Here is a 122,353-nt window from a genome sequence, read left to right as displayed (position 1 = left end):
ATCGGTGCTTTCAATTCTAGATTGTCCACAATCCTTCCCTTTATTTCCTTATGTTATTATTACATTACAACTTTGAACTACACAGGTATCTTTACATCTTTTGCAGGTCAACACAATACAACGTGGAACTATCTCTGACACAGCGAACTGAGGCGCCCCGCTTGATGAGGATATCAAACTCACAAGCTAGAGTCAATGAATTCGCACTCCGATTTAGCTCGCCAATCAGTTTTTCTTCCAATTTTTTAAAAAATAAGTTGCTTCTTCTGAGAATCTACATTCTAGAGACTCAGTCAAATTCTTTCGCATCCTAAAGTCGTCACAATGCGATACTGGGACAATTCTGAGGGTCAGTCCTCTACGACGGACTGATATTGTAACGACCCAACCCCGTAGGCCGCGACTCGTGTCCGAGCAGGACACCTTACGTACCCAGTAACCCCGAACCAACATATAAATTAGATACATAAATATATAAAGCCAAACGGAGTCACAAGCTATCGTACATAAGCAGATGTAGCGCACAGAAACCGATAAGGCCATCACAGAATACGTATTTCCCAGAACATATACACAACCCACATATGTGTCTACAGACCTCTACGAACAGTAATAACAGAAACATAAGACGGGACAGGTCCCCGTCGTACCCCTGAATAGCGTACATATATACAATAGCAGAATACCATACCAAAATATAGGCTCCGGATAAAAGAGCGCTCCAAAATAGCAGAACAAAGTCCTAAGCGGGCGGATCAGAAAACCTGTCGTCTGTACCTGCGCGGCATGAAAACGCAGCCCCCGAAGAAAGGGGGTCAGTACGGAATATGTACTGAGTTTGTAAAGCATGAAGTACAGTAGACGAAATCATAACCGGAACAGAAATTACAGAAAATGAGTGCAAAGTCCAGGATATCAAAATGTATACTTACAAAACGTAAATAATGCATTCAGAAACATATGCCAAATCCGGCCCCAATACGGGACTCGGTGAACAGAACGTGGCGCCACCCCGTCACTGGCGCCACAACACATCATACTTCAGAGTAGGGAATAGCTCCGTAACATATCATAACATATCAGATGGTCACATCATATCATATCATATCATATCAGACATAGGTGTACATGGCACATCATACCCCGGACCCATGTACATGTCATACCTGCCCCCTCACATCGAGGCACGGCGAACAATGCAGTGGAATACGCTTGATAACAAATCCTGGCCCGGGCTCAGTGAAGGAAGCATTGAGGCATCCACGAGTGGAGTAGTGAGAAACTCTTGCATCATAAAATATTTACAAAGACTCGACAGAATAATCCGAATGACAGGTCATTTAAGAAAGAAATCAGACGATAGTCATAGCACGTACCTTTCGGATGTCGCGGGGGATTATATCGAATTAAAGCTTTTGGTATTGTTTGAACATATCAAAATATAACATTTACAGAATCTCGATAGCATAACTCAGATGGCAAATCATATAAAAAAGATTGAACGGTAATCATAGTGTATGCCTTTCGGATGTCACGATGGTTTATATCAAAATAAGCTTTCTGAAATCGTTTTCATGTTTCAAAATGCATTATGGAAGTCAACGAAATAATTCAAACAAACGTCATATGGTAGTTAGGAGAGTAGCCAAGAGTTTCCTTTGAATTCTACTTCAGAACAAGTCAAACGGAATAAATCAGAAAAATCCGGGAGTAGTGGGCCCACCTCGGGTCAAACGAGGTGGCGGACACAAAGTATGTGTAATAAACTTTATGGAGTCTCTTATGAGGGTTTTAAGGTAATCGGATTTTATTTACACAAGTTCTAGGTATTTAAACAACTTTCCTAACCATTTGCAACATAATTAGTTCAATTCCACTGAATGGAAAAGGGGCAAATTTAGACGCGGATTCCGAAGAGTAGAGTAGTCCCCGAGGTCCAACTTCAAACCTAATACATCTAGGACATGCCAAGAGAAGGAAAGGGTGAGCTTTATATACCTTTTCCGCTTCTTACGCTCCTCCAATTTCAAGTCCCGAATGCCCCAAAATCTACAATTGGTCACAAATACCAAATATTGATTATAAGCCTTTAAGAATTCAATCTTAACTCAACACTTGTCTACAAAAATTTGGGCAGCATCTCCCCTGTTTATATGTCTAGCCTAGAATTACAATTCAGCAACCAACACATCAACAACAATACCAAATATATTAACATCATTTCCAACACCAACATATGCCGTAAAACAGCCCGCACATTATTTTCCAAATTTTCCAACCAACCAATTCGCGATATAATTATTAAATAATTTTATTTCCGTAAAGAAGTCGAAATTAACACTAACAACATCCTCCGCATTCTACAAGTTAAATACATTTTTTTTTTCATCCAAAATTTTCTTCAAACCCCATTCCACAATTCAACCATACCAACAAACGAATTTATCACCCTATTTTCTTCGTTCTAATCCGTTAAAACTCTAAATAAACTTGTTAACAATGAAAAGGAACCTTATTCATACCTTAAGTGCACAGCCACCACGTCCACCCTCTTCTCTTTAGTTGATTTTTAGCTCAAATCGAAGGCAACGCGACGTAGAACACTTTTCTCTTCATGGGCTTCAGGATTCGGGGCTCCGATTTTGGTCAAAAATTGATTTTCTCTCTAGGCTCTCCTCTCTCTTTTTCTCTAAAGTTTTCTAGGTTCTCTTGGTCTGAAAATGAGGGAGAGAAACCAAAAATTTTAGTTAAAAAGCATGGGTAATGGGCCTGACCCGAATTGGATTCGGGTTGGGCCGGATTTACTGTTCAACTCGACCCTCCTGCCTTAAAACGTTCATATCTCCTTATCCCGATGTCAACTCTAGGCCCACGACCTACCGTTGGAAAGATAATTCAATTATCTACAACCTTTATTTCTGGGAGTTTTCCCAAATTTCAAACTTATAATGCCGTGTTTTCCCCTCCAAGTTAGGTCATCCGAAAACGTTTTCTTAAATCGTCCTTTTGGAGGGCTTACACTCATTTTTGGCTTATGGGTCCTTCTTAGGACTTGCTCAAATTCACATGTACTACCCATATATCTCTTCATATGTCTTTTATAAGGTCCCGATGTGTGGGCCCCACCTTAACTTACTGTAACGAGGGTTTTTCGTTAAATAACTTATGAACCAATTCACACCATATTGTCTCCAAATGTCGTATGTGTATATATTCTTAGACTTAGATCACCCAATCTTCATCCTTAATCCTTGTTTGACTTAACTCCTTTTCGAGCTCGTACTACGCCGTCTATGATTTTGTAGCGCGAAATTTTTCCGGGGTGTAACAGATATGATCCTATGACAGCACATAGATGCATTCTGTAGAGTCTCGATTATCAGTGTGTTGCGGCCGCCACATTTATAATTAGGAGGCTGCAAAAGTACATCCCATCTTCAGAAAGATCTTTCATCAGCAATCTTCTCCCTCCAAACTTGACTACATCTTCCTAACAACAACTAGTGTCACCATAAGTCGACACTGGGAAAAAATTATGAGTATCCCTCAAAATTTTCTATCTTCTCGTTTTCTTTAGAACCCATCTGAACCGTCCTCTTCAATATGTAAGGGACTCAGAGTCAAGCCAGTCGTATTCCATCCTAGCCATTTTCGCTCATGTTGAAGCCACTACCCTTTCCATCTCCGAACCCCCGTGTTACCATAACTACAACACTGGGACAAATTTTTTAGGACCACTCAAAAAATTTCAACAACTCAACCTTCAAAATCTCCAACAAAACTACCATCCCCTGTCCATAACAAGAAAGCCAATGTCCTCATAATTCAGACACTGGGGCAAAATTTTGAGGACCTCTCAAAATTTTACTGTCTCCTTGTTCAAACTACATCGACCTGATTCTCCTATGACCCGAGATATGTAGGCTACTCAGGAACCAGAGTTCGGTCGAATTCATAAACTCACCTCTCAATTCCCAAAAGAACTACTCTTTTTCACTTGTACTCTTTCAAAACCCAATCTGATTTACTCGTCGGGACAAAATTTGATTTATGTCAATGTATTCGTCCAAAGACTTTTTCATCATCCTTGGTCAAAGAGGGACAAGCTGTTGACACCCAATTTTGGCCCTTCTTTTTCGTTTAATTAATTTCACTATGCTTCTTAGTCCTGAAAATTCCCCAAACGAGTTAGGAATATTTTCACCAATTATTACGCTATTTTGCGAGATATATTTCTCTAAAATTAAGAACATCTTTATTGTTTCTTAAAAGTTACCAAACATCATATTCTATAATTAAAAAATTACTAAACATCATACTTTATAATTAAAATGACTCAAAAATAATGTTGATATTTTTATATCAATATTGGTGGTGACATTTTTCCTTTAAATCCTACTTATTACCGTATTAATCATTTTTTACTCTATTTTTTTTAAACTAAATACGTATATTAAATTACTTGTACTATAATTTATATAGGTGTATATTTTTGGGAATTAATTAGGACAAAGAAGCATATTTTAATTAATTGATAAAAATAAAAAGGGATTAGGAAATAATCATCTACCTAAAGATATTGGGCCATCTCCCTTTAAACCAAATCAGCAACCTAAAATATCCCCAGCCCAAAATCCCCGACCCGGCCCAATCATCTATAACAATAAATCCCTAAAACTAAACTTCATACCCTAACAGCCCTAACCAAACGACCCCTACACTCCTCTTCAACCAAGCGTAACCCTAACCAGCCCCTAGCCAAAATTGTCGTCACTTCCATCATGTCGCCTCACCACCACCACACCCATCGGACCATCGGATAAAGAACAAACATCACCTCCGCTGTCAATCCCAGTCCCTTTCTCCCATTTTCTTCAAGTGACAGAGCTTCGAACAGCTCGTCCAAGTCGAATTAGCCCCCCGGATCGAAAAGCACGCGAACATCTTTAGGATTTTAGGCCGCTCTTCCAACAATCCATAGGGTAAAGGCTCGTTTCAATCCGTTGGAGCCTAAAATCATGAAGAAACCACTAGATTTGGACCTCTAGCCTTCAAATCGCTCTGAAAAGGTGAAAATCCGTCAGTGATTTTTTCATCATTTCATTTATCGAAATTGCAGAATTTTCCCCCTTTTAATTCGAAATTCAAAGGCAAAATCCCCTGGAAGAAGCTGTTGAAACCCCCTCAGCGTTTGCCTATAAATACGAGATAGGTTTTTTGAAGGCTGAAAATTCCCTTTGAAATAGGCTAAGAACTAGAGAGAAAACTTTTATTTACTTTAAAGTTGAATTGCAAAATCCTTTTCTTTTTCATAAGCCTTCATAACTAAAAAAATCCATAGTTCTTTCTACGTTCTTAGAAAAACATGTTTTAACTCTAAATTTTTTTGGCTGTATAATTTTGGTTGTTTTTGGCTAAGCAAGGATTGCTTTAAGCGGGTTCGGAGACTCGACGATGACACTAGCCTCAATTCACTGTCCGAAAGAAGGTAAAAACACTCGTCTTTCTAGCGCTTCATTTTAGCTTACAGAATTAAGTGTAGTCCCTTGATTATTTTAGCCGTTCGTTCCTAGTTCTGCCTATGTGAATCAGTTCGTTTGCTATAAGCTAGTAGTGATTCTCGTCTCTATTTTATTTTTCAGTTTAGAAGTAGAGATGTAGTCGTTTCGTTGTTCTTATTTTGAATCTGTCTATTCTTTGTTTGCTGTGAATCAGCATGAAATAGTTGATACAAGTTGTTAACGTTTAAAGAGAACATTTATGAACTCACCGAGCATGTGAATAGTCGTATTGATTGTTACTTTCCCGTTGCGTCATTTTTATTACGTAATAGGTTAATGAGGGTGAAATCCCTCATGAACAATCACTGTTTCATGAAAAGATGAATTTCATTGTTGAGGCGTTTAACCGGGTTTTTGGTATTCAGATTCCTTCGGTCTTGAAAGACTGTCTTATCGTAATATTATACAAAATCATAAATGCAATGGTTTGAACGTAAGTGTGGATAAATTTGTTATCTATATAACTATTTTTCCTATTTCTTTTTTTTTTTTTATGCGTTCAACATGATGTTTAAAAGTAACATTCCTTCATCCCAAATGGGTTAAAACAAGGCTTAAGATAATTTAAAGAGCATGCCCTTTATGTTTTGTGGAAAAAATAGTGAAAGAGTGGAGCTTGGTGTATATCTCCTACTAGGTCAACTTCTCTATTGATTTTTGCTTAAGGCATTCACGTCACTTCTTGAACTTTAAAACAAGTTAGAGTCTTCTCTATTAAGTAGTCGTTGATAAGATTTTTAGGCAACTGAAACATAGGAAAAAATGAAACATCTTTTTCAAAAATTATTTGTTCTTGACACCATGTTTCAGGTATCTGAAAATGCCTTAACGTAAAGAGATATTTTAGAGAGCTATTTTTAGAATTAAACGCATACTTTCTAGGAAATAAATCTGATTCTCTTATAAAAACTTTGCTCCACTGCACAGGCCCAAATGGTTTTAAAAAACACAAGGTCAAATCATTTTCTTTGGGAATTATTAATATTGTGAGCAGGCTAATTTGCAAGTTCAATACGAAAACTCTATATTAGGGTTCAAGTATAGTGGCCCAAGCTATTTTACGAGAGCTACAAGGTACATACTCTATTTTTATATACATATATATACTATCTTATTTTATTTTATTTTTATTAAATCATCCAATCATCTTTACACTATGCGTGTACTTATATATATATATATATATATATATATATATATATATATATATATATATATATATATATGTGTGTCACGGTACTTATACATATTATTATATTTTCCTTGGCTATTTCTAACAGTATACCTCTTTACACTATTTTTACATACGATAAACATACTCCATGTATATATTATTTTCTCATAAAAAAATATGTATTTTCATACTCTACATTATATATACTGCCCTTATATACAATAACCATATTTATACCTAATCTTCAAAAAATACACATGTACTGTTTTTGTAAATAATATACATCCCTAGTACATATAATTTTACAACTCGTATTAATTACTTTTCTTTACAATGAATATGCCTACATACTATTATTTTTTAAACACGTACCATACTTATACTACCTTATTTCCATTAATTCCCTTGGTCATCTTTACATTATATGCATATATATAGTACTATCATGTCATCAATAACTATTTGTTTAGTTACCCATGATATACATATCACATATATACGTTATTTTCTTATAAAAAAATATATATCCTCTTATTCTATATTATACATACTAGTCTTATATAAAATAAATGTCATACATATTTTTCTCACGCATACATTAGCATTAACTACTTCCTTTATAATATGCATCTACTCACATAGTTATAATTACTTCAAAACTCTCTTTTCTATACAAATAGTTTTGAGAGAGTAGTTTCTTTCCCTCAATTCTTTAAATAGGTAATAATAAATGATTAAATAATCCCCCTCTAGTATAAATTAAGATAAGTTTAAAGACTGTCCTTGGATAGGCTCTGAGGGATGCTTAACACTTTCCCCTCGGGGTAAATAAAACCCTTACCTAGAATCTCACAGGTTTCAAAGACTAAAAAATGGAGTTTACATTTTACAAATGGTTTCCTAATATTTCCTAAAATTAGGTGGCGACTCTGAAAATTTGCAAAACTAGAGGAAACATAGTTTTAAGTTGTGAACTAGTTTTAATCCGTTAAATATAGGGCATAACAGCATGGCGACTCTGCTGGGGACTTAGTTTAAGAAGTAGATACTTGAGGGATGTTTGCTTATTTATTTATATTTGTTATTACCTGCTATTTATGAATTGCTACATTGCTATATTTGAAAGGACGCATGCCCGCAGGTGGACAGGGAGATAGACTTGATCCTTAGGCTGGATATCCAGAGATTGCCTAGAGGAGCTCCATTTGATCCGAAGTTGCAGTTGTTGATACTATTCTTTTGTGTATATACATATGGGCATGGCCGGACCCTGTCCCGCCTACATGATGATGTTTCATACTCTTCTTAGAGGCTCGTAGACAGTTATGTATAGCTAGATGTCCCTTAGCCTTGTTGGCTTGAATTTTGTATGTCATTTTGTTAGTCTTGTTGGCTTGTATATATATATATATATATATATATATATATATATATGTGTACGGGCATAGTTGAGGATGTATATGTGAAAGTTCCTTGCCCGATAATGTTTGTGTTATCGATGCACATGAATTGCGAGTTAGCCATACGGCTCACCTAGATATGATTGTGGAAGTAAGACGAGAGGTACCTGATGGGTTAGCTTCGGGTACCCGTCATGGCCCTCCGGTTGGGTCGTGACATGTATGCAAGGTGAGGTACCATGTAGAGCAAAGCTATTGCAGATAAAACCAACAGCAACACAAGCAAAATCCAGTGCAGGTAAGACTGAGTACATGAAAATGATACAGGATCATCCCTTTAAAAGTCAATTAAGTTTGTCTAGTGATAGCAATAAATGACAAGTATCTGCAAGACTCATATTGTAAATGCAAGCCCAAGAAAGATGGAGAGTATGTAATGAAAGACAAACATGCTCCTCTAACAGAATGCTGGCAACAAAATAATACGGTTCAACACTCAATATTCAAATTTTCAAACTTCTTTTAAATCCCTCTTTTATGCCTAACTTAAACACATTGTGCACTTAAACTTCTTACTTAATCTCAACAAATCATTCATTAATACATCTCTGATTCCAGTTCTGTGCTTTTGAGATCATATGATCACCATGTGGTCTTATGCAGCAAGCATGCCCTCTGTTGACACCCAATTTTGGCCCTCCTTTCTCGTTTAATTAATTTCACTATGCTTCTCAGTCGTGAAAATTCCCCAGAAATGAGTTTGAAATATTTTCACTAATTACTACACTATTTTTAAGATATTATTTCTCTAAAACTAAGAAAGATTTCTATCATTTCTTAAAAATCACCAAACATCATTATTTTTTTACATATATAATTAAAAACAATTACTAAACATCATTATTTACAATTAAACCACTCAAAAATAGTGTTGATATTTGTATATCAATATCGGCATTGGCGTTTTTCCTTTAATCCTATTTATTACTATATTAATCATCTTCTTACTCTATTTTAAAAAACTAAATTCGTATATTAAATTACTTGCATTAGAATTTATATAGGTGTACATTTTGTGGGAATTATTTAGGACAAAGAAGCATATTTTAATTAATTGATTAAAGTAAAAGGGGATGAGAAATTAATTCACCTACGTAATATTGGGTCAATTCCCTTGCCCCCTAAACCAAAATATGTGGCCCAAAACACCCCAGCCCAATATCCACCAACCCGGCCCAATCATCTATACACTCAATCCCTAGAACTAAATAACCCCTCTTCTCTCTAACAGCCCTAACCAAACGATCCCTATCACTTCCGTCACTTCACTTCACCACTACCATGCCCATCGGACCGCTGCACAAACGCAGTCGCTGCCTCCACGGCCACCACGTCCCCTTTTTCCTCTGATTGACGTGGTGGCAGAACTGAAAAGAGCTAGCAATAAAGTCATTTCAACCCCTGTAGAAGAGGAATGCGATGAACCTCCGGTTTCAAGCTTGAATCTCCTTCGATTCAGTGGGTAATACAGAAATCGATCATATTATACCCCAACAGCTCTTCTTCTCTCAAATCGAAACTGAAAAGGTGAGATTTTTCACCCTTTTTCTTGATAGTATCCATCAAAATCTTTTCCCAGAACTTCCCATCAGAAAAGTGTCACCTTTTCCCCCTCTTTTGTTAAAGTTTGAATTCCGAATTTTTAGCTTCCTGGAGAAGCTGTTGAAACTCTCAGTTGCTAGCTATAAATAAAACCCTTAGTGAGCCATTTTAGACAGGTTGAACAACCAGAAAAATCCCTTTTATTTTTCACAAGCTTCCCCCTCATAAAATTCCTTTTGTTAAAAACTTGGATTCTGTGAAAAATCTTATTTTTTTACTCTAAGTTTTTTATTGTCGAAATCCGTTCTTTTAGTTCTCGACTGAGGAAGGACCACTTCAAGCGGATTCGGAGATTCGACAACTACAATAGCCTCAGTTCGCTGTCCCGGAGAAGGTCAGTAATCGACCTAAAATTTCTTCTCATTTCAGTTCTTAGATAAATATGTAGTTGCTTGGATGTTATCGTCGTTCATTTATTTTCTGTTTTAAGTGTATAATTAGAACCTGTAAATCTTGTTTCCTTCTTTAGTTTTCTGTTTAAAGGGTGTCAGAATCTGCTTCTCGTTATTTTGATGAAAGATCAGTAGGTAAAACTTAAAACAAAGGAATTACGACGTTTATGAAGGAAACTACTCATTTGCACAAGTTTGAACTAATCGAAACTCGCTGACGTTGGAGTAACGTTATTGCTTATAAATCTTTTACTTCATTTCTCAGAAAAGGTTATTGTTTTCCCTGCCTGCTCTACTCTTCGAAATTTGGAATTTTGAGTGTGTTGAGATGCACGAATATGTCGCCAGTTATATTTTTTAGACATGTTGTAAATAGCCTAGTCTTCAAGTTCTTTTAAAGAAATAGAATGGTCGAATAAATTATCAAGAGACTCTGTCTTTCCTCTACTAGCAGACATCGTGCTCGTTAGATATTAAAATGTGAATGTGTGTTTTGTTTCGTGACCATAGAAAACCATAATTTAGCATATTATTTTACCATGTTTGTAGTTGAGGTCATAGTTTAGTTAATGAGATAATAGATTATTGCAGGTCCATAACGAGAAGAATATTTTGTGTGTATCTGTCATCTCTTTTCTTTGCCATGTCCATGAGACCTTCTTAACTTAAGATGATTCTTGTTTATCGATTTTCTGAAGTTTTTCATAGTTAACTAAATATGCTTTATACGTTAGAAAGCTACATTTGTTCCGAAAAAGAAAGTTACTGTTTTCTGGTCAAAATGTTACTATTTTGATGGGAGAAAAAGGTTACTATTTTGATTAGAGAAAAGGATACTATTTTGATTAAAAAAAAAAAAACCTTACTGTTTTGATTAGGGAAAAGTTACTTGTCTTGAAAGTAAAACTTACCGATTCGTGAAAATTAAATTTGTCAAATCTGTGTTTGACTTCGTCGTTTGGCTAATTTCTCTGTTTGTGAGTTGCTCTCGTTATATGGCTAACTAAGTTAGTAATCATCTTCGTCCTCGTCTTACATTTCATTTTCGGGTTATCAAACTAAAAGGAAAACGTAGTGATGTTTCTTATTATTTATTCAGTTATGTTTGTTTGAACCTGCTTATCTTCTGTTTGTTATTAGAATGGTTGAGATGAGCTAACAACACTTTGGCAAAAATGGCAGTCTAACTTCTCAAACATACTAGCATCCTGTTGTCTTTTTTTAAACTCCATCCATTAATCTGGAGGGACTATTTTTATCATAATTCTAGCTGAAAACAGTACATAAAGATTTTGGCGCAAGTTGTGAGTTTCAAAAGCCAACTTGCTAACCCTTTAGGATGTAAACCTGCATCTAAACAAGTGTTTGTATGGATTCTGAAATGCTGCAATATTGAAATATAAATGAGGTCACGAAGTAGTAAGAATGTCAAGATTGGTTTTAAAATCTTCCTTGTGCTAGGTATGTGTTAATTGGTTCATGTTGAAATTTTGAGTAGATTTGTAGTGAATTTTTTCTTCTCGTTACTGCTTGTTTTAAAATCACTACTATAAGATTTTGGAAAGGTTTTTAACTTAGTAGCATATCTTTTTAGCTGAATCCTCACAAGTAGTGAGGGCGCGTTCTAGATTTACATTCTATGATTGCTTGTGCAGCACTTTTGAGCTTTATGTCTAAAAATTTTGCTTCCTATAATGTTCAAATGATCCAGTTTGAGAATTTATAATATGGAAAACAGAAATGCATTATAGGGCAGTAGGTTGTCTGCTATTTAAGTGTATAAGAACAGATCATGGAAAATTTGTTTGAAGCTTGGTCACTGTTTTGTTTTCTCGTGTATCTTTTTTTTTTTTTGACAAAGAATATCAAAGCATATAAACTGTTATGTATTACCTGAGTCTGAAAAGACTTATCCTGAATTAGTGTTACGCTGTGTCATAAGATAAAATGTGAGATTTTGTTATGAAAAAGTAAATAGTTTCTGTCAGACACCTTGTCTGTGATCTGAACCATCCTCTTTGGTTTGGTTCTATTCGAGTCGCTAGGATTGTTATTGTTAGTTTTATGGGAGGAACAACATGTTGGTAAATCTGGTTTTTCTTTTTTTAAAACAAATAGTCTTCTGTATGCTTAGTTTTTTTTTTATTTGTTAGCAAGCCCTTTTCGAGATAACAAGTTACAAGGATTCAAAATTTGTCGAGTTTGTTGAAGACTATTTATTTTTCTAATGTTTTTGGGAAGTTGGCTAATAACATGGGCTTGTAAAGTATATTAAAAATTACCATTGAGAGTTGTTAAGGCTACTAAGGCTGTTAAGAGTTTTGTTTGGTTAAGAATTTTTTCCAGAATATGATTAACTCTTTAACAACTTCCTTGAAGTTCAGACTTTAATTTCCTTGTTAGCATTCTGGTTGTATTTTTTCCTTGTGAACTACTATAACTAGATAATATTTGGTGTATCTTACCAAACCATAGAAAGATTTATGAGTTGTTCTTACTTGAGCATTTAAGTTTGTTTGCTGCATAACATTAGTGACAGGTATAATATTGTAGCTCCATGTTCCGAAAGTTAAAGGAAGCGCACAAGATTTGTTTAATTTATTTGAGGTTACTAATTGAATTCATCTTTTATTTAGAAGTATTTGTTTCCAAGTTCCAATGATTGTACGCTTCCTTCTAGATTATATGACGTTCAGTTAATTTTTTTTTTTGTTACTGATCATCGAGATTTGCACCTAATCCTTTTCTTTTCTTTCTTTTCACATGAACACCATGGGATTTTGTTGGAGTTGTGGCTCAACTCTAATTCTGCCCAGGTCATAGGAGCAGCCAGCAGCAGATTTATTTACTCGTGTCTAGTCGTCCCCTATTTTCGCGTCAAAAGAATCCAGCGTCTCCTTCCTTCCTCTCCTCAGATTTTTATCTTTTGTATCAATATATATGCTTTGACTAATGATGATACCAATTTGGTGTTGTATTTGTGCCTTTGCTGTTCTTGATGGGGTTCGTAAGAACCAATTTAGACACGATAGTTAGACACAGTCATTTTTCTCCCCCCTCTCTTTAGGTATTGAATTTGGTATTACTAATCGACATAGGTACACTTAAAGAGTGATGGCATTTGTTAAATGATTTTCGGCTACCACTTGACATTTTTTCAGGTTCGCGAAATATAGTTCAAATAAGAGGTAGAGATCCGAAAACTTTTTTTTTTGATAAACTGCTGCTAACAATAATTTTTAGATTTTATCTTGGCAAAACATGGGGCGGAAAGCATTAATTTTCAAGGGAAAAAAACGCAGGTTCCAAAGGATGGGAGAACTGCCTTCCAAAGAAGAAAAAAACTAAAACGGGTAAAAGGCTTATGAAATTTCAATTCCAAAGTAGGCCCAAACAATTTCAAAATAGGCTATTGGCCTAATTGATTTTCCAGAAATGCAAACATGCTTTCTTTTAAAGAACGGGCTCTGGCTCAATTAATTTTCATAAGCTCAACCATTTTCAGAATTTATTTCCTTTAGTACTAACATGAGTAGACCCAAGTTTACTGAAGTTTAATACAAGAACTCCTACTAGGGCTTGAGTATAGTGGCTCAAGTATTTTTGAGAACTACAAGGTATATATTCTACTCTATATATAAAGATGTTATTTTACATGTATTCCTTTAATCATTTTTCTCATCACATGCATATATACATCTTGTATTAGTTATTTTTCTTTACCATGAGTACACCTATATACTATTTTCATAAACATGTATCATACATATAATATCTTATTTTCACCAACTCCCTTAGTTGTCTTTTCATAATGTGCATATATATATAAGTATTATCATGTCATCAATAATTATTTTTAGTATTCACCTAGGATATACTATCACATATGTAGATTATTTTTATAAAAATATACTTCTCCTTATTCTATATGACACTTACTATTATTATATAAAATAAATATCATATATATTTTCCTCATGCATGCATTATCATTTGTTACTTTCATAAATGTGCATCTACTCACATACCATAATCACCTTAAAACCCGTTTTCGTACAAATCATTTTGGGAGAGTAGTTTTTTTTTTTTTTTTGTAGTTTCTTTCTTTAAAAAATAGGTAATAATAAAATAAGAAATAGATTAAATAATCCCCCTCTAGTGTTAATTTAACTAAGTTTAAAGACTGTCTTCGTATAGGCTCTGAGGGATGCTTAACACCTTCCCCTCGGGATAAATAAAACCCTTACTTAGAATCTCATAGGTTTCAAAGACTAAAAATGGAGTTTTTACTTTTTTTTACAAATGGTTTCCTAATATTTCCTAAAATTAGGTGGCGACTCTTAAAATTTGCAAAACCAGAGGAAACATAGTCATAAGTTGTGAACTAGTTTTAATTCGTTAAAAATAGAGCATAACAGAATGGCGACTCTGCTGGGGACGTACCTTAGGTTTTGACTTTGGTAGACTTAGTTTAAGAAGTAGATACTTGAGAGATGTTTGTTTATTTATTTATATTTTTATCACTTGTTATTAATGAGTTGCTACATTGCTATATTTGAAAGGACGCAAGTCAAAGCCAAATTTGTGCTCCTTATTTGTTTGAGAAAACACTATTTGTTACTGCTTTCCTTATAATATCATTGAACTTTCTAATGGGTCTTTGGCCGTACACTTACCCACACTGTGGTTCACGCGAGGTGTTGTCTTACATGCCTCTACCCCTTCTTTGAATTCTCTAGTTTCAGAGTAGGTACAGTAGTTTACTACTTACCTTCTTGCAGACATTCAGTCCCACTCCGAAATTCTTAGGAAAAAAAATCTTATTCTAGAAAAAATAAGTCATGCTGCATACACCTTAGGCAGGACAATTCAAGGTATTGTCGCTGCAAATTAGGAATCCACCATTTTGTCAAAGGTTTGAAACCTGAATGACATAACCCTTTATGTGAATTGATGAAATGATCCTTAAGAGACACAAGATGATTTTTTTTAACAAACAATACTTATCATAACCTTTACCCTTCTTTTTCAGATGGAAATTAACCAAAACCTACCAAATATCCAAATGATAGTCTCATCTCCTCACGACCTGCAAACTTGGTGGAGGAACATAAAAGTGGCACACGGAGAGGAAATCCAAGCTAACAAAAACTCTCACCAAGATGCTGATAGAATTTTGGGATCCCGCCAGTGTAACCTTCAATTTTTTGGATTTTGAGACAACCCCTACTTTAGAGGAGGTTTGTGGATTCACGGACTTACCATTTGAGGGAAGAATGTCGGTGTTACCATCCTTCATATCAGGAGAGAAATTCTTGCGCATTTTGGGATTTAATGTCTACCCGGTCTTGAGGAACGTGGAAAATGATCGAGTGAAGTTCGACTTTCTTTTTCAGAGATTTGGGCGCCGAGAAAGCTTTGATCGATATCGGGATGAGTTTGCGTGTGATCGCGGAAGGTGGAAGAAAATGCGGCCACGAGTCTTCGCCATGGCCTTGTTGGGACTCTTGGTCTTCCCTAAGAGAGCCTACCGAATCAATATTAACCTTTTGCCACTTGTTATGAATATCTTCTCGGGACCGGATGAATTGACATTGGTCCCTATGATCCTCGCGGAGATGCTCCAAGCTCTATCGGCTTGTTCAAGAGGGCATAACTTTTTCGAGGGGTATAATCTCTTGCTGCAGTTATGGGCCACGGAACACTTCTATACTCGCCCCCCCCCCCCCCCCCCCCCCCACAATCATGGATTAGCATAGATACTCACAGCAGAATTCAAAGCCATACGGAAAGAATGAGGTACTGGCCAGAACCTATAGGAGAGGAGGAGTGGCGCGCATTCTTGGTTCAGCTCACGGGAGATGCTATTCAGTGGAAATACCCCTGGCTGTCAGGGAGACCTTTAGTAAGAACTACGAATATGTACTTCGTTGAGTTGATCGGGTTGGACGGGATTCAACCGTATGCGCCTCTTAGAGTCCTGAGGCAGTTTGGAGTTACACAAGATGTCCCAGTCTGGTCCCATATGGCACTGCATGAAGATAACTATGATAGGGTGGTTCCAGTAGCACGAGTGAGAATTCTACAAAGAGAATGGCTGAACATGATCACAATTAGTATGGGTGACGGGAGTTGGTGCACACCCGAGTATTACGCCTGGTATAATGTGGGAGGCTTAGCATTTTTGCCAACCGAGACGGATTCGATGGGCTCACGGACGATGATGTAGCCACTTGGCTTATAGTTGAGACATTGCCTTTCATGAACGTCAATAATAATATGTACAGGCAGGTACTTCTGGGTTCAGTAAACCATCTGATACAACTGGTAGAAGAGGAAGATCCGGTAGAGCCGGAAGAAGAGATAGAAGAGGATCCCGAAGAAGACCCGACAGAGCCAGATGAACCAATGGAAGAGGATCCGGAAGAAGATCCAGAGTGGGAATCAGAGCGTAATCTTGTAATGGAGGTAGAGCCGGAGAAATCACCTGAGTATACTCCAGCAGGATATTCAGAGGAGGAACCGGAGGTGCAGTCCGAGTGCAGGCCTACAGTACATGGTATAGAGGAGGGACCTGAGTATGACCCAGAGGCAGGATGGGAGATAGAGACAGACCCAGATGAAGAACCTTAGTACGACCCAGGGCCTGATTATGATCCAGCATATGATGGGGATGACAATGACGGCCCGACATGGCCCTAGACTATTTTCTTTCGTCCTTTTGTTTTCTTTACATTCCAAAAGAGTGTCGTATGGCCCAATCCCTTTGTACGCCCTCGTGGCCACCCTTTGCATTTCCATTTCAAATTTCCATCGACCCATTCCTTTTGTATGCCTTTATGGCCATCCCCTTTTGTGTTTTATCATTTCAGGCTGCCATAGGCCTATCCTTGTAAGCTCTAGAGCTACCTTTTGTTGGAATGGAAGTTATGTTTGTTCTAAAAACAAATCACAAAATGTGTCAAAAAAGGATCATCATCATCAACTTGTGTGTAACGTAGGCTTACCTCTGGCAAAAAGAGGCTCCACAATTAGGACACGCTTGTTTGCACGTCAACTTGACGTAATTACTTGATTAAAATGTTGCTCTACTTTTTCTAAAGCTTCCCGGACTAACCTTTTTATTTTCCAATTGTCTTTATTTTGGTTTTATCCCCCAATAGAGGTTGATTTGTGTTGATCTTCAAACTGGCCGAATCACACTACAATCTGAGGTCTAAGGGAAAAATGACTATCACCAACGAAGTCAACCCAACTGCTAACCTTTTCATAATGAATGAAAATCCAGAAAGCTCAAGAGAGAGGATTAATCTGAACGATGAAGAAGAGATCGCTTTGCTTGACGAACTAAGAGGAGAGCTGCGCCAAGTTCGGGACCTGACCCATCTCACTGTGACTGCTTTCCCAAACCCACCTCACTTTCCATCTTTGGATTCGCCGGTTCCAGAACACTTCCCTCCATCTACACATCCACCTCCAATACCCCTATCATTTTCCAACCTACCTCCGGTCACTCCCGTGAATGTACCAAATATGCATAAAAAAACCCTTACGTCCCCGACTACACCCATACTTCACAAAACCCACTATTAACCCAAACTGCTACTGCACCTACTTACCCCCAGCGTGCAGCACATACCAGGGGCACACGTTGACACTTCCCACGAGCAACATGTGCCACCGGTATATGCAGCTGGGGCTCCAACCTTTACCGCTCCTGTCACAGTCAGAGTCCCGTTCGAGGTGGATCAGTATGCATAAATGGAGAGAGATGCCAAGATAGGAGAAGACGAATCAATCATTAGCCAGCTGCACAGTCTAAGGAAAGAAATGAGGAGCATGCGAGTCACTCGGGGAAGTGAGAGTTTGGATTATTGTCACGACCCAACCCCGTGGGCCGTGACTGGTATCCTAACTGGATACCCGTACGTAATTACCTACCAAAGTTGGCGTGCCCAAAAAAACTAATTCACATTAGCTGTACACGGATCCATAATAAAATAAAATACAGCGCGCGAGAACATATACATACATAAGCATACTTAGACTTACACTTAAGCCGTTAAGGCTATCATAGCAGACAGAATAGCAAACTCGTACATACCTACCTGAACAGTGACAACCCATAACCCACATACATATCTACAGGCCTCTAATCGGACATATAGAATCAGATGACGGGACAGGGCCCCGCCGTACCCCAAGTTACCATACATACAGAATATATAGATGTCAGAAGATATATACCAAAAGTACACGCTCCGGATCAAAGGAGCTCTCCCAAAACAGCAGAATCAGTGTCCTAGACTGGCGGCGTATCACCGGGTGCGTCTGTACCTGCGGGCATGTAACGCAGCCCCCGAAGAACCGGGGGTCAGTACGAAAAATGTACCGAGTATGTAAAGCGAAAATATAACAAATATAATCATAGTCTGAACCAGAAGCACAGAAATATAGCGGACAGAATCATAATCCAAACGGACGGGCAAAAATGTACCGGACAGAATCATAATCCAGCCGGACAGACAGAATCATAATCCAGACGGACGGACGGAATCATAATCCAGACGGACGGACGGAATCATAATCCAGACGGACGGACGGAATCATAATCCAGACGGACAGACAGAATCATAATCCAGACGGACAGACGGAATCATAATCCAGACGGACAGACGGAATCATAATCCAGATGGACAGACAGAATCATAATCCAGACGGACAGACAGAATCATAATCCAGACGGACGGACGGACGGACGGAACCATAATCCAGACGGACGGACGGAATCATAATCCAGACAGACAGAATCATGCATGCAGAGTCATACAGAGTCATATGCTTATACAGATGCAGATAGCATATACATACATACATACAGATCCCGGCCCTCTCATGAGGGACGCGGTAACAGAACCCGGCCCTCTTAGTACGGGACGCGGTGAACAGACAAATCAGATCATATGCCATCCTGGCCGCCAACCCCATACACACATCATAATATCATATACAGATGTAAACAGATCCCTGCCCGCACACCGAGGGACGCGGTGAACAATGCAGTGGAATATGCACGATAACAGAACCTGGCCCGGGCGCAGTGAAGGAAGCGTTGAGGCATCCACGAACAGATTAATGAGAAACCACATACATACAGATCATCATACAGACTCAATGGAACTGAAATAGGCCAAACGGAAGGTCAAATCAAAGTATTCGGACATTATTCAAAATACGCGCCTATATATCACTTGGGATGGCACGACAGATTATTACCAGGATCAGATTTCCAGATGTCAAAAATATTTTGTCAGATTTATGAAAATAGTCATAACGCTTGCCATATAACGGATAGAATGTTAGTCCAGATGTTGTCTGAGAAAATCGGACAGAAACAAGGTAGTTAAAGTTATACAGAAAGTATCGGGCTTTGTGGGCCCACCTCGGACCAACTCGAGGCGGCGTACGTAAATTACAGATAATAGACCTTATGAGGTCGTCCATAATCATTTAGAAGCATACCGACTCCGTTTAGGAAAGTTGCATACATAAAGTTTACTTTAAGGGCAAGTTATAAGAAAACTGATTCAATCTTACTGAAGGAAATGGAGCGGATTTCAATCTCGAATTTCGAAGAACAGAGTCGTATCTAAGGCTCACAGCCGAGCCTATTACGTCTAGAACATGCCTGAGAATGAAGGGGTAGGCTTTACATACCTTATTCGCTCCTTACGCCTTTCCAAATTCAAATCCCGTTTCGTCCGAAATCTGCATTTGGTCATGTTTACCAAATATTAATCATAGGGCCTAAAGGTTCAATTTTTGCCAATACTTGTCTACGGAAATTTGGGCAGCATCTCCCCTATACATACAACATCCCCGAGATTCAACTCGGCTCAAATAGCAACAACCAACCCAATCAACAATGCCAACAATATCAACAATCCATTAGAAATGCATTCTAACATAAATTGTCTTCTTTTTCAAATAATGCAACAACTTCCAAACCAACTTTACACTTTCAAGTCAATATCAACCTTCTCATATTCATTTACTAATCAAGATCAATACAATACAATTTGGAAATATTTCATATCATTTCCACAAAATATTCACAAGGTATACAAAATATACAAACTTTCCACCAAAGTCATAATTCATCCAAAACTTCTAATATTCAACCTACCTATCCATAACATATTTCCATCTTCCAATTTCATCAACCATAATCATAATTCACATCTTAACAACTTCATTTCCATAATATCACAAAATCATTCTAAAGTGACATAATCTTCTACATTCCAACTTCAACCAAAATTCATTCAACTTTCATTCCCAATATAATTTTCACCATAACCACAACTAAAATAACATAAAATTAACTCATTTTGGCTATACAATATTCACATGCACACGGCTACTTACACACATATAAACACCATACAAACTTCCATACTTTCATGAATTCTAACCATTTCTACATACTACAACATAAATAAACCCTTCATACCACATAAAAAGGGATTAATTCTTACCTTTTTCTCCTTACTTCTTCACTTGACCAAGGTGTGCATTTGATGAACCAAGGGTTCTATCTTCCAAAATAATTACACCAAGTTGTAGAGGACCCTTGAATTAGTGGGTATACAACAAGAAAATAATTTTTAGAACAATATTTCATGGGGGGAAAATTCCCCCATCTTGGCCGAAATGGCCATGGAGTTTTCTCCTTGTTCTTTCTTTTCTTTCTCTCAAGTTTTCTTGAAACTTCTATGCTTTATGACTCATCCAAGGCTCTTATATTAATTAGCACATGGAAATTTAATTAAACCATGGGTTGGGCCTCACTTGGCCGGCCACCCCTTAAACATTGGGCCTAATATTTTTTTTTCATTTTTTTTTGGGCCAACTCGGTTGGTCACGAGTTGGGCCTAGCCCACTGACCTTTCAACCTTAAAACGTCAATATCACCTTGTACCGATGTCACCTATAGGCCCACGACCTACCGTTGGAAAGCTATTTCAATTATCTACAACTTTTATTTCTGGGCGTTTTCCAAAATTCCAAACTTATAATGCCGATTTCGCCCCTCCAAGTCAGGTCATCCGAAAACGTTTTCTTAAAAATATCCGTTTGGAGGGCTTCCACTTTGATTTGGCCCCAGGGCCCTTCACGAGTTGTGTTTAACTTTACATATGCGATTCATATAACTTGTCACATGTCCCAAAAAAAATCTTGACGTGTGGGCCCCACCTCGACTTACAAATAATCCGACGTTCGAAAATACAGGATATAACAATTATGATGATCTATGCATACACCCGGATATTGGCATGCCAGTAGGGTACAAACCACCTAAGTTCGATATTTTTGATGGGACAGGTGATCCTCATGCACATTTGAGGGCCTACTGCGACAAGTTAGTAGGAGTAGGAAGGAACGAGAAATTGAGGATGAAATTGTTTATTAGAAGTTTGTCAGGAGAGGCGCTCACTTGGTATACTTGCCAAGATCCTCGCAAATGGAGTGACTGGCAGGATATGGCTGGGGATTTCATGAATCGCTTCGGATTCAACACTGAGATCACACCAGACAGGTTTTCTCTGAGCAACATACAAAAGAAGGCGACTGAATCATTCCAGGATTATGCAAGAAGTTGGAGAATTGAGGCTGCCCGAGTTATACCCCCATTGGACGAAAGCGAGCTCAGCAAGTATTTCATTCGAGCTTAGGGAGGCATCTACTTTGAAAAGATGATGGGATCAATGGGCTAAAAGTTTGGAGATTTGGTCAAAATGGGAGACTTTTTGGAAGAAGGAATCAAGTCCGGAAAGATTCAATCAATAGCTGCACTACAAGCCGCAAGCAAATCCATACAGTCAGGTTCCATCAGCGGAATTAAAAAGAAGAAGGAGGACATATCCAATATCACACCTTACTACCGGCGAGGAGAGTCATCTCGCCGATACCCCACAAACCCCCAAATCTTTGCTCATGCCCCTTATGTCCCATACCCAGCTTATAACGTCCAACCACATTACAATCCACCACGAGCCCCCACTTACCAAAACCCTCCAAGACCTTACACCCCTATCCAAGCACCCATCCACCAACATAGACCACCATATGCACCAAGACCTCGCCCAACTCCCGAAGTCAGAAATACCCGAACCTACACTCCCATAGCCGAGCCTTTAGCCCAGTTATTTGAAAGGTTGAGGACAGCAGGATTGTTGCAACCAATCGAAAGGAGAATCCCTGACCCAACTCAAAACTTTGATGGGAACAAACGTTGCGCATATCATTCGGGAATTCAGGGACATGACACCGAGGAATGCTTTGGTTTGAAAAATCAGGTTGAAGCTTTAATCAAGAGTGGAGCAATTCAATGCACTACAGCGCCCCAAAATGTGAACAACAACCCGCTACCAAATCATGGAAATCGAGCGGTTAATAAGATATCATTTGATGAGGAATATAACTTGGAGGGAACCATTGTGCCTGTTGGAAACACTGAGGCATTTGTCGCAACATCCCCAACTGCTCCCATCATCACGGTACAGTTGAAGGCGCCAGTAACTGTTCGGACATAATAACCAAAATCTATGGTGACCACTGTTGTAGCAAGAAAGCACGATTATGATTCCAGGGCAGTCCCATGGGACTATCATTTGAAAGAGAAGACTAAGATGATGGAAACCGCAGTCGCCCATGGAATGACAAGGTCAGGAAGATGTTATGTCCCGGAGGATTTAAACAGAGGAAGTTCAGGCAAGGAGAAACATTACTGATGCTGAGGCAGCAGAATTCTGGAAGAAGATGCAAACCAAAGATTATTCAGTCGAGGAACAATTGAAGAAGACACCCGCCCAAATATCAATCATGTCCTTGTTGATGAGTTTTAAAGCCCACATGGGCGCTTTAGTTAAGGTGTTGAGTGGAGTAAGCATATTGAATGAGACGACGAGTGAAACGCTAGCCAAAACAATCGGTCAGATGGTTGAAGCAAACAAGATTTCTTTCTGCGATGATGAACTTCCACCAGAAGGAACAGAACACAACAAAGCACTTCACATCACCGTGAGGTGCGGAAATAAGTTTGTATCTAGGGTACTTGTCGATGGAGGTTCAGGGTGTAACATTTGCCCTCTCAACACCCTGAGAAGTTTGAAGATGGACACGGGAGAAATGAAAGAAAGTTGTATGAAGGTTCGAGCTTTTGACGGGACACAAAGAGGTGTCGTTGGAGAAATCAGTCTACATTTGCAGATCGAGCCCGTATAGTTCCCGGTCCTTTTTCAAGTGATGGACATATCAACTTACGACTTGTTGTTAGGAAGGACATGGGTCCACATAGCTGGAGCCGTTCCTTCCACTTTGCATCAGTGTTTGAAATTCGAATGGGGCTGGGAGCAAATCATAGTTCAGGGGGAACTTGGTCACCCCGTCTATTCTGAACGCTCTATTCCGGTTATTGAAGAAATGAGAGAGTTAGATGGAGCTACCTTTCATGCTGTGGAAATCATGCAAACTGTAAAAATAGATGAGATGGCGGAATCTGATGAAATGAAGATGTCAAGCGCGGCAAGGATGGTAGTGTCAGAGATGTTGAAGTACGGCTACCAGCCAAAGTCCGGGTTAGGCCCAAAATCTTATTGCATAATTGAACCAATCCAACTGAAGCAGCAGAAGGGTACTTTTGGGCTCGGGTATGATCCTATGTTTGGAGAAACTAGCGGCACCAAGGGGATCTTTGTGCCAGAGCAAGTTCCTGTCCAGGGTCAGATGATTGTGCCGGAAATCGATGAAGATATCATAGAAGGAATGGAGAACCTGTTCGTGACAATGATCAAGGAGTATTGTGGGGAGACTGAAGCAGATGCCGAGACACCGACTATTCGTGATGCCGAACCAGGAGAGATCTTGCAGAATTGGACTGTCAGCCCATCCTTGGTTCGCCGGGAGTCTTGGTAGTGTGGAATTGTAGTTTGTTTTCAAAATAGCATGATCAATTGAGGTGAATCATGCCTGTGCTCTTTTGCCATCCTCCTCTTTCTTTAAAAGCATTGAATGCTTCTTTAATGAAAATGCATTTTTATTTTTCTATTAAAATATCATATCTTACTTATACTCGTTTTTCTTTTTCAGCACTCAAACTAGTAAAAATATTCATTCTATGATTATGACATGTAACGAAACCGTTGAGCAAAGTACAAATGGCGACAAGATTACGAGGAATACGATGAAAGCATGATGCCTGAGAATCTTTCGCAAGAGATCGAGCAACTTGAGAATCAAAAGAAACCGAACTTGGATGAAACTGAGATAGTTAACTTAGGATACGGCGAAGCAGTGAAGGAAACTCGGATCAGTATACACTTAGAAGCTGAACAGAAGCAAGAATTGTTGGAATTGCTTAAGCAATATGTCAACGTATTTGCTTGGTCCTACGACGACATGCCCGGGATGAGCACCGACATCGTCTCTCATAGGCTACCAACTGATCCCACCCACCCGCCAATCAAGCAAAAGCTAAGGAAGTTCAAGCCCGATTTGAGTTTAACAATCAAAGAGGAAGTCACTAAGTAGATTGAAGCAAATGTCGTAAGGGTTACAAACTACCCTTCCTGGTTGGCCAACATTGTGCCCGTTCCAAAGAAGGACGGAAAAATCAGAATATGTTTGGATTATCGTGATCTCAACAAAGCTAGTCCTAAGGATGACTTCCCCCATCCAAACATCTACATACTCATCGATAACTGTGCAAAACATGAGTTACAATCATTTGTTGATTGCTTTGTAGGATATCATCAGATTTTGATGCATGAGGATGATGCAGAAAAGACAGTAGTTACCACTCCATGGGGAGTGTACTGCTACTGAGTAATGCCATTTGGCCTCAAGAATGCTGGTGCGACCTACATGAGGGCCATGACTACTTTGTTCCATGATATGATTCATAAGGAGATCAAAGTCTACGTGGACGATGTCATTATCAAATCTCGAAGGAGTTCAGATCATTTTACTGACCTAAGGAAGATCTTTGAACGATTGCAGAGGTACAGCTTGAAGTTAAATCCAGCAAAATGTGCATTTAGAGTTCCTGCTGGAAAATTATTGGGATTCATTGTTAGCAGAAAAGGTATAGAGTTGGATCCTTCAAAAATCAAGGCAATCCAAGACTTGCCTCCCTCGAAGAGCAAGAAAGATGTAATGAGTTTCCTTGGAAGGCTCAATTACATTAGTCGATTCATCGCACAGTCAACGGTGATTTGTGAACCCATATTTAAGCTGCAGAAGAAAGATGCTGCCATAGAGTGGACAGAAAAGTGTCAAAAGGCCTTCGACAGAATCAAGGAGTACTTGTCCAGTCCACCCGTATTGGTCCCGCCAGAACCGGGAAAACCTCTATTGATGTACTTGTCTGTATTGGATGGTGCGTTTGGATGTGTGTTGGGACAACATGATGAGACGGGGAAAAAAGAGCAAGCCATTTACTACCTAAGCAAGAAATTCACACCGTACGAGGCAAGGTACACTTTGTTGGAACTCACATGCGGTGCTTTGACTTGGATCGCACAAAATTTGAGGCACTACTTATCTGCGTACACCACATACTTGATCTCAAGGATGGATCCACTCAAATACATCTTCCAAAAGCCGATGCCCACCGGGAAATTAGCAAAATGGCAAATCTTGTTAAGTGAGTTTGACATCGTGTACATAACTCAGAAGGTCATCAAGGGACAGGCCTTGGCGGATCACCTTGCAGAGAACCCTGTAGCCAATGAATACAAGCCGCTTATAACCTATTTTCCTGATCAGGAAGTACTGTTCGCAGGGGAAGATATTTCAGAGCCTTATTCAGAATGGAGGATGTTCTTTGACGGAGCGTCAAATTTCAAAGGAGTCGGAATTGGAGCAGTTTTGGTTTCCGAGACAGGTCAGCACTACCCTATCTCGGCAAAGATCAGATTTCCCTGCACGAATAATATGGCGGAATACGAAGCTTGCATCCTCGAGCTTAGGATGGCAGTTGATATGAACATCAAAGAACTTTTGGTAATAGGCGATTCTGACCTATTAGTTCATCAGGTACTAGGAGAATGGACCACCAACAATGTCAAAATTCTTCCATACTTACATTGCGTGAAAGAGTTGTGCAAACAGTTCAGAGAGATTGACTTCAAGCATATCCCTCGAATCCAAAATGATTTTGCTGATGCCCTTTCGACATTGTCATCAATGATCCAACATCCGGACAAGAATTACGTTGACCCTATCAAGGTAGAAATACATGACCAGCAAGCATATTGTTTTCATGTCGATGAGGAATTGGATGGCCAGCCATGGTACTACGATATTAAGAAGTTGCTCGAGACGAGAGAATATCCGGAAAATGCAACTAACAAACAGAAGCGGACCTTGAGGAGAATGGCGAATCACTTCTTCCTTAACGGAGAAATCCTATATAAGAGGACTTCAGATCTGGGATTGCTAAGATGTGTGGATGCCACAGAGGCAACAAGGTTGTTAGAAGAAGTACACGCAGGAACATGTGGACCCCACATGAACGGATTCACTTTGGCAAAGAAGATTCTGCGAGCGGGATACTTTTGGATGACTATGGAAAGAGACAGCATTCGCTATGTACAAAAGTATCATCAATGTCAAGTTCACGGAGATTTCATTTCGAGTTCCCCCAAATGAGCTCAATGTAATGGACTCCCCTTGGCCGTTTGCTGCTTGGGGCATGGATGTGATTGGACCTATCGAACCCCCCGTATCAAATGGACATCGCTTCATCCTGGTGGCCATTTTGATTATTTCACTAAATGGGTCGAAGCTTCAACATACAAGGCAGTAACAAAGAAAGTGGTAGCAGATTTTGTTCGCAACAATATAGTTTGCCGATTTGGGATTCCAGAGTCAATTATCACAAATAATGCGGCCAATCTCAATAGCGATCTTATGAGAGAGACTTGTGAAAAGTTTAGGATTGCCCACTGAAATTCCACAGCTTATCGACCACAGATGAATGGAGCAGTCGAGGCAGAAAATAAGAATATCAAGAAGATCTAAGATAACAGACAGTCACAGGCAATGGTATGAAAAGTTCCATATGCTTTGCTTGGTTACCGTACTACTGCAAGAACATCCACAGGAGCAACTCCCTATATGCTGGTCTATGGTTCCGAAGCTGTGATACCTGCAGAAGTAGAGATACCTTCTCTAAGGATTATCCAAGATGTTGGTTTGGACAATGCAGAATGGATACGTAGTAGACACGAACAGTTAATGCTCATTGATGAGAAAAGGATGGACGCTGTCTGTCACGGTCAGCTTTATCAGAACAGGATGTCCAAGGCATTTAACAAGAGAGTAAAGCCTAGGAAATTCAAACCAGGGCAATTGGTTTTAAAGCGAATATTTCCTCATCAGGACGAAGCTAAAGGGAAATTCGCACCAAATTGGCAAGGTCCATACGTGGTTCATCGAGTGCTTTCAGGAGGAGCATTGATTTTGGCAGAAATGGATGGTAAAGTGAGCACGAAGCCCATCAACTCAGACTCGATCAAGAAGTACTATATCTGAAGACATCTAAGCTAGATTTTTCTTTTCCGTTGTAATTTTCATTTCTATTGTAACAGAACTACGCTGACCTGACTTCCCACGGTGGGATACGTAGGCAACCCCCATCGGGTCCGGTCTCTTGTAATAGAAAACCCCAAAAACATTATCTTCATGTAACTTGAACTACGAGTTGACCTGATTTCCCTAGGTGGGATACGTAGGCAATCCTTACCAGATTCGGTCCCTTTATTAATTTTCTTTTCTATTGTAATTGAACTACGTTATGACCTAATTCCGATTGGATACGTAGGCAGCCTGAGTCAGACTCGGTCACATTACATTATATATCATTTTCTTTTCATTTGTACCCCCCGAACTACGTACAGACCTGATTCCGATTAGATACGTAGGCAGCCTGAGTCGGGCTCGGTCACATCACATTACATATCATTTTCTTTTCATTTGTACCCCCCGAACTACGTACAGACCTGATTCCTATTTGGGATACGTAGGCAACCCAAAAAAGTTCGGTCATACCCTTAGGAAACCTTTTATTTGTCATGTAACTATACATTAGGATCGGTCTCATCGTCAAAGACATTGCGGTACTTGGCTTGAATATGAATAAGCATCATCAGAGGAACAAACTATGCAAAGACATCGTTTATATACAGGCGTCAAAATGGAGAAGCTAAATGCGTTTCGAAACATGTCATAATCTAAAAAATGATAGAGTTTTATCGCATTTATACGTAGTACATATACATGCATATCCGATTTCTAAAATACCATTTTTTTTCCTTTTTCAAAATGCATTTCTGTATATTTTCACCTACCAAGTCTCTCGACAGAGATCTCTGCAACCGAAGAAGCTCAAAGGATTCAAGTGACAAGGCTAGGGCCACGATCGACACAAATCAGCACCCCTCCCAAACTAAGAATTTTTCGTTGAGTACAGGAATTAGGACGAGATGACATCAAAGCGAGCTTCCGGTGGAGGCGTCACAAGATCCATCACTACACCATGAGCCAAAATAACCTTCTCCTATTTTATTTTGTTATCTTGGCTTATTCATCTCTGAACGTTTCATTTAAATTTGCAGGTATCTCCAGGGTCAAGGTCGATTATTCGAGAGATGGGGGCCCCCGTAGCAGCCTTGTTCCTTCATAATGACTCCGCCAATCAGAGATCTACAATCTAACTGCGATTAACTCCGCCAATCGGAGATACAATCTAACTACGACTAACTCCGCCAATTGAAAATACTATCTAATTGCGTCAAATAACTCCGCCAATCGGAGATACAATCTAACTGCGACTAACTCCGCTAATTGGAGATACAATCTAGCCGCGACTAACTCCGCCAATCGGAGATACAATCTAACTGCGACTAACTCCGCCAATTGAAGATACTATAGAACTGTGTCAAATAACTCCGTCAATCGGAGATACGATCTAACTGCAACTAACTAACTGCGAATAACTCCGCCAATCGAGGATACCATCTAACAACGCCAATTACCCCGCCAATCGGGGACCGTTGTCTAACTTCGTCAACAACTCCGCCGGTCGGAGATTTTTACTTTACATTACAGTTGCTCCGCCAGCCGGAAGCGTTTACATTACAGTTGCTCCGCCAGCCGGAAGCTTTTACATTACAGTTGCTCCGCCAGCCAGAAGCTTTACATTACAGTTGCTCCGCCAGCCGGAAGCCCCTACATTACAGTTGCTCCGCCAGCCGGAAGCTTTACATTTCAGTCGCTCCGCAAATCGGAGCTTTCAATTCTAGTTTGTCTACAATCCTTCCCTTTTTTTTCGTTATGTTATTATTACATTACAACTTTGAACTGCACGGGTATCTTTATATCTTTTGCAGGTCAACACAATACAACGTGGAACTATCTCTGCCACAGCGAACTGAGGCGCCCCGCTTGATGAGGACATCAAACTCACAAGCTAGAGTCAATGAATCCGCTCTCCGCTTTGGCTCGCCAATCAGTTTTTCTCTCAATTTTTTTTTTAAAAAAAAAAGACAGTTACTTCCTCTGAGAATCTACATTCTGGAGGCTCAGTCAAATTCTTTCGCATCCTAAGTCGTCATAACGCGATGCTGGGACAGTTTTGAGCGTCAGTCCTCTACGACGGGCTGATATGATCCTATGACAGCAAGAAGATGCATTCGTGTAGAGTCTCGATTATAGGTGTGTTGCGGCCACCACATTTATAATTAGGAGGCTGCAAAAGTACATCCGTCTTCAGAAAGATCTTTTTCATCAGCAGTCGTCTCCCCCCAAAACTTGACCACATCATCCTACCAACATCTAGTGTCACCATAATTCGACACTGGGGCAAAATTTTAAGGAACCCTCGAAATTTTCTATCTTCTCATTTTCTTTAAAACTGAATTAATTCTCGTCCTCTGCAATATGTAGGGGACTCACAGTCAAGCTAGTCATATTCCATTCTAGCAATTTTCGCTCATCCCTAAACCACTACCCTTTCCATCTCCGAAACCTCGTGTTACCATAACTACAACACTGGGACAAATTTTTTAGGATCACTCAAAAAATTTCAACAACTCAACCTTCCAAATCTCCAACAAAAGTATTATCCCCTGTCCATAACAAGAGAGCCAAAGTCCTCATAATTCAGACACTGGGGCAAAATTTTGAGGACCTCTCAAAATCTTATCGTCTTCTTGTTCGAACTACATCGACCTGATTCTCTAATGACCCGAGATTTGTAGGCTACTCAAGAACCAGAGTTCGGTCGAATTCATAAACTCACCTCTCGATTCCCAAAAGAATTAACCCCTTTGTAGTTGTACTCTTTCCAAACCCAATCTGATGTACTCGTCGGGACAAAATCGGGTTTACGTCAACATCTTCGTCCAAAGACTCTTTCATCATCCCTGGTCGAAGAGGGACAAGCTGTTGACACCCAATTTTGGCCCTCCTTTCTCGTTTAATTAATTTCACTATGCTTCTCAGTCGTGAAAATTCCCCAGAAATAAGTTTGGAATATTTTCATTAATTACTACACTATTTTTAAGATATTATTTCTCTAAAACAAAGAAAGATTTCTATCGCTTCTTAAAAATCACCAAACATCATTATTTTTTATATATATAATTAAAAAAAATTACTAAACATCATTCTTTACAATTAAACCACTCAAAAATAGTGTTGATATTCGTATATCAATATCGGCATTGGCGTTTTTTCTTTAATCCTATTTATTACTATATTAATCATCTTCTTACTTTATTTTAAAAAACTAAATACGTATATTAAATTACTTGCATTAGAATTTATATAGGTGTACATTTTGTGGGAATTATTTAGGACAAAGAAGCATATTTTAATTAATTGATTAAAGTAAAAGGGGATGAGATATTAATTCACCTACATAATATTGGGTCAATTCCCTTTCCCCCTATCCACCAACCCGGCCCAATCATCTATACACTCAATCCCTAGAACTAAATAACCCCTCTTCTCTCTAACAGCCCTAACCAAATGATCCCTATCACTTCCGTCACTTCACTTCACCACCACCATGCCCATCGGACCGCTGCACAAACGCAGTCGCTGCCTCCACTACCACCACGTCCCCTTTTTCCTCTGATTGACGTGGTGGCAGAACTGAAAAGAGCTAGCAATAAAGTCATTTCAACCCCTGTAGAAGAGGAATGCGATGAACCTCCGGTTTCAAGCTTGAATCTCCTTCGATTCAGTGGGTAATACAGAAATCGATCATATTATACCCCAACAGCTCTTCTTCTCTCAAATCGAAACTGAAAAGGTGAGATTTTTCACCCTTTTTCTTGATACTATCCATCAAAATCTTTTCCCAGAACTTCCCATCAGAAAAGTGTCACCTTTTCCCCCTCTTTTGTTAAATTTTGAATTCCGAATTTTATAGCTTCCTGGAGAAGCTGTTGAAACCCTCAGTTGCTAGCTATAAATAGAACCCTTAGTGAGCCATTTTAGACAGGTTGAACAACCAGAAAAATCCCTTTTATTTTTCACAAGCTTCCCCCTCATAAAATTCCTTTTGTTAAAAACTTGGATTCTGTGAAAAATCTTATTTTTTTACTCTTAAGTTTTTTATTGTCGAAATCCGTTCTTTTAGTTCTCGGCTGAGGAAGGACCACTTCGAGCGGATTCGGAGATTCGACAATTACAATAGCCTCAGTTCGCTGTCCCGGAGAAGGTTAGTAATCGACCTAAAATTTCTTCTCATTTCAGTTCTTAGATAAATATGTAGTTGCTTCGAGGTTATCGTCGTTCGTTTATTTTATGTTTTAAGTGTATAATTAGAACCTGTAAATCTTGTTTCCTTCTTTAGTTTTCTGTTTAAAGGGTGTTAGAATCTGCTTCTCGTTATTTTGATGAAAGATCAGTAGGTAAAACTTAAAACAAAGGAATTACGACGTTTATGAAGGAAACTACTCATTTGCACAAGTTTGAACTAATCGAAACTCGCTGACGTTGGAGTAACGTTATTGCTTATAAATCTTTTACTTCATTGCTCAGAAAAGGTTATTGTTTTCCCTGCCTGCTCTACTCTTCGAAATTTGGAATTTTGAGTGTGTTGAGATGCAAGAATATGTCGCCAGTTATATTTTTTAGACATGTTGTAAATAGCCTAGTCTTCAAGTTCTTTTAAAGAAATAGAATGCTCGAATAAATTATCAAGAGACTCTGTCTTTCCTCTACTAGCAGACATCGTGCTCGTTAGATATTAAAATGTGAATGTTTGTTTTGTTTCGTGACCATAGAAAACCATAATTTAGCATATTATTTTACCATGTTTGTAGTTGAGGTCATAGTTTAGTTAATTAGATAATAGATTATTGCAGATCCATAACGAGAAGAATATTTTGTGTGTATCTGTCATCTCTTTTCTTTGCCATGTCCATGAGACTTTCTTAACTTAAGATGATTCTTGTTTATCGATTTTCTGAAGTTTTTCATAGTTAACTAAATATGATTTATACGTTAGAAAGCTACATTTGTTCCGAAAAAGAAAGTTACTGTTTTCTGGTCAAAAAGTTACTATTTTGATGGGAGAAAAAGGTTACTATTTTGATTAGAGAAAAGGATACTATTTTGATTAAAAAAAAAACCTTACTGTTTTGATTAGGGAAAAGTTACTTGTCTTGAAAGTAAAACTTACCGATTCGTGAAAATTAAATTCGTCAAATCTGTGTTTGACTTCATCGTTTGGCTAATTTCTCTGTTTGCGAGTTGCTCTCGTTATATGGCTAACTAAGTTAGTAATCATCTTCGTCCTCGTCTTACATTTCATTTTCGGGTTATCAAACTAAAAGGAAAACGTAGTGATGTTTCTTATTATTTATTCAGTTATGTTTGTTTGAACCTGCTTGTCTTCTGTTTGTTATTAGAATGGTTGAGATGAGCTAACAACACTTTGGCAAAAATGGCAGTCTAACTTCTCAAACATACCAGCATCCTGTTGTCTTTTTTTAAACTCCATCCATTAATCTGGAGGGACTATTTTTATCATAATTCTAGCTGAAAACAGTACATAAAGATTTTGGCGCAAGTTGTGAGTTTCAAAAGCCAACTTGCTAACCCTTTAGGATGTAAACCTGCATCTAAACAAGTGTTTGTATGGATTCTGAAATAATGCAATATTTAAATATAAATGAGGTCACGAAGTAGTAAGAATGTCAAGATTGGTTTTAAAATCTTCCTTGTGCTAGGTATGTGTTAATTGGTTCATGTTGAAATTTTGAGTATATTTGTTGTAAATTTTGTCTTCTCGTTACTGCTTGTTTGAAAATCACTACTATACGATTTTGGAAAGGTTTTTAACTTAGTAGCATATCTTTTTAGCTAAATCCTCACAAGTAGTGAGGGCGCGTTCTAGATTTACATTCTATGATTGCTTGTGCAGCACTTTTGAGCTTTATGTCTAAAAACTTTGCTTCCTATAATGTTCAAATGATCCAGTTTGAGATTTTATAATATGGAAAACAGAAATGCATTATAGGGCAGTAGGTTGTCTGCTATTTAAGTTTATAAGAACAGATCATGGAAAATTTGTTTGAAGCTTGGTCACTGTTTTGTTTTCTCGTGTATGTTTTTTTTTTTTTTTTTGACAAAGAATATCAAAGCATATAAACTGTTATGTATTACTTGAGTCTGAAAAGACTTATCCTGAATTTGTTTGGTTAAGAATTTTTTCCAGAATATGATTAACTCTTTAACAACTTCCTTGAAGTTCAGACTTTAAATTCCTTGTTAGCATTCTGGTTGTATTTTTTCCTTGTGAACTACTATAACTAGATAATTTTTGGTGTATCTTACCAAACCATACAAAGATTTATGAGTTGTTCTTACTTGAGCATTTAAGTTTGTTTGCTGCATAACATTAGTGAGAGGTATAATATTGTAGCTCCATGTTCCGAAAGTTAAAGGAAGCGCACAAGATTTGTTTAATTTATTTGAGGTTACTAATTGAATTCATCTTTTATTTAGAAGTATTTGTTTCCAAGTTCCTATGAGTGTACGCTTCCTTCTAGATTATATGACGTTCAGTTAATATTTTTTGTTGTTACTGATCATCGACATTTGCACCTAATCCTTTTCTTTTCTTTTCTTTCTTTTCACATGAACACCAAGGGATTTTGTTGGAGTTGTGGCTCAACTCTAATTCTGCCCAGGTCATAGGAGCAGCCAGCTGCAGATTTATTTGCTCTTGTCTAGTCGTCCCCTATTTTCGCGTCAAAAGAATCCAGCGTCTCCTTCCTTCCTCTCCTCAGAATTTTATCTTTTGTATCAATATATATGCTTTGACTAATGATGATACCAATTTGGTGTTGTATTTGTGCCTTTGTTGTTCTTGATGGGGTTTGTAAGAACCAATTTAGACGCGATAGTTAAACATAGTCATTTTTCTCCCCCCTCTCTTTAGGTATTGAATTTGGTATTACTAATCGACATAGGTACACTTAAGAGTGATGACATTTGTTAAATGATTTTCTGCTACCACTTGACATTTTTTCAGGTTCGCGAAATATAGTTCAAATAAGAGGTAGAGATTCGAAAACATTTTTTTTTTTCGATAAACTGCTGCTACCAATAATTTTTAGATTTTATCTTGGCAAAACATGGGGCGGAAAGCATTAATTTTCAAGAAAAGAAAACGCAGCTTCCAAAGGATGGGAGAACTGCCTTCCAAAGAAAAAAAAAACTAAAACGGGTAAAAGGCTTATGAAATTTCAATTCCAAAGTAGGCCCAAACAATTTCAAAATAGGCTATTGGCCTAATTGATTTTCCAGAAATGCAAACATGCTTTCTTTTAAAGAACGGGCTCTGGCTCAATTAATTTTCATAAGCTCAACCATTTTCAGAATTTATTTCCTTTAGTACTAACATGAGCAGACCCAAGTTTACGAGTTTAATACAAGAACTCCTACTAGGGCCCGAGTATAGTGGCCCAAGTATTTTTGAGAACTACAAGGTATATATTCTACTCTATATGCAAAGATATTATTTTACATGTATTCCTTTAATCATTTTTCTCATCACATGCATATATACATCTCGTATTAGTTATTTTCCTTTACCATGAGTACACCTATATACTATTTTCATAAACATGTATCATACATATAATATCTTATTTTCACCAACTCCCTTAGTTGTCTTTTCATAATGTGCATATATATGAGTATTATCATGTCATCAATAATTATGTTTAGTATTCACCTAGGATATACTATCACATATGTAGATTATTTTTATAAAAATATACTTCTCCTTATTCTATATGACACTTACTATCTATATATATAAAAGAGGAGAGGTACAAGCAATGTGGCAAGCTAAAAACAAGCCACTTGGAAATTTTAAGAGAAACTTTAATTGGCTATGTAATAAAATTGAATTTGCAATCAATATAAAGGTTTTTTAAATAATAAACAATCTTTATCTATATCGTATATTTTGAATCTAATGACATTTATCTAAAAAGATTGAAGTCAACGGATGATCAGTAGTATTTTAAATTGTTTCTCTATCAATATATACATTCTTTTTTAATTAATTAGAGATAGGATAAGTATTTACATTTAAATGTTTGTTGAGCTTCAAGCTAGATAAAGGATAGAAATCTTTTTTGAATGAGAGATAATAGGATAAGTATATCATTCATGGTATCAATAATTTTCGTTTAAAAACTGAAGGAACTGAGACCTCACGATTGAAAACTTCTACACGAACTCAAACATTTTATTCTTTGCTATATTTATGCTTTTACATTAAGCTCTATCAGCTATTTCCACAGCCACATATCACTTTGTACTTTGCAGAGGTAATTTAATTTCTTTCTTTACATAAATTCTCTCTCAAATATTTATTCTATGTATCATTTCTTGCTTAGTCTTCTATATATATAAAAAAGGAGAGATACAAGCAATGTGGTTAAGCCAAGTGGCAAGCTAAAAACAAGCCACTTGGAAATTTTAAGACAAACTTTAATTGGCTATGTAATAAAATTGAATTTGCAATCAATATAAAGGTTTTTTAAATAATAAACAATCTTTATCTATATCGTATATTTTGAATCTATTGACATTTATCTAAAAAGATTGAAGTCAACGGATGATCAGTAGTAGTTTAAATTGTTTCTCTATCAATATAATATACATTCTTTTTTAATTAATTAGAGATAGGATAAGTATTTACATTTAAATGTTTGTTGAGCTTCAAGCTAGATAAAAGATAGAAATCTTTTTTGAATGAGAGATAATAGGATAAGTATATCATTCATGGTATCAATAATTTTCGTTTAAAAACTAAAGGAACTGAGACCTCACGATTGAAAAGTTCTACATGAACTCAAACATTTTATTCTTTGCTATATTTATGCTTTCACATTAAGCTCTATCAGCTATTTCCACAGCCACATATCACTTTGTACTTTGCAGAGGTAATTTAATTTCTTTCTTTACATAAATTCTCTCTCAAATATTTATTCTATGTATCATTTCTTGCTTAGTCTTTCAAGAAAACATAAAGATTATGTTGTTATTGTGATCCTTAATAGTAAGTTCTACTGGCCATTGATGCACCTATGATGTGTGAGTTTTTTAGAGGTAATTTAAATTCATTCATGTATATTATTTTTGATACTTTTTTTGCTTCTCGATTCCATTTTTATTAAAGTAGAAGAATTCTTCTAACATATACATGCTTCATATGTTTCTATGTTTGATGTAAGTAGCACCAGGAGACTATATATATATATATATATATACACACACACACGATATTAGAAGAGTGAATTGAATATAACTTGGATCGACATGCCTGTTTTTGGTGATTAAATTTCAACCTAAGGGTATTTGTGTCATTTCGATTTTAGATTTTCAAGGGGTAAAATCATTAAAATTACGCGGTTTTTGCTTTTGTATAAACTGCTATAGAAAGTCTTAAGCTATGTTCTCTATTTTCGATCTTCTGTTCATATAATTACTTTTATTTTTGCATCAAATTCCATATCATTTTTTAAGGCAAAAGAAATTGTTTTTATTTTGACAGAAGAAAATTATGTTTTAGCTTATATAATAGATGTTACTTATCTTTTAATCATGAAATATTTATTTACACTTATTTCATTGTTTTGCCATGAACTTGATGATTGACATAATTATATATTTCTCAAAAAATTATTGTTACAGAAAGAAATTTTTTAAAGCAAGGTAACAATGCAGCAAGTTCGTAGCGTATTGCGTGACGTTTGTGCGGGAGGTATGTCAAAATAAACTGTGTACATTCTATTAGTTTACGCAACTACATTTACCCTACAGTACATTCCTCTTTTACTATACCGGTAACACGAAGCTAGCTTATTTCTATCATTAAAACAAGAAGCCTACTGTAAAGTGGTAATCAATTTTTATACGAGTATTAATAATTAAAATATAAATGTCATTGCTAAATTTGTTCATCGTATAACTTATTGAATCTGCAGCATACATTAGGTATGTCTGATTGATATTTTGTTGATATCATTATAATGTTGGTCAGTTATTGGAAGGAATCCTTCTTTCTAAGGTGCAAATGAATCAGATAATTTTTAATTACTAAGGTTGGTTTGGATAAATATAATAAAAGATAACATGTCTAACTGACTAATCCCATTTCTAGGGGTGTTCACTGTTTGGTTAAAAACCGATCCAAACAGAAAATCAAAAATAAACCGAATAAATAAACCGATATTTACTTGGGTTAGGTTTGGTTTGGTTTTGAAATTTTAAAAACCGATAATATTTTGTTTGATTTTGGTTATACTAAAAGCAAACAAAAGAAAAAACCAAACCAACAGATTTTATACATAATTTTATATTTATATATATATAATATATTGATTTTTTATAAATACTTTTGAATAATTTATATACTTTTTAAGAATTTTTTTTTTTTATCTCTAATAAGCTAATGAACTTTATACCTTAAGCCGATTTTAAAAAAGAAATCCATAAACTCAAACTCATTTATTCAAGAAAATAACTATATGAGATTTACCTAGATTTATTTCTTGTATTTATTATAAATTTTATTCACTTAATTGAAATCATAAATCCTAAGACATTTTCTCCATAATGCAAGAAACTATAGCTACCGCAATTAAAGGGTAATAACATATTATAAGTTGGAAAGGGATAGAAAATTCTCTCCTAATTGTAGGAAAAATATCATGAAAGAGAGAAATACCGTTAATGTTCTTAAAAAATGAAAAACCGACCCAAACCGACCTCAACCAAACTGATGGATATGTATTATATTTGATTTGGTTTGGTTTTAATAATTTTAAAAACCGATTATATTGGTTTGGTTTTGGTTTTAACCCAAAACCGACCCATGAACACCTACCCATTACTTTTCATCCTTATGGTTGTTTTGTTTTTGAAAGAAAATCTTTTTCAACATACTTATTTTTCTAATTTGAAAGTTGTATCTTTCCTTATAGTTTCTTAAATATTCTTCCATTTAAGATAAGAAAACTCAATTGCATGTAATACAAAATAATAATTAAAAATATCAGTAGATTTCATGATAAGATAAGAAAATAACTTCTATATTTATACTTTGGTTGAATTCAAAGTTACACTTCAGTTTTAAATATGATATAATTTTGACTATAGGTAGAAATGTTAAATGGAGAAAACTAATTAAATACGAGAGAAAGAATGTGCAAAGAAATGTGTGTGTGTGTGTGTGTGGGGGGGGGGGGGGGGGGGGTTCATAATATAAGAAATTGAAGAGTTGTGAACAATGAAATATTTACATATAGATTTGGTTATTTGGGGGTTGGGGGTAATTTTCATTGAGTAACAAAATAATAGTTTTGAAATTTTAAGGCAATATGATCTAATATGAGTAAATCCAAAATTTGAAATAACTAGAAATAATATTTTAGTGGTATATTAGTGATAAAGAAAAATAGAAGAGCTATAATGGGTTATTGCTCATACTCTAACTCAAAATGTTTGTCTTACTTTTAAAAGGTAACCTCTCAAAGTATAAGACTTATTAGAATTTAAAATAAGAATATTTGGAATTATATTATAAAAAAAAAATTATAGCTAAGACTTCGTAACGGAAGATTTAAAATATAATATGTAGAAAACTAATTAAATACGAGAGAAAGAATGTACAGAGGGGGGGGGGGGGGTATATTTATACTTGGAATTAATTTTAAGAATATAATGAAGTAATTGGATAATACACAAAATATTATTCATAATTTAAGAAATTGAAGAGTTGTGAACAATGAAATATTTTCATATAGATTTGGTTATTTGGGGGTTGGGGGTAATTTTGAGTGACTAACAAAATAATAGTTTTGAAATTTGTCAGGCAATATGATCTAATATGAGTAAATCAAAAACCGAAATTATTAGAAATAATATTTAAGTGATATATTAGTGATAAATAAAAATATAAGAGCTAGAACGGGTTATTGCTAATACTCTAACTCAAAATATTTGTCTTACTTTTAAAAGGTAACCTCCCAGAGTATAAGACTTATTAGAATTTAAAATAAAAATATTTGCAATTATATTATAAAAAAATAAATTATAAATAAGACTTCATAACGGAGGATTTAAAATTTAAAATATTGAATATAATACGAGAGAAAGAATGTACATAGAGGGTTGTGGGTGGGGGGGGGGGGCGTATATTTATACTTGAAATTAATTTTAAGAATATAATGAAGTAATTGGATAATACACAAAATATTATTCATAATTTAAGAAATTGAAGAGTTGTGAACAATGAAATATTTTCATATGGATTTGGTTATTTGGGGGTTGGGGGTAATTTTCATTGAGTAACAAAATAATATTTTTGAAATTTTTAAGGCAATATGATCTAATATGAGTAAATCAAAATTTGAAATAATTAAAATAATATTTTCTTAATATTGTTCGTGCATCGGACGGATACATATATTAGTGATAAAGAAAAATAGAAGAGCTAGAATGGGTTATTGCTCATACTCTAACTCAAAATGTTTGTCTTACTTTTAAAAGGTAACCTCCGAGAGTATAAGACTTATTAGAAGTTAAAATAAGAATATTTGAAATTATATTATAAAAAAAAATTATAGATAAGACTACGTAACGGAAGATTTAAAATTTAAAATATTGAATATAAAAAGAATCCAAGTACCAAATTAAAAAAAATTAAAAATACAAAAAAAAAATATCATGTGGGTAAATTTAAAACACAACATTCATAAATTCTTTTCTTTCCAAACCACATTTAGAAGTAAATACCTTAAATAATAGTTATGCCAAATAAATTTTTTCTTTTGTAGTGATATGATTTTTTATATGTTAGAGATGATGATCAGGATTGTGTAATGATATAAGGTTAATCATCACATGATAATTAAATATTTGTTAAATTAATATAATTCAATGTGCTCAAATAAGTAAAACTATAATTTAATATTATTTCTGCATCAACTAATTTTCAGTAAATTTTTATTTAAGTTTTACATTACTCATGATGTTAATCAGTAATCATTTTTAATATTTCACAAATTAAATAATTATAAATATGTCAAACAAATAAGATAATAATTTTCTATGATTAATTTCATTTGATACCGACCGCGCATCGCGCGGGTACGAATACTAGTTCTTATATAAAATAAATATCATATATATTTTCCTCATGCATGCATTATCATTAGTTACTTTCATAAATGTGCATCTACTCACATACCATAATCACCTTAAAACCCGTTTTCGTACAAATCATTTTGGGAGAGTAGTTTCTTTTTTGTAGTTTCTTTCTTTAAAAAATAGGTAATAATAAAATAAGAAATAGATTAAATAATCCCCCTCTAGTGTTAATTAAACTAAGTTTAAAGACTGTCTTCGGATAGGCTCTGAGGGATGCTTAACACCTTCCCCTCGGGGTAAATAAAACTCTTACCTAGAATCTCATAGGTTTCAAAGACTAAAAATGGAGTTTTTACTTTTTTTTACAAATGGTTTCCTAATATTTCCTAAAATTAGGTGGCGACTCTGAAAATTTGCAAAACCAAAGGAAACATAGTCATAAGTTGTGAACTAGTTTTAATCCGTTAAAAATAGGGCATAACACCCTCATAGACCATGGAAGTGCCATGGTGCCCTTTATGTGGAGGGAAGGTGTTATGAATCAAGCAGGTACTTGTTCTCCCTTAACCCTCTCTCCAGAGCATCTTTTAAAAAAAGACTCATCCAGGTCACGTGGCTTTGGCTTACTCTAAGTCCCGACTCCCTAGTGACCATAAGAACTCTGTTTTTAAGCTGTTTGTAACTAAATGTTCAAACAAGTGCAAACGCAAGGGTTTACGAGCAGGCAGGATCATTTTGGCACAGGTAAGGATCATTTTCATCACTAAGACCTAATTGAGTTCCCATAGAGACACAAAATGAGTCACAGTGGCATCACATTATTCCTTAGATCACTTTAGTTCCACAAGGTCATCACAGACTGTTTTGAGAATTCAACAGGCCAAACCATATCATAAATCTTATTCCACTAAATCACAAAGGTATATATCAACTAAATAGTCATGCAATGATAACTAAACATACAAACAGTATTCTCGGAGGTGCAAGCAAGCAGAAATAACTAAATGATGACACTGCATCCACATCAATAAGCTATCAGAATTCAGATCAAGGACTCAAGTAATTCAAGCATGGATATAGCATATAGGTTTTCATTTTTTCAACACTGAAATGCTTCTTACACATAGGCATTTAACAAACAGGCATTATTTGAGATTAACCCTAATTAGTTTAGCTTGAGAACCTCCGTATCTTCCTGTTTTAACTCTATTTGATTTCATAGGGACCTTATGCTAATGCACTAACCAGATTACATCAAGACCAATCTTTTAATTCATTTCAAAGGGGATCCATCAGACTTAGGCACATTTAGACAAGTCTACACTCACTTAAATCAATCAGGCCCCATTTAATTACATTTTATCAGCTTGATCACATCTTAAGACTGACATAAGCATGTTTAGACCCATTAAGCCCTATTTGGATCAACTATAACTCTCTACTTGGTCTAGCCATGACCTTTTTTTATGTGCATCCCTTGTCAAGAATGAATTTGGAAACCTTGTGCTACCAATCTCAAGACTCAGCCCCACAAGGCAAGAAAACAAATAACTAAACAAATATTTAGACTAAAAAGACTCTACTTTAATAGTTTAGTCTTGAAATTTTTTAAACTGAGAGCTCAAATTTTCGAGTTATTCACTCAAAATTCAAGTTGCGTGTGTTCAAAACTTCTTTTTTTCCTTTTTTCTTCTTTTTTTTTTTTCCTTTTTTTCTTTTTTCCTTTTTTTCTTTATTTTCAAATAGAGAGGGTTGGAGTTCTATTTATAGAACCCCAAAATATCAAAAGACCTAAAAATTTTGATGTGGTACAAACTGGTTATTCAAGTGCAAACACTCCAGGCATGAAATTAACGGCCAAGATCTAAAGGCATCACACATATACGGTCGGATCTGACCCATTTTGGGTCGATCCGAATCCAACCTTAGAGAACCAATGAAAGTCAAGCTTTAATGAATACAATATGACAATAAAATACAAAAATCCCCATTTTGATTCGAAAAATAAAGAAGAAAAGCTAAAGAAATGAAGACTAATACCGTGTTTGGACAGTTTTGAGTGAAAAACATTGAAGCATTAATTGTTAGCCTGAAATAGATGGTACAAGACTGCGCAAACGCTGCCATCTATGTGTCGTTGCCATTTTTGGGATGAAAGAGAAGAGGGGTGTAAGGCAGCGGCTAGGGTTTCTTAGAGGGGAAGGGGTGAGAAGAGAGAGAGGGTGGTATAAGGTTTGTTTGGTATGAAATGAGAAACAGAGGGGGGTATTACCCCTCTTGTTCTACACGTTTTGGGCCGGGTCGGTCCATGTTTGGACTGGACCTGGTCAATAATTTAAAAGAATGGGAGGAGGCCCTATAAACGTATATCACACACGTATATTTATGTATACTAGATGTATATACGCGTACGAGGGGCAAAATGGGTAGACAAAAATGCTGAAGTATCGATTATTGATCACATTATAGAAATTAGGACATGATTAGTATTTTTAATTAATTTTAAAACATGTCTAATTATTTAAATAACCTTGATTTGCAAGTATAGTCTCAATTGGTTTTAAATCTAAATGAGTGTTGCAATTATGATCCTTGTGTTAACTAATTGCAATAATTTCCTCAGTTAATCTCAATCCAATTAATTATTTCAATTGTGAACTCATTTATCCTAATTAACCAATTAAAGCTAGATTTGCACTAATGACCTCAATTTCTTTGCCAATGGATTTGGTCATTTCAATTAAGGCCGCTCAAAGGCTAACTTTGCAAAAACGACCCTAATTGCCTTAAACCATGAATTGGTCAATTCAACTGTGGCCATAATGTAAGCAATTAGTAATAAAAACCAATTTTGCAATAATGACCCTCTAATTGATTAATTAATCTAATGAACTAAAATAGTTTTATTTATTTCAAACAATTATGCAAACACACAGAATTAAAGGCTGAAGGGAAAATGGTCAATTCTCTTAATTACTCAAGTTCCTTGGATTTAAAGGAAATGGTTAATTTGTCTTTTTGACAATTTAGCGATTAAGTGAATAGTTATTCAAAAACTGTTTTGCATTTGATTAATCCTAACAAAATATTTCATGAATGCCATAAATACTAATTAATTTCTAAATAATTTATAATGCCATAAAGATCTCTTTATCAATTTGAAGGAGTAGAATATTGACCTGAATAATTTTATAGAATTATTTAAACTCTTTAAGATGCCTGGTTTGCTTTATTTATTATTCAAGGACTCTGAGTAATTAAAATAAATTATAAAAGGTCAAAAATTAGGTGTCAACACCCCAATCATTCCAGCAAAGGAAGCACATTAGTTCACCTTCAGTATGCCGAGAGAGAATTTCCTAGAGAGAGAGGAAAAAGTTCCCTTTGCTAAAAAAAATATTTACCGATAGATTTGAGATAATCTTAATAAACACAATTTCAATCACTTAAGATAAAAAATGGAAATTTGAGATGTCGTTTTCATTAGAAGCAAATAAAAAAATCAGAAACTCCATGTAATGTGATTCTTTTTTTTCCAATTTCTGTTAAGTTTTTCATTTCTTCTATACAAAAAGTGGCAAAACTAAGTACTACGAGAACCAATAATTTCAATTATACAATGCTAACAGTAACAGCGAACACCATATTTTATTGCATCTTGCCTTATTAATATTAGCAATCTGGTCAATATATTTTAATCAGACAATCCATAACACCTTAGTTTATCTTACGAATCATTATTTATATACTTAACCCTTCATGTTTAACTTTTCAAAATTGTGAATGCAATTTTAATCTTATTCATACTATTAAAGTCACTTATTTATATGTATGAACCTATAAAAAATAAAAAATAAAAGTCAACTAAATAGATATAATTAGGGAAGAATTAAATTATTTCAAATAGAAAAGGACGCTTGTGAGGTTGAAGAATACAATTTGTTTAGTAGCTTAAATTTATTAATTTATTTATCTATTCTAAGCTCCTGCATAAGTAAATTAGCATTCCACATACTCGGTAGTAATCATGTAAAAAGGGAGTTGTCACCTATTAATGATATCCTGCAATAATTGTACACACATAAGAAATTTCAATAAAGAACTCGTATACCTGTAGTCGACCTATCCTACGTTTGATCTGGAGGGCTATAAAGTGAAGTGTCCTCTTCATTGTCCTCTTGCTATCTGCTAGTTTGGCCCTCCTCATCTCTCTCATCTGAGTCCGAGGGATACGGATATTCGGGCAGCTTCTGGTTTACTGACGGCCAAGATAATGGGCTAGAATAATCAGTATCACTCTCAGGCGTAGCTGGCCTGACATAGTACTCTGCCATAGGAGAAGCTGGGGGAGTCACCTCTAGTATAATCTCGGAAATCTCCTCCTCTGGCATCCCATATGAACCCTCAGACGGGTCCGTGTCATAGCAGTCCTCCGATGGATCCTCCTTTCTAGAAGTCAGAAATTCTGGGGGAATCGTCGCGGGGTCCTCAGAGGGATCAGTCTCGATGGAATAGCTAAAGCTCCTCCTGCTCGGTCCCAGAGCCTGTGGTCCTGAATCTACTCTAGGGGTCTTCTTAGCACCCCCACTGTCTGAGGTTAATCTCTTCATCTTTATCAATCTGTGCTTACCTACAGGAAAAGAGGGTCAAAAATAATCTTTCCTAGACTCTGGCTCTATCGCACGATCTAAGATAGAAGGAAAGGTCAATGATTCCTAAATGCCCTTCAGCCTCCTGTTTATAAGTATGGTCGGTTTCACACCCATAAACAGGACTCTGCCGGACACGGTCTGTAAACAATCCCTAGGACGAACTGCTCTAATAGCACTTTTGTCACGACCCAAACCGATGAGCCGTGACGAGTGCCTGACCATAACTGACCAGGAACCCCTAGACGTGTATCTGCACTATACTAACTAATCTGGTGGCCCATCTCTAACTGATATCTGAACAATATCGCTTGCTATGGTGTTCATAAAGTGAGATCTACCTCAAAATCTCATAAACCATGCATGTAGATATATGTATGGACATACGTACAAAGGATGGCAACACAGGCCAGCTTGGCCACTACACGTATTGTACACAAAAGAATAGATGACAGAACTACACGGCGTTCCAACTATATACAACTATCTACAGACCTTTATGGAGTATAACTGTAGAAAAGACAGGACAAGGCCCTGTCATACCCATATATGTACATATCAAAATAGCATACCAAAGGCTGCAACTCCGGATCAAGTGGAGCGCACTGACTGCGGCTGGGAGGAGATCCTACTAGTCTGGCTCGTCTGAGTGACTACCTGAACCTGCGGGCATGAACGCAGCGTCAACAAGAAGGGACTTCAATACGAACAGAGTATTGAGTATGTAAGGCATGAATAGTAACATAGTAAGAGATACCGAACATGGAAAATAACATAATGAAAGTATAAAGATAAAGTAATATAAAAGAGATCAACCTGCGCCTCTGAATGCCTTGTTAAGGCGGATGTCGTGCATGCTTAGCTTTTAAAAAAAAAAGACTTTTCCATATATACATATATAATATCTTGTCCGGCCGTTAAGGCGCGGTAATATATATATATATATATATATATATATATATATATATATCACAACGCCTTAATGGCCAGACAAGATACTATATATATATATAACACAGCGTCTACATGGCTGGACAAGACCGCGCCTTAATGGCCGGACAAGATGTTGTATATATATTACCGCGCCTTAACGGACATACAAGATATTATATATGTATATATGGAAAAGTCTTTTTTTTTAAAAGCTAAGCATGCACGACATCCGCCTTAAAAAGGCATTCAGAGGTACAGGTTGATCTCTTTTATATTACTTTATCTTCATACTTTTATTATGTTATTTTTCATGTTCAGTATCTCTTACTATGTTACTATTCATGCCTTACATACTCAGTACTCCGTTCGTACTGACATCCCTTCTTGTGGACGTTGTGTTCATGCCCGCAGGTTCGAGTAGTCACCCGGACCAGCCAGACCAGTAGGATCTCCTCCCAGCCGCAGTCAGTGCGCTCCACTTGATCCGGAGCTGCAGCCTTTGGTATGCTATTTTGATATGTACATATATGGGTATGACAGGGCCTTGTCCTGTCTTTTCTACAGTTATACTCCATAGAGGTCTGTAGACAGTTGTATATAGTTGGAACGTCGTGTAGTTCTGTCATCTATTCTTTTGTGTACAGTACGTGTAGTGGCCAAGCTGGCCTGTGTTGCCATCCTTTGTACGTATGTCCATACATATATCTACATGCATGGTTTATGAGATTTTGAGGTAGAGCTCACTTTATGCACGCCATAGCGGGCGATATTGTTCAGATATCAGTTAAAGATGGGCCACCAGATTAGTTAGTATAGTGTAGATACACGTCTAGGGGTGCGTGGTCAGTTATGGTCGGGCACTCGTCACGACTCATTGGTTTGGGTAGTGACAGGAGCACCAAAATGGCATAAAACAAAATGATTTTATTTTTTGTACCCAACCATATTTATCTTTTAACGATTTTAGTTAGTGCCCTTCATTTACATCTTCCACATAGTTAAAATTTCAAATATGGCTATCAAAGAACAAAGTAAAAAAATAAGTTGTAGCAAGGGTGTATATGTGTTGAACTGGTACAAGTTGAAAGTGATGTGTGCAGTAAAAATATAGGAAGGACCCATGTCTTCAAAAAAATTCAGTAGGATATGAAGTGAAATTAATCAGAAGTGGCAGAACTATTTTGTCCAAATCCAAAATTGTACAAATACTACAGCATCAAGTACAACTATCTTAAAGCACAAAGTCTAAGAAGTGGCAGAACTATTTTGTCCAAATCCAAAATTGTACAAATACTACAGCATCAAGTACAGCTATCTTAAAGCACAAAGTCTAAGAAATACCAAAATCACCTAAGCAGGCACGACAGCAAAGGGGTGCTTCCGCTAGCCTCTCCTATAAAGTACCACTATCTATTTTAAGCTCATGCATAAGAAAATTAGCATTCCACATACTCTATATTAATCAAGTAAAATAGGGAGCACCAAAATGGTATAAAACAAAATGAAAAACTTTTTCTTGTAACATGTTATATATCTTTTGAAGAGTTTAGTTAATGCCCCTCATATACATCTTCCACATAGTTAAAATTTTAGCCATGTGGCTACCAAAGAACAAAGTAAAAAGAAGAAGTTGTAGCAAGACCGTATACATATTGAAAATGTACAGTACAACTTGAAAGTGATGTGGGCAGTGAAAATGCAGGAGAGGTTCACTATGTTAAAGCATAAAATCTAAGAAATACCAAAATTGCCTAGCTGGCACAACGACCAAGAGATCTTTCCGCTAACCTCTTCTATAAAGTAGTAATGTTCTTATAACTTCAAAAATTTAAAGCATTTAATTCAAATTAAAATTATAAATGATGATAGGAACAGGTCATTTTTGGTGTTGTAATCAGCTCTCTCAAGGCTCTGGTGTTGACTATGCTCTCACTCTAGATGTCTCTCTTTGGATATGGTTAAGATCCAAAGCTTTATGACCTGCTATTTATATAGAAGTGGTTGCCTTCTTCAATTGTTTCAAATCCATCGAAGTCTTGATTTCATAATTTGTTCGAAAATCAATCCTTATTTGATATGGATTTACTTCTTTCCTTGTTTTCACATATAGTTTGTTTCTCCTATTCCAATCATAAGTCCATGTGTTCAACTTATGATAAACTTCCCATAACTTGAAATCCAACTTCGCATCGAATAGAAATGAGTCATGAATTCCATTTCTCCGAGTTGGCATGAAACAACTTCTTTTTTATAGTCGCCGACTTCTTTCCAGGGACCAGGTCCTTTAACGATTCCTCTCCTGTTGTCACTACTTCACTAGTTCCTTTAGAGATTTGTTTGGACTTTTAGTTCTTCAACATCTTCTTTCTATCTCCCCTATACTTGATTGCCTCTTGATATATAATTTATCAATAATCAATACTTCATTTTAAGCTCTGAACCATTATTGAAACAACAACATCTCAACAATATGGGTTAAAGGCGACAGAGGGGGTCTCATATCCGCGGTGTGACGAGCCCTGATACAGGTACAGGTAGCATGATATAGGTGGTGTGTTGAATTACATTATCGACGGTTGTAAACTAAAAATGCCAAAGCATGTTAGCATTAGTTGATAGATAATTGTCTTGATTTGGTTGTTTCTGTGTGTACATCACTTCATTAAATTGCATATAGTTGTGATAATCGCACTATTTAATGTAATTATGAATGATACTTGGATATAATTGAACTGCACTTGATATTCATATTGTTAGACCCCATATTTTATACGTCGAGTTATTCGCGAAAGAATCGACGTGAGATAGAAACCTAGGATTTTTAATTTCTAAACTAGAACTAATCGGTTATAAATTTTACTTAGTATAAGAATGTTGTTGGAAATTAGGAACTACTTAATTGTGGTGTTAAGTAAAAATTAGTGGCAACAATGAGCCAATATGAACATTAACATGCCATGTCCAAAAGATGACTCAAAGTCATCTAAAATAAGACTATTATGGAAAACATACAAATATGCATTTAAATGTTGATTCATCCACTATATTTTCATCATATTGTGGACAACTAAATTGGAAGAAAAATACATGTGAATTTCGGCCAAGGTGGATAAAAAAAGAAGACATCCATGTGAGGCATGCATTTGAATATGGAAGGCATCTATTACTTTATAAAAGCATGCATTATTTTATGAAGACACACATGTTAGGAAGAATCCTTGCACACTTAAATATTGACATTCATCTTTGTATGATTGCAATGGACAAAGGTTAGTGTATGAATCATCCACTACACATGCAATTGTCTTGTAAACAATAAAAAGGAAAGGAAGAAGGAGAGACAAGGGGGGGGGGGGAGGGGGGGTTCTGCCAAGGCATATAGCCGAAAGTGAGGGAGAAAAATATTAAATTTTGGTGTAAAGTTAATGGAGTGACTCATTGTCATAAGTGGAGCATGTGTCCACCTTGTAGGTATCATAATTTAACCAAATAATGACTACGGAATCAGCCATTACAATTCATTTCAACTTCACAACACAAAGAAAGAAAACTACAAAACCCTAGAGAGAGAGAGAGAGAGAGAGAGAGAGAGAAAGCTCACGGCCAAAGGGCTGATTTTGGAGCTCCTTGTGTGTTGATCAAAAAAATATTTCTTCAAGCATTTCAACCCTTTAGAAGGTCCCTAGAAACGTGAAGATAGTCTTTGGAGCAACAAGAACCATTATCATTTCAATTCACAAACTCTAGCCAAGTTGAGAAGTCAGATTGTCAAGGTAAGATCTAACTTTCTTTTACATGTGTTAAGGGTGATGTAGATGTGTGAATATAAGTTTCATGCATGAAATGATGTGTGTTGATGTTGGAACATGATAGTAGACATGAACTTATATATGTTGATGTTGAAGTATGGTTGTAACTTGATGAACATGAATTGCATGCATAAGATCATGAATGTTGGTGTTGGAATGTTAATGTGGCCGTAGGGACTGTTTTAGTGGCCATGGTGGACTGATTTTCTTTAGTAATTATGGATGATGCTATCATAGATTTCATGGTAAAAAAAATGAAAGGAATTGGAAGGTTAAAGGTGAAGTTGTGTTAGTATGAAAATAATTGAATCCATGATTTTATGTGTGTGATGTTGAAGCATGGTTAAGCCATGTAGTGGACTGTTTTGTGTGGAAGTTAGTGAACTGATTTTACTTGATATTTTGATTGTTATTGTCATGAATTTTATGATGGAAATAAAGGTGTTTAATGGTTGGAGTTGGAACTAAAGTCGTTTGTGAGTTGTTGTAAGGATTATAGAGATGACGATGTAGCTTAGTTGCGTATGAATTGATGATGTAGTTGTCATGTGATTGCTGGTCATAACTTACTGAAATTATATGAAAATAAGACATGAAATAATGTGTAATAATCATATGTGGTTTGCTTAGTATGTTCGTAAACGTTTGCAAGAATTCCGAACATTGTTATGTTGTCGGTTAGGGACTGTTTTGGACGTGTTATTGGTTAGGGACTGTTTTGGACGTGTTGTTTTGGCTAAGTTGGAAAAACTAATTATAGTTAAGAATATACATCATGTTGTCATAGTGGTTGGGATGTTATAGAATCGTTTCGACGAAATGTTATGACTATAGACTAACAAGAATAAATTGGATGTGTCATAATCGCATGTAGACTATTATTGGGCGTTGTAATGTACGGACTGTTTTGACACATTGTTGTGGTTATTATTGAGCTTGGAAGATTAATGATAATTAAGGTTATGCATTATGTTGTATGTTGGATGGGCTGTTATAAAGTTGTTACATGCAAACGTTAAGGCTACAAACTATTACGAATAACTTGAGAATGTAGTAGCCGTATGTGAATCGCGATTGAATGTTGTGAATGCGGGCTGTTTGGAATGTTATGTGGGCTGTCCGGATTGGTATTGAACGTATAATTATTGATGTGGGATTGGTTGTATGTAGTTGGTTTGACTACAAGAGAAAATGTCGTCTAAACAGATAGAAAGGAGTTACTAACGTTAGAATACGTTTTAAATCTTCCCGTAGCTTAACCGTAGTTGTTGGCGTCTTAATATAGGTTGAAGTATTATTGGGCAGCGTATACATATTGTGTGACAAATAAGCGCTAAAGGTATGTGAAGCTAACCCTTCTTTCTTTTTGGCATGATCGTTGTGAAATGAATATACAACATATATACGATTCCAAAGGAAATTCCTATTCCTAGAGCCACTAGGATGGCTATTGATCTTGATTCACATAATTTATGTTTTTCTTCATATATATATTGATATGTACACATGATTTTAAAGTTCCATTTTGATATAATCCACAGGGACATCCGAAAGGTAAATGATATGACTATTATTGAAATTGCGAACGATGATTCGCATTGACTATTCTATTGAGTCCTTAAAAACATTTTTAATTGCATATGGTTCTCACTACTCTATTCGTGCATACCTCGATGTATCTTTCACCGAGTCCCGGGCCGGGTATGTTATCGTGCACAACTTCAATGCATTGTTCACCGAGTCCCTCACTAAAGGGCCGGGTACGGTATATATGTATATGATGATATAATGATATGATGATATGATGATATGATGATATGACGATATGACGATATGATGATATAATGATATGATGATATGTTATGGTGGCCAGGAGGGCATATGACGATCTTATTCACCGAGTCCCTCATTAAAGGGCCGGGTACGTTATATATAAACATGCATATGATATATGATATTGACAAGTATGATTATGTTACAAAGGCAAGTGTTTTGACATTTTGGATATTGTACAGATTTACTGTACTCCATGTTTCAGTTATGATCCTTTTACTGTATTTCATGCTTTACATGCTCAGTACATATTCCGTACTGACCCCCTTTCTTCGGGGGGCTGCGTTTCATGCCCGCAGGTACAGATACGCGTTTTGGTGAATCGCCAGTTTAAGACTTCCTTTCTGCTATCTTGGAGAGTTTCGTTGTTCCGGAGCCCAGACTTTGGTATAGATCCTTCTTGATCTAAATATATGTATATGTTGTTTAAGGGTACGGCGGGGCCCTGTCCCGTCATATTTCACTGTTGAAAACTCTTAGGGGTTTGTGGACATGTGTGTGGGTCGTGTTCAGACGTTATCAGTATGTGTGTTCTATCGTTGTAGCAGCCTCGCCGGCTTGCAGATATTATCATGTTGTGGTAGCAGCCTTGTCGGCTTGCCTTTTTATGAATATTTATGCAACAGTTCTGAGACCAAGGTTTGGTCGTTATAAGATCCATATTGAGTTGTTGTGAAATGAAGATATAGCTAAAGAGTGTGTATACGGGTGTCCAGGTCGGGCACCAGTCACGGCCTACGGGGTTGGGTCGTGACACATATTTTATGTGATCATTCATATTTATTCATGGTGATGGTGCATGAGGTTATGGCTCGATGTGATCTTCAAAGATCAGATTCAGGTTGGAGTGATGTTAATTTTAGCCGAAAGAGGCTGGTTGTAGATGAAAAATGGTTCTAGAAAATTTGTGCATGCCCGATGGAGAATAGTTTCGGGCGGGTATATGGACCTCGCAAGTCCCTCATGGATCATAGCTCCCGGACCTCTTATGGAAGCATGTGTGTATACCGGTAGGCATATATATGGCCATTGCAATGCATTGCATAACACTTTATCTACTAATTGACTGCATTGATTATCTTATTACCTGCTCGTACTTGGTTACTTAACTTATCTCTTATTTTGATGTTGGATTGTATAAAGATAACGAAAACTTGTACATGCTAAAACAAAACTTTTCTTAATTAACGTCGTCACTACTTCAACATTGTCAGTCTATGAGATTTACTGAGTACACGTGCTTTCCATATTCATACTACACTTGGCGCACTATTTTTAGTGCAGATTCAGACATGGGCACGAGTAGAGTACGCGGAGTCGTCTAAGTTTGATGTTTTAATTCAGATATTTAGTGGTGAGCTATCTGGCTGACCCGAACACCAGTCTCTTTCTATCTTTTGTGCATTTCTGTCTTCCTTTGCTATTCTAGACAATGTATTTGTTCGTTGCTGACTTGCACTAGTAGTCTTAATGGCTCTTGTACACATAGCACCAATCTTGGAGTGGTATTTTGTTATTTTTTCCGCACTTTTGATGAGTAAAAGACTTGACTTTAGTTATTATCACGTTATCACTTACTTAGTTTTCCGCACTTTTGATGAGTAAAAGACTTGACTTTAGTTATTATCACGTTATCACTTACTTAGTTTTCCGATTATTTAACTTAATGAATTGATTTAATCGATTGTTATTGGTTCGCCTACGGGTGGGGGTCGGTGCCATCAAGGCATTTGGAATTTGGGTGGTGACAGAAGACCAAATCATCTTTACCTCGTCTTTATTACTTATGATTCTCTTGCAACTAACACCTTCTTTAAATTTCACTACAAAAAAGGGATAATTTTCGGAGGTTGAAAGTGCAATTCGCGGAGGTTAAAAACCTCCACTATTTACTGTCAGCATAGAGCAGAGATTTCTAACCTCCGCGAATTGCACTTTCAATATCCGCAAATTACCAATTTTTTTGTAGTGCTTTATTTCTTAAATGTAGATGAATCTCAAAAGTAGGGGAAGTAGCTTAGAGTTGCTAAATTAGTTTATTTAGTTTTAATTCACGTCGTGGTAACACTTATGACTGACATGAACTTGCAACACTAGTTGTTAATTACTCCCTCTGGTTAAAAAAGAGTGTCCACTTAGCCCTTATTTTTTTTTATCCACTTACCAAATCAAGAAAGAATTAACTTTATCTTTCCAGATTTTCCCTTATTAAGTGCTAAGTGATTAAATCTCAATACCTATTTAATTAGGATAGTCAAATTGCCTATTTTTGCTTAGGAGTTAGGTTTTCTTAAGGGGTGTGCAAAAGACTAAGTAGACACTTGTTTTGAATCGGAGGGAGTATAACTGTTTAGAATTGAAGTTTTTTATAAAGAAAATTGCTTTATGAACCTTTCACTAAATTTTGTCAAATACTTGCAAAAGTTCGCAATGGAATAACATTGGGGAAATAACTCATATATACGGGCCAAACATCGAGTTTGCAGCTAATGTAGCTCATTGCATCATGTGTATAGATAATGTCTATGTTTTGTATGGCTATATGGCCAATGCATCTAGTTTGTAGCCGTTGTAGCCCACTATATCATCGCTATATAGATAATGTATTTGTTCGGTATAGCTATATATAAACACTACAAATACACTGTATATATAATGTATATGCTTTGTATAATTATGTATAAACACATGAAACCATTAGTTAAGTAATGAGTCAGATTCTTAGGAGTGGGTTTGGGTTGAAGAAATGGTGGGGGTAATCTTTAAATTAAGTAATATATGTGGCGAATCATAATAAGACACATGGCTATTTTTAACTTACAAATTGTCATTAGTTAGTTTGAGGGGTGTTTTTGAGCTAAAAAATATGTTAGGGGTATTTTTAGACCAGTGAAAGGTATTTGTGAGCTTTTTTTATAGGATGGGATATTTTTGGCCCTTTTCAGTTGTTTTAATAATCAAGAAATTTATAAAATAAAATTAAAAAATAGAAAAAAGGAAAAGGAAAATGGAAAAAGAAAAGAGAGATTGCAAGAAAACGTACACAAAACTAAGCAATAAATAAAACAAACAAACGAGAAATCTTTTGTGTTAAGTTGCCTTATTATTTTTTATGTTTGTCCATCCGTTCACTTTTACTTGTCCAGTATTTTAAAAATTGATTTTCACTTTTTACTTGTCACTTTTAGCTTATCAAGAGAAGACAATTTTTTTTCTACTTTACCTATAGTATTAATTACTCATTTCAATTCATTTTTCAAATCCATTTAAAATATGTACCAATTAATATGGGTATCGTGGTAAATAATGCACTTCATTTATTATTTCTTAAAGGATGTGTAAAGTCAATAATGAACAAGTAAAAATGAACGGAGTGAGAACAACTTCGTTCAAAGAATATAAGTTGGCAAGTGACGGTTGGAAAAAGAATTAGAAACTAGAAGATTAATAGCAAGCAAGCAGAGCATGGATTGAGTTACATAGGCATTAAAGAGTTTGGCCACATTTAGTAAGTTAGATCACCGAATGGTACTGTGCCGTAATTATCCCAATAACATTTCCAAAGGCCAAATGAGATTTTCAAAAAGTAATCATGTCGTTGGGTTGAACCCAACCGGGCAATTCTGTGAATTGCCCTTCTTTTGGGGTGGTCCTTAAAAATTTTCCCTTATATTTGTGGTCTTTAAATTTTATCCTTCGGCTAAAACTCATGAGTTCCGGATTCGAACCCCCACTCAGTCAAAAATTTAAAAAAATCCGCAAGGCAGAGTTTGAATTTCGCTATGGCCCCCCCCCCCCCCCCCCCCCCCCCCCGGCAAACTTTGCCTTGAGGCATTTTTTTTAATTTATTTTTACTTTTCAAGAGTTTGAATTTCGCTATGCCCCCTTCGGCAGACTTTGCCTTGATGCATATACTTTTTTTTTTTACTTTTCAAGGTAAACTTTTAGTTATGTCTTGACTAAAAGTGTGCCCATAAGACATAACTAAAAGTATGCCCCATAAGGCGAAACTTTTCCTTAAGGAATAACTAAAAGCTTGCCTTATAAGGCAAAATCTATGCCTTAAGGAAACGTTTTTGCCTTATGGAGCATACTTTTGGTTATGCCTTTACTAAAAGTCTGCCCCATAAGACATAACTAAACTATGTCTTAAGGAAAAGTTCTGTCTTATGGGGCATAACTAAAAGTCTGCCCCATAAGGCATAAGTATGCCGGGGCCGACATAACTTTAGTTATTCCTTAAGAAGTGTATGCCGGATCCGGCGTAAACTCCGCCCAGCCCTGCCTTGCGAAATTACTTTTTTATTTTATGCCTGAGCGGGGGTTCGAACCCAGAACCTCAGGTATTCGCTCACCTTTCCAAGCGAAGGGCAAAACTTAAAGACCACAAATATGAGGGGCAAAATTTAAAGACCACCCCAAAAGAAGGGCAATTCGCGCAAAAAAATAAATCCAACCTTTGCCGAAACTGTTCTATTGTAAAAAGGGGGATGGAGATCCAAAAGAAGTAAGGCCCAATTATTTTCAAGAATTAATGGGGGCAATTCGCAAGATTGCCCTTCCTTTGGGATGGTCTTTAGTTTTTGCCCCTCAAAATGTTGGTCTTTAATTTTTGCCTTTCGCGTTGCAATCTTGATCTTCGCGTAGAAATCATGAGGTTCTGGGTTCGAACCCCCGCTCAGCCATAAATTAAAAAAAAAACTGCAAAGCAAGGCTTGGGTCGCATGTATGCCGGACTCGGCGTACACTTCTTAAGGAATAACTAAAGTTATGCCGGACCTGGCAAAACTAGAAGTTTCGTCTTATAAGGCAAAGTTTATGTCTTAAGGAAAGTTCCGCCTTAGGGGCATACTTGTAGTTATGCCTTAACTAAAAGCATGCCCTATAAGACTTAACTAAAAGTATGCCCCATAAGGCAGAACTTTTCCTTAAGACATAACTAAAAGTTTGCCTTATAAGGCAAAGTCTATGTCTTAAGGAAAAGGTATGCCTTATGGGGCATACTTTTAGTTATGCCTTAACTAAAAGTCTGCCCCATAAGGCATAACTAAATTATGTCTTATGGAAAAGTTCTGCCTTATCGACAGACTTTTAAATAAGGCTCAACTAAAAATTTGCCCATAAAGCATAAGTATGTCGGGTCCGGCATAACTTTGGTTATTCCTTAACAAGTGTATGCCGGGTCCGGCATACACGCGACCCAAGCCTTGCCTTGAGATATTTTATTTAATTTATGCCCGAGTGGGGGTTCGAACCCAGAACCTCAAGTATAAGGTCATTTTCAAGCGAAGGGCAAAACTTAAAGACTATAAATATGAGGGGCAATATTTAAAGACCTACCCCGAAAGAAGGGCAATCTGCGCAATTTTTTGAATTAATGGTGCACTTTGGGTTGTTTTAAACAAACTCGTGGGTGTTTCAAAATATTTATCACAATTCACCGATAACTAGAGGGTGTAGGCCGTGCTAACAGGAGCCCAAGTCTGACATAGAGCTTCATCTTTAATAGTTTAGTAATTTTTAAGATAAAAAATGAAAATTTGAGATGTCGATTTCATCAGAAGCAAATAAAAAAAATCAGACAGTCCATGTTATGTGATTCTTTTTTTTTTTTTTTTAGTTTCTGTTTAAGTTTTTCATTTCTTCTATACAAAGAGTGGTATGAGAGACAATAATTTCAATTACACAGTGCTAATAGTAACAACCCAAATCATATTTTATTACATCTTGTCTTATTAATATTGACAATTTGTCCAATATATTTTTATCAGACAATCCATAACACTCTAGTTTACCTTACAAACCATTATTTATATACTTAACCCCTAATATTTAACTTATTTCTTTGTGTAATCTTTTCTAACCATACTATTAAAGTCAATTATTTATGTGTATGAACTTATAAAATAAATAAAAATAATCAACTAAATAGATATAATTAGGGAAGTATAAAAATTTTACAAATAAAAAAGGAGTCTTGTGAGGTTGAAGAAAATGTTTTCTTATTAGCATAAATATATTAATTTATTTATCTATATTAAGCTCTTGCATAAGCAGATTAGCATTCAACATACTATGTATTAATTATGTGAGAAAGGGAGCACCAAAATGGTATAAAACAAAATGAATTTCTTTTTCTGTAACCAACCATACTTATCTTTTGTCACGACTCATTTAGCCTAGGCCGTGCGGGCACTTACCTTCCCACCTCGGTAAGTGAACCCTCAACCCAGCAATGAACAAATATACGAAGAATGAATTTAAAACAACAGAATAGAACAAATACGTAAGTCTCACAATATATCTATATATAAGTAGTAGTAAAAGTGCGGAAGACAATAAATACCCCCAGGGTCTAGTCTGAATAATACAAGAGTATCTAAAGTGAATAGTATAGTCTGGAATACTAATACATAAATGTCTATGTCTTTGAAATAAAAGTAAGACATATGATAGAAAAGTCTTCAATGTCAGCAGACGCCATGCTCACCCTGGAAACTCGAGAGGAAGCTGAAGAGTCGATCAGCCTCGGATCAAAGAAGTAGATCCGACCTGGTACTCTGCATTCATAAAAGAATGCAGCAAGTGCAGGTCAGTACTAACAACAATACTGGTAGGCATCACCGGCCGACTAAGTATAGTTAACACAATTCAGAAAATAAAGTAGATAAGCAAGGAATCTAATAGGTATAAGACAATATGATCACAACCAAGTATCCGTCATCGCCTATGTAAAGCATCTAACCCAAATACGTCAAGTCTGAATATATTCGATCCAATCCAATCATTACAATCCAATCACTAAGAATCTCAATCAAGTCATAATGCAATGCAGTGCAATAATGGAATGAATGCAATGTAATGCCATGCAGATGAGGTGTACACATGTACTCCGGACGGAATTATCGACGACTCGATGGCACAACCCAGCGTGACTCGCGAAGTCTAAGTGCCACCCATCCCGGATCTTTGCCCAACAGACAGACGAGACCCTGGCTAATTGCTCACAGGGGGAGTCTCACAGGCACCACCTTGGGGAACCCGCGGAGTCCATGCACTAACAACGATTCCGGGATATCATCGGAATCGGCCATGCAACAACGATGCCGGAATTAATCATTGGACATCAGCCATCTCACAATCACTCAAGTAAAAAAGTCTGTCAAATATCAGTCTCACACAATCAACGATTTCGGATTTGATCTTCGGACATCGACCTTTTTATAATCACTCAAGTAAAAGAGTTTATCAAATATCAGTTTCATACAATCAACGATTCTGGAATTGATCTTCGGACATCGGCCTTTTCATAATTACTCAAGTAAAAGAGTTTATCAAATATCAGTTTCATACCATCAATGATACTGGTTCATCACTAGGTATCGGCCATGCATCATGAATATGTGAGAATGCGTGCAATGCGTATATCAATTATCCACAGCCAAGTTTAATATCGCAAGTACCAACAAAGGGGTGCGCCAACAAGGTATCATATCACAATACCAACAGTGGTAGGCCAACAGTATATCAATATCACAAGTACCAATAAAGGGTACGCCAATAATATATCAATATCACAAGTACCAACAACGGGTACGCCAATAATGCAGCATAGTTCAAATACCAACAACGGTATATCAATCATATCTCAGTCAAGACAATAACACAGCTTCCGATATCTACCAACTACTCATGGCATCAAACCATCACAATAGAACAATCAAACACACATAACGGGGTGGCTAGTCCCAACACACAACAGGGCCCAACCTAAGACAATATCCAACCCCATTTCATACTCGAAGGTTCACATGATGTCTCTGACATCATAATCTAAATATGTGCTTCGCTATACGAAGTCTCACCAAAGGTAAGCCATAACCTACCTGGACTGTCGAACTGCAACACCAACAAGTCACTCATTTGCTTTGCCCTTCCGTTGAACCTCGAAAACAAAGTAGTCTAAGCATAATCGAATTCTATATTAGAAATCATGAAGAATGATACTAATATCGTTACTATTTCAATTCGGTCCATTTTAACCTTAGAAATTGGGAAAACGAGCCCATAAGGGCAAAACGGGAAATTCAAAGGCAAAATACCAAATTGAGTACTGGGTAATCATAACCCAACCATTAATTGTTGAATTAGCTCAAGGATTAGTCTAAATTTTGATTTCAAGCAAAACCCCCAAATTGGGTATAAACCCTAAATCTCCAAATCCGAAATTCAACGCTAAAAGTGGAAAATACATGATTAATAAGCTTAGATTCATCAAATTTTAGCATAAACATCATCAATTTATCATACATGATCCTAAGGAAAAGTCCCCCAATACGGTCTCTAAGGGATTGTTAAAGGGAAGGGGGGAAATCTAAGATGATTGTGATTAAGGAAAAGTAAAGGATTAGGCAAGGTTTACCTCCAAAAATTTCTCTAAATTATCTCCAAGAACAGTTTCCTCAAGCTCAAAAGTCGAGATGGGAAATAATGAGGGTCTAAGACTTATTTAAGACACATTTAATGAAAAGTAACTTCTCGTCACCGCCACGGCTGTAGGGATGCCACTACGCCAACAACATACCAACACACCGCAATAGCGGTGTCGCCATTGCGGGCACCAGACACAAGAATCCCCAAATTTTCTAAGTCTTCAATCGAAATCCCGGGTTATTCCCGAGGCCATCTGCTCACATACCAAACACATAGTCCCACATAAAAACGCGCTACGAACGCGCCTGTGGCCTCAAAATTTCGAACGGAGGTCTCGTTGACCGAGTCAATCCCCGATGCCTTAATTCCAATTTTCCATCCCAAGTCCTGAAATGCATCCAAGTGCATTGGGAACCGAACCAAATACACATACAAGTTCTAAACGACCATCCAGACCTCTCGGAATTGACGAAATTCCAAAAAAGGTTCGTTTTCCCAAAAGTCAACTTTGGGTCAACCATTTTTTCAGTTTAAGCCTATATTTTCACAAAAGTTGCCTGAATCCGATCTAAGACACATCGGGAAGCGTGTCAACGGTCCCTCCGGGTCACAAGTGAGCTAATCAATGCTCAGGAACGGGTGAAAATGCCGAAAGAACTATAATGACCAAACGAGTCGTTACATCTTTTGAAGAGTTTAATCAGTGCCCCTTATATACATTTTCCACATAGTTTAAATTTTAGCCATGTAGCCATCAAAGAACAAAGTAAAAAGAAGAAGTTGTGTATATATGTTGAAATGGTACAACTTGAAAGTGATGCGTGGAATAAAAATACAGGAAGGGCCCACGTCTCCAGAAAAATTCAGTAAGATACAAAATGAAATTAATCAGAAATAGCAGAACTAGATTGTCCAAATCCGAAAAAGTACAAATACTACACCATCAATTACAGCTATCTTAAAGCACAAGGTCTAAGAAATACCAAAATTGCATAAGCAGGCATGGCGATGAAGAGGTGTTTCTGCTGGTCTCTTCTGTGGAGTGCTACTGTCTATTTTAAGCTCTTGCATAAGCATCCTAGCATTCCATATACTCTGTATTAATCATGTAAAACAGGGAGCACCAAAATGGTATAAAACAAAATGAAGTAACTTTTTTTTGGGTAATCGGTTATATATCTTTTGAAGATTTTAGTTAATGCCCCTCATAAACATCTTTCACATAATTAAAATTTTAGTCATGTGGCTATCAAAGAACAAAGTAAAAAGAATAAGCTGTAGCAAGACTATATACATAAACAATTTGAAAATGAGTTGTGCAGTGAAAATGCATAAGGTCCACTATGTTAAAGCATATAATCTAAGAAATATCAAAATTGATTAGTAAAGTAATGTTATTATAACTTCAAATAGTTTAAATTATTTAATTCAAATTAAAATTTAACTTGATCTTTTTCTATTAAAATAACTTTTCAATTATTACTTCAGATCTTATTTGTGAGGTGTGACTTGTCAAGCAACGCAATATAAAATGGGACCATAAAGTAAAATAATTTCGCCAAAGCAAAAACAAGAATATGTTACTCTATTAATTTTGTAAATTTCAAATGTTAATTCCATATGGGGGCACAGCAAAAGCCCCTATTCGACCAACAAGCTTTTGTAATATTGGCTCTCACTTTGTAGCGCCGAAATCAGGAGCAAGGAGAGCGTTTCGTTCTCAAATGGAAAACGGCGGATTAGACTCTGACGGCCGTACGTTTAGAAACGCGGAGGAGATGTGGACAGAAGAATTAGGGCATGCTGACCCCCACAAGAAGTCCCTTTGGTACAACAAAGGCATCAATTACTGGCAAGTAAGTCCCCTTTTTCCATCATCTATTAGTATGTTATTGCATGTCTTTTGTTGTGATTTTTCTTTGATGGTCGTATGTGAAGGGTGTGGAAGCCACAGTGGATGGGGTGCTGGGTGGATACGGCCATGTGAATGCGCCTGATATAAAGGCAAGTGAGGATTTTCTCAACACCATTTTGGCTGAAAGGTTCCTTGATGCCCGCCATCTTGTAGCTCTCGGTATGTAATTAGAGCTCACTATTACATGGTACCATACAACATTAAGAGCCTGTGTGGATGGGCTTATGCGTATAAGCTGAAAACAGCTTATAAGCCAAAAAAAAAATAAGTTAGATTATCTAACTTATTTTTTTATAATCTAATTTTTTTTTTTTTGGCTTATAAGCTGCTTTAGATAAGCTAAGTCAAATGGGCCCAATTATTTTTTTGAGCTTATTTTAAGCACAAAATGACTATAAGCTGGCCAACCAAACACTCAAAAAAGCTGAAAACAACTTATAAGCAACTTATAAGCCAATCCAAATGGGCTCTAAGTGTACTTCTTAGCAAAAGCTCCCCAAATAATTTGAGTTTGGCATAAAAAAATGTTTTAGTACAATATTTTCCTCAAGGGAAGTGTTTTTCAGTGTTTACGCAATACTAGGCGCACGCTAAACCGTGCCACAAATAAAAGCATGGTTTTTAAGTGGAGAAGGATAGAGAGTCGAGGCATTATTCACCGGCTTTCGAACTGTAAGAATGGATTTCGTGGATTTCTTGCTTATCAAAAAAATGTTTTTCAATGTTAAGTTACCTTGTAATACGGAAAATGTTATTTTGAGGGAGAATATCCACTACCAAAATGGGGAAAATGAATTCCTTTACTTATTGGGGAAAGTTATGCTCCACTACAAATATTTCAACTCCTATTCAAGTTTACTTGTTTCAATCAACATTTGGACACTGTTGTCAACATTTAATATCCAGAAATAATGTGTTCATCCCCTTCATACACCTTGTACAATGACCACAAATCAAGCACTTTTATATCTACAACATTGAAAAATGATCCAGAAGATAATTTAAACAATAACAACTACTATGTTTCTATCCCAAACAAGTGGGGTGGGCTGTATGAATCCTCATTGCGCATGTTCTCCATTTAAATTCATCTCAGAGCAACATTATGCAATATAAAAATACTTGAAATTCTCTATATTGTCTACTGGCTCTAATAGATATAAAAGACTCCTAGAAACAAAAGGTTGAGGTCCTGCACCATGAAAACGAATTCTGGTATTTAAGTAAAAAGGGCAGAGGGGAGGGCCCATTAGCCCCAAATTCCGAAGGCTGTGGTTGAACTTAATGGTTGGCCCCAGACAGATTTCTCGGTCATAAAAAAGAATTCCCGACTTTGCCTATATTGTGCCTTATCGCTTACTAAGTTTGCACTGATTTCGAGATTGTAGGCCTTTCGAGACAATTTCCTTTCATGTGATTGTAGGTCTATCCCGTTCTCTTTTAACATCTTCACTCACCGTGATTTCACACCTACACACCAGTTTATCCAAAGGTTGACACAAGTAGTAACCAAACCATCTTAAATAACCTTCTATCATTTTATCTTTAATTTCTGCTACTTGCACCTTCTGGCGTATGTGTTCATTTTTAATTTTGTCTGAACTTGTAAGATCGCTCATCCATGTTAGTATCCCATGTATGCAACACTCATCTTATGGATGTGATGGACCTAGAAACCCAACATTCACTCCCATATAACATTACTGGTCTTATAACTGTTCTGTAAAATTTGCCTTTAACTTTGGTAGACATCCTTGTATCATATAACACTCTAGTAGAACTTCTCCTTTTCAACCATCCGATTTTGATTCTATATGTAACATCTCCATCAATCATTTCATTATTTTGGAACGATGACCCTAGATATCTGAATTACCTTGCTTGCAGGTCGTTTGTATCTTTTTAGTACCATCTTGGTACATTTTCAATAAACCTTGCCTTATTAAAAAAAAAAAAAAAGGGGGGGGGGGGGGGGGGGGGGACAGAGCCACAATTCCATCTAAGATCACCTCAATATATGGTTCTTATGTTGACTTAGAAAATGACGTCGTTAGTGAAATATTTCCCTCAGAAATATTTTCCATGGAAGCCACCGTAAAGCACCAAGATTAGAACTTTACGGAAAGCAATCTCTACACCATTACTAAATGGCATAGATGAAGTTGTCTCTTTAAGTTAAAGTGTTCTGACAACTTGTTACGCCCTTTGTTTCGTTTTGAGTGAAATGTTTTCCTTTTTAGTCTCTTTAGAAAAGAATACCTTTCTAAATTTGGAAAAACTCCAGTTTCAAACTTCTCATTTTGCTATTGCTATCATTACACCATTGCTAAAGGGCTAAGGTGAAGTGTCTTTGAGTTAAAATGTTTTGACAAATTTCTTACACCCTCTGTTTTCTTTTATGTGATTTTTTTTCCTTGTTATTCTATTTCAAAAAGAATAATATCTTTCTGTATTTAGAAAATCTTTAGCTTCAAACTTATCATGTTAGCCCAAATAATATGCTTTTGTAGCCACAGAAATGTCATGTCATATTTAAGACCACAAATTCCAAGGGTACTTTTGCTAGGTGCCAAAAGTCTCTTTTTTCTTAAAATTCGCGCCCAATCAAATATTGCCATATTAATTGAAATGGAGGGGAGTATTAGACGAATTTATTTACCCTGCTATCAAGGGTTTTAAGCCAACTCTTAAACCAACTTGTGCAGCCTATCTACACCTTAGTACGAAGTTTAAAAAGAACTTGAGCATTACTAATGGCTTATTAAGAAAACCCTCCTAAATGCTGATTTTAATACTTGTGGGAACTCTTTGTTTGCCTCAAATTGCAAAATTGATAAAACTTGTATAACATATTTTCAAGTTTATTGGTTTATAATGTGTGGACAGTTTGCTTCAACTGGTGCAGATTGTGGATCTGGAATTGGAAGGGTTACTAAGAATCTTCTTATACGATATTTCAATGAGGTATATACTATTTTTGTGTAAATATATTGTGATATACAGTTGAAGAAGATATTCTAACATTTTGATCTTCTTGATAAGATGTTATGTTAAACTATGGTGCAAATAAATTCGGTCAACTATCTAAGCATTCATGCAGTTTGGATTAACCTTCTAAAAAACTATCTAGGCTGAAAACAGCAGCACTATCGTATAGTTTGTGTTGTCTTTAGCTAATGAATGGTATATTTCACGGTAATTGTATTTGTGAATATAAAGCAATAAATTCCAGATTGACAGAATTGCTAATGCACATAAAAGAATGAACAACATTGACAAATTAGTAGTGGGTGGGGGGGGGGGGGGGGGTTTACATTATTACAAGGGCAGATGCTATCAAAAAAGAGATTGTCAACTATTATGAGAAGCTATACACTGAAACAGAAAGTCACTGAAGAAGAGAATCAAGATTTGATGAGGCCTTTTGAACCTCAGGAAATTCTGGAAACAGTTAAGGCCTGTGCAGGTGTCACCTGAGCCCGGTGGAAGGGTGGGAAGTTATTGGTCCAGATGTAGTAGCCGCAGTACAAAATTTCCATGGCCAAGAAGTGTTTGAAAGAAGTTTCAATGCCACTTTGTGGCACTTATCCCAAAGAAGGTGGGAGTTGTGGACCTAAATGATTTTAGACCTATCAGCCTCATTGGTAGTGTCTATAAAAGCATAGCTAAACTGTTAGCTGAGGGGTTAAAGAAGGTGATACATAGACTAGTTGATGGACATCAGATGACTTTTATAAGGGGAAGATAGATAGATTATGGATGCAATACTCATAGCAAATGAATGTGTGGAAGCCAGACAGACTAGTAAAATCCCTGGAGTCTTATGTAAGCTGGATATCCAGAAGGCATATGACCATCTAAATTGGGATTTTCTATTGGGAATACTTAAGAAGATGGGCTTTGGCACTAAATGTGTCAGGTGGATCAGATATTGCATCAGTACAGTGAAGTTCTCAGTCTTGATATATAGCTCACCAGCAGAGGGGGACCCTCTGTCACTACTCACCTTTTCTATTCATTTTAGCTATGGAGGGATGAATGATATGCTGAAAACTGCTAGAAGTGATGGGTGGATCAGGGGTTCTAAGGTGAATAATAAGGTTGGCAATAATCTGGAAATTTCTCACCTACAATATGCAGATGGTACTTTGATATTTTGTGATCCTGAGATGGAGCAATTGAGAGTACTGAGGGTCATGTTCATCATCTTTGAGGCCATCTCTGGGCTTCATATCAATTGGGAAAGAGATTTATCTATCCAATAAATAATTTGGAGCAGATTCATGTGTTAGCTGATATATTGGGAGGGAAAGTGGGAGACTACCCACAATATCTTTGGGGGCAAAAAGCAAATCAATGTGGATATGCAGTGGAGTGATCTATGTTACTTGGATTGATTTGCAGTGGAGTGATCTATGTTGCTGCATATCCCCATTGATTTTTGAAGTATCCGACGCACACCCGTCAGATGGGTGATGCCAGGTAACACAAAGGGGGCAAAGGGGGCACCTAGCAGTTGGGACAGAGAAGGTCTTTTGTCAAATCAGAAGGAGAGATGGAGGGTTGTCCCTGATGTATTTGGTGGACTGTATGGAAAGAGAGAAACCAGAGATGCTTTGAAGATAAGCAAAACAACATACAGAAGCTGAAGATGAATTTTTTAGCTCTTTATTATTTTTGGTGTAAGCAGGAATGCCTAGTGCGCACAGAAGATATTTTTGATGTTTTGGACAATATGTAACTAGCAATATAGGAAGGAGTTTTTTTTGCTATAATCTGTAATGTTTTGGTTGGGGGGACTATACTTTTATGGTATACTATACCTGTGGCTGTAGATATATAGAATGTTACCATTATAATAAAAAAAAAGATTGTAAATAAGCAATATTTGACAAAAGTGATTTGTTACCAGAAATGTGATCAGAAGCGCCTGGTCCACAACCAATGGCCCAAGGGTACTAGATTGTGAAACACAAGCAAAAGAATTACAACAACAGAAGTATCAGGCTGAGCCGAGGCTACTTGTGGAGATTTCTGCTTACTTGCTCTCTACTGGAGGAACTCATTATATTCCCCTTCAGATAAAGAAAATCCCTGATTACTTGCTCTGAGCAATATGAGCATTCTTGGGAGGTAGACCATGCTAAGAATAGCATACATCATGAGTGTGTCCAAGCCTATGACAATACCTACACTTAGATCTAGATCTTCCAAAACGACCTCCGCCTCCTCGATTCTCCTTAGATTGAGATGTTCGATTTTTTGTGCTTTGAGAGGCGAAAACACAAGAATCAACGGTTGGTGATGGGACCACTGTGTGATTGGGAGGCGCGACACGACGAGGTAAACGAGAGAATAGTTCATCAATTGTAGGAAACATAGGACTAACCAAAATATCACGCATCAAATCAAGGTTAATAGGAAGTCTAACAAGTGAAAGAACTAGAAACAACGTCTGCCTTTGCTCTTGTTGTTTTTCAACATTTGTAGTGACTAACATCAACCTCTCAAATTCCACCCAACTGCTTGTACCTGTCTTAAGTAAGTAGACATATCTAATTCCTATTTTTTTAGGTTTGTCATTCGGAGATATCACATCATATAATCGAAATATGTTATTAGTATATAAAGACTGAGCCTTTTTCCAAACTAAATAACATGTCTGGACAAGGTTACCAACTTGGTCAATGGATCACCACATGATGCTACTTAATTTAGCATCAACCTTATCCCACTGTGCTTTGGTCTTCTCATCTATCTCACTGGCCTTTTTCATTAAGTGATCTTGAACACCTTGCCTGGCACAATTTAACCGAGGAATCCCAAGCTAAATAATTTGAACTTCCAATTAACGGTTCAGAAGTAATCATAAGGCTTGAACTTCAATTTCATATTTTTGGAATTAAAGACATCAAATTCGAAAGACACGGCTCAAAATATCAAGACAATCTGACCAAAGAAAAAAACTCCAAGTTTCCACCAAGAAATAGAAGTCAAGAAGCTGAAATAGGGTTGGATCTTGCAGGAAAACTCGTCGGGAAAAATGGAAGTCATCGGAATTCTAAGAAAATTGTATAGGTTTGCTCGGGGTTGAGAATTTCTTGAAAAAGTGGTCTTAAACAGCTTGGAGTCCCGGAACGCTATATCTGGCGATTGAAATCTTCTTCAAACTTGTAGGAAGTGCTGTAGAAGAGCTGGGCGACCTCAACTGAAGAGGAACTGTCTTGAAAAAGTGCCGAAAATCACCTCATGCGCCGGGCGTGTGGTGTAGATCTTGCCGGAGACAATTGCTTTTGCTCGCGCATGGGAGCTCCTGGAAGGGTTCTGCCGGCGGGGTTATTGTCGTGGAAGGGTGGTGTACCCCGTGCTGGTGTTGGTTTTCGCACAACACTGATGGACACGGGGTTGAAGCAAAACAACCCTATAAAGTCGCCGGAATTTGACGCACGATGACTGTCTTGACTGAATTTTCTTTCTCAGATGTTTCTCACCAATGCTCTGATACCATGAGAGAAATAATGGAGAAAAATATTACTGAATTTTGTATCTACATTATTACACTTTATTTAGACACTACACTATAATCCTTTTCGACGTAGGATCCTATATACAATCCTATTCCTATTCTAACAGACTATTTGGAAGGAAAAGAATGCACGGATTTTTGAGAGCAAGCTTGAATCCGAAAAGATTATTAAGTACAAATGCATCCCTTACTTTTTTAGTGTAACATGGCTATTGCAAATGATATCGAGGCTATGATAGACTTCTTGATTCATTGCGTTGACCAGTAAATATCTTTAAAGCATCTTCTGGTTGTGGACTTTTTAATACAAATATCTTTAACTATAAAAAAAACATATGCCTAAATTATGATTTCACCCTAATTTTTATTTTGATTTCAGAAATCATTGTATTTGTCTCGAATTTCTCGATCGATTTGGTCAAAGTACCCAAAATCGAATGACCATATCCGGTACGGATCCACACCCATGTCATGTCGATACGGGTGCGGCACCGAAAGTGAGAGTCCGTGCAACTTAGGTTGTAACCTAATTCCTTTTTGTTCTTTAAATTTTATTTAAATTTATAAAGGGTTTGCACACTCGCATTTCATTGGGGGGCTTATCAGAAATCGGGTTTCTTAAGTAGGCTGTAGGCATCCTTCTTCCCTCTTTGTTTTATTGGTCTTTTTTTTTTGGAGAAATAGTTTGGTAAATGCTATAGCTACTATGCCATGCAGTGTGTATTTGCAATTAACTAAGTTTTGAATTATGTTTTCTTCTATAGCCTCTTCACACTTGATTGCTTTGTCCCTGGTCGCTAAGATGATACTCTGTACTATTTAGTTTCCTAGCATGTAATCCTTTCTTGTGTACAGCAGTTCTTTTCCACACCCACCCCATAAAGTGGTCACATGGCATATGTAAGCAACATGTGTATTCTGCCCACCATTTTGCATCATAATTTTTTGCTGGCATCTCATCTGGATGGCTGTGGTTTCTTCACAAACATGATAAACGACTTCACCTGCTTAAGAAACTATTATTCCTCAGATTTAACTTCAGTTAATATTCCTTTGACTAAAAATTGAAATGTTTGTCTTTTTATCAGGTCGACCTCCTAGAGCCTGTATCACATTTTTTGGAATCTGCTCGGGTAAATTTGGCTCCTGAAAATTTAATGGTGTCAGAATTGCACAAAGCTGCCAACTTTTACTGTGTCCCACTTCAGGTACAAGTTTAAATTTCATTAGTCAGGTAGATATATCAACTCAAGTCTTGCAAAGTACAATGTGCGTGAACTGTTTCTCAAAAGACATAACATGGTGATGATGAAGTGTCAAAATATAGGAGTATTGAACAAAATCAAAATACTACCCCCTACCCGCTCAAAATAAGTAATTTCTAAAATAAGAGATGAATAAAACACAAATATGCGTTGTAGACATGGAATACGTTAATAAAAATATCCCCCCTCTTAACATATTAAGATTTTAGATGAGGTGGTCACACAATTTATCATGGTAATTGAGTAGGTAAAGGTCCTAGGTTCGAGCTTACGGCTATCCGTCAATAAAAATATTTCCATGTGCGTATCTCATTAAGAAGAATCAGACCTCCACATGAGGGGGCATGTTGTTAACATAAATAGAATTTCACCTCTTTTACAATCTAAACTTTTACACAAGTGGTCACACTATTCAACAGAATGGATTTATACAAGAGAGGTGATAAGAATCATCTACTGTTTGCTGGATTTCAAATTTGTTCGATGGACTTTTGTGGACCTGCCTGCTCAACTTATATCCTGATCTTAGAATAGCAACAACCCTACTACTAGTTTACTACAGTTTTTGTATGCAAAGATATCATCAAGCTTCGGATTCATCAGAATCAGGTGATAAGAGAAAATTTTATCCTGTAATTGTTGTTTTAGCAGTCCAGTGTCCGTATCATTTAACTTGTGCAAGCCCTAGGAATAACTAAGAGAACAACATCATGAAGTGTTTGCTGGATTCCTGAAATTGAGACTTCAGTATGGCATGGATGGTGTTTTGCTCTTGTATGAGTAAGTTTCAAACATTAAAGTATAACCAACATTATCACGGTCCAAAAAACAAAATAAATATGGCAGTACAATATTTAGCCCCCGTTTGGCCATAAGAATTATTCACTTTATTCCGGAATTTTTTTCCACTTTTTTCCGGAATCAGCGCTTGGCCATGAGAATTCCGAATACAACTTGAAGTTGTATTCCGGAATACCAAAAACTCAAAAAACTTGTTTTTCAATTTTTTTTCACTTTTTTCACTTTTTTACAACTACATTTCACCAAAAACTACAATTTCAAAAACTATGGCCAAACACAACTCCAACTCCAACTCCAAAATTCCAAAAAAAAGTGAATTTTTTTTTTTTGGTATCTATGGACAAACGGGGCCTCAGTCTATAGCTTCAAGGATTTCTAGCTTTCATTGGATAACTTTATCAACAATGTCTTGGTGGCCTCATCTGACTTGATATAATTTTTAACATGAAGTTTTTGCTGTCTGGTTTTCTACTTATAACTAGAAATGATCAAACCAATTTACTTCTTCGCTTTCTGTTCCTCTCTCCCAGAACCGCACAATAGATTGCTATGAAAAATTGGATTGCTAGGTAGTTTGGAAGGTCCCTTCTCCCATGAAGTTCTACTTCTATACAACATCACTCTTGGTTCTACATCTTTGGAGTGCTAATAGTTGTATGCCTGGAGTAGCTTAGGGAGCTCAAATCTTGTTCATTATCCCCTTACTTCCCATGCTAAAGGAGCTGTATCTTGCTTTTTAATTTTTAATACAAGTAGTCAACAGCAACTACACCTCAATCCAAATCAACTTGTGTCGGCTATGCTTTTTCTTTTTTGAAAAAAAATGATTATTTTATTGATGTAGATGGATCTAGTTCCATGTATAAGAAATATAAAAAAAGAGAACTTAGTCAAAGTGCAATTATATACTAATTGGATTTTATAATTGTTCAAAAGTATACATAAGAATATAAATGACCTTCTAATATGTACACACGAGTTTTTAACCCCTTAAGGAACTCTCTGGGCATTCACTTTCCAAATAGTTCAAGTGAGTTCCAAAGGAGCCACTTTCCATGCATAGATCCTCCTTTTCCTTCGAAATCCAAATTATTAACAAGTCATTAACAGTGACCAGCATTACTCATTTGATAGCAAGCATAATTATGTTCCACACCAAAAGCTCCATATAATAGTGAAGTAGCAGGAGTTGCTCAGGCATTGCCCCAGACCATCTTTGTTTTTGAAACTTATCCCAGCTTCATTTGTTTGAAGCTAATGTTCATAGAACTCCCTCTTTAGATTCATATACCCCTCATAGGTCCTAGGCAAAGTGATCAGATGAATCCCTCTCTTGGACTCTTCATTAGACCTGTTCATAGTCTCCACCACGAGTAAAAGTGATCCGATCATTCCTCTACTCTTTCTATTATGGGATTCCAAATACAATGGTCACAAAATAATCCTAATAGTGGACCCAAGTAAGCCTCGAGAAGCAATCCAACCTTATGATTGAGTTCCTGTTATCTGTGCAATGTTTGTGTCTCTTTCAATGTGCAAATCTCACTCTTGTTTAGGTTGATATTCAATCTTGATACTGTTTAGAATCGTAGTTTACTTTCTTCATCAAATGTTGCACTGGAACCATCTATATATTCGAGAACATTATTGTGTCGTTATCTTGGTCAATGTTTCCATCACTAGAATAAACAGCATAGGAAACATTGGATCCCCTTGCTTTAGCCACATTGATACCCACCAACGCCCCCCTCCCCAAACAAAAAACAAAAGAAAAAAAATGAAAAGGAAAAAAATATGTTCACCAAAGTTAATCAACTTTCTCCGAATTGTACCTTTTCTGTACAAAGCTCAAAACTCCTTAATTGACCATGTGCCTTTGTAATGGCTCACTGACTGCTGGTAGTTGAAGTTGAAAGGGTGTTCTCGGTGAAGCTTGCCTTAGGAAAATCTCACATTGGAATGGGAGGAAAAAGTTAGGGGCCATATAAGGGTGAGTTTAGGATTCTATAGAGGCACCTTTTAGGTTAAAGTTCAAGGGAAAAAATCGCGTGGCTCCAAAATTTGGGAAGAGCTTGTGATACCTTGGCAGTTGGACTAGGGTTGTTATAAGTGGAATTACAGCTGGTATATCCCCTAGTATAGTGGTGGGGAAAAACTTAGCGAGGATGCTGAGTCCGTGAGGGGAAATGGGAGAGAGTATAACAACCCACAAAGCTCTATCAGTTGAACTTGAAAAGGGATTCGCTGGGAGATTTTTTTAAGGCAAATCGCACATCAGAATGAGAGGGGAAAGTTAGAGACCATATAAAGCGAGTTCATGATTCAACTGTTGAGATGCATTTCAGACTACACCCAAGAAGACAAAATCGTGAGTCCTCAAAGGTTGAGCCGGAAGGAAAAATATCTTGGCAGTTGGGCCTGAGCTGTTACACCTTTCTTTAATCCACGAGTCTACTAGTGCATTAACAACTATTACAACATTTACAATTCGTCATTTTTCAACGAATGCATTTGGGGAGGTTGAAGCTGTCACATCCATTGTTTTCTTACATCCGATAGAGAGTACCTTTGCAATAGTGCAACGCTCATGTAGATGCTTCTTGCTACACTCAAAGGTTCAAAAATTTGTAATAACATATCCTTCCTTGATATGATTGTTACGAAGGGAGCATTTACACTCTTTTCAAAATTTCCAGTGGCTTGAAAAGAATGGACTGCCTCCATAGCATTTCGCTTGCCCAAACTTTGACACGTGGAAGATTGCTCAAAGTGAAACCATATGCACCCCTATTCACGCATAGAGCCTTATCTTGCTTAAAAGTTCCTGCGAAACTACAGTTACCAATTTAAAAAAAAAAAAAAAAGTTCCTGCGAAACTCGCCATTACCCCTTACCTCCACACAGTGTGGGAAATAGGATGTATATCCATCTAATTTTAGTTTCTTTTTTTCCACTTGCCTCTTGAGTCGTCAAATTGGAAACGTGTTGCTTTCTATATTAATCTTTTTCTTCTTTTTCCCTGCGGGGTGCATAGACAGCAGGTAAACAATTTGCTTTAACAATTGAGCTGTTTATTTCTCTACATAATTACTCTTGAAATCAGGTGAAAGAAAGAACAATTTGTGGTAGGAGATATTGCCAATCTGTATCTCTTGGAACATGGTCATTTCAAGTAATGAAGTCCTTATTGCGGTAGTTATCTCTTAATATTTGATAATGTGGGTCATTTGGATGGAGAGAAATAGTAGAGCTTTTGAAGGGGTGGAGATGAGCTTTTGCTCGGTTGAGGAGTAGTCTTCGATCTCTTATTTTCTTTTGGTGCACGCAAGTAGTTCCTGTTTGCATAGAGGATTGGGTGTCTTTTGGAGAGAACCTTATTTTGTAGGTTTATCCTTTTTTGGTATACTCCTTGTATACGGCCAAGATGGCCTTGTTATTATTAATGAAAACTTTTACCTGATAAAAAAAAATACATATATATTTGATACTATGATTTCTGGAAGGAGAAAACAGAGACAATAGTATGCTGGCTTGTCACTTCTGCTGAGAACAAAAATGATTCCCAAATTCGCTGTGTTAAGAAGTGGAAATAGATTCTTTCCTTTTTAAACTTTTCTTTTGTCTTGTTCTCCAAGAAACCATTTCCTGCAGAATTTGATTTTTTAAGAGAAATTTCTTTAGGTGTTTCCATACATATCTCAAAAGTCAGTTATCTCTACTCATTGCGTGTCATCATGAGGCATTAAAACTCGTGACTGATCATTGATTTTAAAAGCGAATCTCACTGGCTCACCATATCAACCTTTGGTTATATTACTCTCTTATATTCAAACGATTTGATTCGAACCTGCATTTATATTGATTTGAAACATTTTTCATGGTAAATAAATACACATACATATATTTATAAAGGTTTATTTTTTTTTCCTTGAAACTGGTAACTGTATGTATAAAGGTTTATGTATACAGATTTGCGATCCATCACCTGCTTAACTTTGGGTGTTTTAAAGGTCAATCTAGTGGTACTTAACCGGCTCAATTGTGCTTGCACTTTGTTTCTACATATTTGACATGGAAAGATTGACATGGTGTTTGTCAGTTTTTAACTCTTCACTTTTAGGCCATTGTTTACTCATTGTTTTCCTTTTTCTTTGTAAGGAATTTACTCCTGATGCTGAAAGATATGATATTATTTGGGTTCAGTGGTGCATTGGGCATCTTGCAGATGATGACTTCATTGCATTCTTCAAGAGAGCAAAGGTGAAGTGATATTTTAAAATTTAGTTTTAGTAGGGCTTGATGGTAATAAGTAGCTATTGCACTAATCACATGTCCATGTTCAGTATGATATGAGTATTTTTGCAAGCTTCAATTAGCTTATGAAACATGCGCAGTAGTGCAGAAAAGCGACAAGGTCTATGGGGCTTGAATAAAAAATCAGAAGCAAACACATGCTCCTTCGAAGTGAAGTTGACAATTTTTAGAAAATTAAATGATACAAAGCATACGTGAATCTATTACTATAATAATCAAATTACAATTAAAATGACAATTCTTTGCATCCAATATACATTAATGCGATATTGATGCTACTGCTTAAGGTTTTGATTAAAAGAACCGAGGGATTTTCTTTTGGATCACTTTGTACGTTATTGTTTAAAGCACACGCTTCTCTGAAGCGCATGGCTTCACCGATGAAGCGATTCGAATCACTACATTGTTTCAAGTGACAAAGCAATGGATTTTAATAACCACTAGTATGAGTTATCTATTACTTTGTTCAAACGATGCAACATCATAGTTTCATTCTCTACAAGTAAACTATTTCCTTGACAAGAAAATTCTCAACCACCCCAATTACTACCTCCACCGTTACAAATACCACCGTCGCTCAACCACCACTGCCAACCATCACCGCCACCACTTGAACAACCATTGTCACCAGCCACCACCACTAACCACCACCTTACAACCAAATAATAGTGGATATAATTCTTAAATTATTTTGTTTAAATATTATATTTATTAACTTTTCAATAAAGATAAATTATAAACATTTAGTTTTTAGATAATTCAAATAGGATTAATCATTCAGTATTCAGATCTAAATACATCGTAATATTCAAATATATATTCAGATTCAAAAATCTTAATAAAAACAAACAATCCCTTAGTCCTCCCCTATACATTTATTTTAGGTGTCTCTTTGTCATCGTTGTCTTCTACATTTCTGGATTTGTAATGCCTTTTCTTCTACCACTATTGCTTCTCGACTTTTTAGTTTCCTTCTTTCTGCTTTTATTTAGATAATAATGACTCTTTTATCATCTAGTATGCGACTGCGTCTCTTTCTCTACTTTTATTTTTTGGTAATTAAGTAACTTTTCATTAATCACCAAAGTGGAATAGTTACAAAGCATAGCAGATTTATACAGAATCTGCCTTGTCTAAGAACATCTGTATCTGTATACTACTGTCAACCAACAAACTAAACAAAACTGGTCTCACTCTCATGTACTGAAACTTGTCACAGTAACTAATATTCACATTTGCTAAGCATCACTCCGTTGTAGCCTTCTGCCCTGATGTTGCTGATATATGCTATCTACCTTGCCAAAGCCTCTACTACAGTGGACTCCTTCTTTTCAAAAACTCTTGTATTCCTTTCAATCCACAGAGTATGGATGAATTCAGCACAAATAAATTTGATTAGTTTAGCCATATAACTCCTTCCTTTGGTTCTGTTGATGATCCAATGGTACATTTCTGTCCATGTCATGGTAGTTGAAGTTGAAATTTGAAGCCGAAGGGTGATCTGGAAGATGAATCTTTTCCCTGGAGCTGGAACAACTTGTTCTTCCTGACCCGATTCAACACTAAAGAATGGCTTGTCCCTACCATAAATTATTCATATTTTCCAAGGAAAGCATCGGATACCTGATAACTCCCATAGCTTTATGCCTTTATCCAATAGCTTGGTTGAACATCATCTTTAAGATTCTTATCACATATATTGGTACTCATCCTTTATAACGGCCAAAATGTGTAATGCAAGAGTTACCCTCTCGGGAAAAAGCAAAGGGAAATACGAAAGATTTGTACTTGTTATTTTTCTTTATCTTTGTCTTATCTTTTTATTTTTTATTTTTTATTTATTGAAACTTCATACAAAAGAGAGGAGTTAAGGTTTCCCCATACTCCTTTTCCTACGGGAGGTGGAACAGCCTCCAACCTATCCATGGTAGTAGGTTAGCACTTAAGTTCACAAAAATATCAGCGAAAGGGGGAGATGTTAATTTATACACAAACTCCCCAGTAGAAACTATACACTTCCTTAAGGGACATCAAAAAGATAAAGTCTTTGTAGTTGTCTATCTATGCTAAAAGAGTTTTTGATCTGTTTAGTCCGAAAAGAGGGGAGGCCGAGTTTATCCAAGTTGAACTCCCCCTTAGCTTGTCTCGGCAACTGTGTGAAATTAGTATACCAGATATTCTGATTGCATTTGAGTCCTTTATTAGCAAGAGTGTCTGCTACTTTATTTGCTTCACGAAAACAATTTTGAATCTTGAAATCTTCAAAGCTTTCCAAGCTAGTTCTGATATCCATCACCACCATCTGAAGATCCCAAGGCATAGAAGCAAAGTTTTGAATCCATTTAATCAGCATAAGGGAATCACTTTCCACTTCGATTTTCCTGATAGCATTGTCTATGCACCACTTCAAACCAGTTTGTAACGCTGTAGCTTCTGAGAGATTATTAGTCATGTAGCCCAAAGGAGAGGAGAAGGCACTGATAAGCTTTCCTTGATGATTTCTGATAACACCACCACCACCACTGAGGCCTGGATTCCCTTTAGAACATCCATCTGTATTCAATTTCAGCCATCCATCTCTAGGGGGAAACCATTTGACAGGGGTAACCGATATATCGGGCTTTGCTTTGTCTATAAGATCATAAAAGTGGTACCATTTCATAAAAGGTGGTACTCTGGGAAATTGATTGTGTGTCACTAAGTTCAATTGCTGGTTAATCATCAAGATTATACCATTATATGACATCCTAGAGTTCTCAAATCTGCTCTTACACCTTGATTTCCATATCTGCCAAATGATGATACTAGGAGCAACTCGCAGGATCAATTTCTGAATAGGATTATCAGCTCTTGTCATCCACCAAGTGAGAATCACTTGCCTTAATTCATGTTGCCCAGTTCTGATGCCCATCATCCTGTTAAAATGAAGCCAAATTGTCCTGCTAATTCTGCTCTTACAAAATAAATGTTCCTCATCTTCAACATCAGGCAACAAACAACAATTGCATTTAGAGGGACCGTGACAGCCAAACCTCTTAAGATTATTATCCACCGCCACTTTGTGTTTGAGGAGTCTCCACAAAAAGAAAGAGATTTTAAAAGGGGATTTTTGGTGCCAAATCATCCTATTGACAAAAGTGTTATTTCTGCATTCCCTTACGCTATTCCAAGCTGAGCTACAATTAAATCTCCCATCTGTTGAAACAGTCCAAACTGGCTGATCTTTTAGATGTGTAGAGCTAATTGTAACTCTCTGAATTTCTTGTACCTTATCAGGAGGCAAGCATAGTGAAAGTTTACAAACATCCCATCTTCCATCTATAATAAAATCAGCAACGTGAATTCTAATGGAAGTGGAGGCATCTACAAAGTCAGCAAGCTTGCCATTGCCCAACCAGTTATCCCACCAAAAGCTGGAATTGCCAGAATGAATCTTCCAAGAGATTAGATGGTCCACTCTATGTCTGATATGCATCATTCTTCTCCATGTATGAGACTGGGAGTAGTTCCACTTTCTTGCCATAGGATGGACCCTCTGAGAATACTTCGCCCTCATAAACTCAGTCCATAGGGAATCCTTAGTTCTAAAGTTCCACCACAATTTTGCAGCAAAAGCATCAGAAGTATCCTGCAAAGATCTCACTCCTATTCCTCCTTCTGCTGTGGGGTAACACAATTTATCCCAAGAGGCCCAATGATACTTGTTTTTTCCCTCGAAAGATCCCCAGAAGAAATTTGCAAAGGCTTTCTCAATTTGTTGGATGGTAGTCTTTGGGGGTTGACAAATGGAAAGGAGATGCATAGGCATAGCACTCAATACATGCTTGATAAGAATAATTCTCCCTCCAGTACAAAGGAACCTGTTATGCCAGCTACCAATCCGCTGAACAATTCTAGTCACCATGTCGGTGAAGAAGTGAACCCTCTTTCTACCAGCAAATAACGGACAACCAAGATATATAATAGGGAATTCTTTTTCTTGAAATTTCAGCAGCTTAGCCACTATTTTTCTTCTCTTTGTAGGAGTATCATCAGCCATCAAGAAGCAGCATTTGGCCTTGTTGATGAGTTGTCCAGAGTTCTTTTCATATTTATTCAAGGCCTCTATTATCAATTGTATAGTGTAAGTTTTACCTGCACAAAAAATAATAATATCATCAGCATATGATAAGTGATTAATCATAGGACCATTTGATTGCATGTTGAATCCAATAAATCTAGGTATATCAAAAAGTTTGTTAAGGAGTCTAGTTAGAACTTCCGCAGCAATTATAAATAAGGATGGGGAGATTGGATCTCCTTGTTTCACTCCCCTATAAGACTGGAAAAAACCATGCCTTCGACCATTTATAATTACAGAATACCACATATTAGAGAGGAGATTCCATATGATCATAATCCATTGTTCAGAAAAACCCATCTTCCTCATAACTATACACAAGAAATTCCATGACAATCGGTCGTAAGCTTTGCTCATGTCCAGTTTGATGATAACATTTCCACCCTTGTTAGGCTTCCTGATATTATGGATTATCTCCTGGGCAAGTAGGACATTCTCCCCAATTGATCTGTCTTTTACAAAGCCACTTTGGTTCTGTGAGATAATCTTGGGAATGATCCTTGATAGTCTGTCATTGAGCACTTTTGAGACAATCTTTTGGGAGACATTACTCAAACTGATAGGCCTGAAATCAGTAAAAGATTGAGGATTGTCAGATTTAGGAATAAGAACAAGACAAGTATTAGTAAAGAATTTAGGTAACTGATGGCCCCTGATGACAGCCTTAACCATGTTAACCAAATCATCACCAACTATGTCCCAAGTTTTTTGGAAAAAGAAACCATTAAAACCATCAGGTCCTGCAGAGCTGTTAGGGTCGATATCAAAAACTACTCTTTTAACTTCATGGGATGGCTCTTCTATCAGAAAGTTGTTCTCCTCTTCAGAAACCATTCTAGGAACCAGGTTGATGATGTCTCTGTCCACTTCTTTGTCATCTTTTTTGAACAAATCCTGGTAGAAATTGACAGCAGCTGCACCAATGTTTTCATCACCTTCCACCCACTGGTCTTCCACCTTGATTCTGTAGATGTTCAAGAGCTTCCTTCTCCCCTTCACAACACTATGGAAAATTTTTGTATTTTCATCACCCTCTTTATACCATCTAAGGTTTGCCTTCTGTCTCCAGAATTTGTCCACTATTTTATAATGGATCATCAAATCAGCTTTAGCCTTGTTGAGGGCCATTCTATCATTTTGATCAAGAGATATCATCCATCTTTCCTCGCAAGAGTTAACCATTGTTTCTAGTTGTTGAGTCTTAAGGAAAATATCTCCAATTTGAGTTCTAGACCATTCACAAAGTGCTTTACTAAGTCTCTTTAGTTTTTGATGAAAGATCCAGAAAATATTGCCGTTGACTTCTGGATTCCAATTCAGCTTAACAACATTATAGAAATCAGGTTGTTCCTCCCAGAAATTAAGGAATCTAAAATATTTGATAAAGTTAGCATCATCATTAGAAGCAGAAACAAGTAAAGGGCAATGATCAGAACTAGTCCTGGTAAGATGCTGGACAGTGGTGTTAGGCAAGAAATTGGTCCATTCATCATTCGCCAACACCCTGTCCAGCCTTTTCCATATGACATCATTGTTCTTCCTTTCATTGCACCAAGTGTAATTGTGGCCAAAGTAACCCAAATCTGTTAATCCACAATCATTAATACAATCTAAGAAAGGTAGGCTCTTCTTTAGTCTATGAGGTGCACCCCCCAGTTTTTCTTCAGCATTTAAAATACTGTTATAATCCCCACAGTCAATCCAAGGGCCAGAGATAGTAGAGGAAAAGGCTCTCATATGATCCCATAATTCTTCCCTTCCAACAGATTTAGATTTAGCATACACAGAAGAGATAAATAGATCAGTATTAGAGCTATTATTCTTAATTAAACAGGTAATCATCTGAGCATGGTTAGAAAATACATTACAGATAATGCTAGAGCTCCAGAATATCCAGATTTTGTTGCTCAGGTTAGAGAAACATCCATCCATTCCTAGTATGTTTTTATAATGCTCAATTGAAGTATCCTGCAAAAAAGGCTCTTGTAAAGCAATAAAAGATACTTTATGAAATTTTATAAGGTATACCAATCTTTCACTGGCTGCTTGGGATTTCATACCCCTAATATTCCAATTGAGGATCTTAATCATTAATAGGAATATTAGAGGTTTTTTGTGAAGTGCTCTTTTGTGCTTTGGTGGAAGTATTGCCCCTGGCCTTCTGTTTTTGTCCAGTGTCTTTATTTGCTCTTGGGGATAGTCCCTCTTTCATGCATAGATCAGCAATAGCTTTCTTTGCTTCTTTTGAGTCTCTTCCCTTGCCCCCAAGGGTTTTGATCAGAATCTCAGCTTCTTCATCAGATGACCCATTAGATTCTTCTTCCTCAGAAGTTGTATTCTCAGCCCATTCATCATCAGGAGGTTCCTTATTTTGGGTTGATTCCTTAGTTGCTCCTTCACTTATGTGGACATTTTTTTGTTGGCTTGGTTTATCACCCTCAACTTCCAGATTGACAAACCTATTTTGAGTAATATCCTCCTTGTCTCCTATAAATAACTGCTTAACAGGTCTAGTCTTCTCTTTTCTTTCAGTTATCCATTGAGTATTGCTATGCAGTTTTTCTTTGTCATTTGGAGACAAGACCACTTGAGTTGCGTTATGATCTTTAGTAAGTATCTCTATGGACTGTTTTTCAGATGACACTTGTATCTGTTGCTCTTGATTTTTATTTTGTATAGGACTGCTGCTTGTAGAGGTTATCATTGTATCCACAACTTGCCTTTCCTCATTTTTCTTTCCCACTACCTCGTTCCTTACCTCCTCATTAGTTGGAGGTGGTTTGTCCACCCCAAATATTGCTCCACTGGGCTTGTATGTTTGTTTTGGAGGGGCACTAGTACCTCTTTTTGAGATCTTCGTGGCCATATTGCGATTTTGTTCCTCCCTGCCTCTTTGTTTCTGAGGAACTGCCTCTTTTGTATTGTCCTCAGACACTTTTTGTTGCTTCTGCTCCTCCCTTAGCTCTTTCTGATTTTGAATTGCAATTTCTTTCTGATTATGGGGTAGAGCTTCTTTCATATTACCCTTAGCAATTTGTGGATCCTGTTGATTATTCTTGTTCTTTCCCTTCTCCTGATTAATCTTATCCATCTCCTCCATCTCAGTTTTTTCTTTTTCCATTCTTCTACATTGGGCCATATAGTGACCTTGTAATCTACAATAATTGCAAAATTTTGGAACCCCTTCATAATCAATTTTCTGCTCAAATCCGTGAAGAGGGTTTGTGGAATTCCTAATGCCAATCCAGACGTGGTTTTGTCGTGGTTTGGTCAAGTCAATTTCTACTCGCACTTTTGCCATACTTGGTCTCGTTCTACCCTTTGTAGCAGTATCCATAGCCAAAGGTACCCCGATAGGGCTCAGAATCTGTTTGATATAGTGCCAAGTATGTAGGTGATAAGGAAGCTTAGGCAAAAGGACCCATACTGGAGTAAGAGGGCTATCTTCTTCCGGAGTAAAATCAGGGGTCCATCGACTAAGCCACATAGGTTGCCCATCGATTTCAATGACATGTTTAAAGTAAACGGTTTTGAAATCTTCTTCATTATACACATCAATGAAAACATTTTTATTATCATAAACCCCAGTTTGAACCGTACCCTTAAGTGGAAAGCTCTCTTTAACAGTTGCTCGGATGATTTCAATTTGGGGTCTAGTTTTCAAAAATCGACCATTAATAGTGTACTTACATTCTTCTGCCATGGTGCCATAGTAGTCTTCCGCATCAAAGATCACCGCCGACATCCCATTATGCCTTGTGATTGTTGCCGTGACAGTTTCCCTTCGCTGGTCGGAAATTGGATTTTGTATGCCGGAAACAGCATGCATGTAGTTCGATTTTGGTGGAATTGTTTCAGGGGTTTTGCTCGTCCCCACCCCTGGGTCAGGTGGTCGGTCAAGACGCGCCGGAAAAAGTCCAGCTGCCATCTCCGTGAGGAGGCGCGTGGATCACAATCGCTAGGAAAGTTCCCGTTATTTTACCGTTGAGCAGATAGAGTAGAGAGAGATTTTTTTTTTTAAATTACTTCTAACAATCTTATCTATTTTCTGTTTTGGTTGCTTTAGTCTATAATTGTCATCTGCGTGTGGGACATGGATTTTCTGAACTGTAGTTTTGAAGAGAATACCTGACATGTTCACTTGTTCTCTAGTAAACAACTTGTGCTTTTTCTGTTTCTCCAATAAATCAGTTAAACAGCTTGGGTTTTTTTCCAATTCTTACGCCCATAAGTTTATCCCCTAGCTTGGTTGAACATCATCTTGAAGATTCTTATCTCAGATATTGGTGGTCATCCTTTATAATGACCAAAATGTGTAATACAAAAGAGTTACCCTATCGGGAGGAAAACAAAACAAAGTGTAACGCGAGTTATACTTGTTACTAGTTGTTGTAAGCCCAACAACATGCCCAGTGTAATCCTACAAGTGGGGTTTGGGTAGGGTAGAGTGCGCGCAGACCTTACGCCCTATCATGGGAGGTAGAGAGGCTGTTTCTGACAGACCCTCGGCTCCGATAGACCCTCGCCCAACTCAATGTAAAAAAGCAATAATTCTGTTTAAAAGATATTTGCATCACGTTCTTAAATTTCCACCAAATCTCTTATTTCTTCTCATTAAAAACAATCGAATCAACTCGAATTACAATTAAGGATAGATGTTATCTAGAAACCTGTTTTTTCTTGTGAGTCAAATCCCAAATCCTCCAGCGCATTTTCCAATCTTGTATTCTTCTTTTGTGAATCCCGAATTGATGTAACACATGTCATATTTGAGTCTTTAAGAGACCTACTTAAAACTCATATTAACACAACAAAGAAGCAACTTGAATTCCCCCCATTTCAACTTACATGACTTATTTTTTCATAAGTTAAAAATTTCACGACTTTTAACTTGCTGATTATGGCCTTTAGAATGACAGGTTCTATATTTGTCATTAAGATTAAAGTGAACATCTAGTATGTATGTAACTCTTATAAATGGAGAGCAAGAAAGTACTGGTATAAACTCTATTGCAACAGTCAAATGGATCATCTTTTACCATTTTAATAACGCATATTTCAAGAAAAAACATTTAACCTATATTATAAATCTACACCACATCAATTTATTTGACAACAGTGGCCCTTCTTATATAAGCAGGCAATAGGCTAACACACATATAGAGTTCAAGCTTGGAATTAGATGATTGGCATGGACTTTTTTTTCCCTCCACCACGTCATTTGGGTGCTTTTAACCTTGTTATCCGTTTTCATAAATATGTTTTCTTCTCCAAGTCTTTTGGTTGAAAAAATAGTGAAATGTTCAAAGTTTTCACTAGAAGTGCATATGAATACACACTGAAAGAGATGTGGAACAAGAGAATGATAGATTTCCGATCTTTCTCCTCTTTTTTCTCTGTTTGGAAGATTTTCATAACAACAAACAATCCACAAGAAAGAATAATGTAACAAAGGAGATAAACTTACCGAAGAAAGGAGTTGCAAGTCTCAAAACAGACATTAGAAATATATGAAGGATGTTCTGGATCTTTTAAAAAAGTAGACCATCTTTGACCTTTTAGTACTGGTTGTTACCTATTGTTTTGTATTGTGTTAGTTTAAATACAATGTTTGTTTTTGATTGTCACTTAATTTTTATAGTACCGTATCATTAAATCCATCATTAGGTAACAACGAAAAGTCTCATTTTATGTAACGACTGATTTGGTGTGTTCATGCCGTAACCTCATTTATTTTTACTCATTTTGTCTTTACTTATTATCTAATAATCATATTTATATCCCTTATCGTACTTTTTTATGATCTTTGTACACCGTACCCTACTTTTCTTGTAGGTTTATCTTTCAAGTTGTTGATGTCTAACATTATGTAACGACGGGAAACGATACAATCTAGGGGAAACGATACAATCTATCCAAACGTTATATTTATAAAAAAAAATAGCGTACAATACAAGACAACATAATACGAGTAACAACCATCCAAACAAAGTGTAAAAGAACTAATTTCATACCAGTGTTATCAGTAGCGTAAAGCGCAAAAAAGCTCTGAGGTCCGTTGGGGTTTAAGCCCAAAGCGCAAATAAAGTGTGAGCTTTTTGACAAAAAAGGCACAAGTGGAGAATATATACAAATATATATGTTTAATCCAAGACTAATAATTATAAGCATGAATAAAAATATATGGACAACGAAATTGAAAAGAAATTGTGATAAAGTGAAATACCAATTGTTTGGTGTCGCTTCTTCAGGACACGCTCATTGGCAAGGAACAATATGTCTTAAAGCCTTGATGACGACACTGAAGCGCACATTAAGCGAGGCGAAGCGCTCAACATGTTTTGAGCCTTGCTTCAGGGCTTAAGCGCGCCTTTGATAACACTCTTCCATATGCAACCTAATTAAGGACAAGCTGTTTTTCAAGATAAGATCAATGTTCTGTTTATTGAATGACATTTTATATATAGACAGAGTAAAATATACTAAGGACACATGGCTGTGAAAGTCGTCAAACTCCTAGTTCCGTGGAGACAGACCAACTGTCAATGTGCATTTCTTTCAATTTGTATTGTTCGGGTTCTTTATAATGAAAAGAAAATCAATCTGATTGATAACTAGGACATGGGGGGTTTCAATGATGGTTCTTAAAATTCTTGCAAAGTCCAAATTGCTCTCTCTGAGGACGACAAAAGCTCTTGGATTTTGGCTTATATATAGCACTGTAGTAATTTGTCTTTATCTATTTTCTGTTTTGGTTGTCTTTGTCTATAATTGTCACTTGCGTGTGGGGCATGGATTTTCTGACCTTTAGTTTTGGAGAGAATACCTGACATGTTTACTTGTTCTTTATTAACAACTTCTTTTTTTGTTCTTGGTTTCTCCAATAAAGCAGTTAAACAGCTTGTGTTTACTAATTCTTTTTCCAGCTTGGCTTGAAACCTGGTGGACTTTTTGTTCTGAAAGAGAACATTGCAAGAACAGGTAACATCTCTTTGAGTTCTCTACCTTCTGTTATGTGGAAATTAATTTCACCTACTTCCTTTTCCTGTTATGTTATTTCATTAATTTGGTTACAATTTTCGATTCTGTAACACTTTTTATTCCAACTTTAAGTTCCCGTTCTGCTATCCATTTCATGCAACATAATCTGCAGCTTGTTCATTCAGCAATACCATCTCCAACTCATTCATCAGAAGAGCAATCCTGGGAATCTCCCAATCAAAACAATTTCTTCTGAATGAGATGTACCAAGAGCTACCAGTCCAAACATTGTGATGCCAAAAAACCTACAGTATAGTGAAAGAATAAAGATCATGGTACTTAGTCGTTAGTGGTAAATGATCCATCCAAGTGTCTTGCCAAAAATATCTTATTTTCGTGCCATCGCCTATCTTGATCTTTGTTTTTGCAACAAAAGGGGGCCATAAGCTGCAAATGTGCTTCCACAAGCCCAACCTATGAGTGGAGGGCACAGGGCCCGAATCCCAGGGACTATGATGATCTCCATATTTACTGGTGACTACCCTTCTCCATGAACATTTAGCTTCTCTACCATACCGCCATAGCATGTAATTTCATGATTTTAATGCCGAGTCCACCCCTTCTTTTCTCCAGAAGAACCTTGTCCCACTTCACCAAATGGAAGGACCTCCTATCTTTGTTTCTCTCCCATAAAAAATTCCTCCTGATCCTGTCTATCTTTTTCTTCAACGCACGGGCATTGGAAATATAGACATAAGATAGGTGGGGAAATAGTCAAGAACACTGTTTATGAGAATCACTCAACCTCCCAATGAGAGATACTGTCTTGTCCAAATAGCAAGCCTCCTTTCACACCTCTCCAATGTTTTCCCACACTCGTTTAGGTTTGTATCTTGCTCCTAGAGGCATACCTGGTAGTCAGTAGGAAGCACACCAATTTGACACGCAAAATTCTCACCTAATCCGTGTAGATCTTGGACATCATTGACAGCATACATGGAGCTCTTTCCATTAATTTAATCCTGAAACTGCTTCAAACAGTATAAGATTACTCTCAAGTATCTTAGTTGTGATTCTTTTGCTTCACAAAAGAAAAGAGTGTCAGTAGCATAAAGAATGTGAGAAACTTCTGGCATAATGATCTCTGTTTTACCTGGTCTAAAGCCTTTGATCCATTGTAAAGACATAGCCTTACGCAACATTGAACTCAGCCCTTCCATTGCCTAATGAACAAAAAAGGAGATAGGGGGTCCTCTTGTCACAAATCCCCGGAAGGACAGAAGACAAGAATTTTTTCCATTCGTTTGTATGGATTCCTAAAGCACTGAAGTGCCTAGGAAGGTGAGTTTCTTTGCTCGATAGTTACTAGGAAAGTCACATCAATGGCCAAGAACTTGAGAAAATGGAAGGTGGTCTACATTAGATGGTGCTTCGTCCATAAAAATCAAAAGACATTTATCACCTATTAATATGTTGCCCAGTGTTGTCAAAGGTGCGCTTAAAGCGCGCTTAAGCCCTGAAGCAAGGCTCAAAACATGTCGAGCGCTTTGCCTCGCTTTTTGTGCGCGTCAGTGTCATCATCAAGGCTCGAAGACATACTTTTCCTTGCCAATGAGCTTCTCTTGAAGAGGTGACGCTAGATAATTGATATTTCACTTTATCGTAATGCTTTTACAATTTCGTTGTTTGTATATTTGTTATTCATGCTTATTCTTGGACTAAACACACACACATATATATATTTGCACCATTGCTCCTCCTTTCGTTAAAGCCCGCACTTTATTTGCGCTTTGGGCTTAAAGCCCCAGCTAACCTTAGAGCTTTTTTGCGCTTTTCAGTTTTGATAACACTGATGTTGCCTATGGTATATAATGGGGTGAACAATGTGGAAATGTTTGAACTTAATAGGATCTATCAAAGAATTGCACAAGAAAATTAATGTAAGCAGCCTCAAAAGTCATAAGAATCACGCTCAGAAAAATGACTTGATTTACTTCCGCATCACATAAGATTAAACTGTCATCTGCACAGAAAATATGGGACATTTGCAGAGTATATGGCCCTCTATACCTGCTGAAAATCCCCTTATCCAACTATTTTGCATTGGCGAGACTATCATTTTACTTAAACCGTCCATAACAAGTATATATGACCATCAATTTTTTTTTTTTTTTTTTTTTTTTTTTTTTTTTTACCCTCAGGGGTTGGCCTGGTGGTAATTGGCTTGAGCCTTGGGGTGCTCCCTTTCAAGGTCTCAAGTTCGAAACCCACTGGGTGCAAACAATTTCTGAGGGCCATCGGACTGGGGTAAAACCCTGAATTACCCGTGGTGCACTTGCGGGAAACTCCTTGCCGAGGGCCTGTGCACCCCCGGGATTAGTCGGGGCTCAAAGAGACCCGGACACCCGGTGCTTAATCAAAAAAAAAAAGAAAAGGGTGATAAAGAATGACCTTGTCTCAGCCCCTCTATGTGGGAAATAATCCTTGAGGAGAACCATCTCGAATGCACCATGAAATCCATTTGATCCATTTATTGCTGAAACTCATGTCTTTTAGCAATTTAAGGAAAGAACCATATTGTTTAAGATTCCATGTTTTAAAATACATCTCGTCTGTGGGGATATAGGTTAACTCAATAAAAAAGAGAATTGATTGTAAATATATTATAGTTTAAAGGTTACCTTTGACTCAAAAATAAAATTAAATTATAGTTTAAAAGAGCAATTCCAGAGAGCTTGATCCCACAATGAAAGCGTGTAAGGTGATTGTTCAGAATATCCATGTTTCTGTCATATCATAGTCCATATTGATTTTTGGTGGGGGCATCAAACAGTTTCCATTTGTTTATCGTGCTGAGCATTAATTTTTTCTTGATATGATCATGTTCTATTTAGAGCTGAGTTTGTTTTCAACTCCGCTTTTTCCGTTGCAATGCAATGCAAGTTAACTGAAGTGTATACATTTTTCAAGGATTTGTGTTGGACAAAGAAGATAAGAGCATCACAAGATCAGATTCATATTTTAAGGAGCTGTTCAATCAATGTGGACTATACATTTACAAGATGAAGGTACAGAAGAAACCTTTGCTTCTAATTAATGTGCCATAGGGAAGTCTTCAGAAAAAGGAAAAAAAAAAAGGAAAAAAAAAAAGAAAAAGGAAAGCTTATGTGTTGTAACCTTCAGGAAAAGAATGTTCCTTCTAATGATTTTGGCACATCAGTTTGTTTCACTGTCATTTCATCCATCTTCTACAAGATGGAGGTTACAAACACAGAATTACTTCCATTTCATGTGCATCATGATGGAGAAACATGTGGCATATGTATACCATCTTCCGCGGTCGCTGTGATTTTTATTACTTGGTCTTAGTAGTGCATTACGTTTTAACTTTGTTACAAGATGATGAATTTCTTCAGATGGTTTCAGAGCATAATTCTGTTTCATTTCAGTTGGTTCCCATTAGCAGCAAACATTGTCACTTTCTGTGCGCTTTTAGCTATTGCATTCCTCTAACCCTTCTTCTTGTGAAGCTGCATCTTTTCCCATGATAGAAGCAATATATGGATTGAGGATACTTTAGATTTATATTTTATTTATTACCACTTGATGTCTTCAATAAAGATGAGGGAGTCCCTCTGATTTCACCTTTGCTAAGACTATGATCCAAAGAATAGTATGAAAAACAGTAAATAGTAAAAGAATACCCTACTAATAACAATTAGTGGAGTCTAGAGACTTAAAAAAATGTTATCAAAAGTTTGAATGGCACTACTTTTAACATCTAAAATGCGAATTGCTGTTATTATTATTTGGAAATCCGAAATGAGAAAGGTCGTTTCTAGACCTTCTGGAATCTAGAAATGTAGAATACTCATATTCAAGCTTTGAGCAGCTCTCTTTTTGTATTTAAAATGCTGAACTGCTATTATCATTTGGAACTCCTAAAGGGCCTCTCTCTTCCCCTTGGCTTTGTATCTTGATAGTCATGCTTTTGCTTTATTTAATGTTGTTTCCATAAGAAGATTTTGAAGGGCCTTTCTTGGGGGAGCTCATTTCGTGTTATCGTGCCCCTCTCTCTCTCTCTCTCACACACACACACGCGCGCGCGTGCACGCATTCTTTACGAAGTGTCATTTCCCCCTCGTAATCTTTGTGCTAGTACCTTTGTGGTTCTGAATTTGCTTATAAGTTTCTTACCCGGCATCAGCTATGAAGAACGAAAAATGGCCGTGGTTACTAAATCTTCTCTCTTGAGTATCCTTATCTAGATACAATAATAATATTAGCTAAATTGTAGTTGGAACTTGGAAGTGTGTAAGCTTCTAATATGTCATGTCTCCCTGAAGGGTGCAATTCTTCTTTGCTTTAACAATACACTCTCTTTGTCAGGATCAAAAGGAATTTCCAGATGAATTATTTGCTGTGAAGATGTATGCGTTGACGACTGAGATGCCAAGGCAAGGTAATAGATCTAGACCTAAACGGACAACTAATAGACCTGCTATCATCAGATGAATAGTCACATTGGTCTGTTAATCATTGTGTGGTTTAACTTAGGAGGAAGTCATTCATAGGCTGTTGTTTAGGTCACATGTATTCAAGCTGATCAATGCATGGCTTGTTTAGGTTATTGCTTTTGAATTTCAGTTGTATACATTGACAGTGTAAAGATTTTACGCCATAAGTGTACTTTGAACTTACTATAGGTTATTGCTTATGGTGAATTGTTAATGCAACCGCTTTCAGTCTCAATGAACTTTGTCATCGCTGTAAGGTCAAAAGACCCAAAGTAAAAAGAAGAAAACCGGTGTGCTTTTCTTTTATATAATTGACCCAAAGTAAGAAGAAAACCGGTGTGCTTTTCTTTTATATAATTCAGCACTTAAAATCCAACTGCTGTTAATTAATGTGTATATTCAGAAGTAACTGTTGGGAGGCCTCGGGGCCATTCCTTTATCAGAGCTTCTTGTTAACTGCTTTAATCGGTCCCAAACATTTATTGCCATTTTGCCTGTAAACATCTTGGAGACCTTGTTCCGATTTTAGGAATGTGTTTACTTTGGCCAAGGCGTTTGATACAATTAGGCTATAAAATACTTCAAACATTCTTTTTTGTTTTTTGTTTTTTCAGAAACCATTCACCCAGGTTATGCTCACATGAGGTGATGGCTGGTTTGGCATTATCCCCTACCATGTATATTAATTAGCAACTAATTTGGGGTTGGGGGGGGGGGGGTGGGGGGGGGGGTGGGGCGCACAAACCTCCAAAAGATGAACAAAAGGAATTATTACATGTACTTGGTGAATTTACAGCATATACCAAGATTTAAGCGAAAGCTGGCAACAAAGCTATCTAGGATAGTTTGGCCAGAAGTGAGTTGATCTAAGGAGGGTCAAAGTGCCATCCAGAGTGGTTTTTGGGCCTGATCCTGAAGAAGGAACTTGCATTCTGTCAATTCTAATGGCACCTCTGATGTCATGTAGCAACTGCTACAATGAAGAAATCAAGAAAAGAGGAAAATAAGGAATTAAAAACTAAAAGAGGAATATTTCATTTCAGATGTTGTTCCTGTACACTGTGCACACTATTAAATACCCAACAGGGCAGCTGTCCTACACAGTACAATTCCTAACAAAAGACGACATGTGTCCTTGTATAGCTGTATAGCCATTTGTGACTTAATTCAAAGCCAACATACAAAAAAGGCTAAAACATAAACTGGCTAAGAGACTAAATAGTTAATGCAGCAATGACTCCAACTGTTGCGGCCCAATCTTGACTTAACTCGACCCAAGAGTTACGAATCCTAATTTCGTAATATTCCATCCTCCTCGGCAAAAAGCTTCCATTTTTAGGTGTCAAAATTAGGAAATTATGATTGCAAGGAGTAATCTTCCCAAGTGCCTTCTTCTTTGGAGAGGTTTGCCCATTGTACTAGTACCTGCACGGCAGCCTTGTTACCCTTCTTTATGATGCGGCGTTCCAGAATCGTGACTGGTTCAGTGAGAATTTGGCCGTCATCGTTGCAATATGGAGGATCTTTGGAGGGAAACATATTAGTCCCTACTTTTTTCTTCAGCTGGGAAACATGAAAAACTGGGTGAATTTTTGACCCTAGAGGTAACTCCAACTCGTAAGCCACAACCCCAATTTTTCTAATTACTTTATAGGGTCCAAAGTATTTTGCTATGAGTTTTAAATTCTTTCGGATAGCCACTGATACTTGCCTATAAGGTTGTCATTTGAGAAATACCATGTCACCTTCTGCAAAGTTTCTGTCACTCCTCTTCTTGTCAGCAAATTGTTTCATCCGATTTTGCGCCTTTTGTAGATTATCTTGCAGGACTTTGGTCATCAACTGCCTTTCTCTTATTAATTGATCCACACCCTCTAATTTGGTTTGGGCAACCCATTCAAAGGTTGGTTGAGGAGGGTCGTAACCATAGAGGGCTTTAAAAGGGGTCATGCCAATGGCTGAATGATGGGCTGTATTATACCAAAACTCTGCTAAGGGAATCCATGTACTCCATTCTTTGGGTTTATGGCCAGTCATGCATCGGAGGTAAGTCTCAAGACACCTATTCCATCTTTCGGATTGCCCATCCGTTTGGGGGTGATAAGCCGTACTCAATTTCTGTTGAATTTGCAGACCCTTAAGCAATTCCTTCCAGAAGTTGCTAATAAAGACCGGGTCTCTATCAGATACTACTGAGCAAGGAGCTCCATGTAATTTAAACACATTATCCAAAAATAATTTTGCAACATCAGCAGCATTGTAAGGGTGTGATAAAGTAAGAAAATGCGCATACTTGGTGTATTTATCAATCACGACCAGTATCACATTTTTTCCATGGGATTTTGGGAGTCCCTCAATGAAATCCATGGTCACATGCTCCCAGGATTTATTTGGAATAGGCAGTGGTTGCAATAGACCTGGATAAGGAACATTTTCGCCCTTGTTTCGTTGGCAAATTTCACACGCCTTAACCATTTCCTTCACTTCTGTCAATAAATTTGGGCAGTAAAATAAAGACCTTAATATTTGTTGAGTTGGAAGAATACCTGAGTGTCCTCCCCAAGGCGTGGTATGCATCTCTTGGATTAATCTCTCCCTGAGTTGACCATGACTCCTTACCCAAACCTTCCCTTCCTTGCGTAAAATTCCATTTTGAAAAGAAACATTAGGCTTTGCTGTTGGGTCGATATTGAGCTGCATAATGAGTTGTTGGGCCTCTGCATCATCTTCATAACTGTCCATAATCTCTTAAGCCCATTTGGGCTGGACTATAGAGAGTCCATGGCATTCTCCCGACAACTCTTTTTTGCGCGACAAAGCATCAGCGACCACGTTCTCAGACCCCTGCCTATATTGTATTTCATAGTCTAGGCCCATGAGTTTAGTTATTCCTTTGTGCTGCAATGAAGTTGTCACCCTTTGATCTCTAAGGAATTTGAGGCTGAAATGGTCAGTTCGTATAAGAAATTTGTTGGGCTGCAAGTAATGCTTCCATTTTTCCACCGCTATTAACAAGGCCACCAGCTCTTTTTCGTACGTGGACAGGCCCAAATGCTTTGGGCTCAAAGTTTGGCTAAGTTATGCCAGGGCTCGACCATTTTGCATCAACACTGCTCCTACACCAATTCCACTTGCATCAACTTCAACAGTGAATGGCTGGGCAAAATTTGGCAACCCCAATACTGGAGCTTTAACCATTGCATTTTTAAGCTCCTCAAAAGCTTTAGAGGCTGAATCACTCCACTGGAAACCTCCCTTTTTGAGTAAAGTGGTCAATGGTTTACTGATTATTGCATAGTTCTTAATGAAACGTCTATAATAACCAGTAAGTCCCAAAAATCCCCTCAATCCCTTAATGTTAATAGGACGAGGCCAAGTCAACATAGCTTCCACCTTTGCAATATCTGTGCTTACACCATCCCCTGAAATTACATGACCAAGATATTCCACTTGCGTTTGCGCAAAATTGCACTTTGATTGTTTTGCAAACAACTGGTTGATTTTCAATAATTCAAACACCGTACGCAGATGTTCAATATGATCTTCGAGATTAGCACTATAAATTAAGATATCGTCAAAGAACACGAGGATAAACTTTCTCAACAAAGGGCCAAATATTTCGTGCATGAGAGCTTGGAAGGTAGCCGGTGCATTTGTAAGCCCAAAAGGCATCACTCAAAATTCCCACAACCCATGGTGTGTTTTAAAAGCGGTCTTGTACTCATCCCCCTTCCTCATTCTAATTTGATGGTAACCGGATCGTAAATCCAGTTTTGAAAAGAATTTAGCTCCTTGAAGGTCATCCAACAAGTCCTCCACTATTGGGATCGGCTACTTGTTTTTCACCGTAACTTCATTCAATTTACGATAATCAACACAAAAACGCCATGAAGAATCCTTCTTTTTAACCAAGATCACTGGAGAGGCAAAAGCTAAAGTACTATTAGTAATGATTTGGGTTGTTAACATTTCTTTTACCATTCGCTCAATTATATTCTTCTGTTCATAAGAATATCTATAGGGTCGTTGATTCACTGATTTTGATCTAGGTATTAGTTTAATGGCATGATCACAATGTCACGACCCAGCTAGGGGCCGCGACGGGTGCCCGGGGCTAACCACCGAGCACCGCTCGTACTATTACTTCTTAGGCTCATTCAACAATCATTTATCGATTTCATGCTCATTTTACAAAAGAAACTACTTTTCATTACAAAACATAATGCTTTTATACAATAACATATATCAATATATTTACACAATATCCACGTCGTGAAACCACATAACCCACATTGAGTATCTACGAGCCTCTATTGGATTACACCTACAACTGTACACAAAAGATTCATCATGAGCACCTCCGGAACAAGGGAGTGCTTTCAGTCAGCTAACAACTTCTAAGAGTCCGGAGCAAGATCTCCTCCCTGTCTACCTGTGGGCATGAACACAGCGTCCAAAGAAAACGGACGTCAGTACGAACATTGTACTGAGTATGTAAGGCAGGAATGAAATGAACAATGTCATAGAAGCATCATGAATCATAAGAAAAGATATAACCTGCTTGAGTGTTATAAGCAACATACTTTTTACATATATCATATTTTACATCATCATAGTATATGTTTTGTCATATCCCATATATCATCACATTCATCATCACATACATCATCACATACTTCATCACGTACATCGTCACATCGTACTCCGCATCATTACCCGCGTCCGGGTAATCCTCATATGCCGCCCACTAGTGGTGATCATGCCCGGTCCTCTAGGCTCGGTGTAAACATAGCAACCCGCATTAGCGGTGACATGCCCGACCATATAGGCGCGGTGGAATCATACGCAGCCCGCATTCGCGGTGACATGCCCGGCCAAATAGGCACGGTGGAGTCTTATCATCACAAAATCAATCATAACACATCACTATTACACATCTCATAACATAGCATCATCTTATCATTTCTTGGTATCTTATACATATCATCATCGTATTACAAACTAGCATTGTTAGTCATCTTATAGACATATCATATATTAGCATTAAAAGCATACGTTAAGCTTTAAGGGCAACCACACTATGTCGGGGTGACGTAAGGTCGTGAACCCCCGATTATATTATGAACGTTCATGAGTATCGTGCCTCGCCTTGAAGGAAATAGAGCATAAGGCGAGTGTTAACAAAGATAACATCATCAGCCTTATGGGAACATCATGCCACAATTTCTTGAATCGCTATACTCTAGCTCATTATCATCACCATCATATTCATATGTAATTCAATATATTGAAGGACTCATAGGCTTCGTTTTGTAGAAGGATTATATAAGACTTGAAGGATTCACGCCTTTTGAAAGAAAAGATAAGCCTCACATACCTTTGTCATTTAACTATGCTATCGTTTGCTTGATTTCCTTTGATGTCACGTCTCTACCTTCAAGAGAGAATTCGTACCATCGTTAGTCAATCGACGAGAAGAACGCGCTACTATTTCTAGGGAAAATTGGGCAGCATTTCCTTTGTTTCTACTACTTTCCCCCATGTTTCATTTCAACTACCAAACATTCACAACAACACTCACAATATCATATCAACAATCGTCATTTATCTACATTTACCACATTCCACCATTTTTCTCCAATTTCTCCACATTTATGGGTTTTAGCTCATCATCACATTTTCTCACACATCACACCTATTTTATGGTCTACACATCATTTATAACATATTTATACTCCCAACTCATCAACATTCATAACTCAATCCAACTATCATTCAACTATGACACTATTAACATTTTATGACCCATTTACTACACTCTTCTATAATCCAAGTGTTTCAACGTATAAATACTTCAATCATCATGAGAAAGTCATAAAACTTACCTTAGATGTGGTAGGAATGATCCTTGAGTAGCAATACTTTTCTATGCCGAAAACCCTACTTCACTTCCTTTGCAATTTCTTGGTGTAGATGAACTTTGATGAGTTTCACACTCTTGATTTCATGGATTTAGTGTTGCTGATCTTGATTTTCCTTTGATTCTCTTGTGGATGAATATTAGAGAGTATTCTAGATGTTTCTTGAAGTGTGGAGTGAAAATGAAATGAATGGAATGAAAAAAAGGTCCCTTATACTTAACTTAAAATCTGATTTTTATGAACAGTAGTCGAAGTGCACAGTGGCCGTAAACCCAGTTTACGGGCCGTATTCTGGTTTACGGTCCGTCTTTCACCATCGTATTTAAGCATAACAGAACCAGAAAGGTTTGCTGGAGTCATGGTGGTTTACGGTCACAGTTTACGGGCCGTATTTCGATTTACGGTCCGTATTCTGAGTCATATTTAACCATTTAGACATTTGGCAGAAAGTTAAAGTTTTGGAATGTTGAAAGACGATAGCAGTTTACGGTCCGTAAACCACTTTACGGGTCGTATTCTATTTTACGACCAACTGGGCCGAAGTGCAAATCTGCAACTTTCGCATTTTCAAAACTCATAAGTAGTCATCCCCTTCTTAGTAAAACATCGTACACTCATACTCTTCGTTGGTCTATTCGTTGTACGTTCACGGAGAAATTTCCGAGGTGTAACACACAATCCCTGCTCGGAGGCAACCCCTTGGGTTCTTGAAAAAATTCATCAAATTCTTGATTCAATCTACCTATGGGCTCAGGAACTTCTCTTTCTTCTTGGACCACATTGGACATTAGTTGGACAGACAGTACACATTGCCCCAGTTTTAACAACTTTTTAATGGATTTAATGTATTTTGATTTCATTGGACCCTTGTCTTCATGACCCATTAATGTAATTAGTTTGTCCTTTAAGAAGAATGACACACTATGTGGTCGAGTGTGCAAGACAATTGGAGAAACTGTATTAATCCAATCCATTCCCAAAATTACATCACTGCCACCAACCCTTAATAAGCCCAAATGAAACTTGAAAACTTCATCTCCCATGGTCTATGTAAATTTTGGATAGCTATGAGTGCAAGGCATTATTTGTCCATTGGCCACTCTAACTTTCATCCTCCTGGAAAAAGGCACTCCTCTCAACCCCAATTGTCTGATAACTTGCGGATCTATGAAACTATGAGTATACCCACTATCAATCAATATCATAATATTTTGCTTCTTAACAAGGCCCACGATCCTTATAGTATTAGAGCTACTTAGGCCCATTACGACATTGATAGACACCTCTCCGTGTTCCTCGACTGCTTCCTCTTCATCAATTTCTGGATCAGCGTCTGAGGCTTCCACAAATTGTTCCTCTCCCTTCAATGCATTTAGTGCTCGATTCCTGCACTGGTGCCCTGGTGACCATTTTTCATATCTCGATTCCTGCACTGGTGCACTGGTTACAGGGTGGGATTTTCGGTTAGTGGTGGTTTGGGTGTGGACTGAAAATTGGTTTTGGTTGCGGTAAATGGTGTTTGGTTTTTGGGATAAGAAGAAGGGTATGGGTTGGGACGATTTGGCTTTGGGCTATTTTGCTTGGCCGCTGTATTTAGGGATTTTTTTGTTACACCTCGGAAAATTTTTCGTTGGTACGCAAGTGAATGATCTAGTGAGGAGTACGAGTATACGATATTTCCATGAGTATGAAATGACATGGATGACCCTAAGTAAGATTCCAAAGGCGATTGCAATAAGAGATGTAACACCTCGTAACGTCGGACGAAAGTTTGACTCATAAGATGATAATATAATGGAACCAATATGAGGGTTATAAGAAGTGTTTTGAAAACCAATTAAGTCATAAGAAATGTCTTTGGGCAAAGAAAAGTTGGAAGCCACTCTACGGGGCATGTTTGCAAGTGAGTTTATGGAAGGTCTTACTTCCAACGACCATAACCCCTCAATTAATTTGGATTTTGGGAAACCTTCCTTGATGAAAGTTGTAGCCCCTTGAAATAGCTTTCCAATGGTATATTATGGGCCTCAAACGGACATCTGTGCAAAGAGTTATGCCCATTATACGAAAGACTGTCCGAGCAGAAGAATTTTGACGGACCATTTGACGGTCCGTAGAACATTTTGACGGTCCGTAAAACATTTATACGGTCCGTCAAATGGTCACAGAGAACCATATTTTTCTGGGCAGTTTTACGGTTCATTTTGACGGTCCGTAAAACAATTATACGGTCCGTCAAATTGACTCAAGCCAGCGTAAAATGGTCACAGAAAACCATATTTTGCTGGGCAGTTTTACGGTTCATTTTGACGGTCCGTAAAACAATTATACGGTCCGTCAAATTGACTCAAGCCAGCGTAAAATGGTCACAGAAACTCAATTTTTGCTGGGTAGTTTTACGGACCATTTTGACGGTCCGTCAAACAGTTTGACGGTCCGTAAAAATGGGCGTAGAATTGCCCGATGGGTCAGATTTTAAGATATTAATAAGAGACCCAAACTCATTTTTTTCATTCCCATTTCTCCTACACGACTCAAGGGTTCTCTAAAGACATCCAAACACTTCATATGCAAGAATCCAAGTGAAACTAAAGATCCACTTCATCAATCCACAAAACTAAGTGTGAGAAACACATCAAATCCATTCAAGTCAAGAAATTCCATGGAAGGCGGAACTAGGGTTTTGTTCAAGTGAAGCATTTCAACTTAAGGCTTATTCCTACAATAACTAAGGTAAGTTTTATGATGTTTCATGATGATTAAAGTGTTGATAAGTTCTTGGGAGAATAGTAACTGGGTTTGATAAAGAGAATTATATGAACTATGCTAGGGTTTTTGGATTGTTGACTTGGGATTGTTGTATTCATATGGGTGATGGAGAATGATGTTAATTACATCTAATTAAGATTGTAGAATCACCTAGGAGTAATAGAATGGGAATTGGGTGAAGAAATCACCATTAATGGAGACTGTGGAGCTTCATGCCCACTAAGTGTTTGATAAAATGCTTAGATGACCAAAGCATGAATATTATTGCTAATATAGAATCCCTTTGACTTGTATTGATATAGATCAAAGTTGAAAGGGTTGACGAACATTGTATTACGCTCAAAGGCTGGAATTAAGGTATGTGAGGTTAACTATCTACGCTAGGGAATATTCATGATTCTCCCTACGCCTCATTCTTCATACTTGTCCGCAATTTGACTCAGAATATAGTTTAGCCCTAGTTTCATGATATGATATAGAACTGTTATCTTCTAGGGTTGCAGTTACAGAATTCGTTCATGGTTGTCACTTTGAACATCATGAACTCAGCACGTAATCTTTATAGACTTATGCATTGTTATCACATGAGTCTCAGTCAGTGTATAACCAATTATTTGCATAAGTCCTATAATCAGAAACAGTTATCATGCTATCAGCTATAGCCAGTCTCAGTCTTGTAAATTGTTAATGTTGAACACCTGTATCTGTATTTTTGGGCCCTAGGCCACAGTTTATGCATACGTATTGCTTGGGCCAGAGGCCACAGTTTTTGTGCACATTATTTGGGCCCCAGGCCACAGTTATATTTACAGTTTTACAGGTGATTCTTCATCCAGAACAGGGAGTACTTCAGCTTCTTGCTTTCCTGTTTAGTTCAGTTTCAGTTTCAGTTCCAGTATTTTATTGCTTCAGTTGCTTTATATACCAGTACAATTCAAATGTACTGATGTCCCTTTTTATTGCTTGGGGGCCTGCATCTCGCGATGCAGGTAACGATACACAGGTTGACGACTCAGCTAATTAGGAGTGCACGTATCAGCTACTGGTGAGCCCCACATTCCTTCGGGGCGTTGTCAGCTATCCAGTTATTTCAGTTTATAGACAGCTCTATTATTCAGTACTCTTAGAGGCTTCATAGACACAGTTCAGATAGTCAGACATTTATTATGTTAGCCTTGTTGGTAGTTGTTCAATCGTTTTGGTTTAGCCGTGTTGGCTACAGTCAGATATATTTCAGATTGTCTAAGTATTTCCGCATTATGATTTCAGCCAGACCTTTAGTATATCATCATGTGTTTAGTTGTTTCCATATTCAGTCATGTTTTGATATCACATGTTGATTCAGTCAGCCAGTTGGTTCGCTCGGTCACATGCAGTCAGGCACCGGGTGCTGTGTTACGTCCAGGCCCAGGTTCGGGGCGTGACAAGAGATAGGTTATGCTCCATGATGACTAACTATAGATTCTAAAAACGTGAAAAGTTGCAGATTTGCACTTTGGCCAGTTGAACGTAAAATGAAATACGGACCGTAAAGTAGTATACGTCCCGTAAACTGTCATGTCGTATTTTGACTTCCAAAACTTCAACTTTCTATCAAATGTCCAAATGGTTAAATACGACTTGGAATACGGACCGTAAATTGGAATACGGCCCGTAAACTACGATCGTAAATCACCATGATCCCCAGCATACTTTCTGGTTCTGTTATGCTTAAATACGCCCACAGAATACGGACCGTAAACTGGAATACGGCCCGTAAACTGGGTTTACGACCACTGTGCACTTTCGACGACTGTTCATTTCAGATCAGATTTTGGGTTATTAAAAAGGGGACCAAGTTTATTATTTCATTTCATTTCACTTCTACATGACACCCCTTCTCTCTAAAACATCTCTCTACATATATTTCACAAAAATTCAAGGATATTTGGTGATCAACAACATAAACTAAGTGAATCAAGTATAAGAAAACCCATTAAAGGTCATTCAAGTCAAGAAATCCCAATGGAGATAAACTAGGGTTTTGCTCAAGTGGAGTATTATCAACCAAGACTTGTTCCTACAACCTCTAAGGTAAGATTTATGATATTTCTATGTGTTTAAGGTATTTAAGAGTTGAAATACTTGGATTGTAGAAAGGTATGGCAAAATGGGTCATGAATGTGGAATAGTGCCATTTTGAGAAATAGTTTGAATTGAATTACGAGTCTTGATGTATTGTGATGTAAATATGTTATAAATGATGTTGAGAACATGAGACGAGCAATGTACGTGAATGGACATAGTCGTGTGTTATAGCCATGGATATGAGTAATTGAAAGCAAATTAAGAAATGTGGATAATGCGGATGAATAATGACTATTGCTATGGTATTGTGAATGTATTATTGACGTTTGGGAGTTGATATACTTTATGGAGGGATGTCGTATAAATAAAGGAGATGCTGTCCGATTTTCTCTAGTTTTAGTCATATATGCTAGCTATCGATTCTAATGATAGTATGACTTTAATGAAGGTAGAAACGCTAACATTGGAGGAGAAAGCGCAAGTGTAGAATAGTTGAACGGAAAAGGTATGTGAGGCTAACCCTTCTTTCATAAGACATGGTTCTTTGGCCAATCATCTAAATCTTCTACTAAGCTTATGATTCTCGATATGTTACGCTTGTACTAAGTTCCTCGTATGACGGGTAGGACTATTAAGGTAAATGTGATGAATGACGATAATAGTATAATGATGTTGGTGACGATTATGATAATGATGTAAATAGTAAAGATGCTTATGAGCTATTATGTATATGTGTCTATGTATGACTATTATGGAACCCCGAGCTTATGAGACCGGGTAAGATATGTAAATAAGTATGTATATGATTACGTAATGCGCGCACACCTCTGCAGACGGTAGGGCCAGGTAGACGTAACCCTGAAGCCTTGGTAGGGCCAGGTATGAGTAACCTTGAGCCTTGGTTGGCCAAGTATGTATGAAACACCGATCCTGCATGGTCGGGTATGCTATGTAAATGCTATGTATATGATATGATTATGTATATGATATGGATACGAATATGAATACGAACATGATATAATATGAATGCGAATAAGGGTATGTATGCGAACATGAGTACAGATGTGGAACGGATACGGATGTGGATGTATGTACGTAAATACGCATTAGAAACGGAAAGATCCTATGTAAGGCAAGTAAGTGTCTATGACGATGATACTACCATCTCCCATCTTGTGCTATTTTTCATGTTGTTCATTATGTTTCTATATTGATGTTGATCATGCTTTGCATACTCAGTACATTCTTCGTACTGACGTCCTTTTGTTTGTGGACGCTGCGTCATGCCCGCAGGTGCACAAGGAGACAGACTTGATTCGTAGCTACATTCTCAGAGACTACATAGCAGAGCTCCAATTCATTCGGAGCTACAGCTTTTGGGTACTTATTCTGTTGTGTATAAAATCATGGGCATAGCGGGGTCCTGTCCCGCTTATGTGATATGTTATACTCTTCTTAAAGGCTCGTAGACATGTGAATACGGTTAGATGTGTCTGGCCTTGTCGGCCTATATATTTTGTATATCTTTTTGATAGCCTTGTCGGCTCATGTACATTGACGTGGTATAGGTGCCAACCATGAAATGAAAGCATTGTCGTCCAATAGGACTAGCATGAATGATGAACAGGAATGTATGTTTAATTATGTGGCTCATCTAGATGTAAGTATAAGTGTAAGCCAAGGGGTTCCCGGGCGGGCTAGCACCGGGCGCTCGTCGCGGCCCCATAGACGGGTCGTGACATTTTCGTATAGTTTAGACATGTTATAGGCATCAACCAACGTTTGGGGATTTGCTACATTCACCATGGGGCCTAATTCTTCTTTTAGCCCCCCAACAAAACAGGTCACAAAATATAACTCATTGATGGGGTCTAACTACTTGGACCCGACATCGTAACTCTTCAAACTTTTTCTGATAGCTCACCACATCAGACCATTGTTGTAGTCTATTAAATTCCGTAATGGACATCTAAAGGACCAGTTCCATCATACCTTTCACAAATATCAAAACAAAATTGAACCCAATTAAGTCTTCCCCCACGATCAATTACATAAGAGTCAAACCAACTATCAACATCATCCTTAACACTAGCTGCTACATATGTCATTTTAGCAGCCTCCGGAACTTGGTAATAATCGAAAAAATATTCACACCTTCGTATCCAACCTCTGACATTTTTCTCATCAGAATCAGGGAACATTAGCTTGGCTTTTAGGAAACGTAGGTTGTTGGAAGAGTTCTCTGGGTGTGAAAATAAGGTTGGTACTGACATTGGTGTATGGTTGTAGTAAGGTATTTGGCCAGTGGCCATTTGGTTTTGGGTAGTATAAACTGGTATTTGGGTTGTAGAGAAAGGAATATGAGAGGTATAGGTTGGTATATTAAGGTTGGGAATCTGGGTTTCTGCTGGAGGAAAGGGTAAGTAAGTGCCAAATGTCAAGGGATTTTCCATGGTCAGTGGGTGTGAGGATCTAACAGGACCACTAGGCACTGATGAACTGGTGAAAGGTCTGGATGACGAAATAGAAACTGGAATAGTGTAGTTAATGATGGAACTATACGAGTGAGAGAAATAAGGGTTCATGGGGGCAAATGATAAACTCTCACTGGGATGGGCAGAAGAACCATATCTAGTGATAGTAGGGTTTGAAGGAGCTAAGAGAAGACCTTGACTTACATTTGATGCTATCGTAGATACAGCCGTAGATGCTGGGTAGATAGGTGTTGACGGAGTGGAATCGACCTATTAGCTCCATTAACAGAGGACTGCCCTATTTCTCCATAAGAAGAGCCTCCATGAGCTTCTGCCAAATATGAACGCCCAGGTGTGCGTGATTCATCTCTTCGTTGGATATCCAGCACAAGGTTTTCCATCCTCTGAGTGGATTCAATATTTCTTTGTTGCATCTCTTCCATTTGTGACATACGCTTGGAAGAAGCTTCTATGAATGACTGAAGCTGGAGTTCTAAGTTTGAAGGGTTTCCACCCCCACCTGTTTCAGGAGGTTTTTCCACTATTGTTGCCAAGATCGAGCTCTGGTACCAAATGTAGCAACTGCTACAATGAAGAAATCAAGAAAAAAGGAAAATAAGGAATTAAAAACTAAAAGAGGAATATTTCATTTCAGATGTTTTTCCTGTACACTGTGCACACTATTAAATACCCAACAGGGCAGCTGTCCTACACAGTACAATTCCTAACAAAAGACGACACGTGTCCTTGTATAGCTGTATAGCCATTTGTGACTTAATTGAAAGACAACATACAAAAAAGGCTAAAGCATAAACTGGCTAAGAGACTAAATAATTAATGCTCCAACTGTTGTGGCCCAATCTTGACTTAACCCGACCCAAGAGTTACGAATCCTAATTTCGTAACATGTTAGATGGGAGGTCCCTTTCATTGAGATAGATGACTTTCTCAACGGTTACTAGTTTCTTAAAAAATAAAAATAAAAAAAATAGATAGATGACTTTCTTTTATCTTAGTGAGAAGGTTAGCATGTTTGGAAAGTAGGTCTGCTACTTAAATTCCCTTCCCTGTTGCAGTGTTGTACAGTGATGTTGTGAAGTTGGGCTGCTTGTTGGAGTTTTGATCTATGCACCATTGAATTCCTTGTAATGAGTCTCTTGAGTTAGTTATTAGTAGTTAGATGTGACAAATGGGCGGGTTGGGTCAAACTGTGTTTGGTAAAAAACAGGTTAATTCAGTGATAGATCAAAACCCAACCCAACTCATATATACTTGGGTCAAGTTGGGTTAAAAAGTAAGTTATATCCAACCCTCCCGGAGTAGAACTTTTGATGATGTGGACTAGGGGTTCGGAGGTTTGGGGGGGGGGGGGGGGGGGGTTATAAAAAATTTAAAACTTTTTTTAAAAATAAAATTAATATTTTTGAAGGTGGTGGGCGTGGGTTTGGGGGTGTAAATAATTTTTTTTTTAATTTTTTTTGAGGGTGCTGGGTGGGGGTGGTGGGGAATGCGTTGGTGTGATTTTTATTAATTCGAAAAATATTTTTCCTGAAATTTTTTATGCAAATTTTTTTCTCTTATTTTGAGGAAAATATTTTTCAAGATCTTAAGTGCAACCAAACACGAGAAAATAGGAAAACATTTTCCATCATACCAAACACACCCTAAGATAGAAATGAGTCTCAATCAGAGAAGAAACCTTCGGTATGCTTGATGAATCAGGAAGACCGCAGAGAAGAAAGGAAACTGCTAGGTTTCTCAATCGCAGAAACTGAATAAATTGGTTTGCTAGACTAAAAGACAATTAACCCATTGGGTTGGATATTTTAACCCAATGTGACCCAATATTTTCATCGGCCATTTTGGGTTAACCCAATTTGACCCACCAGCTCAATAATTTATAACCCAACTCTTTTAAATTGTAGCAGGTTGGGCTGGTTGGTCTTATCTTTGCCACCTTTATTAGTAGTGAAATGAACTGGAGAGGCAAAGGCCCTCACCTTGTTTCCATTTCTCTTTCTAATAATTCTTCTTGTCCCTGTTTTGCCTTCGTCAGCTAGGAAGCTCCCAGCTATGTTAAGCTTCCATTCAGTCTCTCCTGGACAAGTCCATAGTACCATGGTGATTCTTAGTCGAGGCCTGTAGGATTCTGAAATGTGAAACAGTATTCCAGTTCGAGTTGCTATCCATGGAATTGAATATCTTGCCAATTGTAGATTTGACTTGAAGAAGGATCTGCTGCTTGATTCTGAGCAAGGGGCTTTCCATAATTCACACACCAAACAATAAAAAATTATGTTCTTGGTTTTTAGCATGTCTGGACCACCATTGGTTAAGGATGGGCATGATGTTTCTTCCTCTGGTCAAGCGCAACTTCATACTCTTATGTTTGAAGTTTTTTGAACTTTAGAATTATAAGTCTAAAGTTGATTTTGAAGGGGATAAATTTGCAAAAAATTATGGTTATTTCCAAAAGCAGCCCAATCTCCAAGAAGCTTGGCCAAACAAGCTATAAATCAAAGATTTTTAAGTTTGAATCGTCACCTGACATACATTTTTTTAAAAATTATGGACTTGATTTTTAGCATGTCTGGACCACCATTGGTTAAGGATGGGCATGATGTTTCTTTCTCTGGTCAAGCGCAACTTCATACTCTTTTGTTTGAAGTTTTTTGAACTTCAGAACTGTAAGTCTAAAGTTGATTTTGAAGTGGATAAATTTACAAAAAATTATGCACTTCGGTTATTTCCAAAAGAGGCCCGACCTCCAAGAAGCTTGGCCAAACAAGCTATAAATCAAATATTTTTAAGTTTGAATCGTCACCTGACATACATTATTTTAAATTGTGACAACAACTTAATTGGAAATTGGCGATCGTAATTAATTTTGAGAGAGTTGAAACCTATTTTTTAATGGAAGGACAAAAGATTATCATATCATAATTTAGAAGTAGTATATAACTTTGAGTTACCTTTTATCATCCATTTTGAAGGTTCTTTCATTTAGCTCAATATATCAGAAAGGTAATATTTGTATTACAGAAGGTTCAACTCACAAAATGTTAATAATGAAAAAAATCAAGCATCTTGTCGGAATGTTAAAACAAATTCTCATTCTATGTATGAAATATGCTTAGAATTTTTGTTGCACATTTATAATGTTAATCCCATAGGGGTTGAAGCAAACTCCTATCTTTAAATTAACAATTGCAACGAGAATACATGGAAAAGGGGGACTACCATCATTACCTCCTCATAAGATGTAAAACGAGTGAAGTTAATTACTCATATATAATGAAGATAGAGCCCTTGTCATATCTCCAAAAATACAGGCAGATTTTCTACGGTATGTTTCTTTTGAAGTATCTATCATATATGGTAGATATACCATATATGATATATCTACAGAATTACATCAAAGGTCCCTTGGATTGCTAAATTTAAAAGAGATAATTAGATCACTGTCATTCTTCAAAGAAGCTTTTGTGTGAAGAATATGGTTGTTTTAAATCGTATATTTAAATTTTGCTATTATTTGCCTTTATGTAGTAGTGAACAACGGTGTAAGCTTCCTTTGTCTTTCAGTTCTCTTATTTGTTCAACTTGCTGAATAACCTGTCAAGGGACATCAAGTCTCTCATAGCATTATTTTCTGTAGCATCAATCATATATAATTAAAGAATTTGTTCTATGATGGTACCCACATAGCCTTGTAATATAGCACTATTTCAAGCACAAAAAATTCTCTTGATTTAAATTATATTATCATAACCTGCCCAAGAATGAACTGAGTGACATGACCAGTCTTCCCTTGTTGTCCCTCCAACATCCTCCTTAATTACCGACGTGAATTACCTTCGCAACATTCATCAGTATTCAACTCAGGATCCTAAGTGAAGACTTAACTTATTATTTTTTTTAAACCATATTACACATTTGATTCCAATCTTATACTCATGGCAATATTGGGAATTGCAGATAAACCAGTAACTTCACCATAGACAATTTTGTAAGTTAGCCTCTTGCCAAAGCATCTCTCTCTGCTATATCTGTATGTACATATTTTTTTCAAACTTCCCAGCATAGTTGTAGGAGGCACTACAATATGAATTTCTTCAACCTTGTTGTATAAGGAGATATGTGACCCCGAACACAAGCGTACGGGAGAATACAGGAGAGACCAAAGAGCTTAGCTGTCCTCGACTCTCACCAACTCTTTTCCCATCTGGCAGTCTCGATATGCGTGATCGCAACAAAGGGAACATTGGCACTATTGAAATGTGATATAACCCGTACTTTTGGGTTGAAAAGTCTAATTTTGTCCTTATAAAGATAGCTTAGGAAGGAAGGAAGAGACATCTCATCTTTGAGATTTGCAACCCTAAATATTTTTGCTCTTAAGCTTGTAACACCTAGGAACCACTTGAATCTCATTTTTTTCTTACGAACTTGCAATATTTTATACAAAGCATACGCATTATTCCCTTTATTTTACAACAACAAAGTTTCAATACTTCGATTTACGGTGAGAGTTTTAGATCAGATACAACCTACTTGTTGTTACGCCCCTCGTTTTCATCGTAGTAGGACTTATGGTTCCTAGCCGGGTATGCCTTAAGAATGGAGACCCGTGCCCGACTTTGGGAATAAAAAGTGTCTTATCTTGTGTATAAATGTATCGTCAGGAATTTCTGGTAAGTTACAGAATTATAAGTTGAACGAATCGAATCGACGCAATCTGAACTGAATCAGGAAATTTTGCATACATCAGTCAGTGTCGACGGGTCGTCGACATGCCGATGGACCGTTGCTGTGCACCGTCAATATGTTTCTGTAATCAGAGATCTGCAGGCGTAAGTCGACGGAACGAGTCGACGGGCCCGTCGAACCTCCAGTTCCAGTTATAAATAGACCACCCTTGCTCTTATTTTTCAGTTTCCACCTTCTCCACAAGTCTTGAGAGCTCTAGAATATTCCTTCCACCATATTAATGCAAATTCAAGAGGAAACAAGGATTAATTACCAAGAATCAAGAGGATCAAGTGCAAAAGAGGCTCACTAGGGTTTGTAGAAGTCAATGTTTCCTTTGGAATTGAAGTTAGGGTTTTCTCGAGTGAAGTATCTTCATCCAAAGATCATTCCTACATAATCAAAGGTGAGTTTTACATCTACTTCATGTTATTAAGAGTATTGAGTGGTTGAATGACTTGGATTAGAGAAGAAAGTAGAGTATGAGCTCAAAATATGGAAATAATGGTATTGTGAGTAGTACGTTAATTTGAGTCATGATTCTTAGTATGATATGAGTACAATCTTGTTACGAATGATGCTAATGACGTTGGGGAAGTATTATGTGAAGAGTGAATATGGTGTTGTATTGTAGTCATGGTTATGGATGACTTTGGAAGTGAATTTGAGAAGTGAATAATGTTTAACTTGAGAAATCTATCGATTATGATAAAAGGGTGTTGTTATTGCTATTTGGGAGTTGTTTATTATAGGGAGAAAGTGGTCGAAACAAAGGAAATGCTGCCCAATTTTCGTTAGCTTTTAGTCTCTTTAGATTAGACGTAAGCATGATTCAAATGATCTAATGTAGTGCGAATTCTCTTGAATGTAGAGTTGTGAGCTTGGAAGGAGAACGCTTAGTCGTTAAGGAGACATAAAGGTATGTAAGGCTAGTCCCTTTCTTTCGTAAAGGCATGAATCCTATATTGCTATTTTCTCTACATTCCATGACCTACTTACATCCCAAAAGGTGAAAGTTCATGATTTTTAAGAGCTTCTTTTGAGCTGGAGATTAGATATGTTCTACGATAAGGATGATGATAATGATGCTATTTTTGAGATTTCAAAGCCTATGAGATGATGCTATTATGAGCTTGATAATTCTATCTTTATGATTTCATTGATGTTATTTCTTGTTGCTATCTCACCTAATGATATTATTTCCTTCAAGGTGAGACATAACGATGATAAATATTCCATAATGTAATCGGAGGTTACCGACCTTACGTCACTCCGATAGAGTTATAGCTTTTACTTGAGCTCTTATGCATGCTTAATGCTATACACCGTGCCTAATTGGCCGGGTAGACACCACTACACCGAGTGTAGTGGGCGGCTATGATGATAATCACACCTTGCCTAGTTGGCCGGGCAGACACCACTAGTGGGCGGTATGAGATAGTTTCCCCGGACGCGGGCTAATGATGATCACACCATACCTACATGGTCGGGCATATATATATATATATATATATATATATATGATATGATGTTATTTAATATAAAAGCTAGCATGCATGATTCCGCCTTAAGAGGCAATCAGTTACAGGTTATCCTTTTACTTTATGTTCTCTCATTTCTTTATTATGTTTGATATACATGCCTTACATACTCAGTACTGTCACGACCCAAACCAATGGGCCAGGACTAGTGCCCGAGTTGGACACTCGTATACGAATCTGTTAGATATAATCAGACTAATACAAAGGACAATGTGGAAATTTGCAAAAGCGTGCTGTAAACTCATAATATCATATACCAGAATGAACCTGTCTCCCGAGGAGTCATAGTTAACCAAACACAACAAAATATGTAAGCCGATAAGGCTACCACTATACGTGGGAATATCCAAATTGAACTAAATCTGTATAAATGACCAAACCATATATACACAACCCACATGTGTCTACAGACCTCTAAGAGTATAATAAAGTCTATGTCAAAGGGATTTGTACCAAAATGACTCAAGCTCCGGTACAATGGAGCTCTCCAAGCAGCTGAGCAAAAGTCCTAAGCCGGAGGATCACCAAACTGAGAATCTGTACCTGCGGGCATGAAACGCAGCCCCCGAAGAAAGGGGGTCAGTACGAATAATGTATCTAGTATGTAAGGCATAAATAACAACATATATGGATATGAAAGGTAACATGAAATGGGAGGGATGACTTGTACATCTTAAAATCCTATGTACACAAGCACCTATTTATATATATATATATATATATATATATATACACACACACATATAATATAAATATTAGTGTTGCGGAACGTGCAACCCGATCCATAAATGTTAGTGCTGTGGAACGTACAACCCGATCCATAATCATCATATGTTAGTGTCGAGGAACGTACGGCTCGATCCATATAAGTTAGTGCCAAGGAACGTACGACCCCATCCATATATACCATGTTCATATACATAATGTAAATAGTATGCAAGAAAGCTCACATGAAAGCTACAACTTTATCGGAGTGAAGTAAGGTCGGTAACCTCCGATTCATATTACGGAACAACCATTATCGCTATATCTCACCTCGAAGGAAAAATTCATAAGGTGAGATCAACAACAATGAATAGAATTGAGAACATCATGAAGTAGCTCAACATCTTCATATCATCATTGAAATCATAACTTGAAACTTTTAAACATAAAATCATCATCATCGTAATCCTCATAAAAACATTCTCATCTTTAACTTCATAAGAAGCTTTAAGAGTCATAAACTTCTAGCTCTTGGAAACAAGGTGGTTATGGAAACATGTACGAGATCATAACATAAGAATCATGCCTTTGAAAGAAAGGGACGAGCCTTAACATACCTGTTCAGCCTCCAACTACCTACGCTTATCCATCTGAGCCCGCAAGTCTACATATAAGACCATTCATACTATGATTAGGCCCATTGTTATATACTTATCCTAAGCCTTCAAATTAATCTTTCTAGAATCTGCCGAAATTTCGGCAACATCTCCTCTGCTTATATGCCTAGCCCGAAACCTCAATTCAACAACCAACAACAACAACAACAATACCAACATCAATAACATCATTTTCAACACTAATATATACCATAAAATAGCCCACACGCTGTTTTCCAACTTCCGTAACTAACCCACTTACTATACAATTATTTAACCACTCTATCTTCGTGAATGAACCGGTATTAGCGTAAATAGAAAGAGATCCATACCTCACTCTTGTTGAAGTAGCAATATCTCTGATATCCGCTTCGAATCCACTTTAAAATCCACCGCAAAACAAGACTACAATCACAACCACACGCTATCCGGACCTAAACTAATATTCCGCCACTTGAAAATTGCTCACTTTTTGATATTCTCACACCCTCAACTGTTTTTCTGGAATTTTCTGGGAAAACTCTGATGAAAAAGGGGGTTATTACCCTTTATATAGGGGTCAAATTCGGATCGGGTCACTGTAGCAGTACTGTAGTAAGTCGGTTACTATAGCAGTACTGTAGCACGCGTTTCTCTTTGTCAGCCGAACTTGTAACGTCCATAATTCTCTACTCCGAAGTCCTATCGATGAGAGATTTATTGCGTTGGAAACTAGACTTGACAAACTTCATTTTAGGCTTTTGGTTTACTTCAAAACACTTCATATACTAAGAGATATTCGTCCTTCAAGTTGAACCAAAATTTTCACACAAAACATTACCCATCCTTTCTCCAAAGTCGTACTACTCCATTTCTTCCACTCATTTCCTTATAAAACCTTCCGGTATACCTTATATACATCCTTTACTCATTAAATATACTTAAAACTGCTTACTCCTTATATTCCAAAGTGGTTTTACTTAACCATAACTCAACGTACTTATGTTTCAAATTTGATAAGTGCTTCTTCGAAGATACGGGGTGTAACAAGTACATTGTTCGTACTAACGTCCTTTTATTTTATGGACGCTGTGTTTTTGCCCAATGGTATACAGGGAGACGGTCTGGATTCCTAGGAGCTTATTAGCAGATATATAGAAGCACTTGACTACTCCGAAGTGCCATTCTTTGGTATATTCTTTTGCGTACATATTCGGGCATGACGGGGTTCTGTCAAGTCCTTATGATTACAGTGTTCCAGTTAAAGGCTAGTAAATGCTTATGTGTGGGTTGTAGATGCTATGTGACTTCTCCATTGTATATTTGTACCTCATTTTGGAGCCTTATGTGCCTATGTATATAAATGCATGCTTTTGGGAGATATGTAGGGGTCATTTCATAGTAAGTAATGCTTTGAGAAGCTATCTTTGTTCAGGTTGGGTATGGTAGCTAGCATGATGAGTGGTGCTCGGTAGCCACCTCCGAGTACCCGTCATGGCCCACAAGTTGGGTCGTAACAAAAGTGGTATCAGAGCAGTTCCGTCCTAGGGTGTGTCTACGAGCAGTGTCTAGTAGAGTCTTGTTTATGGGTGTGAAGCACGCGATACTTATAAACAAGAGGCTGCGATACATTTAGGAATAATGACAGTCTTTCTTCTTCATAGATCGTGCGATAGAGCTATAATGTAAGATTCCTCTTTTCTCTCTAATTGTGCATTATGATTGCAGCTATGCCTGTGAAGAGGAAAGCAACAGCTGCCCAGAAGGGCAAGACAGCTGCAGGAAGACGGATTGAACGGGAGTCCCCGGTACATATAGAGGAGGGTGAGTCTCATGATGAGGCTCCGTCTCGTACTTCCCATACTCCACCTATTTTAGAGGAGCATGAAGGGGCCTCAGCTCCAGCTCTAGCTCCAGTGCCTCCAGTTCCTCCACTGGGTGCTTCGGGTCAGCAAATGACCGTGGCTATTCAGTTGTTGACACAGCTAGTTGCTGCTCAGGCTCAGTGGTAAAGTACGGGCCTTAGTGACAGAGCGACTAGTGCCAGAGCTCGTGATTTTGTGAGTTTGAATCCTTCAGAACTTTTTGGGTCAAAGCCGGATGAAGACCCGCAGGGTTTTATAGATGAAATGTTGAGGACGCTGAGAATAATACATGCTTCTGATACGGAGTTAGTGGAATTGGCTTTATATAGGTTGCGGGATGTAGCGGTTCTTTGGTATAATAATTGGATACTTTTCAGAGAGGAAAATGCACCTCCCCCAGTTTGGCAGGAGTTCGTAGATGCTTTTATTCGCCACTATTTGCCACCTGAAGTTTGAAGGGCCGAGCTGACAGGTTCTTGAATCTAAAACAAGAAAATATGAGTGCCCGAGAGTATAGTCTCCGCTTCAATTCATTGGCTAGGTATACTCCGACCATGGTAGCCGATATGGGAGACCGGGTGCATCGGTTTGTGAGTGGCTTAGGGCCACATTTGATCAAAGATTACTTGACAGCTTCATTACAGGAGGGGATGGACTTCTCCCGTGTTCAGGATCACGCTTAGAATTTGGAAGAGCAGCAGCAACTGCACAGGGGTGAGCGTGATATGGATAGAGGGCATAGTAAGAGAAGTAGTTCTGTCGGTGCTAGTAGTGAGTATAGAGAGGGCTCGAGGTGACAATATTTCGGATATTCAAGCCAGTCTATGGCTAGTGTACCTCCTCGATTTGCGAGCAAGAGATTTGATCGCCCTATTTATTATGGACCGGGTCAGGGATCGAGAATTCCAGGTTCTCAATTTGGAGGTAATTTTAGTCAGAGGAGACCACCACGATGTAGCCAGCATGGTAAATTACATACGGGTAAGTGTCGTCAAGGCTCAGATGCTTGTTATGCCTGTGGTCAGACTGGGCATATGATGCGAGATTGTCCATCGATGAGTGGTAGAGTTAGGGCTCAGCCTACAGGATCAGCAGCCAGTTCTTCTTCGTCCGTGCTCCCCGTAGGGCAGACTCCCCAGACTTCAACATGCCGTGGTAGGGGCAGAAGGGTAGCATCTAGTTCAGGTGGCTCTTAGCCTCGTATTTATGCCTTAGCCGGACGACAGGATCCTGAGTCCTCCCCTGACGTTGTCACAGGTATATTATCCATATTCTCTCATGGTGTTTATGCACTGATTGATCCGGGTTCTACTTTGTCGTATATCACTCCTTGTTTCGCTGGTCGTATTGGGGTGAAACCCGAGCCAATCAAACCTTTTGAAGTATCTACTCCTGTTGGCGACCCGGTAATAGCTAGACAAGTATATAGAAATTGTGTGATTATGGTATGTGACAGTCATACTGTAGCTGATTTGATTGAGCTGGAAATAGTAGACTTTGATGTCATTATGGGTATGGATTGGTTGACTTCTTGTTATGCTAATGTAGATTGTAGAACAAAAATGGTCCGATTCCAATTCCCAAAAGAACTAGTGCTTGAATGGAAGGGTAACACAGCGTCCCCAAGAGGTAGGTTTATTTCCTATCTCGAAGCGAGGAACATGATTACAAAAGGCTATATTTACCATTTAGTCGGGGTTCATGACACCGAAGCAAAGCTGCTGACTCTTCAATTTGTTCCGGTAGTGATTGAGTTTTCGGATGTATTTTCAGACGAACTTCCAGGTTTTCCACCGGAACAAGAGATTGATTTTTCTACTGATGTGTTGCCAGACATCGAACCTATATCTATTCCTCCTTATAGAATGGATCCTGCAGAATTGAAAGAGCTAAAGGCACAACTGAAGGACTTGCTCGAGAAGGGATTTATTAGAACCAGTTCATCGCCATGGGGAGCACCTGTCTTGTTTGTAAGAAAGAAAGATTGTTCCCTATGAATGTGTATTGACTACAGGCAGTTGAACAAGGTGACAATCAAGAATAAATATCCGCTTTCGAGAATCGATGATTTATTTGATCAGTTACATGGTGCTAAGTGGTTTTCCAAGATTGATCTGAGATCGGGATATCATCAAGTGAGAGTTAAAGAAAAAGATATTCCTAAGACGGCTTTCAGAACCAAATATGGTCATTACGAATTTCGAGTTATGTCGTTTGGCTTGACTAACGCCCCGGCAGTGTTCATGAACTTGATGAATAATGTATTTAGACCTTTTCTGGATCTATTTGTAATTGTGTTCATCGATGACATTCTGGTATATTCTCGGTCAGAAAGGAAGCATGCAGATCATTTGCTTATTGTCCTTGGAATCCTTCGGACTCGTGAACTATACGCTAAGTTTTCAAAATGTGAGTTCTGGTTGAATTCTATGATTTTTCTAGGCCATATCATCTCAGCTGATGGTATTCGGGTTGATACTCAGAAAATTGAAGCTATGAAGACTTGGACAAAGCGTACGACGCCTATAGAGGTCCGTCGCTTTTTGGGATTAGCAGGCTATTATAGAAGATTTGTGGAAGGATTTTCTTCTATTTCTACACCATTGACCAAGCTAACTTAGAAATCAGTGAAATTTCAGTGGACTGATGCTTGTGAGTGTAGCTTCTAGGAATTAAAAGAGAGATTGACTTCAGCCCAGTCCTGACACTTCCAGAGGGATTGGAAGGCTACATTATTTATTGTGATGCCTCCAGTGTCGGGTTAGGCTGTGTGTTGATGTAACACGATAAGGTTATTGCTTATGCCTCCAGACAGTTGCAGAAACATGAGAAGAACTATCCGACCCATGATCTTGAATTTGCTGCGGTTATTCATGCTCTAAAGATATGGAGACATTATTTGTACGGTGTTCATGTTGATATTTATACAGATCACAAGAGTCTCCAATATATTTCAAGCAAAAGGAGTTGAATATACGACAAAGGCGATGGTTAGAGCCGTTGAAAGACTATAATGTGAGTATTTTATATCATCTCGGGAAAGCGAATGTGGTGGCCGATGCTCTTAGCCGAAAATCCATGGACAGTTTATGTGACGTTCAACCGGAGAAGAAAGATGTTACACCTTGGAAATTTTTCGTTCATGCACGGTGAATAGACTGACGAAGGATACGACGTATGCGATGTTTTGATAAGTAAGAAATAACATTTGATGATTCTAAATGAGATTTCAAAGACATTCGAAGTAAGAGAAGAAAGTTTGCCAAGAAAGACAAGGTATAGGTTATGTACTGAGAAGGATTTATGAGTAACGAATTAATGATGTTTTGGAGAAGAGCTATAACATCCCTTAGATTGTTAAGGAGGTGTTAAACATGTCATGACCCAACCCCGTGGGCCGTGACTGGTGCCCTAGCTGGACACCCATGCACACTCACTTACCAATTCGATATATCAAAGATTTATCCGTAGTCAGCTTACATTAAGTTATACTGATACTAAAATCAGATGTCGTCTTAAGCGGTCATATACAGCAAAATATCATACAGAAGCCGACGAGGCTGGCGGAAAACACATCGCCCAAAATATATACGTCCAGACACACATATGGGCCGTTTCGGCCATCACCACAAACGGACCGCTTAAGACACCGATCACAGACATAAATGAACAATAATGACCCATGACCCACATATATGTCTACAGGCCTCTACAAACCATAACAGAAACATATGACGGGACAGGGCCCCGCCGTACCCCAAATAGTCATACATATATACAGAGGCATGTACAACAAAAGATATGTACCAAAAGTATGGGCTCCGGACCAAAGGAGTACTCCAAATAGCAGAATAAGTATCCTACACTGGCGGGTCTCCAGAACGAACGTCTGCACCTGCGGGCATGAAACGCAGCCCCCGAAGAAAGGGGGTCAGTACGAAATATGTACTGAGTATGTAAAGCATGAAATACAGTAATCCAAATCATAACTGAAGTGAGAGGTACGGAAAATGGATACAAAATTAGTATATCAAAACCTGTGCTGAAAACATAAATAATGCAAATAAAAATCATGCATAGGGCTCAGGAACGTGGTCGCCACTCCGACGCTGGCGCCACAACACATCATACTCCAGAAGGTTCCAAATCTCCGTACAAACCCGTACATATCGTATCATCATAACATATCACAACATCAGAGCACATCATGTGCCATATCACATCATAACGCCGTATATAAGCGGTACCCGACCCTTTGGCGAGGAACTCGGGAACCGTAACACATCATACTGCCGAATATAACATAGTGCGCACGATAACAAAACCGGCCCGGAACTCGGCGAACGATATCATAGTAGTATGCACGAGTAGAGTAGTAAGAAACTATATGCATATAAATAAATACATAAATTCCAAGACTCGATGAACAAATATATTTACCGACATCCGAAGGCTCAGAAACAAGTTTCGGGTCAATCGGAATTAGTATACGAAAGTTACGAGCTTTTGAAGTACAGAACTTTCTAAAAGCGTTTCAGAAGCTATTTTTGGAAATTCAAGTAACGATCATATTGGGTAACTTTCAAATATCCTTACGGATCAAATCAATCAGAGCCTTTAGGACCATATGTACGTATCAAAATATATATCCACGACTTTAGTCATATCAACTAGAATCTTCGAACATCATAATTACGTATCAAACCATGTAGAATAGCTTATGGAAGTCAAAGACATTGGCCATCCTAGTGGCTCTAAGAATAGGATTTTCGTGAAATTATACATATACGTCGAATGCTCATTTCATAAAGTCCATGCCAAAAGAAAGAAAGGTTAGGCTTTACATACCTCGCTCGCCTCCTAAGCTAATCGCAACTCAAGTCTCGGGCTCCCCATGATCTACAATGACGCCATTAATTACCAAACATTAGCTACAAGTACTTAGAAATTCAATTCTAACTAGTACTTGTCTACAGAAATTTCGGCAGCATCTCCCCTGTAAATTCAACATCCCCGAGAATTTATCTCGGCCAAATTTATTAAGAACCATACCAACAATACCAACAACCATACTAATAACATCAACAATCAATTTAAAACGCATTCTAACATTAGTAACCTTCTTCTCTACGTAGCTTATCTCATTCAATTCAACTACGTACATTCAAGCCAATATCAACGCTCACATATTCATTACTAATCCAAGATCATTCAAACACAATTCAAGAACATTTCAAACAATCTATACAATATTCAAACAATTCCACCAACACACCATACTCCTCCCGAAATCTCTACAATTGTAACAAAACTACAACGTCACATTTTCTTCTTCCAAATTCATAAACAACAACAACAATTCACACTTTAGCAACTTCACTTCCGCAATTACGTAAAACCATATTAAAATCACATAATTTCCTACAAAAACCTACAACCAATTTTCAATGCCAATTTGAACCATTAAACTTTCATTTGCATCATAAAGCCCCCGACAACACAACTAACATGCTACATACAATTAATTCATCTTTCCTCCACCAAATAACACCACACGACCACACACACACAACACACCCACACGGCCCACACACAACACATAATATTTCTATGATTTTCATTCATTTCTACATACTACAACATACATAAACCTTCCATAACACATAAAAGAAGAGAAATTCTTACCTTTTTCCTCAATTTCCCACTTGACTAAAATTTTGGACTTGCCACAAAGAGTAGTTTTCTTGCTCTAACAATTATGCCACGTTAAAGAGGACCTTTGAATTAGTAGGAATACTAGAAGAAATAATTTTTTTGACCAAGATTTTTGGTCTTCAATTTTTGGCTCTCTTGGCCGAAAATGGGGTGGTCTTTTTTTTTTCTTCAAGGTTCTAGATGCTTCTAGTGTGGAAGATGAATTTTTATCATCTTTTAGTTGAATATATTAACTCTCATATGGGCCTTGGCCGGCCACCTTGGGCTCCCTTTCCTTTTTTTGTTTTTTTGTTTTTCAAGCCCAATTATTTCATGACTAATTTTTGTAATTCATGAAACTATTTTCCAAATTTCCAATTTTTCCCTTAGCCTTCCTCAATATTTCCGCGTCAATATTTTTGTGAACAACTTATGTATTAAATAAGATCAAAATATTGTATTATCTCTTACTAGTCACAATTATCTCAAATTATCCGAATGTGCAAAATTACAGGATATAACAAAACAAGTGTCAAGAAGGCTCCATAAGGATTGAAGATTAAACGAGTTGACGAGAAAGAGTTCGGAAAAAGCTGGGCATTATACGGCCAAACATACTAGCCGTATAAAACATACGGGCCGTATGTTCAGCCGTATAATCAGCCCAGATTAGCATCCCTCTCTGGACCAAATCTATGGCCAGACATACGGTCAGTATAATTTATATGGACCGTATGTTGGTCCGTAGAAATGGGTCGGGACAGATTTGAGCATTATTAATAAGGGTCTAAGTTCATTTTATTTCATTTTCCTTTTCACTCCCCTTCTCTCTAGAACATTTATCCTACAAGAATTCAAGAAATATTAGTGATCAACTACATCAATCTAAGTGAATCAAGTGTAAGAAGCACATTAAAGTTCATCCAAGGCAAGGAATATCAATGGAAGTGAACTAGAGTTTTGGTGCAAGAGAAGTATTTCAACTCAAGGCTTATTCTCACACCATCTAAGGTAAGTTTCATGGTATTTTCATGTTATTTAAGGTATTGAGAAGTTGAAACACTTGAATTGTAAAAGGATATAGAAAATGGGTCATGAAAGTGAGAATAGTGTCATTTTGAGTGATAACTTGAATTGAGTCGTGATTCTTGATGTATTGTGATATGGTTATGCTATAAATGACAATTAGAACATGGGGTAAGCATTATATATGAGAAAACGCGATAGCGAACTATAACCACAATTATGGAGGAATTGAAGTGAAATTGTGAACTGCGGATAATGTAGATGAATGATGATTTTTGGGCATAATATTGTGAATATTGTGATGGATGTTGGGAGTTGATATGTAAAATGAGGAAAACTGTATAAACAAAGGATATGCTGCCCAGTTTTCTCTAGCATTAGTAAGCACATTTATATAATCAAGTAGCTAATGTTGAAGCGAATTCCTTTGAAGGTAGAGATGTGAGCGTTGGAGGAGAACGATCAAGCAATAGAATAGCAAAGCAATGAGGTATGTAAGGCTAGTCCCTTCTTTCTAAGGCATGATTCCTATGATATGAATCCTCCTATCTGTCCACGATTTTCCTACGTATCGAAAATTATGAGTCTACGATTATAAAGAGCTTCATACGAGATAAAGAAAAGAGATACTTTACGAGCATGACAATATTGATGATGTATCTAAGTCTAGAAGTCCTAAAGCTCATGATACGATATTCCTACGAAGCTAATGATCCTTATATGATTCCTATGATATTATTTCCTACCTCTCCATGACTTTCTTACATTTCGGGAACTATGAATAGACCTTGATAAAGAGCTTCTTATGAGATAAAGATGAGAGATATATTACGAATACGAAGATAATGATGGTAAGTTTAAGCCTAGAGATTCTAAAGCAAGATATGATGTCCATGAAGTTAAAGATCCTATTTACGATCCCTTGATGTTGTTCATAGTGTACACTCACCTTAAAACGTTAGTTCCTTCAAGGTGAGATGTGATGAATATGATCACTTCATAATGTAATCGGGGGTTCTCGACCTTATGTCACCCCGACATTGTTATACATTGTCTATAAGCTCTAATGCATGTCCTATGACCAATGTTCCGAAAGGTTACGAGTCTATGTTCATAAGGGGTTCCATATGAGATAAAGGTAAGAGATATACTATAGATACGAAAATGGTAATGATGAGCCTAAGTTTAGAGATTATAAATCCTATCATACGATATTTGTACAAAGTTTAGGCTACGAATATGATATGATTTTCATAGATTGTCCTTAAATTCAAATGCATGCTTTATGAGAAGTTATGATAAGCTTATGCGATATATGTGATGATAACGATGACGATGTTGATAGTGATGATGGTAATGATGAATGTATGATGATGTTAAACTATGATAAAGTTATGATATGCCTATGAGTTTATGATTGATTATATGACGATACGATTCCATCGTGCCCAAAAGGCCGGACATGTCATTGCTAAGGCGGGCTGCTTGTGATTCCACCGTGCCCAAAAGGTCAGACATGTCACCGCTAAGGCGGGCTGCTTATGATTCCACCGTGCCTAAATGGCCGGACATGCCACCGCTAAGGCGGGCTGCTTATGATTCCACCACGCCTAGAAGGCCGGACATGATCACCACTAGTGGGCGGCATATGATGGTTACCCGGACGCGGGTTAACGATGATGATTTATACGACACGATGATGAATGCGCTATAATGATACATGTACGATGATTATATATATGATATATGTATGAAAAGCCCGAAAGTTATGCATGTGATACTGTCGAGCCACTACGTGGCCGAATACGAATAATGTTTAATGTGTATGAGCAGATACAGTACTATGATATATGTATGATACGATAATGT

General features: G+C 37.3%; 1 protein-coding gene and 3 long non-coding RNA genes across 5 annotated transcripts; 3 read left to right on the top strand and 1 right to left on the bottom strand.

The window, feature by feature from the left end:
• Window positions 1-9,423: 9,423 nt before the first annotated feature.
• LOC132631662 (uncharacterized) lies at window positions 9,424-13,318 on the top strand. The gene is made up of 2 exons (XR_009578956.1): window positions 9,424-9,722; window positions 10,051-13,318. It is a non-coding gene; the product is annotated as an uncharacterized LOC132631662 (long non-coding RNA).
• A 4,869-nt stretch (window positions 13,319-18,187) lies between these two features.
• Window positions 18,188-43,213, bottom strand: LOC132631661 (uncharacterized). The gene is made up of 2 exons (XR_009578955.1): window positions 42,983-43,213; window positions 18,188-18,526 (listed from the first exon to the last, which is right to left on the bottom strand). It is a non-coding gene; the product is annotated as an uncharacterized LOC132631661 (long non-coding RNA).
• Window positions 30,506-33,263, top strand: LOC132631663 (uncharacterized). Its single transcript, XR_009578957.1, has 2 exons — window positions 30,506-31,571; window positions 31,902-33,263. It is a non-coding gene; the product is annotated as an uncharacterized LOC132631663 (long non-coding RNA).
• Window positions 43,214-62,091: 18,878 nt separating the features above from the next.
• LOC132631660 (alpha N-terminal protein methyltransferase 1) lies at window positions 62,092-91,273 on the top strand. Of its 2 annotated transcripts, XM_060347320.1 has the most exons (8): window positions 62,100-62,455; window positions 62,538-62,673; window positions 65,420-65,478; window positions 70,129-70,248; window positions 75,265-75,366; window positions 86,467-86,521; window positions 89,492-89,589; window positions 90,911-91,273. In XM_060347320.1, the coding sequence occupies exons 1-8, from the start codon at window positions 62,207-62,209 to the stop codon at window positions 91,034-91,036; spliced, it is 945 nt and encodes a 314-aa protein (XP_060203303.1). In that variant the 5' UTR covers window positions 62,100-62,206; the 3' UTR covers window positions 91,037-91,273. The 2 variants fall into 2 exon arrangements, with proteins under 2 accessions (XP_060203304.1, XP_060203303.1); XM_060347321.1 differs by lacking the exon at window positions 86,467-86,521 and having other exon boundaries at window positions 62,092-62,455.
• The last annotated feature ends 31,080 nt before the right edge of the window (window positions 91,274-122,353 follow it).

The sequence above is a fragment of the Lycium barbarum genome, chromosome 3 (assembly GCF_019175385.1).
Source record: "Lycium barbarum isolate Lr01 chromosome 3, ASM1917538v2, whole genome shotgun sequence".
Lineage (NCBI taxonomy): Eukaryota > Viridiplantae > Streptophyta > Magnoliopsida > Solanales > Solanaceae > Lycium > Lycium barbarum.
The sequence above is the reverse complement of the archived record's forward strand: the minus strand, read 5'-3'. Positions and strand labels throughout refer to the sequence as shown.

Coding starts and splice junctions, on each gene's coding strand:
- LOC132631660 (XM_060347320.1), top strand. CDS start 62,207: ATGTTAATTCCATATGGGGGCACAGCAAAAGCCCCTATTCGACCAACA. Junction 62,674..65,419: donor CCGCCATCTTGTAGCTCTCG/GTATGTAATTAG, acceptor CAACTGGTGCAG/ATTGTGGATCTGGAATTGGA. Junction 89,590..90,910: donor TATACATTTACAAGATGAAG/GTACAGAAGAAA, acceptor TCTCTTTGTCAG/GATCAAAAGGAATTTCCAGA.